Below are 111305 nucleotides of genomic sequence, written 5' to 3' on the forward strand. Positions count from 1 at the left end.
TCGGTGTTCTAATTTTGTACCTCTGCTCAGAGCATGAAGGTGATTAGTATCTTAGGATGGTGATGCACCACGACTGGTGACTCAAGGAAGCTTAACTACGAGGGCAGTATGTCCCCACCGTACAGCCACCGATGCATTCTCGTTAATGAGACAGTGACAACAGCTGAGTTCAGTGGGTTAACTATATCTATTCAGCATGTACTAATTTTCAAACGCAAGGAAAAAGTGTTATCACTCTTAATATGCTAATTTTAAAAGTGTTCACTGAACACATGACACTCATAAAGCACGGTGGTATACTCCAGTTGAATTGTCCCTTTCTATATAAAGATGAATGCAAATTATTCCCTGGTTCTATCATTGCCACCAACAAACATTCACATTCATATGCAAAAACACCCCCATACTCATCTTTTAAATAACATGCACGCTGGGCAATGTTGCTTTAGAACAGTATTCACTGCAATCAGGCTGTGAATGCAGTCTGCATTCTGATCTGAGTCTGTGCTGTCTGCATCTCCCCTCTAGGTTTCTTCTCTCTCAGCAAAAAGAAACACCCCACCTCAAACTTAATCTCAAAGGCTATGGCTAAAAACAAGAAGCCTTATTCATATGAATGAAACTGTTTTTGTAAGTGCAAATGCGGAAGATGCCACCACCAAAATGTTTAGGAAACTGGTGAAAGGAAATAGCCCTCTTGTAGCCTAGAAACTAATTCAAGCGTTCAGCTCTGTAGCAGCTACCTCTTGCTGAGCTGTGGCCACGATGCAGCACCTAGAGGAAGATCTGACTATTCTTGGAGAAGCAGATGATATCTTCTGTGAAGGTAAAGAGACTTTTATTAAGCAGATCTTTTTAAAACACAGACTGAAGACAGGTTTGTACTTAGCTTGTATTCTGTTTCTTTGGCAAAGGTTGAAGTTCTCCACTGGCTCAGGACAGCTGCTAGGACTCGCAGCGATACGGTTGAAAAAGACTTGCTTTCTCTCGGTAAAATAATGGGAACAAAAGCTTTCTGGGTGCAATATAGTGAGTGAGCTTCATATTAACTAGGCAGACAGGTTACACAGCGAGGGTGTTAGCTCAAAAGGGAAAGCAAAGGGGGAGCTACATACAAAAGTGCATCTTTGGATCTAAAAAGTTACACTTTGCAAAGTAAGCTAATACAAAGGGGCCTGTGTTCAGTGATTGACACTGTGGGCCTGATTCACCATGGCCATAAGCCTTGTGCTGTCACTGGCACCAATGCAAAAGGCTACTAAATGAGAATGGGAATGTTTTACACCCACTTTGCACTCACTCTCCATTGGTGTAAAGGATTATACCAGGTGGAGGCCAATGAGAATCAGGTCCACAGTCTCTCTCTCTTCTCCCACCATTCCCCACTGCCTTAGACACAAAGGACTTGATGCCACAGAAGCCCTCCCTGAACAGAACTCCTGTGGTCTTCCATGGGAGTTCAACACACAGAGGGTTTGCAGGATTGGTCTCAAAGATTGCTAACCTTTAAACTCAGCTGCAACATAGTTTCAGCAAATTCAGTTTAAACAGTGTTTGGCTGGTCACTTGGGATGGGGCCAAACCAAGTTATTTTAGCCTGAGTAAAGACGAGACCAGAGAGAACACATTTTAAAATCCTGTCTTCAGTGATGTGCTGTCAATATTTGAATAGGTTCCCCACAAATAGCCTCCCACCCCTTACGCTGTGACATATCCCTATGCCAGACGTGCAGTGCATTTGCAGAGGCAGGCTGAGACGTCAGAGCATTTACTCCTGTGCTTTCATTTATACACAAGTACTTTCTAATAATCATAGCCCAGGAGGGAGGCAATGCCACCCAGCAAACCAACTTACACTTAGCTGGAAATCAGAGTAGCAGCCGTGTTAGCCTGTATCCGCAAAAAGAAAAGGAGTACTTGTGGCACCTTAGAGACTAACAAATTTATCTGAGATGAAGTGAGCTGTAGCTTACGAAAGCTTATGCTCAAATAAATTTGTTAGTCTCTAAGGTGCCACAAGTACTCCTTTTCTTTTAGCTGAAAATGTTTATGCTTCGTACCTGAAAACAATACTGAGTATACAATAATGTAGCGCAAAGTTCAGTTTGTGCAGTTTGGAAGGAATATAAATCCTCCTGCTTCAGGGCTTAAACGAACCTCTAACTATTGGGGTTCTGGAGGAAGGTTTCCCCTGTGGGCAGCCTATCCCATAATTACCTACTGTAGGGTTCCTTGTAATTCCTCTGAAGCAGCTGGTAGTGTCGATGTCAGGCTACATCATTGGTCTGATTCAACTGAATTCCTTTGGGTACAGTTTTCAAAAGTGCTTAAGACCTACTGGAAGTCAATGGGATTTAGGATCCATAGCCACTTAAATGCTTGTGATATTTTTGTCCCGTGTTCCCAATTTGAAATGTGAGGGGTAAAAGTGAATTTTTCTTCTTTTTTTTGAGTACCTGCATTTGATATAATGTAATCCAGTCCAAAGACACACACAGAGCATTCATGCAATCCTTGTGGACCCCATGGCTAAATCATCTCTGGCAGGAATGACTTATCAGGAGCCAGCAAAAGGCTGGAGAATCATCCTACCTTCCCTTTAGTTTAGTGGCAGACTTAACCAGAGGCTCAAGAGAGCCCCCAAAAGTCTTCCCATAATATCACTGTATAGTTGTAACATGATCTGACCCTCAGCCACATTGGCTGGCTAGATGGTATTAGGAACAGGTTCCCATATTTGGGGGGGTTAACAGTCCATCTAGATGAAGCCCTCTCTATTTTCCCTTTGTCCTATTTCCTTTCTTTTGAGTGAAATACAGTGTTTTGCTTTTATTTTCCAAAGCACTTGGTAGCGCCATTCGTGGCCTCAGTGAGGGCCCAGTGCACTCCCATAAAGTGGGCCGTGCCAGCCAGTGAGGTGCCATCTTCTGAGTCTCAGAGCATTTCCTGAGCCACCTCCACTTGCATGGAAAAGAGAGAATCAAGGGGCAGCACCCAGCAAAGGAACCAATAGCAGCATGGTTCCATCAGATTAGTGTTACCAGAGGTTAAAGGAGGCCAGAATGGAAACAGGGCCAGCGCATGAGTAACACTGATCCTCCCATGTCTACTAAGATCCACAGATACCTACGAATTTTGGAGGCTGGATCCACTGCAAAACCCACCATAGTCTAGAGAAAAGAATTAGGAGGAAGTTTAAGTTCCACGTTTCAAGTCTCCTACACTGGTTAATGCTGCAAAAGGCCTGGGTCAACATACATTTGTTTCCTGTAATTCTATGTTGCCCTACAGTAATGGGATACTAAAAATATCTGTAGCTTCATAATTATAGCAAAAATCTGTCCAAAATTTCCCCCTTTTTAAGCTGTAAAATGTTGATAATATTTTTTCTGGGGTGTGGTAAGGAAAGTCTATCACAGACTAGAGAGGTGACTTGCAGCACATGGTCTGATAGCTAAAGCTCAGCCTGAAGAGACAAATGAATTAACCAACATGAGGAAGAGATTTTTAAGGTCAGAAGGGATCATTGTGACCATCTGGCACGGCCTCCTGCCTAATACAGGCTATAGGACTTCCCTGAATTAATTGCTGTTTTAAGACCAATAACTGTGGTTGAACTAGAGCAGAGCTTGTAGAAAAACATCCAATTTTTTTTTTAAAGATTTCCAGTGATGGAGAATCGACCATGACCGTTGGTAAATTGTTCCAGTGGTTAATCACCCTCACTGTTAAAAATTTGCATCTTATTTTTCAGTCTGAATTTGTCTAGCTTCAGCTTCCAGAGATTCTGAATCTTGCTACAGCTTTGTCTGTCTAGCTTTGAAGAACCCTCTATTATCAAATTCTTGTTCCCTATATAGGGAATCAAGTCACCTCTCAACCTTCTCTTTGGTAGGCTAAATAGATTGAGCTCCTTGAGTCTATCACTATAAGCCATATTTTCCAATCCTTGAATCATTCTCATGGCTCTTCTTTGACCCCCCTCCAATTTATCAACAACCTTCTTGAACTGTGGACTCCAGAACTAGACAAAGTATTCCAGTAGGAGTCACATTGGTTCCAAATACTGAGGTAATATAACCTCTCTACTTCTATTTGATATTCCTGTTTATACATCCAAGAATTGCATTAATCCTTTTGGCTATAGCATCAGACTGGGAACTCAAGTTCATCTCATTATCTATGAGGATCCCCAAGTCTCTTCCAGAGTCACTGCTTCCCACGATAGAGTCCCCCATCCTGTAAGTATGGCCTGCATTCTTTGTTCTTTAACCTTAACTTTGGCTGTATTGAAATGAATATTATTTTCTTGCTCTAAATCAGTGATCTGTCCTCTTTATTATGTGCCACTCCAGCAGTCTTTATATCATCTGCAAATTGTATCAGTAATGTTTACTTCCAAATCACTGATAACAATGTTAAATATGTAGGTGCAAGAACCAATGTCTAAGGGACCCCACAAGAAACAAAACTTGCTTGTGATGATTATTTCCCATTTATAATTACATTTTGTGACCAGTCAGCTAGTTCTTAATCTATTTAATGTGTTTCTGTATCATTCTAGTTTTTTAATCAAGATACTGTGTGGAACAAAGTCAAATGCCTTACACAAGTCTAAGTATATTATATAAGCACTATTTCCTTTATCAACCAAACTTGTAATCTCATTTTTAAAAAAGATATCTAGTTTAACAAGATCCATTTTCCATGAATGCATGTTGATTGACTTTAATTATATTACTCTCCTCTAATTCTTTATTAATTAAGTACTTATCAGCCATTCCATTATTTTGCCCAGATTCAATAATTGCCTGGGTCATCCTGTTTATGTTTTTTAAATATTAGTCCAACATTAGTACAAAACATTATTTCTATTTCAGTCCTCAGTGTTCCACAGAGCTCCTTGGCCAGCTCTTTTTAAATTCTTGGATGTAAATTATCCAGATGTACAGATTTAAAAATGTCTAACTTTAGTAGCTGCTGTCTCACATCCTCCTTAGTTACTGTTGAAATGAAATGGAAAGTATTTCATCATCATTGTGCAATAAGAATAAATCATCTACTTTTTCCCAAACACAAAACAGAAATATTTATTGAATACTTCTTTGACAGTTCTATCATTTCCATTGATAGATTTTCAGAAAGCCTTTGACAAGGTCCCTCACCAAAAGCTATTAAGCAAAGCAAGCTGTCATGGTATAAGATGGAAGTTTCTCTCATAGATCAGAAATGGGTTAAAAGAGAGGAAACAAGGGGTAGGAATAAATGGTCAGTTTTCAGAATGGAGAGGGTAAATAGTGGTGTCTCCCAGGGGTCTGTACTGGGACCAGTGCTGTTTAACATATTCATAAATAATCTGGAAAAGTGGTAAACAGTGAGGTGGCAACATTTGCAGAGAATACAAAACTACTCAAGATAATTAAGTCCAAATCAGACTGCAAAGAGTTACAAAGGGCTCTCACAAAACTGGGTGACTGGGCAAGAAAATGGCAGATGAAATTCAATGGTGATAAATGCAAAGTAATGCACACTGGAAAACATAATCCCAACTATACATATAAAATGATGGGCTCTAAATTAGCTGTTACCACTCAAGAAAGAGATCTTGGAGTCATTGTGGATAGTTCTCTGAGAACATCTGCTCAATGTGCAGTGGTGGTCAAAAAAGCTAACAGGATGTTGGGAATCATTAGGAAAGGGATAGATAATAAGACAGAAAATAACATATTGTGTCTATATAAATCCATGGTACACCCACATCTTGAATACAGAGATTAATAAGACTGGGACTTCTCATCTTGGAAAAGAGATGACTAAGGGGGGATATGATAGAGGTCTATAAAATCATGACTGGTGTGGAGAAAGTAAATAAGGAAGTATTATTTACTCCTTCTTATAATACAAGAACTGGGGGTCACTAAATGAAATTAATAGGCAGCAGGTTTAAAACAAACAAAAGGAAGTATTTCTTCACACAACACACAGTCAACCTGTGGAACTCTTTGCCAGAGGATGTTGTGAAGGCCCAGACTATAACAGGGACTTGGTAAGTTTCTGGGGGATAGGTCCATCCAAGATGGGCAGGGATAGTCTCCCTCTGTTGCCAGAAGCTGGGGGATGGATCACTGGATGATTACCTGTTCTGTTCATTCCCTCTGAAGCACCTGGCATTGGCCACTGTCAGAAGACAGAATACTGGGCTAGATGGACCTTTGGTCTGACCCAGTATGGCTGTTCTTATGATGGATCAATACCATTGTTAGGATTCCTTTTGTTCCTAATATACTTAGAAAATTCTCTGTGATACAGCTGAGGGGGCCAAACTACACATACAAATGTATGTCCTGAAAGAAGATCTTATAATTAATTTCCTTATTCTTGCACTTATATGCCACCTTTCATCTCAAAGGACCCTAGAGAGTTTTACAAATGACCACTTTGAAACACTTTGCCCATCTATGAAATGCAACCACTTCTGGTGTGAAATACAGCAACTTTTTAACAGTGCACAGACATGTTAGCAACAGATAGGAATCAAAGAATATTTATTCCACTTAAAAGTACAGAAGTTCATTTACATAAATTCTTATATGGCCTTCATCATCCTAGTACCTAAGCAATCACCAAATAAGAATTTGGGCAGAGCATTAAATTAACACACCTGCTCTTGAGAAAATGCTATTTGGTTTTAGTGACTATAAGTGTTTGGGATTTTGAGTTTATATCTTTTAGAAATACAGTACCTCAAACAGCACAATGCTCCCTAACGCCATCATGGGGTATGAGTACACTAGAAGCCAGACCATACCCTCCATATGACCTAGATTTTCCTTATTTCCCATTCATGTACAAACTTAGCAAGCTCGCAGCCCCATGTACTTCCACATGTAGTTAGCAATTATTGATATATCTAAACTTAGAACTTAATTGCAGTTATTAGCAAGTCTTTTAGACAGCTACTCCACACTAGCCTGTACTCACTCATGCTCATCTCCCTCTCTCACCGCTGAATAGCCTGTCCAGTTGCACTTAGGATAGCTGACCTACTTTTCAGTGGTTGTTGTAAAGCTAACACAAAATCCTCTTAATTCTTCCAGAGTATGAAAAAGCAAAAACAACTATTTTTGATAATATTTAGTAAACAAGAGATCCATTTTAGACAGTCCACAACTATATACATGAAATCCCAGAGGTCCTTTCCCTGCCCAGAGCTGATTTGCTTACTGGGTCATGCAACCATTATCTCAGCATTGCCATCTACTGAAGAGCTCCTTGAAGAATCGTAATTACATTGACTGTGCACAATATGTTTTAAAAATGTCTACGAGTTTGCTTCCTTGTGAAAGTCCCTCTTTGAAGAGATAAACCTAAATTGCTTAAGTTTCATGATTGGGGTGAGTTTTACCTGAAATTAGGGTGAAAATAACACTCAATATTCGTTTGATATATGTTTGTGGTAGGGAAAAAACTAGGAAAGATCCTTCCTATGATTACTGTAAGTTTAAAAGACAATTTTATATGGTTATTCACAAAAACCAATACCTTCATTCAATTCTAGTTAAGGTAAAATAATCTCTTCCTTAGCCAAAAATATTCCTTAAAAGATTATAGTTTTCTCTAATGCAGAAATCTTTGAAAGCCTGGAAAATCCAAGTTAAAATTCCACATGTAAAAATAAATCATTCAAAAAGTATAAAAATGTACAGCTGAGGTAACACATATGACCTTAACTCTGCCTCCTTAGCGCCACATTGAGACGAGCTTATTAATTCTTACAACCATCATACAGGTTCATCTCTTTAGAGACCACAAAACCAAATAACTTGCTCTTAATGAACTGGTGTGAAGCTTTTCTCAAAGTGGCACTTCTGGGCCTTATGTTCTTTGGTGACCAGAACTATGCAGTGGAATACTTTTGAAATGGAGTGAGAGGGGGACTTTGTCAAGTAGAACATTATCTTGGAATTTTCAAGCAGTTTGTATCTTTTGAGAAAATGGCAATATTCTATTGAGGACTTTTTGGTTAAAGTGAGTAAATTTATTCCAAATGTAATTCCAAATTAACAAAGATTTTTGCATGGGAATTCCCTTAGTTTATAAAATAATGTTTCAATATTGCTAAGTGGCTGGAGTCCTTAAAGATATAGTAAGTCCTGCAGAGACTGAGGTGAAACTTTCAAGCACCACAGGGACTTCGGCAGGCTTTTCATGCCACTTGGGAATGAACCTCATTCCTACTTAGACTGCCTCCTATCCTCACATGTGGCTTCCTCTCTTCGATTCCCCATAAAAACTCCTTGCCCCCTCATAGGGGTTGCATGTTTCTCCTCCTTCCACACTACAGAGTGCATCAAATTGATGCATGTATTATCAAACTACTGAGTGTACACTTTAAAAAAAGACATATGCATTTCAAAACTATTTGCATTCGTTATGGGTAATTCTCTATGACTGTATATTTTCACAAAAACAACTTTTAGGAAGTGGGGAAATAAGTATTCAAACACCAAGGACATATTACTGAATATTCTTTACTGAAGACCAACCTCTGTCAAATGTATGAACCCTGGGCCTAGTCTATTCTCATACTTCTGGGACATTATGGACAGTTTGTACTGAAAGCTGTTATAGGTCATCACCAGCCCTACCTATCCCTTCAGCTTATCTCATGTGCCTAGAGAAGGAGAATGCTTATGGCACACTGAGCTGTAGTGACAAGAAAGAAGAATGCCCAATAAATAGTTCATCACCAAGGCAACAGTGTTTTCTTGCAGAATATATATTTCTTAACGGAGTTTTTTTAGCCACAGGCCCAGATTTCAGCACATTTAGCCAAGGACTTTTATAGACCTTGTTATCATTCAGAACAAGGATGGATTTTTAAAGTATGTGACATATAATGTTTTCATTTTTTAATTTCTTTTTTGTTAAACCAACTCTTCATTAGTCTGTTTGTTACGCCAGTCATTGCTGATTGTGGTTACCAGATGGAAAGGTAACAGAACTAAAAAGGAGTTTGCTCTGGTTGTTAGTTCAAGGATCCACAATAAGATAGTTGGACAGGTCTGCTCACCCTTATCTCCTCCCACCCCACCCCACAATAGTTTTTAGATTTTCAAAGCCTGTGCTGTGACAGCTGGAGAATTATTTGTAACAGTGCATTAAGCTCTGTATTTTAAGTAGAAGTGATTGATTCTTTAAGGATGGCATACTTTTTTTACAAAATAATTAAATCAGAGATTGTTTCTGCACTGTTGTCTCCCTCTTTTTTAATTAAAGATCTTTGATCTTGTTTTCCTAACTCTGCCTTGATGCTAGCCTAACTGACTTTCATGATCGACATTATTTTTGGATGGATAATAATAATAGTAATGAGAAAACCAGGCCACCTAAAATAGTAGCATTTTGCCAGCCTTCTGAGAAGAAAGCAGGGTACATATGGGCTAGTGAAGCAACTTACTAGATGTGCTCAGACAGCATTTCAGGCTGCCAAATAAGTGTCTTGTCAAATTTGACCCAACATTGCCTTTCCTTCATATCAGCTTTCTCTAATATTTGTAGTTCCTCATCTCAGTGTACAGCTCAGTAAAAAATATAAGAGTTCTAGTGTCATACCAAATTATTAAACTCATAAAATAAATTTGGAGTGATTAAAACAGTCACTTAGCATATATACCGGTAACGTTACTCCTTTAACAATTCAGTGCACAGTTTCACAGCCTGTTGTGAACACACACCCACACAAACACATGCTAACCATGTCTTTGTGGTTGGTGTATTAAGGGTATGGCACTCACAAATCCACGAAGCCAGGAAGTTCAGAGTTAAGGCTAATGCTTAGCTCACATGTTTGTGCGGAAATGGAAAACGGTACAACAGCATGAGTTGAAGACAGAGGGCAGAACTGTCAAATGCTTGACAGTGTTAAAGTGGCACATAAATGTTGAAAGTGAACCCTGGCTCATAGAGCTATTTAAACTTGATTTTCAGCGGGTTCCACGTAACAGCATAATTTCTTTAGGGGATCCCTACATCTGATTTTAATCTATGGAGTGTGGCCTGGTCCCATAGAATTTGAGTCAAAATTTCAAAAGCTGCAAGCTGAGAGTTGCATCGGAGGAGGGCAGCTGAGTTAGTCAAGAGATTTGAATATGGTTCCCATTATGGCTTCAGTTGAAACAATCCCATTTAAGTTTTGAACGTCACCATTTCATGGGAATGGCCTTCCAAAAGGCTAGGTGGATGTGTGCTCTCGAGAACATTTTGCATGCAATATAAGAGAAGGTACTTATTCCCCAAACAACCATCTACTTTCTTGTACCCAAGATTATAGTCATTTTTGACTGGATAACAGGTGAGACTAAAGTGCTAATGAAAAACTGGGTGGAGTAGACTGGATTGTAAACTTTCATAAATGTGAACATCTGTGAATTAAGAATGGATGGACACTGACACAGTCTAACTTAATTGCCTGGCCATTAAAGGATTCAAAAGCCCAGACTTTCCAAAAAAATGGGTGCCTAAAGTTAGTCTAGTAAAACTTAATTTTCAAAAGTGCTGAGCAGCCAGAAGCCAATTGGGAGAAAAAGAACAAAAAGGACCGGGTCATTCAAAAGACAGAGTAAAATAAAGAGTGGGGCTTTCACAAGTGCTTAAACAATTTAGGAGCACGAGTTCCACTGGAAGTCAGTTCCACCCTAAGTAAATAAACAAACACTGAAATGTGGCAGCAGGAGAAAATACAAGGGAGGGACACAGAGGAATAAATACACTAGGCTGCATCTGCACTTAGAAATTTGGCAAACTCCTGCTATTAGCCTAGCAGCAGTGCAGCTCAGGTGATGCTAACAGCGGTGGCAGTGGTATTGGAGAACAGCTGCTTGCCATTTTGCCAGTATGTTGCCTAATCTTGCACATTCTTATCCATAATGGTAACCAGTCTACATCAATGCTCCTACAGTTGCTAGACCAATGGTGGGAGAACTCCCTAAAATTCTTGCTGTAGACAAGGTCTAGTGGTGATGATCCCAGTGAACAAACCTGTTCATGGAGTCTCATTGTCTAGCCCATGTTAAAAATAGGGCCCTGAATTCATCCCACTGCTTCCAAAAAACAATATACCTAAAACACACTTATTCAGAACACTGCCCATAATCAGCTCATTATATGACCTTCCTTCATTAAGTGAAAGTATGTAGCAGAGACCAAAATTACATTCACTTTACAAACAGGTAGTTGCAACACCTCCAATTTCATCATCCCAGGCTTTCCTTTTAGGTGGCCTGTCTTCCTTCCTCTCCTCTTACCAAACCTAAGAGGAAGCAACAATAAAATGACAAGCTTTTGTGCAACTATTTCTGTGCTACCCTGAATTCCAAGAAGCTGTTTGTGAAAGTGACTATCCTTTCCTGAAATTTCATGGCACTTTCTTCTTAGTGTATAATCTGAAGTTTTAAAACCCCAGTGCTGGGTCACCATTCCATTAACTGGAATTCTTGGAACCCAAGAAAGTGTCAGTCAATTGTCAGTCAATTCAGCAAGAAACCTGAAGTTTTCCCTAAGGGCTCTTTCCCTAAGGGTATGGAACGGCTTCCATATGAGGAGAGATTAATAAGACTGGGACTTTTTAGCTTGGAAAAGAGACAACTAAGGTGGGATATTTACTCATAACACAAGAGCTAGGGGTCACTCAATGAAATTAATAGGCAGCCGGTGTAAAACAAAAGGAAGTATTTCTTCACACAACACACATTCAACCTGTGGAACTCTTTGCCAGAGGATGTTGTGAAGGCCAAGACTAGGGTTCAAAAATGAACTACATAAGTTCCTGGAGGATAGGTCCATCAATGGCTATTACTCAGGATGAGTAGGTATGGTGTCCCTAGCTTCTGTCTGCCAGAAGCTGGGAATGAATGACAGGGAAGGGATCACTTGATGATTACCTGCTCTGTTCGTTCCCTCCAAAGCACCTGGCAGTGGCCACTGTAGAAAGACAGGATGCTGGGCTGGATGAACCTTTGGTCTGACTCAGTATGGCCGTACTAATGTTCTTATGTACTGCTGAAAAGGACCTGCGGGTTGTAGTGGATCCAAAATCGAATATGAATCAACAATGTGATGCAGCTGCGAAAAAGGCTAATATTCTGGGGTATATTAACAGGAGTGTCCATATGTAAGATATGGGAGGTAATTGTGCTGCTCTACTCAGCACTAGTGAGGCCTCAACTGAAGTACTGTGATCAGTTCTGGGCATCACACTTTAGGAAAGATGTTGTGTAATGAGGCTCCACTCAGCACACTGGTGCCTCTTGCTGGCCGTCTTAGGGATTAGCTCTGCAGATCGGTACGCCCTCTCCCGATGGTGCCTTGCCCACTGTCACATCTGTTTTCTGACCCACGTCACTCCAGGGACCGCAGCATCTTCCGTGTCACTATCTGTGCTCCCCCCTTCCGGGGGTTTAGTATGGCAATCCAGCCACTTTCCAGTGGCGAGTGGGGGGGACTGAGGCCCACCCACTACTCCGGGTCCCAGCCCAGGGACCCTCTGAACCGCAGTTACTTACTTGACTACTGCTGCATTTCCCTGGTCCACTTCCCTGCAGCCCCAACATCCTGCTCAGTCCCAGCAGCCCATGTGGAGCTCCTTCTGGACTCCCTGGGTCCCTGCCTGCACTGCTCTGTCCAAGGTGCTACAGGGTTGGAGCCTACTAGAGATACAAAAAGAAAAGGAGTACTTGTGACACCTTAGAGACTAACCAATTTATTTGAGCATAAGCTTTCGTGAGCTACAGCTCGCTTCATCGGATGCATACTGTGGAAAATACGGAAGATCTTTTTATACACACAAACCATGAAAAAATGGGTGTTTATCACTACAAAAGGTTTTCTCTCCCCCCACCCCACTCTCCTGTTGGTAATAGCTTATCTAAAGTGATCACTCTCCTTACAATGTGTATGATAATCAAGGTGGGCCATTTCCAGCACAAATCCAGGGTTTAACAAGAACGTCAGAGGAACAGTGGGCGGGGGGGAAAAGGAATAAACAAGGGGGAATAGGTTACTTTTTATAATGAATCAACCATTCCCAGTCTCTATTCAAGCCTAAATTAATTGTATCCAATTTGCAAATTAATTCCAATTCAGCAGTCTCTCGTTGGAGTCTGTTTTCGAAGTTTTTTTGTTGAAGGATAGTCACTTTGAGATCAGAAATCGAGTGACCAGAGGAGATTGAAGTGTTCTCCGACTGGTTTATGAATGTTATAATTCTTGACGTCTGATTTGTGTCCATTTATTCTTTTACGTAGAGACTGTCCAATGTACATGGCAGAGGGGCATTGCTGGCACATGATGGCATATATCACATTGGTAGGTGTGCAGGTGAATGAGCCTCTGATAGTGTGGCTGATGTTATTAGGCCCTGTGATGGTGTCCCCTGAATAGATATGTGGGCACAGTTGGCAACGGGCTTTGTTGCAAGGATAGGTTCCCAGGTTAGTGGTTCTGTTGTGTGGTATGTGGTTGCTGGTGAGTATTCACTTCAGGTTGGGGGGCTGTCTGTAAGCAAGGACTGGCCTGTCTCCCAAGATTTGTAAGAGTGTTGGGTCGTCCTTCAGGATAGGTTGTAGATCCTTGATAATGTGTTGGAGGGGTCTTAGTTGGGGGCTGAAGGTGATGGCTAGTGGCGTTCTGTTATTTTCTTTGTTAGGCCTGTCGTGTAGTAGGTGACTTCTGGGAACACTTCTGGCTCTATCAATCTGTTTCTTCACTTCCGCAGGTGGGTATTGTAGTTGTAAGAATGCTTGATAGAGATCTTGTAGGTGTTTGTCTCTGTCTGAGGGGTTGGAGCAAATGCGGTTGTATCGCAGAGCTTGGCTGTAGACAATGGATCGTGTGGTGTGATCAGGGTGAAAGCTGGAGGCATGTAGGTAGGAATAGAGGTCAGTTGGTTTCCGGTATAGGGTGGAGTTTATGTGACCATCGTTTATTAGCACTGTAGTGTCCAGGAAGTGGATCTCTTGTGTGGACTGGACCAGGCTGAAGTTGATGGTGGGATGGAAATTGTTGAAATCATGGTGGAATTCCTCAAGGGCTTCTTTTCCATGGGTCCAGATGATGAAGATGTCATCAATATAGCACAAGTAGAGTAGGGGCGTTAGGGGACGAGAGCTGAGGAAGCGTTGTTCTAAATCAGCCATAAAAATGTTGGCATACTGTGGGGCCATGCGGGTACCCATAGCAGTGCCGCTGATTTGAAAGTATACATTGTCCCCAAATGTAAAATAGTTATGGGTAAGGACAAAGTCACAAAGTTCAGCCACCAGGTTAGCCGTGACATTATCGGGGACAGTGTTCTTGACGGCTTGTAGTCCATCTTTGTGCGGAATGTTGGTGTAGAGGGCTTCTACATCCATAGTGGCCAGGATGGTGTTATCAGGAAGATCACCGATGGATTGTAGTTTCCTCAGGAAGTCAGTGGTGTCTCGAAGGTAGCTGGGAGTGCTGGTAGCGTAGGGCCTGAGGAGGGAGTCTACATAGCCAGACAATCCTGCTGTCAGGGTGCCAATGCCTGAGATGATGGGGCGCCCAGGATTTCCAGGTTTATGGATCTTGGGTAGTAGATAGAATATCCCAGGTCGGGGTTCCAGGGGTGTGTCTGTGCGGATTTGATCTTGTGCACTTTCAGGGAGCTTCTTGAGCAAATGCTGTAGTTTCTTTTGGTAACTCTCAGTGGGATCAGAGGGTAATGGCTTGTAGAAAGTGGTGTTGGAGAGCTGCCGAGCAGCCTCTTGTTCATATTCCGACCTATTCATGATGACAACAGCACCTCCTTTGTCAGCCTTTTTGATTATGATGTCAGAGTTGTTTCTGAGGCTGTGGATGGCATTGTGTTCTGCACGGCTGAGGTTGCGGGGCAAGTGATGCCGCTTTTCCACAATTTCAACCATGCACGTCAGCGGAAGCACTCTATGTAGAAGTCCAGTCTGCTGTCTCGACCTTCAGGAGGAGTCCTCCTAGAATCCTTCTTTTTGTAGAGACACAGTCTTCCTGCCTCGAGCTCCAGGCGGCTACTGATTCTGCTTTGCCCTGTGGCTCTTCTTATATGGGCCTGCTGGGCCCAGATTGACTGCTCCTCACAACCTCTCTCCTTTCGGCCACTTCCCCACACAGCCTCTCTAGGGCCCTATTAACCCCTTTCATGACAGTGTGGGATGGATGCCCCATCACATGTGGACAAACTGGAGAGAGTCCAGAGGAGAGCAACAAAGATGATAGACAATTTAGAAACCCTGACCTACGAGGAAAGGTTACAATAACTGGGCATCTTTAGTGTTGATAAAAGAAAATGGGGGCGGGGAGGAGATGGGAAACCTGATAGTCTTCAAATATGTTATGGGCTGTTATAAAGAGGACTGTGATCAATTGTTGTCCATGTCCACTGAAGATAGCAGGAGAAGTAAAGGGCTTATTCTTAAGCAAGGGAGATTTAGGTTAAATATTAGGGGAAACTGTCTAACTATAAAGGTAGTTAAGCTCTAGAAATGCTTTCAAGGGAGGTTGTGAATCCCCATCACTGGCTATTTTTAAGAACAGGTTGGACAAACATCTGACGGGGATGGTCTAGGTTTATTTTGTCCTGCCCTAGCACAAGGGGCTGGACTTGATGACTTTTTGTGGTCCTTCCAGACTTACATTTCTATGATTCTATCATTTTTATACCTCATTCTTGTTCCACTCTGGGGAAACCCTAGTTCTGGGATGCAGATGGGCCTGAAGTTGATATAAAAGGCATATTATTGATTAAAGTGTGTTTACTGTTTAAAAAACAAAACACTATGTTCAAAAGTAATCTCTCCAAGTGTATATTCAGAGTCACATCTGAATTTCCTGACAAAAAGATGTTTTTTGCATCTGTTAGCATCACAGAGCTAATACAGCGACAGGAAAGCGAGTGGGATTCTATTGTGCCTCATACTTCATCAGCAGAACTGTCATCTGAGCTCCAGTTGCTGAATCTTTATTGCTGGTGATGATGCAAAAACCAGAAAGAGCATAACTTGGTTTTCATAAACTTGATTTCTCTGCGGGCATATGGAAAAATCATCTTTTAGTTTATAAACAGAATCAGTGTGGGAGTTTTGTTCAAGTTGGGTTTGCAGTATCTGGTCATAATTCAGAAGTCACAGAGAATATATGTGGAAACCCACATTGTAGTTTTTATAATTATTTTTTTGACTGCAAAGTCACTTTGAGCTAAGAAGATGTGTTCTGATTAGCTCTTACAGACAGGGACATTTTAAATAATCACATAAACCCAAAGAGCTTCTACAAGATCTTAAACGCTTATTGACAATGTTGCCTGTCAAGTGATACTATTTGTATGATCATAAATGAGGCTCTCTTAATTTAGAAAAAAAATGTTAAAATGGGCTGAGACAAAAGCTTTCAGAAGCATATAAAACAAAAAAAGGTAGAGTTTTACAATGCTGTTGAATTCACTTTTAGCACCGCATATCCTTTTTTTTTTCTTTTTTTTTTTTAAATGCGGACTAGTAGGCAGTACAGTTGTGTTGTACTCTGCTCAGGCCCCTCAGTCTGGGTAGCTTTGTGCCATTTCTGTTCCTGACACTTGTCATGAACCAGGAAAAGTTAGCTTAATCAGAGGCACGAGCCACTGATTAGTGCTGGGCTGCTGTCACTAATCACTTCAAATGCTGTACATAGGTCATATGTTGGAAAATGGTCCTCACTGCCATTTAACCTCAGTCTTGCCAAATGCCGAATTAACATGATTTTCTGGTTTGCATTAAATATCCTTTGTTTAATTGAAATCCACTGACAGACCCACTGATGTGGTATGAAAAGCTTTCTCTGGTCTGCTGGTGAGATGCATGGTGATAGTGCTGTTTGCCCTCTTGAGAGGAAATGGTCCCTTTCCCTTCAATAATAACATTAGATTTGTGCAGGTGATTAAACATCAGTTTCCATGAGAAAGCTGGAACCCACCAATTTCCTATTCTCCTGCCATAGGATGTTAGGAGAGTGCAGATCAGGATACATAAACTGTTGTCTGCTGTGGTTTCTCTATTTAACCATTTAGCAGATGCAGTTTAGGATCATTGCTTTACAGAAGCAGAAAGGTTATTGCAGTCAGAGAGGCATTTCACTCGCACAACAGTTGTGCACTTTTACATTTGCTATTTTTAAGCCATGGAAATATGCACTGACAAGTGTATTAAAAAGAAAGCAACAGCTGTATCTTAGCGGTAGTATGGTTAAGAAACAGGTTCTAATTTTTGTTCTGAATAGTGACTAAATGGCACTACTAGAGGTGCGTCTACATTGCGGAGATGCACTAACTCTGCTCGAGCTAGCATACTAAAGTGAAGCCGGGGGGGGGGGGAAGGGGGGCAGTAGCTGAGGCTAGCTGCCCAAGGGGGTCTGAACAGGTTTGTACTCAGACAGCTAACCCAAATTAATGCCTGTGCTACCCTACTCTTTTTAACTTGAGGAGAGCTAGCCCATGTCTGTCTACCCACACTGGGAAACAGGCTCCCAGATGCAGCGTAGACATTACCTGTATTGGGGTGATTAGGGTAAAAAAATAATGGCAATTCAGCTGGATATTAAAACACTGAGGGCTGAGCTCTGCTGAGCTACCCCAGTGAATTCACTGATTTCTGAGCTACAGGGGATTTACATTGGTAGAACTGAGAGCAGAATTTGGCCCGGCACATTCGTCACACAGGCTCAGCAGAAGTGTCTCTGATGCATTATTGTGTTAGGGATGTGCATGAACCCAAATATCAAACACTGGGGCTCTCAGACATGGAACTGCAGCATTTTAAGTGTAGACCTGCCCTTAGTTATCCAGCACAAATCCTTCCCATAAACCAGTTAATAACAAACAATGGAACAGTGCCTCTGAGCGTCTCTCTAGGGAAAAACAAACTGGATACTCAGCAACTGTCACTTTAGACCTCAGATTATCACATTAGCTTTGATCATCTCGTCACATGTCTGACTTTTGGCTGTCCAGTAAGACACCATGAGCTTTCAGCAGTTTTTCATGCATACTAATTAGAGAACATGGAATGCTTTTCAAAAAAACAGGAAAAAACAGGAGAAAGGCACAGTAATAGACATACATACGTGCACACACACTTGGCTTGCACTTAAAGGCTGCTTGGCCTGCACTGGTTGCTAAGCATTATGAGAAATTGGAATGTACAGTTCCGTCAAGCCCTCTTGTGAGCTTTTCTTGTTTGCCATAAAAAACCTGCATGTAAGAGGGGCCGATAGCAAAGAATGTGAAGTGTGGGATTTTGAAAAAATATAGTGCTTAAATAACAAGGAGTCCAGTGGCACCTTAAAGACGAAGAGATTTATTTGGGCATAAGCTTTCGTGGGTAAAAAGCCACTTATTCAGATGCATGGCTTCTTCAGTACTTAAATAGGTCAGATGTTCTTTCGCTGTCGACCTGCCCCCGAAGTTGCATAGATGAGGGCAGGAAAGCATATGTTTGCTTTTATATCTACTGATGTTCGTCCTTACTAGTTGTGATTTTCAAATCTCCATAGGTGAGCACAGCATTCTTCAGACAGCCACAGCTGGGAGAGTCCCTGTCCTGAGGGCTAATGATCTAAGATCACTGTGGATACAGTACAGCACAAAACAGCACGGGGAAAAGCAAGCATAAGTTAGGGAGCATGCAGCTCCTCCCCCCTCTACTAAAAGCTGAGGGAAACTCCCCTTCCTGTCCCTGCCTTGAGTGAGCAGCACTCCTCCGGACCCCACAGCTCCCTCTTCTAATTGGCTGGTGCAGTGGGGACTCCCTCACTCCCCTGCCCCCAAGAACACACACACTCCCATGTCAATCCACTTAACTGTGGCAGAGGAATTACTGTGGAGCAGTGGACTGAACACAGGGCTGGGATTCAGGAGAACTGGGTTCTAATTGTGACTCATTGCAGAACCTTGGCTAACCAAAAAATTGCTCTGTGCCCTAGCTATAAGATGGGGATAACAACGCTTGCCCAACTTCATGAAGTGCTTTAAGGTCTGCAGGTGAGAAGTACTACATGTGCAAATGCTATTCATTATTACAAGCGAAGGTAAAACATTTCAAATGACGAGTTCAGGTGAGATAGCAGCACAGTAAAGGGGAGGAAACAGAAGATGCACATGGGTTATTATTTGCACGCAATGTGAAATCTGTAGGTTTTGCGAAGCTTTGTGGAACAAAGGGTGCTTGTTGTATGGCAATTGGGAGGGCATGCCCGATGTACAGGGAAGAGCAAGAGAAGGGATGAAGATGGTAGTGGGAGGAAAACAAAAGAGCAATGAGGGAGGGCAGTGTAGAGAATGGGAGGGGTTACTGGATTATTATAATATGGTTACCTTACAGATACCAAGGTGAACTTTCTCCCTCCTATCCAAACCTGGAAGTTACAGTCTTGATTCTTGACCATATTTGCTCACCTCTTGTGGAAAGGGGACTGTCACGCTTTAGGGGAAGCTGTTCCTCAGTTTCTTTGTGGGCACCCCTTTCAAGTGACAGTACCCACACTTCCCTCAGAGTGAAACCCCGCAATGCATTCATGATTTTAGACTTGAATTACGGGGTTATAACTCTTCTGTTTACGTGACCGTTTTTCTTAGCAGACCCAACCTCCTTTGGCTTTGGTCAGAGACTTCCCTTCACAAGACCCTGTGATCAGTATGAAAATGCAGTGACTCTGTGAGACAGCCTCTTCAAAGCAAAGTATTACTCTTTTATGCATGGGAATATAGCAAACAGGGAGGAAAAGTGTTAAAACAACAAAAAAGTCCTCTTTGCATATTGTCTTATCTAGCAATTTAGGCAGGTCTAACTTATCACAGACACCCCAAAATCTGGGAGTGGAGAGATACAGCCTTCGCAGCTGCTGCTCCTTTCAACCTGCTCTTAGCTTCAGGGCCAAGGTTTTTAATGCCTTCAAAGTCCTTTGTTTCACTTTTCTCATTTGGATTCCCTGCCTCCAGCGTGGCATTACCAGCCTGTTGGTCAGTGTGTGGTGGGGACAAACCTTCAGAGGAACTGAGACCTGAATGGTTTGTTGATTATCAGTGGCTGGACTATCTACAATTATTGTCTGCCTTCCTGCCAATGTGTAAAACCACTCAGTACTAAGTTACCTCTTTGTACCCAGGTAGCAGGCAGCATGACAGTAATCAGAGAGACAGCAGTTCCCATAATAGTCATTTTTAAATATGTTGATACCTGCCACATTCTTCAAACTCACAGAGTTTTCTCAGATTGTCCCTTTGGGGGGGCAGGACTTTCCCCCCCATTAAATGACCCCAGGGTTCAGCCCCCAAATCCAGTGGGATCCCTTCAGACCTCTGTGAATTTGCTGAAGGCAAAGGCAACTTGTGAGAGGACTCTGTCCAGACTGCACGGCCTTATTTTCCCTTTCCAGCTTAGTGGCAGTGCAATGCAATGGAGCTGAATGCCTCAGACTCTCCTGCCCTTTGCTGCCCTAGGAGATTCTATGGCTTGGAGTCACAGGGACCATGGGACAACAGAAAAGTTAAAGGACTTTTCAAGAGATTCGCCACATAGCTTACAGTGTCTGTTTGCCAGCAGATGTGTCCAGCCCTTATGAGAGACAGAGCTGCACAAACTGCTAGTATGAGCACAGGATTTAGGCACTCTTGAATTTTCATCTCTCCTCTAGCCCTGACTCACTCTTTGGCCTTGGGTTATTGGTTGCAAACCATGTGGAACAAGTAGGCTTTGAGCAGCCTAACAGGTAATGTAAGATTCCTTGCCTCAGTTTCCCCAACTGTAAAATGGGGGTGAATACCACTCAGGCTTGTTCTGAGCATTAGTGTTTGTAAACCACTGTGTATTTGCCAGGTATTATGAAAGAGTGTATCATTAATGGAAACATACATGCATTGCAGCTTCAGGTTAATTTTAATGCAGAATACTTTGGAGAGGTCACTCTAGTTTAGTAGAGTAAGCAAGAATCAGTTTTGCTTCTGCCACTTTGAGATTTGTACTTAGGACATAAGTGGTGACCCATTTTTAACATAACAGCAGATTACACTTCAGCAGAGTGAATAATTTATAGGTATGGTAGCACTAGCCCAATCACAATACAATGGCAGCTTTTAGGCCTGCCTAATTATGGAGGGAGGCAGTGTTCTCTGGCATTTTCCACGTAATTAGCAAAACAGCAAACATGTGAAATGACTGATTCTTTCAAAAGCAGGAGTGCCGGGGTCAATGAACATGCAGAAGGACAGTGGGGCAAAGAAGATGTTATCCAGAGCTTTGTTAAAACTATGGAGGTTCTTTGCGGTTTCAGCAGGCTATAGCATTAGGAGCAGGGTCATCATCTCTCTGCATTTGCTACTGCAAAATGATATTGAGACGTCCCAGAAGGATAGACTATATCTCCCTGGCTTATGCACACAGATGGGATAAAGAAATATTTGTTTGGAAAGAAAAGGACGCTTGGAACTGAGGAAGTATTAGTTTCTGTAACACTAAGTTCTAAAAACCTCCTGAAAGAGGATATAACAAGACTCAGAGGAAGTTTTGCAACACACTGGGTATATACAGTAATTACTAAATATCTATTTCAGGAGTGTCAGGGTCAAGGTGAAATATAGCAAGTAAAGCCCAGCACTGAGAACCTTTAACAAATAAGCCAGGCCTCCAGATTCACTGCCTGTCACCCACCACCTCAAAAGATTGAAATAGGCTCAGAAGCGTATTAAGTATACATGAAGGGACTTTTATAGCTTTTAACAAATATTCCCTCTTCTCTTCCCCTGCAGCCCGAAGAGCACAGCTGCTTTTCTCGGGCAGCAAATTCTCTGAATTGCATCCAGAGTTCAGTTCGTTTGAAATGTAGAACATCTATTTCTGCTTTAATTGAATCTCGAGAAGTTTGCTCTCATTTCCACTATTTTTCAAAGCTGTAGCATCCTATTTAATTTCTATATACAACGTGAATAAAATATCTTCATTATTATGATTTGAAATGGATTAAGACCAAGGGGCAATCAGATTCAGCAAGCTCTATGTCTTCTAGAACATATACTCTCATGTTTTCATTTGTACAAGGTGTAATATCAGGTCCTAATTTTGAAACCCGCTTATTCTTTGCTGGGTTTCAGAGTAGCAGCCGTGTTAGTCTGTATCCGCAAAAAGAACAGGAGTACTTGAGGCACCTTAGAGTCTAACAAATTTATTTGAGCATAAGCTTTCGTGGGCTACAGCCCACGTCTTTGCTGTATTTAAACTCACTTCTAAACTACCATTCTTGTGAAAGGTCATGTGTCGTCTCTGAAAAATATTTGCATTTGAAAGGGTGAATTTCGTCCATCGTGACATACTTAATCAGAATGTATAAAGATGTAGATATTAAGGGACAGTGTCAATGCTTGCATGCTGCAAATCTGATTAACCCTTCAAAATCGTATTTGTCTACCAAATCCACATAATTGTTTGCTCTTAGATTTAGGAGTCATTGTAGACAGTTTATTGAAGGTGTCTGCCCAATGCACCGCAGCTAAAAATGTTAAAGGGACAGAAACTAATACAGGAAATACTGTGCAGACATTATATTGAATGATACCTCAAGTATTATGTCCAGTTTTGGTCACCTCACTGTAAAAAAGCTGCACTGGAAAAATGAAAAGGGTGAGAGACCAGTAATAAATGTGCTTAGAGATCTGTCAGGGTTGACATATGAAGAGAGATCACAATAACTGGGATTATTTACGATAGAAGAAAGAAGATTTTACTTGAAAGAAATATTACAGAATTTGATGTGAAACCTGGTCATTCCTTTCTTTATCTCCTGCCCGATGGTAATGCAAGAAAGAAGGCTCAACGCATAAAATGTAAGGTTCCCTCTTTTCACTTAGACTCACCTTTCTAGTGTCGACTTTACTCTACACTTTAGTGTGTCTAAACTGAGAACTTGATCTTTCAGATGCTACCAACTATAATGCACACTAGTGCAAATGGGCCTGTGGCATCAATGAACTACTCTTGGTAATAAACATTATGATCAGTCATATGTATCTGTAGTATGAGGCTCCTGGATTGTAAGCTCTTTGGGGCATGGACCAGTCTTATTTTTTCTGTATAGCACTTAGTGCATTATTGAGTGCTACATAAATAATACCAAATAAAAAAATAGTTCTTCCTGCAACAGACTGTGGAACTCATTGCCACAGGAAGTCATCAAGTCAGATACAATGGCTGGATTTTAAATTACATTTGTAATTACATGTGCTGAGATAAAGACAATCAAATCTCATGCATCAGACCATAACATGAATGTCACAGGGATCAGAAAGGAGTCACCTATGTGCAGCATTGCACATTTGGCATCAAGTAGCCAGTGGTCCAGGACTCGATTGACCTGACTGCTGTATGGCAGATACAGGCATACTGCTGTATGGCTGTAACCTGCTGCAGTATGGCAGATTTTATTATGTTTATTCTATAAAAATAAGGCCAGTGGCTGATCATTTACGATTACCCTATTGCAACAACTGTGTGTTCATCTCATGGAAAGAGATGTCAATTGCTAGAGTTCATTCTAGAAAAGAGAGAGATTTTTAAGGGTATAAAACATGCCTTGACAGTGCCCTTTTAAACACAGCATATTAGAAATGAATACATTCAAACAAAAACCACCCCTTTATTTTATAAAGCCTTTAAGCAAAATAGGTCCCTGTATAGTTTAAAAGACTATTTTAGCTGCAGAGCAATTTACAAAGAGACCACATAAAAAGAATTGTGGTGTATTAGTTTAGGCAAAAAAAAAAGGCACTTCTATTTAAATGATCAATATGTAAGAAACCAAACCCCAGTTCCCTGGAGAGGTGGGGAACTGCATTACAGAAATGTTTGTAGGGGAGGCGAGGATGCCAGAGCGATTAGCTGAAAGCAGAAAGAAATGCACCGCCCTAGCTTCCGATAGCTAGTTAAAACGATCTGTCAAGCAGCTGTTTCTATGAGCCTCAGCTCCCAGCACACATTAGGCTAATCCGGCACTGCTCCCCACGCTCTCTCTCTCTCACACGCACATTCCCTCTCGTCTCCTCCTGTAACTTTATCAGGGACAATGGTGTAGTTACTGCTTCTTCCCGGTAGCAGGGTGAGTCAGATCAGAGACAGCGGCTGAAGACAAGCTGGTGACGGATTCCCCTCTTCTCCCCCCCCCCCCGTCTTTTTTTTTTTTTTAAATCTGAAACACCAACTAAACCAGGGTTGACTGTGAAGACAACAATACACATCCAACTAGTCAGAGCCTAGTGTACTTGTTATGAAGCTCTACTGTACAAGAGGAACTTTGGGTTACAAGCCAGTGCATTCAACAGCCCTGCCATGAATGAGAATCTCTATATTTAGGTAGGTACATGGTTTGGTTCCCCCCCCCCCGGTTTTAATGAGAATTATAAACCTGGATCCTTCTGATTATCACTGTGAATGGTGTCGGTTTGGATGCTATAGTTTTGTGCATTCGCTGTCTGCAGTGTGTTAGGAAGCTCTAGAAGTAATTATGGTTATGTTTCAACAAATGCTTTCCTAACTGTCAATATTAAATTACAAGATGGATGTTACCATTACTATTAAAATAGATGTGTGAGATTAGTGTGACACTCCAGGACAACAGGGAATTTATGCGTGGAGCTCAAAGTTGTAAAATGAATTGAGCATCACAGAATCTGTGACGGTTTTTACAATGTCTGTAGAAGGTGGTGGATTCTAAAGTATGAACATGCCAAATCAAGAAAAGTGCTCAAGAGTAGGGAAAAATGGTACAGAAAGTATATACTGTAAGAGTAAAGTTTGTATGTTATGTCTCCATGGCTCACCAGTCACAGGTCAATAGTGTGAAACTATCCACTGAGTTTGGAGAAGTTGTCCTCGGTATTTCTACCTAGGTTACCACTGCCAGCCAGTTTGCCCTAATGAGCAGATAAGATAGTGGGGACCTAAATGGAAAGGAAAAATATTATAAATGAAAAATAAAAGACTTAAATTGTAAGAGATTGGAAGTAATCAAGCTAGTAGCTGGAGGTTTTTTTTCTTTTTTTTTTTTAAAGGCTGTTGTCACAAAAGCAGTTGCTGTACCAAGCCTATAGTCTACGAAGGTCCTAGAGCACTGGTGTGGGGTTTTAGGGAGAGAGAGCGTGAAACAATCTTTTGTGTAGTTGTAATCTGTACATTTGAAAAAAACCCTTTTTGTTTGTGTGCATTCTTTAAGGATCTGAATAGCTGTGCCAGGAAAAGCATGTTAATCATTTTTATCACTGCATGGAAGCTTGTTTCTATCCAGAAGACATCTCAGAATTCCCTTCGATTTTGTTTTTCTATTCCCAGCAAGCTTTTATGGTATTATCAGTTTGAGAAAGGATTGACCCTCTTAAACTCTTCCCCCTTTAGCCTTTGGGTAGTGCCCAAGCCGAACTGGTGCAAACATATTGCACTTTCACGTTGTACTACACTTTACATGCTCTGTGTACACTCAAAAGCTTGTGTCTTTCACCAACAGAAGTTGGTCCAATAAAACGTATTACCTCACCCACCTTGTCTGGTCACAAAAGGTCATTCTAATCCTGTCTTCCTATCCTATCTGATCTTTAAACTTTTTAAAAAGGCTGTTTGGTCGCTTTCTGGAAGATGGTGTTTGTTTTTGTTTGTTTGTTTTGCCATTTTGAAGGTTAAATATAAAGGTATTTGGCAAAGCTGCACATTTTCAAGCACCAGTTTTGCATTATTTAATCCGACTATGCATTTTGCCACGCTGATCTTAATTACTGTGTTTTAGCTGCTGTCACACAGCAGGAGAGTGCAGGAAACACTCCCAAATTGGAAGCATTATCATCAGTATTCTCCAACAGCTAATTAGTATTCAAGAACAAATCTCTCTCTGTGAATAAACAAAAGGCAGGGGTGTGTCCAACGAGGGTGGCATTGGGGGATGAGGAAATTGCTTCCCAGGGGAAAAACTCTACTGTGCTAGCTGCCAGTCATAGCTGAGAAATTACTTAAAAGTGGTTTCAGAGTAGCAGCCGTGTTAGTCTGTATCTGCAAAAAGAAAAGGAGTACTTGTGGCACCGTAGAGACTAACACATTTATTTGAGCATAAGCTTTCGTGAGCTACAGCTCACTTCATCGGATGCATGCCGTGGAAAATACAGTAGGAAGATTTTATATACACAGAGAACATAAAACAATGGGTGTTACCATACACACTGTAACGAGAGTGATCACTTAAGGTGAGCTATTACCAGCAGGAGAGAAAAATAAAGACTGGGAGTGGATGTGTCATTACACAAAGTAAAACTATTTCCCCATGTTTATTTTTCCCCCTACCGTTCCTCACATGGTCTTGCCAACTGCTGGAAATGGCTCATCTTGATTATCACTACAAAAGGTTTTTTTTCTCTCCTGCTGGTAATAGCTCAGCTTACCTGATCACTCTCGTTACAGTGTGTATGGTAACACCCATTGTTTCATGTTCTCTGTGTATATAAAATCTTCCTACTGTATTTTCCACTGCATGCATCCGATGAAGTGGGTTTTAGCCCACGAAAGCTTATGCTAGTCTCTACGGTGCCACAAGTACTCCTGTTCTTTTCACTTAAAAGTGGTTCTTCACAAGAGGCAGAATATGCTGCACAGGGCTACTGTGGTCCACATTGTCCTGTCCATATTCAAGCAGGGCTCCCTACTGAAAACAAAGGGGAGTTCTGATTTAAATAAATAGGAAAATATGGCAAATTGTCTTTTGATAATAACTCAACACTGATGGGTTATGGTTAAGTAAATGATACACTGTAGCTCTAAAATACACCAAACATACCATAATTTGTTCTGTACATTCAAAATCCCTGCAGCCTGCAAAGGTGGGGGCGCTGCCTATGGTACTCGTCACTACAGATTAACTTTGACAACCTGGACTTTAAGTCTTTGAAAAGCCACATATTGCTTAAGATATATAAAAATTGTAACTTGACCCTAACCTACCTTTTTGTATCCAGGCGACATTTTCTTGAGTGTTTTTTGGTGTTTGGAGCCGTGGACTGAGAGTCAGGGCTCTTGGGTTCCACTCCTGGTTCCACCAACGGCTTCCTCTGAAATTTTCTGTGTTTACATCCCTGTAACACAATTTACACCCCTGTAAAATGAGAATACAGGGATGCTATGAAACCATTAATATTTGTTAAGCACTTTGGGATCTTCAAAGGAAAACGACTCTTCAAGGAGCCTGAGGGGGACCATCCCAGCATATGCAAGTAAAATGGGTTGCTATTGCTTTTTGTGTCAAGGTCTGTGACCATTTCATTCATCCGCAAACGCTCAAAGTAACAGCTGTGCAAAGCCTGGCCTTGATCATATGCTGATACATCTTATTATATTATGCTGAGTGGAACTGCTAGCACTGTGTTCATGAAACTTAAATAGCAGCCTTTTGCCCTGCATATAAACCTGATCAAGAGGAGAGATAATTTTCACAGTACATACTGACTCAGAAATGGGCCACAACTGCCTTCTTACTAGGAAGGAGTAGGGATAAAAGTAAAGCAAGTATTTATATGTGCACCATTTCTTCCCAAAAAAGAGGGATGCCTGATCTGACTTTATGCTTTATGCGCAGCAGTGGCTAGCAACACTGTACACTCAGGAACAACTCATTTACTGGGGTAATTTTTGCCTGCCAAACTAAGCTGCTGGCTGAGGGAGACAGGCAGCTTGTGTTTGTGGTCATTCAACCGGCAAAGAATACCAGCTGTAAATGGACAATGTAGCAATGCCTTAGAAGCATGCGCACACAGCTGGTTAATAGATGTAGATGGGGATGTGTAGTAGTGTCATACAGGCTGTTGTCATGTCAACCTCAAGTTATATGGTTACTGGATGATTCTATTAGTGAAATGCTAAGAATTCTGGGTGTTTTCCCTTTTAGCAGGAGCTTGGTTTCTCTGTGAGATTCACTCTGCTTCATGTCTCCTCACCCTTCTCATGATTTCTTTAAAGGAAATTTTATTGGTTAGAGAATCTGAATATTATAATGAAGAAAAGGGACAGATTTGCCTCTTGCTCATGCCAGTTTTGCACAGTGACTTCAACAGAGCTATGCCTGATTTGCACCAGTGGAAGCCAGGGAGGAGAATCAGGCCACAATGAGTTAAAAAGGTCTTTTGATGAAAGACCTAATTCTTCCCAGTGTAAATCCAGAGTAAACCCACTGATGGCAGTGGACTGACCTCAGCTTTACATTGGTGTGAACTGAAAGCAGAACATAACCTCCTTCCAGAGCTAACACCTGTCCACAGCTGTAAATCCCTTTGGAAGGTGGGTGGGTGGAAGGTGGTGGTGAAAAGCTCTCTCAGGCCCTGCAGTGCTGCAGGACCAGTGGCTGGCCAGTGCTCTCCCTGCAAGGAAGAGTGCTGGTTGGGGGGGAATGTGGCTAGAGCACTCAGCAGATTTAATAATTTTATTAAGAAAATGTTGAAGTAAAAAGAAAACAGTACAGAGTTTAGGCATAGAAGTTTCTGGTTATCAGGGAATAAGGTACAGATTATCAAGGGGTGCGAAATTCGGTTTAGGAACGGGTGGCGTAAGGAATACATAATCTGCAATCTCCCCAATTTGGGGTAAAAGTTTAACCAGTCAAAGTACAGACATTGAGATATGGGGGTATGTTGTTCACATAATGGCTATGTTCAGGTGTGGAGTATAATGAGTGAATACGATGATGGGGATGGATCTACCCTCATGTGGTGGGATTTAATGTTCAGTGAGTTTATGGTTCCAGTTCATATGGTCCAATGGAAAAAGCCTCTCAGTCCCTTTTGATATACTGAGACCCTGTCAGCAGGACACCTATTGAGCCCTCAGCAAACAGCTGCCTGTTTCATTAGCAATAAGTGATGCAGCTGGGAGAGTTGTAAGAAAGAGATCTTTATTGAGCATGCTGAGAGGCCTGTGCTTGTCTGGTGATAGCCTGGTGACCAGTTTCCATTCCTGATTTTTCAGGTCTCACACCAAATTAGTCTATCCTGAAACTGACACTCTTTCTCCAGTCCAACCCCATCATACTACAGTCTCCTTTCCTGGTAGAGCTTGCATGAGAAGATAGAGGGTAGCAATGCAATCACTGTCTTCCCCTGGGGGTGAATGGTGCAGCAACTCTCACTGCAGCAGGAATGGAGGTGGGGGGGGGGGCCCTGCAATTTCCATATCCTTATGGCAGCAGGGTAAGTCAAGTCCACTTTGGTATACACCACCGCTCACCATCAATAAAACAAACACTCACTGCAAAGAAAAACACATGCCTTCTTCTATGCACAGTAATAATCAATACCTTGCAAATTATGTGTGGTGAAGGACCAGCCCCTGCTCCTATTGAAGTCTATGGCAGTGCAGTGGGAGCAGAATTGGGCCCCCAAGGCAGTTTCCATGGGATTTAGGTTCAGAGCACTGAAAGCTGAAAGTACAAACTTTTAAAACCCTTTGATACTGAAGTGAGCGGCGGTTCTGAACAATGCACAAGCCCACTCATGCCTGATGCCAGATTAATTAAGGAGTAGCAGAAACACAACCAAGGTCTTGCTGCACTCTGGCATTGTTTAAAAAGCAACCACCAGCACAGACTGTCTTTGTAACAGGAAGTTATGGAAAAAAGCAGGCAACCCAAACTCTTCCTTAATTGCTTTTGGTACCTGCAGTCTGCTACTAACAATTACAGGTGCTTGCCTGGGTCTTTTTTACACAAGCTCTTGGTCTAAGGCCCTCCTTAGGATGTGAATTCTTTAAGCATGAGCAACAATAACAAAAAAAAGAGCTAATATATTTTTTATTGCCTTTTTTGTTATTCTTGTATTCTCTAATTTTCCCTGCCGTAAACACAAAAGAAATGATGGATTAGCCACAAAACATGCAGGCCTCTTTCTGCTTTTCAGTATAAGGAACAAATTGAAACTGACAGTTCCCTGGAACCAATGCAATACATGAAGCATTCACAATACTACATTTTATCTCCCAGCCTTTTAAAGTATCAGAAGCACCATAGTCCTTTAGTGCATATAGTAAGTTGACCTTGACTGACAGTCAGCCATCTAATTTCTGCTATCCCACTGCTCACAATATGTACTCCTCAGACACTCAAACATTCAGATTAACTACAGTAACTGGAGCTTCTGAGGTCAGCTCAGCCTGCTGGTAACACCATATCTGTTTCTAGTAATCTGATTTTCAGAGGGCAATAGTAGTTTAACCAAAGCATTTAGGAGATTCATCAAATTTAACCTTGTCCAAAAGATGCCATTAAATAGCAAACTGCAAAACCTCTGTCAACTAGAGCAGCTTTTGGATTTGCAACAGAATTTGATCAGGGTGTATATGACAAGGTTCTGGGATTAGCCTACACTTTAGCTTTGAGAAAAGATCATGCTAGTACGGTCAGTCAGGCTAGACATATTATTTAAGCCTCTCCATTCAGGCAAATGAAGGGGATGAACTCACTTATAGTGAATCTGTTGGAAACAAGCAAGTTAGCAAATAGCCATAGGAGTGTTTTGTTTCAACATATGGAGCAAAAGCAGGGATTTCCCTACACCCCACCCTGAATTCCCCCATCCCCTCCTCAGTGGTCAAACCAACCAAGAATATACCAATATGTCATCTGAAGTTTCAAGTGTTGTATCTACATCCAAACAGACCGAAGCACAAATACAGCTACCTACTGAATAAACAGTGTCTCTACAACTTGAAGGCAGTTCCGATGTTTGTCAGTCAAACTTTTCCCGTTTATTGAAGTTAGAAAAGATGGCTAGTAATGCACCTCTTGCAAAAAAGCTTACGAAGAAGGAAAGCTTCCCACTGCTACAACTGATAAAACTGGAGAAGCTTGATTTTCCAGACCAATCAGCAAACCCAGTGCTGACAAACTACATGAAAAGGCTGCAAAACACCAAGCCTCTAGACCCCATTGACATGCAGAAAGCCTTAGAAGCTAGTCACTCTCAAAGCCAATTTTAGAAGTACTTTATGAGGCTGTTAAGAATGCTGGGAAGAGATACTACAAACCGGAGGCCAATGTTAAAATGCATTGTCACTTGTTAACCCTGAAGTTGGACACTGGTTCCGATCAAGACTGACAAATGCTCACTATCTTTATGCAAGAAACTCAACTGACTGGCTAGAAGCATGCAGTGCAACAGTGAAAGACACAGCAACTGAAAAAATGAAGAACTCTCTCTCATCACATTAAAAAATTTGCCTACATGGCTGATAAATGTGCCGATGCAAATTGGTGTCAAGTATTAATTCATTGCATACATTATCTTGATGGCAGTGGTAGACCAACAGATGCATTTCTAGAGGTTCAGGTTATTAGCTGCATCTGTGACAACTTACGTCTTAGAGTCAAATACTTGTAAACTGGAGCCCAAACAGATGGCTGCTTGTGCATTTGATGGAGCTGCAAACTTCTCTGGAAGACATGATGGAGTACAAGCTTTGTTCAGAGAAAAGTGAAACCCTAATCTCTCCTATACACACTGCAGAGGCCATTTTAACTTCAGTACCGAGAAAGATAATGGAGCAAATAATTAAGCATAATAAGATAAGTAATAATAAGGTAATTAATTTAATAATAAGTTAAGGTAATAATAATGTGAGAAGTAACAGTCAGCATGGATTGTCAAGAACAAATCACATCAACCACCATGATAGCTTTCTTTGACAGGGCAACAAGCGGCAAATAATTAAGCATAATAAGGTATAAGTAACAATAAGTTAAAGTAATAAGGTGATAAGTAACAGTCAGCATGGTAGCTTTCTTTGACAGGGCAACAAGCCTTGTGGCTAGGAAGCAAGTAGCAGAAGTGCAAAAAGAAAAGGAGTACTTGTGGCACCTTAGAGACTAACCAATTTATTTGAGCATGAGCTTTCGTGAGCTACAGCTCACTTCATCGGATGCATACTGTGGAAATTGCAGAAGACATTTCCACAGTATGCATCCGATGAAGTGAGCTGTAGCTCACAAAAGCTCATGCTCAAATAAATTGGTTAGTCTCTAAGGTGCCACAAGTACTGCTTTTCTTTTTGCGAATACAGACTAACACGGCTGTTACTCTGAAACGTAGCAGAAGTGGTATAGCTTGATTTTAGTAAAGCTTTTGATACTGTCTCCCATGACATTTTCATAAACAAATTAGGGAAATACAACCTAGATGGAGCTACTATATGGCGGTGCATAACTGGTGAGAAAACCATTCCCAGAGAGTAGTTCTCCGTGGTTCACAGTCAAGCTGGAAGGGCATACTGAGTGGGGATTGGTCCTGGGTCTGTTCTGATCTTCATTAATGATTTAGATAATGGCATAGAGAGTACACTCATAAAGTTTGCCAATGAGACCAAGCTGGGAGGGGTTGCAAGTGATTTGGAGGATAAGATTAAAATTCAAAATGATCTGGACAAACTGGAGAAATGGTCTGAAGTAAATAGGATGAAATTCAATAAGGATACAGGCAAAGTACTTCACTTAGGAAGGAACAATCAGTTGCACATATACAAAATGGGAAATGACTGCCTCGAAAGGAGAACTGCAGAAAGTATGTAGCAATACCAATTCTTCTGCTCTACTCCATGCTGATTAGGCCTCAACTGGAGTATTATGTCCAGTTATGGGCACCATATTTTAGGAAAGATGTGGACAAATTGGAGAAAGTCCAGAGGAGTGCAACAAAAATGATTAAAGGTCTAGAAAACATGACCTATGAGGAAAGATTGAAATAATTGAGTTTGTTTAGTCTGGAGAAGAGAAGATTGAGAGGGGACATGGTAACAGTTTTCAAGTACCTAAAAGGTTGTTACAAGGAGGAGGTAGGTAAATTGCTCTCATTAACCTCTGAGGATAGGATAAGAAGCAATGGGCTTAAATTGCAGTAAGGGAGGTTAGGAAAAACTCCCTAACTGTCAGGTAGTTAAGCACTGGAATAACTTGCCTATGGAGGTTGTGGAGTCTTTGTCTAAGCTGCTCTTAAAAACTTCCAGTGATAATCACCTGTCAGGGATGGTCAAGATAATACTTAGTTCCCTGCACTCAAAGCAGAACTGAATTAGAAGACCTCTCAAGGTCCCTTCCAGTTCTATGATCTACTCAGCTAGCACTTGTACTAACTGCAGAATCTTCAAAAGACATTTAAAAAACCCATAAATTTAATGTCTTTGTTATACTCTTTTTTTCAACAAAAGTCCAAAAAGACTGAACATCTTAGAAAAAACAGAAGATGCTCTAGAACTGAAGTTCAGATTAGTTCAACCTGGAGAAACTCACTGGTTTCTCATGAGCGATCTTTGGCTGTTGTCTTAAAATTACTGAAACCATTATTATTGCCTTTGGACAGTATCTAGCAAGATGGGATCTAAGAAGTGAGGCTGGCGGACTCAGAAGACAATTTTGCTACTAAGTTCAGAGAAGACAATTGCCATTCTCTGTCTTATAAATCTACTGTTGAAACCACTTGAGTCATTAAACAATGCCATCCAGGCATCTGCTACAACAGTTGTAGATCTTTGTCCAGCAATGGAAGCTACACTTGGATCAATCAGATAGAGATCCATTAAAAACATACTGGAAAAAGCAAAGACTTCAGTCCAGAAGTTGGCTAATGAAGGCACTTAATTCAATATAAGTGAAGAGGAGAAGAAGTGTTTGTAAAGCCAGCTGAAAAAATACACAGAGCTGATTCTTAATCCAGAAGTTGCAGTTGTAGATTCTACTCCAACCTCCGTGGAGTAGATCCCTGTCTTATAAAACACCGACAGTTGAGTGGAATGAGGCAGTACCAGCAATGGGGCTGGCACATGAACAGGACAGAAAAGAGAATTTGAACATGGAGTGGAATGTCATACAGCGAAGGAATGAAGATTTGACTTCAACTTTTTTTTTTATCACTAGTGGCTCAACGCAATCTTTGTGCTCTGTTTCCTGGGATGAAAGAAGTAGGATTCATCTCTTGCTGCTCCCAGTCAACAACAGCTACAGGTGAGTGTTCTTTTTTGTCATTGAATAGAATGTTGTGCTCTGAAAGAAGTTGCCTTCTGCCTGATCATGTGAATGAACTAATGAGCATATGAATTGAAGGACTAGAAGTACCAGACGCAAAAGAAGCCACCAAAGATGAGCACACTGCATTTGAAAAGTTAATTAACAGAAATGACAATTATAAGAAATCAAGGAAGATGAGGATGTAGTGCTTCATGGAATACTTGAATAGCCAACTTGTGTGATTTTTTGAAACATGGGTTAAATCAAATAAGATGGTCGTGAAACATTTTTCAGTTTTTACTATGGTGCCATACAGCCCACTTTTGCCCTCATGGTCTCATCCCTTACCCCCCTGTAAATTCGAACACAACCCCCTAATTTCAATTCCTGGGGAAAATACTGGAGCAAAGTTAAGTACTGCCTCTTTTCTGGAACATCATCTCCTGGTATAAGCATCCAAATAGCCAAATTATTTTCTTAATAAGGTGTCTGTTTTTTCTTTTATCACATATAAGAGTACGTTCCTAGAAGACTACAGCACAATAGCAGGAAAATTATCATTTACAATAAACACGTTTGTTCTAAAACCGTGCCCAAAAGGCCCCAGAATGTCTTGGGAAAGAAAAGTTCATGCTTATTCTTAGTCTATGCATAGGAAGGTAGATGTATCTATTGTACAGAAAGTCTAGTGAAATGGCATTTGGCCATTTTTGAGTTATCCAGGCATGAAAGGACATTTTTTTTATGCTTTAGTAATTTTATGTGCCTAGTTCTTGTTCAATTTAAAAAACTGCTTTGTTTTAAAATTTAAGACATGGTACATATGAAGGGCTGTACTCTGTAACTTTTCATAAAGTCCAAATAAATAGACTTTGCGTAGGGAATCTCAGTGGGGTTTGCAGGCACCATTACTGATCACACTAATGCAAGCACCACTGAATTACAGTAGCAACTACATCCAGTGTGCACGTTCCTACCGTATACGCAGGGTTTTAGCTAGTGGATCTGTGGCGTCACTGTGCTGCTGAAGAGAGACTAGGCTCCATGGTGGGTGTGGGGTCCCTCTGAATGGCCTCTCTTACTGAGCACAAACTCTAGCAGTCCCGCTTTGTTTAGCACTTCCTGGAGGGGGCAAGGTAAGGAGTGTGTGGTTAGGTAGGTACATTTTGCAAAACATGAGTTGGGAAATAAGAACAGTCTACAGCAGTGGTTCTCAAACTAGGGGCGCCACTTGTTCAGGGAAAGGCCCTGGTGGACTGGGCCCGTGTGTTTACCTGCCGCGTCAGGTTTGGCCGATCGCGGCTCCCACTGGCTGCGGTTCGCCGCTCCAGGCCAATGGGGGCTGCAGGAAGGGCGGCCAGCACATCCCTCGGCCCGCGCCACTTCCCGCAGACTCCATTGGCCTGGACCAGCAAACTGCGGCCAGTGGGATCCGCCATTGGCTGAACCTGCGGACACGGCAAGTAAACAAACCAGCCTGGCCCGCCAGGGCCTTTCCCTGAACCAGCGGCGCCCCTAGTTTGAGAACCACTGGCCTATAGGACCATGTGACATTTTCCTTACTCATTTTAGTGCTCACTGAGTGCACTTATTTAGATGTATACACAAATACAAGTTGTGTTAATCTGGATAGCCACCCATTGGAATAAACATAGCTGCATTTATTTCAGTTATTAGACATTCAGATAAATCATAGTAGCAAGAGATGGAAACTGCCAGTCCATTCCTCTGCCAGTGCAGGACCCACGTGCTGGGTAGAGGACATTCTAAGAATTAAGAATACTAAGAGTTCAATCAATATTAAAATTTAGGAATGGTGTATTAAGGATACTCAGATTTCAAATACTGTCCTCAAATAACCATGTGCTACTCCCACTGAAATCAGTGGAGATGTACCTGCATCTCTGTATGCGTAAGTTGGCCCACAAAACCTTTGTTTCAATGTGTTCTCATGTCGGTAAGTGCAGGTGCTGAACTCTCAACCTGTTTGAATCCCACGTCTCAGCTGAAGGCAAGAAAGGAACCTCAGCCCTCCTATATGTTATAGTTTCTTTTCACTGTGCAAATTATCCAATGGGGGGTTTCTTTTCTAAATCTTCCCATTTAAAAAAAAAAAACATAATGCAAGTTTAGTGTATTTACATGCTCTACCCACGTAAGAGCATGGCCCTGATTCATCACTGCCTTGGTCTTTGTGCAGTCATTGACATCTGTGTGAAGCTGGTGTAAAGTGCTACCATGTCAGATGGTAGTGTTTTACACCCACTGTGCACAGGTGGAAAAGACTACACAACTGCAAGGCAGTGGAGAATAGGGCTGGCCAAAAAACTTTCCATTCAACTGTTCTGACAGAAGATGGACTTCTCTGCAAAATAATTCATTTTGTTAAGTGTATGTCTGCTTTCCACAGACAATTTCAGTTTTTTCACTGAAAAACACAAATGCCCTAAAACCAAAAAGTTTTCATCTGAAATCTAATTGAGAGTGGGGAGTGGACTAGATGCCTTCTCAAGGTCCCTTCCAGTCTGAAACTTCTGTGATTCTATTTTGATTCAGATATGTCATCACAGTGCCTCATGGGAGTGGTAGTTCATTTGCCTCATGTTTCCATTCTCCTTGATGGGCCAGGATTCCCAGCCGGACTTCATTTTCCATTATGCACCACCTCCTTTCATCAAGAGTGGAGACCATGGTGCATCATGGAACATGTAGTTTGAGCAGGGAGCCCTACCTGTAGAGGAGAATAGGAGCATGAGGCACCATGGCAGTATTTCTGAATTAAAAATAAATACATTTAATATTTTAGCCAAAATATTTCAGTTTTCAGAGTTAACGTTTTTTGCAGAACCTCCCCACAAGCTTTAGTGGAGAATCAAGACCAGTAAATTCAATGTAATGGATCCCACACCAATTGTTACTCACACATTGTGTATAAATTGCAGAAATTGAGCAACATTTACATTCATACAAATCACTTTATTTTTGTGTGTGGATAAGGGAGTTGCTGTGGGAACTTCACATTTGAACTTCCTCACATCTATGGTTTTAGATTTTCACTCATTACACTAAGATTACTTAGTTCTAGCACTGAATAGGGCACTAGAGAAGGGCTCCTTGAGACATTTGCATTATCAGTCAGTTAGATTCTTCATATTCTATCTGTGAATGTATTGATATCTCATCACTGTTGTATCTGAGTACGTCACAATCTGACGGTTGGTGTTCCCATGTAATCACCATTTAAACAAGAGTCTAGCTACATTCACTGGCAAAAGGGCAGAACACAATTATCTATGAGCAAACAGTGCATGGAGCAAATGGTTAAACGACTTCTGACTACCTTTTACTACCATATGAATCTGAGAACTCTGCAATCCTAGCAAAGGAGAGAAAGAAAAGAGTGAGGGTACTGGAGTGCAAGCCATAGTGTGATTCCCATATGATCCTTAACAGCATATCAAGTTCACAGTGAATGTTTTTAATAACAGAATGTGAGAAAATAGTGTTATAAATTTATGCAGCCTTAATTTATGCAAGGGAAAGTTACTCAGGATACATAACTTGCAATTCAATAATAATGAATGTAGTGAGATCTGACTATTCAATGCTTGGTTTATCCACAAGTCTCTGTGTCTCAAAGATTTTAGTAGTAACCAGAAGTGCTAGAACAGGGGTTGCTGCCACACCTCCGGCTTGAAGTGGTTTCCATTATATACAGGGTTTGCAGTTTAGTTCAATGGCTCTCAGCAACGCCACTATACAAATAGTTCCAGCACCCCGGTAGTAATTAATCTTGTAGCATGTACAAAGTCTACTATTGGCTTCTTCAACTGAGGGTTGTGGATTTTTTAAAATCGGCATACAAATGGAGTTATCTGATTTGGATTTACTAGGTCTGACTGTAATTACCATAGCAAGAACTAAATCATGTTCACAAGATTCTGTCCATGTGCTGTATGTAAGTAGAAGAAAATACAAAGGCAGATAGACAAAGTGCCAAAATATCTTTCAGTAACACAAGTGCATTGGTGTAACACCGAGAATGTAAGTGTAAGTCTGATTATAACGAATCTTGGGGGGAGAGGAAGTGATTTTGTTTTTTCTTCTTAACTAACCCCCTCCTGTTTGCCCCAAGGAGCAGAACTGGGGGGAAGGAAAGGCCTTTATGGAAAAGACCTATAGAATTTATTAGAAAATAACCTTTCTATATGTTTTTTGAACCATCCCACAGAATTTGATAGAGAATTATATCCCTGCTACAGAATTCTATAGAATGGTTCAGAAAACCTGTAGATAGAACTGTACCGAGAATGATCTCTATCTCCTATAAGGTTTCAAACTCATTTCCATAGAACCCTTGGATTTATTTAATATTCTCCTGGCGTCACCTCTATGACATTCTATAAGACTTTGGCTGAGGTCTGGCATGCTAACAGGGCTGGCTGGCGGATGTGTGGGAGGTCAGGGTATGCAAATTGTACCTTAGTGTTGAGCAGGGGTGAAAGTAGGCTAGTATGGGCCGGTACGGCGTACCAGTAAAAAGTGGCTGCCGGTACTGGCCCGTATGGCCCTTTTGCCTCGCCCCCCCCCCGATCCACCTCCGGGGCCAGGCAGCGTGGATGGGCTGGCTGGGGGAGGCTGACCCAGCCCCGTACCTTCTGCCTGAGGCCCCGCCCCTTCCGGGGGCCAGGACCCGGCCCCATACCGGTAAGTGGTTAATGTTACTTTCACCCCTGGTGTTGAGGTCATTATTACGCTACTGCCTCCTACATGTTTCAGGATTTAACAGTTAAAATAAAGTTGGCCATGTGACTAATAACCACCAATGGGATTTTAAAGACAAATCCTAGCGTTTTATATATCTGTACTAAAACACAAAAACTCCTCTAATGTAACATTCAGGTTATTGATTTAAATTCTCAGAAGCCAAGAAGTGAAAAAGTTAAATTTGAACACACAACCTGAACTCCTCGCCACCATTCATGTATATTATTATAATACAATGTTTAACTGCATGATTACATGCTATAGATAAAGTTTCTTCAGCACTTATCCTGTAGCCTAAAGATGAATAAAGCAACATATAGGTGCTATGGAAGTACATAACACCCAGCTCTGGTGTGTTTTTATGTAGGTGCTATTGCAATGGGCACATTTGTTAAGTGTTGGAAAGATCGAATTAAATATGTTGTTGTAATATTCATATTTGGTACAAGAATAAATAGCTATAGGGTATGTTATGAAGGAAGGCTGATCCAGTGGTTATGGCACTAGCCGCCTAGGATTTGGGAGCCATGGGTTCAGTTCCCTGTTCCATCACTGGCTTCCTGTGTGACCTTGGGTAAGTCATTTAGCCTCTCTGTGTCTCAGTTTCCCATCTGTAAAACAGCAATAATAATGCTTCACTGAGGATTGTGAAGTGCTTTTAGACCTACTAATGAAAAGCACTGTAAAAGGAGTTAAGTATAATATGTTGTCTTAACACACCTGACTGTGTGCCTTTAACAACAAAGTAATGAGTAACATATCATTACTTCACCGAGTGAAACAGAATTACTATATTAAATGGTTGATGCTTTTTAATTAATCTCTCATCATTTACTTTTTGCAGAGTAGCCATTAAGAGTCTTTATCATTTTACTGACTGAAAGGCCTTGAAAATGATATTTTATGCTCTGTTTGGTGATGAGCCTGTTTAATTTCTCTACTTAGACATTGCTGAAATGGATACTGAGTACAAATGCAGTTTGTTTATTCTGGACGGGAGAGGACAAATAAGTTTCTACTGCCAGAGCACTACAGTAGTAGCTTGGCCATTCTGCATCTAGCTAGCTCTGATTACTTTCTCACACTCAAAAAAGTGTGGTCACATTAACTCCATATCAGTACACTGCCACTGACACCGATGAATGAGGGTTACAGCAGAACTACCACCAACAGGCAGGAATTACAAAGCTGCACTCCCACGGACCACTTTATCTTAAATCTGCCTCTTGTTAGCTTGCTCTTCCTGTCAACATCTTCCCTTTTATTCCCTCCATGTGTAAATTACACCTTCGTTTTATACAGCCACTGAATGCAAAATCTCTGAAAGTTGCTCTACGTTACCATTTAATGCTTGATATGTAATTTACCATTACTGTTTAACATCACCATGGATGCGGACTTCCATTGGAGTCACACCTACTTCAGAGCGGATTGGCCAATTGTTTCCATAATTAACCCTTCTGTCTATTGCTTGATACTTTTGATCAGTAAAGAACATTACCTGCACCAACTATTTATTCACTAGGATCATCAGTGATGCCAGCATTTGCAACCTGATATAGAACAGACCTTTTCTAGGCATATAGAATGTATGACAGTCGATCCAACCATCGGTCCCTGTTGTCTGGTGAGCTGACGGTGAAATTCCATATAATGTATCCAGTTGTAGAGTGCTTGTTTGTGGGGTGAGTCAGGTAATTCCTTCAAGAACCTTTCATTAGTTTGGCCCCTCGGATACTGGAACAAATTCTGTCCTGTTTGTTACAGTGCAACACTATTAAAGTCATCATTCTGTGCCTACGTCAGTAGTCTTTGTGGATTCAATGATGGGTGGAATTTGAGCCCAAATTAGTAGTTCTTGGCATGGTTTTTAGGTTTATTCTTTATTAGCATTAGTCTGTCTACCTACCTACCTAAGGTACTAACACTGGTGCTTAGAGTAGAAGATTTTTTCCCCCCATTTTAAAAAGCACTTTACAGATTCAGTAACTGACAAAGATCAATCAGTGATCAATACAGCCTCATTTAAGATATACGTAGAAATCATTATTCAATTACATCTAAGAAAACTCAATCGCATATGAAAGATAATTATAATAAACTGAACAAAAGAATTCAGCAAATTTGTACAAATTTATTTAATTTAAAAACAAAACAAAAGAAGATGAAAATCCAATCCAATCAGATGCCATGTTCTGCTCTCTCAGTTACACTCCTATAGCCCCAATGGACCAAATTTTGCTTGTTTACATCCGTATAAATCCAGTGGGATTACCCTATATTTATGCTGGTGTAATGGAACAGAATCAGACACATCAGTGACTGCATTTCATACTCTGAGTCCAGATGTCCATTTAAAACAAATGTAGAGGCAACAAATAAGAAAGAGGGCAGGTACTCTGAACCCATTTGTCCTGTGGGAGCCACTTAGTACCTACAGAAAATCATTTTTCCTTGCCTAGTTACAGCCAAATAACTCTGTTTTGTGTGCATTAAACCAAGGTTAAGGAACACACGGGGGGGAAAAAAGCTGCCCATATTTCTCTGAGGGCAAAACAAGCCGGGGAAAGGGCAGTTTCTGCTACGATGCCCAAGAAAGCAGGCACGTATTAAGCACTCCAAGAAAAGGAGCGAATAAAACAATGGAGGGAACCGCAGGGAAGGAGTTAATTATGGTACTACACAAAAACGGGGACAAATACTGCTTGTCTTGCTTGACATCAGTCGGAGTTGCATGTTAGCAAGGCAAGCCGGTTTTAGCCCCAAAGGTATATTTTATCAAAATTTGAAGGGGATATTGTCAGGTTAAAATCCTAGCACCAGTTCTGCTCTCATACTGGCGTAAGTCTGACCTAGTTCTACCGCTGTCAGTGGAATTACATCAGCATAAAACTAGTGAGTGTAAGAATCAGACCCCCCTATATTTTTAAACCCAAATTACCTTACCATGTTGCTATTAACTTGGGCTATTAAAATGAAAGTTTTCACTTATTTGGGCTTCATGTGCAAATATTTAAGGTGAATTCTCTAAGGACTTCTCCTCTGATGTTTAGTCTGAAAAACAGGAGTCCACCAAAACTAGTTTTTAAAATGTATACAATAAAATGCATCATCGTAAAAACACGTTTGACATGGAGACTGTTTAAACTGAAAAGGGACACGACTTCAGATAAATCACCCCAAATACTAATATTTTCAGTGGAACGAGAAATGAGACTCAGAGCCCCCCGGATGCTGAATAAAGGTCTCTCTGAGATGATGTTCCGTATGTCAGTAAGAAAAGGCAGAGCTGTCTGATACAAATTAGCCTAGCAATTTTGTTTCTGCTGGAGATGGGAGGAGGTTTCTAGCAGCCTTCCTTCAAATACCTACTGTTGTTGGAGGCAGCAGGGGTGAGGATAGCAACAACCTCCTTCACCCCCAGTCGTGATCCAGCAGCAACAGTCAGAAGGAATGAGCTCTCTTATTTACAGTTCAATCTCTATAATGTTGGTTTTCCACAGCAATATTGCTGAAACCATACGAGCTCACCCAGCTGTTTTTTTCGATATACTCAAGTTAACTTTATCTCACAGCTCATACCAGCCATGCACCAGTAGATATTGTCCTGGGATGCGTGCTGCTTAATATATATCTGCAGTTATTTAGGAATATCTCATTGCTTTTGATTCGGATGGAACAAGTGCAAATGATTTTGTTCTGGTAGCCAAGTATGGTTCATTAGATGGTGCTCACGTGCCTGTTACCCAGCAGAAGAGAACAGCAACCCAATCACAAGGACCATCACAAACCTTAACACCTTCCACTCCAAGTGCAAGGCACATGTATTTGACCTTGCCTTCTGCAATATAAACACATTGCAACATGTATATTTAAAAAGAATCTATCTCAACAAGACACACCACTACACACACTTCCCCCTCTAGGGAGAGGATGAAAGAACAAACAACGTGTGACCGATGTTAGTCATTTTGCTTAATGCACTTCTGGAAGGCACTCAGATACTACAGTAATGAGTGTAGCATAAAAACCTATATGGAATTGAATAAAGTCTGCTCCTATTCTTAAACTAGGTTCGACAGGGGCAGGAGACAAAATCCCATAGGTAAATCCAAAGCATGGAGACCTGGGTGAAGGGTTGGAATCTGGGGGAACATGGGACATACAGCATGGACAAAGAATAGACAACAGGGAACATGGAAGGGAAATCTAAAACATCTTAGATATCTGTATGGCCATTCTTATGTTATAATGCAAGAAGTAGGGGGAATAAACAGGAAGAACTAGAAATACTAGTGAATAATTGCAATTATGACATAATTGGCATCACAAAAACTTGCTGGGATCATTCACATGACTGGAATATTGGTATAGAAGGGGGGAACAGCTTGTTCAGGAAGGAAAAGCAGGGGAAAAAGGGAGGAGGTATTGCCTTGCATATCAAAGATGTATACACATGCACTGAGGTTGAGCAGACAGAAGTGGGAAGCAGACCTGTTGAAAGTCTCTGGGTAAGGATGAAAGGGGTAAAAAGACAAGGGTGAGGTCATGGTAGGGTTCTACTATAGACCACTTAACTAGGAAGAAGAGGTGGATGAGGGGTTTGTTTTTTTTTTAAAACAGTTAACAAAATCATCCAAAACATGACTTGGTGGTGTTGGTACAGGACTTCAACTACCCAGACATCTGTTGGGAAAATAATACAGCAAGGCACAGATTATCCAACAAGTTTTTGGAATGCATTAGAGACAGCTTTTTATTACAGACGGTGGAGAAAACAACTAGGGTAGAGGCTATTCTGGATTTGATTCTGACAAACAGCGAGGAATTTGTTGAGAATCTGAAGGTAGAAGGCAGCTTGGGAGAAAGTGATCATGAAATGAGAGAGTTCATGATTCTAAGGAATAAAACAGAATAAAGACGCCAGACTTGAAGACAGCAGACTTTAGCAAACTCTGGATTGGTAGGTAAGATTCTGTGGGAAGCAAGTCTAAGGGGAAAAAATTGTTCAGGAGAGTTGGCGGTTTTTCAATGAGACATTATTAAGGGCACAAGAGCAAACTAAACCGAAATGAAGAAAAGACAGGAAGTATGGTAAAAGGCCATGCTGGCTTAACTAGGAGCTCTGCAGTGACCTGAAACTCAAAAAAGAATCATGCAAGTGGAATTAGGTCAGATTACAAAGGATGAATATAAAAAAGCAACACAAGCATGTAGGGACAAATTTAGAAAGACCAAGCCACAAAATGGGATTAAACTAGGGTATGAACGGTTATGAGAAAGCATTTGACAAATATATGAGAATCAAGAGGAAGACCAGAGAGAGAGTAGGCCATTACTAAATGAGGAGGGAAAGGCAATAACAGAAAACTCAGCAATGACCAAAGTGTTAAATGCCTTTTTTGTTTCAGTTTTCACCAAAAAAATTAGCAGTGATTGGACGATTAACATAGTGAACATCAATGTAAATGGGGTAGGATTGAAGGGTAAAATGAAGAAAAAACAAGTTAAGAATTACTTAGGCAAGCTAGATGTCTTCAAGTCAGTAGGGCCTGATGAAACACATCCTAGAATACTTAAGGGATGGGCTGAAAAGATCTTTGAGCCATTAGCAATTTATATTTGAGAACTCGTGGAGAAGAGAGAAGAGAAACCTGAGGGCTGGAAAAGGGCAAATATAGTACCTATCTATAAAAAGTGGAATAAGGACAACCCAGGGAATTATAGACCACTCAGCTTAACTTCAGTACCTGAAAAGGATAATGGAGCAAATTATCTAACCATCAATGTATAAGCACCTTTGAAGAAATAGTCAGCATGGATTTGTCAAGAGCAAATCATGTCAAACCAACCTAATATCCTTCTTTGACAGGGTAATAAGCTTTGTGGATAGGAGGGAAGCAATAGATGTCATATCTCAACTTCAATAAGGCTTTTGATACAGTCTCATATGGCCTTCTCACAAACAAACTAGAGAAATATAGCCTAGATGAACCAACTAGAAGGTGGATGCACAAGTGGCTGGAAGACCATTCTCAGGCCTTGTCTACACTGGCAAGTTTCTGCGCAGTAAAGCAGATTTCTGCAGTGTAACTCCCGAGATGTACACACTGCCAAGTCACTTTAGTGCGCAGAAACTGCACAGTTGCAGAGCTGTAAAAAAAAAACAGCCCGACAACAGGCATAGAGCTTTCTGCGCCGGAGCTACAATACCACAGTGCCAGTGTAGACACCCTGGTCGATTACAGCGCTGTGATTGGCCTCCGGGAGGTGTCCCACAATGCCTGTTCTTGCCTCTCTGGTCATCGGTTTGAAGTCTACTGCCCTACCCTCAGATGACCAACTGTGAGCCTCACCCCTTAAATTCCTTGGGAATTTTGAAAGTCCCCTTCCTGTTAGCTCGGGGACGCATGCAATGGTCTCAGCGCATCTTTCCAGGTGGCCAGGCTTGCTCCACGCACCAGGTGATCCCCCGCTTGGAGCAATGCTGAGCTGCTGGACCTCATCAGCATTTGGGGAGAGGAAGCTGTCCAGTCTCAACTGTGCTCCAGCCGTAGGAATTATGATACCTATGGACAGATTTCACGATGCACGACAGAAAGCGACCATGAACATGACACACTGCCGTGCAGGGTCAAAGTGAAGGAGCTGCAGAAACACCTACCACAAGGCATTGGAGGCAAACCGCCGCCCCAGTGCTGCGCCAATGAACCGTCTCTAGTTTTGGTTGCAATAACTATATGTTTAAAGAAAGCGATTGGTGTTCGTTTTCCTTTCTAATGGTATCTTCCTCCCCCACTCTCCTTTTATATATAAAATTTTTTTTTGCAAGGAAGTTACAGCCATGGGAGTTTCATGTGTCTGTTAATTTATTTTACTACAATAAGGCTCTTGGCACACAATATTTGCTTACAAGAGAAGTCTGGAAGTGGCTGCCGCCTTTTAATCCCTTGTGATAGGGCATACAAACCCCACCGTGGAGAACAAGGGGTTAAGGAGCAGCTCTGGGCCCAGGTGGCCCTGCGCTACTGCACCTGTAAAGCCAACACATGCTGGAGGTGGCATTTAAAAAGGGAAGCACAGCAGCTCAGAAGGAAGCAGGTGGTAGAAGGGGGTAGATCTCTGCTCTGAGCTTTGGGAAGTACTGCCCAGGAGCTCTCATTGCCTGACACCTGGCAACAGAGTCCTGATAAAGCCTGAAAAGGAGAGATTGGTGACTGATTGTGAAAGTCAGAAACTTTATTTGTGGTTCTTTAATTTACTGTGGCGGGAAAAGGGTACTTGGGTAGAAAGGGATACAGAGAAGCAGCTGCTTAGCACCCCAGGGTGCAGAATTTGGTTGTCCACCATTGCACCCCGGATTGGAGCCCAGTGGAAAGCGTGGGTGTAGACTCCCCGACCAACTCCCACAAATGGGACAACAATAGAAGCCTTTACCTCAGTGGAGAATCCAGCTGGGGAAGACCATGAATGTTCAAAGGCCCAGACCTCAAGTTCTAAGGTGAACTAAGGTGGAAGCCCTGAAGCTTGTGAGGGTGCTGAAAGACTTCTCTGTGATTGGATATATGCCAAAACACCTGGACTGGAATGGGCTGAGCCACCAAAGAAGGGACAGACCCCACAAGATAGAACTATAACTGGAAAGGGGGGTGATGTCAGAGAGGGAGACAAACTGCCACACCCCTGCCTGACTACTAGGCTGCACCGGTGGCGTGTGCCCCTTTATGCTCCTATTGAAGTAACCGTGGACTAACGAGCAATGTCACAAATAGTTAAAATGATCATCTCTTTCACAAAGCGACAAGTAAACGTTCCATTGACATAAAGCTGCGAGGTGCTTATGGATCCACTACAAATAAATCAGTTATCCCAAAAGAGCCAGAGTCCAAAAGAATCCTTGGTGAATAGCCAAGATTTCAAATACACAAATCACTTCAGCCGTGGAAAGCACAGTGTCAGCCTGGTCCAACTGCCATTGAAGTTAATGGGAAGATGCTCACTGATTTCAGCGAGACTTGAATAGGGTCTAGTATGCAATATAAACTCACAGGGCTAAATTCTACTCCTAGGCCAAATTCTACCCTCAGTTATGACTTCATTAGATGTCAGCATCCCCTTAGGACCCTTCTGTCTTCTTTGCACAGGAGTAGTGTATTTGGCTATTTGTGTGAACCTCAGATTTAAAAATAGCTGAGCTCCTCCTCAGCTGTGGCAGAGAAAAAGATACAAGCCAGATGTATGTGGCGGTCTAGCAGGGTCTACGTATAGTTTTCTCTTATGTTCACACCAAATAATTGTTGTGCTTGTTGGTGTGCCTTCCTGACTGGAACCGCTACTGCTAGCCCTGACTTTTCCTGATGATGGACAGGGTTCCTGTTGCAGCTTCAGAAAGGTTGGCATCAGTAGTTGCCCATTTGTTTGCAGAACCACACACATGGTCCTGTGCCTTGTGTAAAGATGGTTCTATACTGTCATTGGTCCTGGGTGTAGATTCTACCTGCCTCCATATCTGGCCTCAGTTTAGACACCTTGCTCTAAATTCTGGGGCTGGATCATGTATCTCCAGGCAAGGGAGTTTGCTGCTGTCTGAGCCCCCCGTCTCTTTTAACTTGTCCTACTCGCTGCTGCTACTAAATGATCACTTATTTGTATTGACATAGTCTGTTTGAAAATCACTGGTTCTCGCTGTCCTGTTTATGGTCTTTCTGCCTCGATTATTCTAACACCAAAACACAGGAAGTCAGGATATATCAGGTGGCTGGGGGAACCTTCCCAGTGCCAAGATAGTTATTTGCCTGTTTATATGCTGACTTGCACATGTATCCCCACAATAGGTCCTCCCCAAAAATGTAGGTGAACAAAATGCAGTTAGCTAAATTGTTCATGAGAAAAACAAACAAAAAAGGGTACAAGTATACAGCCAGTACTGTATCATCAGTCAGATTTAGCAAACATGTTTGTGAGTATATTTACCACTCACTTAGCTAAGTAAACAGATTATCAAGTATTCTGGCATTATAGAAAACACACTCTCACTGGCTGAAAATGAGTCCTTCTGTAGAAGGACTATTCCCTCCAATACCTTCCCGTCTAATTAGCTTAAACCCAGCTGTTTCACCACTGTTTCTATAATGAAAGGAGAGATGGAGCTTTTATTTCCCCAGGGACAGAGACATTGTCAATTATCTGCAGTTTCCTGCTATCTGCTGTCATTGAGAAGGGGAAAAAAGTCCCAGCTCATGGGCTGTATTGGAAGCTCTGCTGCAGAGAGGAATTTTTTTTTTTCTTCTAAAATACAGGCATAATCACATTATAAAATTGGAGTATCCTCCCAAATGACTGGTATATTTTCAGCCTATACTAAGAGACTTATCATAAAATGCTATTTTATTCTGAAAAGTGACTCAATTAAGGACATTATGGTGGTGGTGGTGGTCTATGTTTTATACTCCCATTTTTAATTTGCTCAGTTCAAAAATAAAAAGATGTTTTCTTTCTAACTGCCAGATCTGAGAGGCGAATTGGATTTTTTCCATTTCATACAAAGACAAAGCAAAAGTAGATGTAGACAGGTCTTAATGTAAACATCAATTGTATTTGTTCCACACTTCATGTGGATTTCACGAGTAGATTCACAGCTAATAAATCGGCACAAAACATGAAGGGTAAAGTTGGTCAAAATATTTTTAACAAAAGAAAAGTTAGGTGGAAAATTCCCTTTTAAAAATGATCTTTGATTTCCTTTTTACTGATGACAACTGAAAATATTTGTGTGTGTATCTATCATACACAAACACTCAGGAAATATTTTTGTTTAGACTGATAAATATTTATTAAATTTTTATTAAATCAACACATTGTCACACTAAGGTTTTTACTCTTTTGTCACTAATAGGGACCTGATGGAATAGATAATTGTTGTAGTGTGTGTTAGCATTTTGACTAGAGTTTTGAATTTGCAGTACCTCATCAGATATAGCCCAAGGCTTCATGACTAATACCAAACTTAGTTTGTTTTTGTTCTGCTTTTTTCTTGAGGAATATTTGATGATCTGTATAAATGTTACTGTAGTTGAACCCAGCTGACTGTTAGAGTTGTTTAGCTTTTACCTTCACACCATCTCTAGAGTCTGTCTGGGATGCACTAATCATCATGTCAAATCAGGAAAACACTGAACAATTATTACTGATTTGAATCTGTTTTTAAAGCAATACAAATTGCCGCATGCAGTGCACAGATTAACCGTTTTAAAGTCATTTGAGAAAATAGAGAGAACATCTTAAACTAGCAGCATGGTACCTGAAAGTACTGTAATCAGATTGTTCCCCATTATGTGTGTCTTGTTTCTCAGCTGGGTTTGAACTACTTGACTCAGACTCTAATCAATGCTTAGACTCTGTACTGTATTCATATATGGGAGTTTGATCCTGTAAGGTGCTGAGTGGCTCCTGCCAGGTACTAAGCATCATCAAGTGGAAGCTGAGAAACTTGGCACAGTACAGGAAGTGCCCATTGTCTAGAAGGATTGGATCCTAACGTAGGGCCTGATTCTGGTCTCAGTTAATCTGATGTCAAGCTGGAGTATCTCCAGCAATACATAGAGGAAATTTATGCCATTACGTAAATTAGATCAAAATTTTATTCTTATTAATAGTTACTGCTCTGCTTAATAATAAAGCATTACAGGACTAACGAAAAGGCATTGATATAAGATTTCATGCAGTTATGGCACAGACACAGATGTACAGAAGGCATCTGTGGAAGCCCTGTGAGAGGGGGGCGTGGCACAAAGTTTTGCAAGTTTCGTATTCCTAAAATATTACACTAAAAGACAATTCATTCCTTTTCACATATGCCCTGCACACATCTGAAGATTTGGCTAATGAGCTATAACCAGTATAAAACCTAATACGCATTCTGTATATTTAAGGAGCATACTGTGTATTACAGAGTACATTTAGTCCATTTTAAGGCAGACACTTTCGGTTCCTGCTTACAAAAAAATAAGGCACATAAAGTTCATTAAGATATTAATGGAGCTTCTTAAGGCTCTTTAACAAAGATCTAGTAGTTATGGTACAGATGAAAGATGGTCACAGCCTGATGCAACTACAAGGCCAGCATATCACAAAACCGAGATCATATCTAATCTGGATTGACTGTAACCATGAGAATCCAATCAGTTCTGGCTTTTGAATCACAAGATCAATGCTGGCTGCATCACACAGAAATCTTCAGGTTAGTAATAGTGACAACACTCCTGGGGCTAGAAATACTTTTGGCAGAGCTTCACAAAGCTCCTTGTAAAAGCACCTCTTCTTGCGAAATAGAATTCCCTCTGAAATTGTATCAGAGAAGGCAAAGCCTCCAGTGGTGGTTAAGGAAATCTTAGAGTATTTGGCCATTTAAAAGTTACTAATCAAAATATAACTGGGCTGCCTGTGACATTTCAAAAATAGAATTAACTCTCTTCAGCTAGTGCATCTGAAAGGCAGTAAGGATAAAGCTACTACATAGTTTCAGTGCCTATTTTTAGTAAATTCATTTAATGCTTGTGAAAGGCCCTAGATTATCAGCCCAAGGAGTCATCCTCTTTCCACCAGACAGCAACAGCAATGTAGTCTGAGCCACAATGCCCTGCCTTGGTTCTTCAGGGTTGTTTGGCAACCCTAAGGGTATGAGGGTCGTTCAGTCTCCCTGACTGCCCATTCAGCCCCTACCTCTCTGTTGAGGTTGCCAAAGAGTCAGTTGTGCTAGACAGGTGTCCACATTTTAAAAAAAAAAAAAACTACTAGGAAATTAACTGAAATCTCCAGTTCATTTCACTGAGGATGCTGAATGGGATAGACAACATTCTTGCCACAGAAGATAGCAGAGACGGTCTGATGAATTGCACTTTTTCCTCTCTATCACCACACAGATAATTCCCTTCCCTTCCCAGAGTTCCTGCAATACACCCACATTATCTCCCCCTATCCCTCTCTCTCTCTCTGCAATAAGACGCTAACAGTTACTGAGATAAGGAAAGCTAAGAGAACAGGTTTAGGACTACATATATTTTTCAATGAACCCTCATCATTGTCTTTGTAATAATACCTAGCCCTTTTACTCTTCAGAGCTCTCAACACATAGTGATTCCTATGAAGTAGGTAACTATGTATTCCCATTTCACAAGTGGGAAGACTGAGGCAGAGCGTTTAAATGACTAGTCCAAGGCCACAGGGGTAGCCTGTGTCAGAATTAGGATTAGATTTCAGAAGATTCTGGCTTCCAGTCCTGTGCTGAAACTAATGGACTACATTTTTCTCTCTAACCTGTGTTTTTACATCTAGAATGTAATTCTTTCAAGAAAGCTGCTCTTATAGATGTTATCCTGGAATTCATGGAAGATGTGCAAATTGGTAGAGTTTAGTTCTTAGTAACGTGAACAAATCAACTGCAAGACTGACTATCCCTTGTATTTTCCATGAGAATTAAACAGAGAAAATGCCTTTGCAGACATTCCTGTTATTATTCTGAAAACTGAGCTGTCAGTATAAACAGACTATGAAGTAAAGAGTCAGGCTTGTAAACATCTAATCATCTCATGACTCTATTCACCTTGTGGGATTCATTTACCCTTTATCACTTCTGATGAATGCAGAATCGTCTCTGGTCTTCAACCTGTCTGTATTTTACCACTGTCACTAATCTTTGTTCTATTATCTTGCAGGAATATCTTCCAGGCTCCCGGAAATCATGTCAGTAGGATCACAGTCATTCTCCCCAGGTGGTCCCAATGGGATTATTAGAAGTCAATCCTTCGCTGGCTTCAGCGGTCTTCAAGAAAGACGATCCAGGCAAGTACCATCTTTGGGGGGGAAGCTTTCAGCTCAAGAATTGAAACTCGCGTTGGAGACGGGAAGGTTTTTGGTTTCTGTCCCCCGAGTTGAATCTGGGTGCTGCAGGTCAGACTGTCTGTTTGTTCTCCCTGCGACTCAGCTGTCTTGCATGGAGAATAAAGAAGGAAGACACCCTGTCTCTTCACTGCCGGGAATCTATTGGGCTTTGTTTTTATGAATATAGGGTTCACCCTCGGGCCTCAATCTCAGAGGAATTTTGCTGGCATATAGATTTTAGTCCATTAAATTATACAGTTATATGATCTTTTCAACCTGTAAAATGTCCAGAACTGCCTGAAACCCACTCCCTCCCCAGGCTTCGGAACCCAGCCACCACCACCTCAAAAGGCTGTCTATGCAGCTGTTTTTTAGAGCGATAGTGCGAGACCCACTAACTTAGATGAGTCTGTTGACCCAGGCTGGGAAGTTCGCTTATGTGTAGACGTAAATTACTGATAACTTGATTAAATCCTGCGATTTTTTTTTTTAAGCTTTCAGTGAAGCAGGGAACAAGAAGAAACAAGAATTCAGTGGGACTTTTGAGAAGCCACATGAGAGTGTGTGATTATGAAATATAGTAAAATTACTATTTATTTGCAGTGCAATAGTGCCTAGAGGCTGTGGCTGAGATAAGAGCACAGTTGTGCTGTGCATGCAAACATCAAGACAGTGCTATTTAGTAGCATATAGGTTTTGCATGATTAAAAATTGCCTTTGTTCTCACCAACTGGGTGTAGCTTAGGCATTGCTGCAGGTGACTGGACAAGAAGCTCTTGAGGTCCCTTGCAGTCCCAGGGTTCTATGATTCCCTAGCATTGCTGGATGGGACAGACCCAGTATAAGATGTATAGAGCTGTCTGCCATGGGCAAGCCTCAGGCTATTGTTTACCAGAATGGCATTCAAGTCTCAGCAGCTGGAACATCAGATGCTGATAGCCTGAGCACAATACTGCTTAACCTGTAAACAAACAGTCCTCCAGCAGGCACTACTATAAGAAGATTACTTTTGCCAAAAGAGATAACATCAGGCAACAGTCCTTTAAGATCATTGTGATTGATAGTGTTTTCCTTTCATGTCCATTTTGCAGGTGTAACTCGTTTGTTGAAAATTCCTCTGCACTTAAGAAGCCCCAAGCAAAGGTGAAGAAAACGCACAATTTGGGGCATAAGAACAGCACCGCCTCCAAAGAGCCCCAGCCTAAAAGGATGGAAGAGGTCTATAGGGCCTTAAAGAATGGATTGGAGTAAGAGAATTTATCACTGGATGTCTGAAGCTTTCTTTACTACTTTAGAGTGGAAGCAATGGGTCATGGGAGTGGGGAGCCTCAGTCATGGTAGGATAAATCCAACTGCTGACTTCTGCTCTCCTGTGTTAAACCCACTTGTTCACAGGAAACAAAAACACACTTGGCGAAATCCTGGCTCTATTCAAGTCAAGGGCATAACTCCCATTGACTTCAATAGGGCCAGGATTTCACCCCTAGACTGTTGCTTCAAATTTGCCTCCCATCACATAGGAGAGTCACACCACACAATGTGATACCAGATAACATCACAGAACATAGTAATGCCTTTGTTAGATAGGCACAAGGACAGTGATTGGACAGAGGCAACCCACAAACTAAACAGCAGCTTAGTTCTCACAAAACCTAGCTGTGAAATGTACTTGAAAGCGTTAACCTGTTACTCAAGCGCTAAAGAAATGTTCCTATTGCTTGTTCAGTTGGTGTGAAGCATGAGAGGGTTGCACATGCAAAGCACTAGGGAAATATGGAGAGTTTTTATGACAGTCAGGTCAGTATAAACATGTTGTACTTGTTTAAGCCAGTATGTGATGAGAATAACTATTTGTTACACAAATATTCCTTTCACAGAGGTCAGCAATCAGCACCCTATGTACTGAAATGTAGCGGAGTTCATGATTCCCTTTCTGGTTTATCTTTACAGCGAGTATCTGGAAGTTCACCAGACAGAGCTGGATAAGTTAACTACTCAGTTAAAAGACATGAAAAGAAACTCGCGGCTGGTATGTGTTATCCGACGATTCAGATGATAAAGTGTTCTATACTACTTGCACAGATCAAGGTATCGGAGGAAAAGGGGGGACAAGGGAGTTTAAAAGAAAAGCAGTTCTTCTAGGGTCATCAACATTGTATTTCAAAAGTACTGTTTTCTTAGCACCCCCACCCCACCCCACTTCTCCTCCCACTATCATCATCATCACTAATAATAGTAATAATAATAAACAGTACTCGCCTACATTCGGCAGGGGTATTTCTTGCTTGTTTTTGCCGCATTCAGCAACTCCCAAACTTGTTGTACAGAGATGAAAAAGTAAGGGACATCCCTTGTACTAAGGGACAGTGGACCACCCTAGGTGAGCTCCCACCCAGGATCCTGTTTGATATGTCAGCTATTTAAACATAATAAGGCACTGGGGGAGTGTATCATTCAATGGAACGGTATGACACACAAGCAAATAAATTGGTTAGTCAGTAAGGTGCCACAAGTACTCCTTTTCTTTTTGCGAATACAGACTAACACGGCTGCTACTCTGAAAGCTAATCATCATCTCCCTTTCTTTATTGCAGGGAGTGCTGTATGATCTAGACAAGGTACGTTACCCTCTGGGGCAGTGATGCTGCAAAGAAAACATTAAAAGTTGAGTGATATGTACCCAGACCTGGAGACAGCTGGCACAAAGAGCTTCTCAGAGCCTGATTCTCTAATCAGATACCACCACTGATGGGGAGAGGCAGGCAGGATTTGCCACTGACTTCAGTGGGAGTAGGATCAAGTCCTGAGGGGTCAGAAACAATCCACAGGGAGTTCAGCAAGAACCCGCTTCAGGCAGGTTACACACAGAATGGTAACCCCCAAAATAAACTCTAGAGAAACATACAAAGAAAGTCAGTGGAGAACGACCTCTGATAGCTACTGCCTTGGCTCCAGCCAGCACTTGCTCTGGAATTTGGATGTATATCTGCCACCTCTTCATTAAGAGACGGCCAAATATACTGCTGGGGCACTTCAGTGGAGTTGTGCCCACTTACACAAGTGGTCCACTAAGTCTTCAGAGTATTTCTAGTCTGTACACTCACTACTGATCCTGCAAAAAGCAAAGGCCTTCAAGCTTTTGAGGAGAGCTGGTTGAAAAAATGGCAGTTCTTCACAGGGAAATGTAAAAAAAAAACAAAAAAAAAACAAAAAAAACCCAAAAACTTTAATGAAAACGAAGAAAAAAAATGTAAAAACGAAAACATTTTGAGTTTTCAGAGAACTTCTGGTAGCATTTTGGCATTTTGAAAACCAAAAACTAACTGATTGTAATTATTTTTTCATTTAAAATGAAAATTTTTCAGGTTTTTTTTAATTGAAAAAATATTTTTAAATGAAAATTTGTCCATAAAAATTTGTGTTTTGGTCAGAACCATTTTTGGACAAAATAGATTGGGATGGAAAAAATTCAACCAGCTCTACTTTTGAGTGAAAGACTAATTACGTTAAGATAAAGCACCTGATCTGAGGTTCATATACAAAAACTTCTCCAGAATGAAAGAAAGCTTCACAGTTTGGAGAAGAAGAGTTTCTTTGAAGCTCACAATGGCTTGATACAGGAAAACCAGCTAAAGAGAAGATTTCTGCAAGGAATCTATATAAAAATACAATCATCTCAGCTATTGGAAAAAATCTCTAATTCCTCTTATTTATTTGCAGCAAATCAAAGCGATAGAAAGATATATGAGAAGGCTGGAGTTCCACATTAGTATGGTAATGAACAATTCTATCATGTTTCTTCTATACCTGCTTTTATATTATTAAGAAAACCAACCATTGCCTAGTGTGAAAGCTTCCACTCCAGAGGGACCCACCTCGCTGCCTCTCCCCGATGCAGTTAAAGTACTGCAATGACTCCTGAGACAGAAACAAAGAAAGGATTTTAAAAAGCTTTAAAACCTCTGAGGTTCGCCAGTTCTACATGCACACCAAACACTTCCACTGACAATGGGTGCAAAGGAAATGCAGGGTCAGGCCCTTCATGGGTAAGCTAAGATCTCATCATAAGTTTCCTTGAAAGGTACAGGTAAAGGCACACTTGCACCTGCAAGAAGTTTAAGTTCACAATTTGATCTATTGCATATTAAAAGTCTCACAGTCAGACTGCGAGTGTCCTCTGGATTTCAACACTAGTTTTTACACCATTTTACTCCACTGGGCCAAATTCTGCTCAGTTACACCAGCATATACTTGGAATAACTCCATCCAAGTCAGTTGGTGTACTCTAGATTTACACCAGTCTGCCTTAGAATCAAACCCACAGTATATTTTCTTTTAGTCATTAATATATCTACGAATTAACATTTTCCCCAACTTGACAAAATGATGTATTTATATGATAGATGAAATGTCTACTGGGATTCATTTAAAAAACACACACGCTGCTTGTTATATACAAGAGTGACCAGGCATACAAAAAACACTTTAATTTCATTGTTCTCATAATCACGCAGCTCAAAGAAAATCTTTAAGAAATACAGTAGGTTGAAATTTTTTCTCCAAACAATATACTTCCTTGCTGGTAACCTGCATGTCAAAATTATAGCCTAAAGCACATTTTCTATCTAAATCCCTCCTATGCCATCCCCATCCTGCACAGAGCTGCTGGTTTCTGTGTTTATGAAAAGAGATCCTAAACATAAGAGGAACTAATAAAAACAACTCTACTTGCTCCATATGTTAGTTCACTGCTCTATAACCCATGGTGACAAGTAAATAGACCATTGTGTGAGAGAGTTTTATAACATCAGATCTTAGGCAGCTATTTAGGAAAATGGTTTTTAAATGGATAGAAGCAGAAGAATCTTTCAGAACAAAGACAAACTGTGCTGTCTTCTGATAGCGGCAATGCCCTATCAGTGCTAAGTACTGTTGTCATTCTATACAGGAAACAAAGCATGGAAAACAGGAAGTGTAGTAACAGGTGGCAGATCTTTACAGTGGCAAATGAATTCATCTTAACGAGGCTCACATGTGCAGACACAGAGTCTGAGCACAGGGGTAGGCCCCACCCGGATTATGGTCATAAATAGCAAGTGAAAACTATTTATAGCAGCTCTTTAGAATGGAGACTAGAGGGTTACTAGCTGGAAAGATTAAGTGCAGTGGGCTTGCATCTCAGATAAGCTTGGTTTGTAATTCTGAAGTGTTAATAAAGTTACCTTTTCTTCCATTAATCTTTGTTGCAGTATTCCATTTGTAAACTGCCTTCTGTTTTAGTTACAGGTCCCTCAGATAAATTATATCCACCATTATGAACCCAAATCAGCCTTGTTAGTCTGATTTTTACACTTCGATTTTTGAAACTGTGACAGAGGGGGCTCAGATGGGGTATACTCAATCACACTCCTTGTTTCCCATTCAATTGGGAAACAGGCAACAGTATTTTGGTTAGAGATAGAGCTGAATGGGAAATTTTGATTTAGGATCTGAACATTCCTAAAGTTTGGAGATCCAGGTTTTGGTTCAGGTTAATTTCTAAGGTAGATAAAATAAAGTCATGGTGGCAGGTAGTATATGAAGTCAAGTTAACACAAGTTTTGATAGAGACAAGTTCTGCTGTGAAAGATCCATGACCGAGCAGCATTAGGATGCAGGGCATGATCCGCTAGAAAAAAGTGGAATATATAAAAACTGAATCTTGTCCACTGTTAGCAGGAACAGTGGAAAGAACTAATGTGACAACCTCCTTGTAGTTTTAGTTTCACAGAAAAAAATCCAACTCCTAAAATAACTTCGTTTTACTAATGAAACCACTTGTTCAGATTCAGCAGCCAGCTGCAGGAGATGAATCTGGTAGAAGTCCCACCGCTGCAAGCCCCCAGCAAATAACTCCGCTATAACAAATGTGCACACGAAGGATAAGGTTTTAAAAGAAAAGCACAGTTGGGGTGTTGGATAAGCATAAGGAATTATTAATAGCATATGGAGCTTTTTTCTTTTAAAGTTATGATCTAAAACTGGCCCACATTGGGAGATAACTAGGACCAAGATTTCCAAAAGTGATTAGGGAGTTTTGGGTGCCCAATGTGAGACACTTTCAAGGGGTCTGAATTTCAAAGGGTGGACAGTCAGCACCGAAAACTGCTAGTTACTTCTGAAAATCTTAGCCCAAGTTGTTACCATCTAATGGATGTTCAGTGGTCTATATGAAATGAGTTAAAGGCCTCTGTCACAGTTTCAGGGTAACTGTACCTGTATCCTCCCCACCCCCGTGGCCCACTCCAGGAGTTTTAAGGCTGCACAGCCCCCTTATACTCAGATATCCCCAGTCAGCCAGTCTGTCTAAAGACCAGTGCCTGAGCTTTGCTTTCTCCTCAAGGGCTATGACCAGTGTATTGCCAGCAGTTACAGGTTACCACACAGCTTTTTCTCAGCAAGCACCTTTATTGGTTAAGGTAAAAGCATTACACAGAAAAGTATTAATAAATAAAAGCTCCTGCATGCATGCTAAAACTTTATCAGAGGTCAACCATCAGTCTTTTAGAGCCCTAGTAGATCAAAGTCCTGCCAACCCTTCTGCAAGGGTTGGGTCCTGCCCTGGGACAGAAGGTCCTGTCCGTTTGCTGGATCAGAAAGAAGGCCCTGAGTCAGTTCAAGCTCATCCATTTATACCAAAAGTCTTTCCTTTGTTTCTTAGTCTCTGGAAAACCCAGCTTGAATCAGTATATATAGATAAAAGGAGGGGGTGGTACCTCTCTAGAGCTGTTTGGTCTCAGTGATTCACTTTAATCACCTCTCACTGTTTTTAGTCCCTGGAGGAGCTGTGGTAACCCTCCCCTATGGAGCAGAACATAATCAATCATACATAAACCTTCATAGCTTTCATGCAATATTGTCCCCAAAGATATTGCATGTATTTGCAGTATCTGTCACAGCCTCCATCCAGGTCTTGGCATTCACGCTGCAGGACTTGCGATTGACACTACCTGGCATCAGCATAGTGGCCAAGGCTCTATTCGGAAACTCAGCTACTTTCCCACTGCTAGAAAGAACTCCTCCACAACAGGGCAGTGGTATGTTGTGAGGAAGCTTTCTTTCACTGCCACTATTGTGCGATCCTTGGTTTTGAAACCAAACAGAGGACATTACTACTCCCCAGGGCTGTCAAATCCAAGCTCTTTTATAAGCTTGAAATTGATCTCTAAAAGAGATTGAGAGAGTTCTACAAATCCCATATGAAAACAGTAGCTGAAGGTCTGCAGAACTAAAGTACAAATTGCTGAGTCTCTGTTGTCTTGATGAAGTTTTATAGCAGAGGATGTTTTTCCGTATTGCATCCTTATTAACTTTAATGTGATGGCATCAAAGCTACAGTTGTTTACCCGCTGGTGTATCTAAAAAAAAAAAAATTTCAGAATTGTTCAGTTCTATTTCCTTTTAATGGAACCTATTTTACGATTCCTTTGGGTTTCTTTATTTTAATGTGCTTTCGTTGTTCCTGCTAGGTGGATGAGCTGTACGAAGCCTATTGTATCCAAAGACGTCTTTGTGACGGTGCCTGCAAAATGAAGCAAGCATTTGCAATGTCACCCGCCAGCAAAGGTGCTCGAGAGAGTTTGTCTGAAATCAACAGAAGTTACAAGGAATACACAGAGGTATGTGCTGCTCTGTTTAGTCCAGTCCTGCACTGCTTGACATCAATGGGAGCGTTCCCATAGATTTCAATGGGAATTTTGTCGGAATAAGGACTGCAGGATCCACCTGTAAATCAATGCAGCTAATTACTTTTCACTTTTGAAATATTTGACTGATTCGAAATATTATGGGACTATTTTGTATTTACTTCCATGGGGCAGTGGGAGACCTGCAAATACAAGCTTGTCACTCTGTCAGAGATGGATGGAGTGGGCACAGTGACATTATATTGTAATGCCATAATATCTCCATCGAAATATGCATCCTGGGGCCACTGTTCAGGAAAAGGTATAAGTCTGCCCTGAGTCTATTTGTACTCCAACTAAATTCTTCCCAATTCTGCAGATTTCAGTACATTATGGTTTCCATTATCCTGGAACCCATTTGTGTGAAGACATCTGCTGCATCATTTCTAATCTTACTCAGTATTATCAAATCTACTTTATTAACGTGCGATTGCATCATGACCTGGGAAAGCTATAGAAAGGTGTGACAACCACCACAGCTATAGCAATCTCCTTAAATACAGAGAAAGCATTGGGTAGAGTCCAATGCCCCTTTTCTCGTAGTGTGTTCCACGTAGCTCAAAGCATAAAAACATGTTGAGATCCACCTTGGAACAAATCCTTGGCTGGAGGGAGGGGTGGGAAAATGATCCGCTTCATTCTGCCAATGCAAGGATTATAATACAACAAAAGAAGAACATTGGGCCAAATTCAGCCTTGGTGTAAACAGGCTTGGCTCACCTGAAGTCAATAGAGCTGCATCTGTCTATTCCAGGGCTGACTTTGGCATATTGATTTTAATTTGAGATACTTATTTTTATCTACTGAACATTGTGGGATCGTTTCTTTCTAAACTTTTTTTTTTTTTTAAACAAAATGTGGGAGGTTGGTTGGCCTGATGTCAATCTTCCTTTTTCCAACACAGAACATGTGTACCATTGAAGGAGAGCTGGAAAACCTATTGGGGGAGTTTTGCATCAAGATGAAAGGTAATTGCCTCCCTCCCAAACCTTCTGCATAAACAGAATTGCCAGAGCTCTCTCTGTGTTTCTGAGAGCAAAAGCTAATTTAGGTTTAATGTATGAGAGGTTTGTTTTTCCCGTCACATCAATTGCTGAGCCTTCAGAACCCTGACTTACACCCACACCCAGTAGAATTGATCATACTAGTTTGATGCGCAATTCTGTACAGTGAGCTCTTCAAAGACAATTCTTCCTATTTTTGAGGGAGATGGGGTAATTAGACTGCATTGCTTTGGTTATCGAGATGAATGTGTGATGCAGTTTTTAAGGCGACTTGTCTTTTGATTGCAGCAGAAATTATTATTGTCATAAATGGCCAAACTTCAAAGACCTGACCCTGCATTTCCTGCAAACCCTAAGCTTCCAGTGAAATCAATGGGACCTTATGGTAGCCAGATTTTTCATTCCATGCACATCAGTGAGGAATAAGCATCAGGAATGGAGCACTTAAATAAAAACCCTGATTACATGCAGAAACCCCTAACGTAAAAGACTGGGAGAAGAGAAATGGTAAATGATGCATCATCAGAATTTTCTCTGTGAAGTTCAATGCAGATGATACAGCAACGTTGTTGTAACCCTAGGATCTGAGGGTGGAGCTGAAATATACGTCTCTGAAAAGCTTAAACATCCCCAGTCATGTCCGTGCAAATCACTTTTATTTTGTGTCATGCATTAATACCAATAGAGCAACACAGTCTCCTCCACTTGTACTGAATGAACAATAATGTCAGATGGTAAAGGGCCTTCGCTCTATTTTCATGCATATGATGTTTAAAAAAATCACGATCATTTTATGAAGTAAGGACAATGGCCTTGCTAGCCTTCCGTTCAGGATTAACTCCCACGTCGAAAGGAGGGGTACTAAACATCACCACGTGTGTGCCATGGAGTGCCACCTATCTCCAGTGCTCTAGGTGCTGTCACAGCCCTAAGTGCTGGGGGATGGCACAAAAGTCAACTAAACTAACCTCCCACTATTCCTCTCCAGCCTCTATGGAAATATACTTTGATCAAGCTGTAGCCGTTTGAAGAATACTGGGGGAGAGGCATCCCCCTTCCGGGTTAACCACAGTGCTTTCATACTGCTTTTCAGACTCGCTTTCCCTACCACTCCCTTTTGTGTCCCTTCACGCAAACAAATGCTGTAGCCAATCCCCCCCCCCATCAAAGACAAAGATGGAGCTGCAGTTTTAAACCACCCTCTCTCTCCCCCTTCTATTGGGCTGAAGAAAATGTTCTTTACATAAGATATGTTCAGTGATACTGCCCAGCAGAGACCAAGTTAGCTGATACAAGCATCTTTGTAGAGATGGGAGCAGCAGCAGAGTGCTAGTAAACGTAAATTATTTATAAACAATAAATAAATTAGAAAGTGGGAGGCAACATGAGCCCTGACAGAGGGCTGCTTTGTTCTTCTGCTCCCAGTGTTCAGGAGAGAGTAGAGGATATGCTGTGTTCTGCTCAAACCACCCACTAAAGAAGTGAAAGGAAAGGGTCTGGGTCCAGATTCTTAACGCAATGACCAACTATAGATCAACCAGTAGTAAAAGAATAGGGTTTACCTGCAGTAGGTTGGATCTAAACACCTCTTGTTTTTTAAAAAGAGGGTTTGTTTTGTGGGTACGGCAGCGAAGACTGGAACTCTAGAGTCTTGCGTTTGATTCCCTGTTCTGCCACAGATTTCCTGTGGGACTTTGTGTTAGTCACGTAGGCACAGATCCTCAAAAGCATTTAGGCACTTCACGCCCTTTGAAATCCATGGGAGTGAGGTAACTAATACCTTTAAGGTATTAGTCTCTCTGTGCTGCAGTTCCCCATCTGTAGAACAGGAATAATGCTTCCCTACCTAACCAAGGTGTTAAGAGGATACATTAATTTGTAAGCTACTCAGATACTATAAGAAAAGGAGTACTTGTGGCACCTTAGAGACTATACTATAGTGATTGGGCCCATATAAGAATTGTTTAGGGTGATATAAAGAGGTGTAATTAGGAATAATGGGATGAAATAAAGTTGAAGACTTTTATGCCAAATATCAGCAATAGCTTCCTAAGAAGGAGATATGAGAATCTGCAGGAAAGTGGAAGAAGTTCCCTCATGTGAGACCATTTAAATTAGGCTTGTGAAAAAATAGCAGATGTGTACAGTAGCTGTAGGGAACAGTCTTGCATGGGCAGGGAGAGGGACATAAATGAGTGTGTATCTCGAACTCCTATGCATCTATGAAGAGAAAGTATCTTAAAAGAATCCTGCTCTTTATAATTTGAATCTGTTTGGTAACTGTTTGCAAGTAAATGTAAAGCAGTTATCAGTGATGCCAACTCTTATGAGCCTCATAATGATATCAGATGTTATTCTTAAAGCCTCAGCTTATGAAGTGATATGGTTACATGAGAATCTCCACTTTTTTATTTTTTAAATACAAGCTTTCAGCCCTCATGTTTACAGAGAAAAGCTTGAAAACTTGAACCCTGAAGGCTCCGCAAAAGGCAAATAAGAACCCCCCAGATTAATTATTTTTAACCAATCTCATTATTTGTTTGAGGCCTGACTCATGGTTTTTGAACAGTTGGGGCTGGCAGTACTGGCATTCTCTGGATTTTTATATCAAATGGCAAATACTTCTTAAATTTAGGAAGAGCTCTTACTGAAACGGTAAATTAGGCTTGTGAAGGATTGCTGCCACCTACAGACAAGACTTGAAAACAGAACACAGTATTATTGTAAGCCTGCAAGACACCAGGTTTATGTACTTAGTGACCACTTCACTAGCTGCCTCAAAGCCAAGTTCTCTCCCTACAAACTAAGGTTGGATTCTGCTCTCAATTACCTTAGTGGAACTTAATTGTTGTCAGAGAAGTGACATCAGTGTAAATGAGAGCAGTTTTGGAGTATAACCTTGGTTATGAATGAGTGTTCTCTGTGTGTGTATTAAAATATACCAAGCAACATTGCATATGGTATTGGAATCAATTTACCTGCAGATCTAAGGTTTCGTAGTGCAATTCAAAGTATATAGTCTTAATGCTTCACCGAATACTTGCATTTAATAGAGGTGTTGCAATTATGTGTGTGTCCAAGAGCAGAATTTGACCCAAAACATGTCATGGCATATAGTTAATGCCATTTATGTCAATCTAGGATGCTGCGTGTTGCTGAATGTGGCGACCTGTTTCAGTTTTATCAGGAGTTGAATCATTAAATTCACCATCTGACCATGTAGCATAACAAATATCACTCGGCAAAAAATAGAATGAAAAAATGCACTGTCATTTGCCTACCACCAGTTTGGATAGTGAATATACTGAACAAAGAGCAAACTAGCAGACAGCAAGTTATCCAAGATCTCTCTAGCATGACTGTCTACTTGCCTTACATTCAAATAGTTTTGTTCATTTCACATGATCACCATTTATAATAAACCATGACACAGAGATCATGAAAAAAGAACAAAGTTGTAAGCTTATGTGATGTCCCCTGTAAAGCTGTTCGATTCTTGATGCAGTTTCCATTTCTTGGGGCTGTAGTAGTGGCTAAGAAATGCATTTCCAATCCAGCAGAAGATACTTGAGATTTGGGGCTTGTCTTATTAACTGATTTGTAGAGCTGCACTAAAGAATTTGAGGGGCTAGTAGGAAGTCTTTATAGTTAAAATCCAGCCAGGAGCATAAATCAGACATTCAAACCCCAAACAAACCAAATCCGTGATCGTGTTATTCTCTCAGCTACCAATGCATCCTACTCTCATGTTGCCCAGCAACAAAAAATGAACCCGGCAGCTTTCCTGCCATCCGTGGGATCTTTATAGAAGCCAAAGAGGCAGCCTGAATCTCAAACAGTAAGAAATACTGGTGGGTTCAATTCTCTTAGAAAAGATGCACAAAGTGCTGATGCATATGGCATGACTGCACTGATGCCATAAAAGGAGTGCTAGGGTTTTGATCAGGTCTTAAGCATTCAGCTTACACAAGTAAAGGGAGCTAGAAAGGGAACAAGGTGTTAAATAAAGAGTGTCTTCTGAAAATGATCTCAAATGTCATTTGCTCTTAGGTCTGGCTGGTTTTGCTCGTCTTTGTCCTGGAGATCAATATGAGGTAAGTATCGTGTCAGTTTCCTTAGTATAAAATAAGCGGGGGGGATTTCCATCACTTTGTACGTGATCCTGAAAGTAACTTATTGTGGTGACACCTCTGGAAAGAGCTGCTTTTTCCTCATGTATATAGCAAGAAAAGCCCCACTGTTGTCTTTATGACTGAATGTGTCAACAGTGAAGACTTCAAGATCAGATCTAAAGTACTGGATAAAGGCTATTAAGATAACAATAGGTCTGTCTTTAGTTTTGTTTTAGAAAGAAATCATGTCTCACAATACCTTATTCTTGGCATAAGTCTCCAATTCTTCTATGCAGAAGATGCCTCATTTATCCAGTCAGGGCAGATTGAATAGAACAAATCTATTAGAGCAACCCTATATCAACGGGACATTAATACCAGGACAGAATATATATATAGGAATGACAGAATAGGTTGTGCTGGTGGGGGAGTGTCACTATATGTGAAAGAAAGCATAGAGTCAAATATAGTAAAAATCTTAAATGAATCAAACTGTACCACAGAATCCCTATGGATAGAAATTCCATGCTTGAATAATAAGAATATAGCAGTAGGAATATACTACCAACCATCTGACCAGGATGGTGATGGTGAATCAACTGAAATGCTCAGGTTGATTAAAGAGGCTATAAAAATAGAAAACTCAATAATGGGGATTTCAACTCTCCTCATTTTGACTGGGTACCTGTCACCTAGGACAGGATGCAGAAATAAAGTTTCTAGACACCATTAATGACTGCTTTTTGGAGACAGGATACCGGACTAGATGGACCACTGAACTGACTCAGTATGGCCATTCTTATATCAACCTTTATTAGATGCAGATCAAAACCAACTAGAACCTTTGGAAGTCAGTAGTTTGATAAAAGATCCCTCCCCTTTTACCAAAACCCACTTATTTTTCCACCAGTCACCATTTCTTATTTACAGTGGCAGGCCCTCCATAGGGGGCAGCGAGCTCACTAGCTAGTAGCAGGTCCCCTCTACAGAAGACTGGCCAGGCAGCCTAATTCTCCCATACCAAGATCCTCCAGCTAGGGTGGCCTGCTGTTCTCCCTGCTTTAAAATGTAGCATTAGGTATGGGGCTTCACTTAAATGTGTGGCTTCACTACCTTTATGCCACAGAGCGCACAAAATCTTGGAGCATGCAGGATTTCTCTCTGTCTTCCCGAGGGAACCTGTCAGCTCCTAGAGAATCCTGGTGCCTGAAAATAGAGGTAACAGACAGCCCTGTGATCCTCTCCCCTAGCTAAGGAGATAATAGAGCAGATAAGTGAAGCTGCGGCCAGAGGAGGTTGTGTGGGGACGAGAGAATGGGACTCCCCTTGCAACCTCAAATCATTTGGACAAGTATCTCCCAAGCATATCAACTTGTGGTGTTTTTGCAAATCTGACCTCTGAATCTTTTCAGTCTGTCCATCTCTAGCAGTGATGCAGTATTACTAATGACATCACCATCTCCTTTTTCTCAGCCTCAGCTGCTGAGAGGGAAGGGATTTCTGGTATTAAGGAGTTGCCTTCCCTTACTGCCCTGGGTTCTGGATCATTAGGAGCAAGTATTTCTGTAAGACATCTAGTGCTATGAGAGCAGGTTTACATTATTAAATGAATGTGAGAACTCAGTGCAGTGCCCCTTCCGCATAGACTTTCCTCCCTGTTTGGTGGAAAGCAGAGTTCAGCATTCATAGCATCTATTCTTCAGGTGTATTTTCAGAAACTACCCTTTTCCTCAGATCTTTGTCTGACATTTGTCGGCTGAGAACAGGTAGAGCATGCATGCCAAGGAACTCAGAGGACTTTTCTTTATCATAGATTTTCATGCGTTATGGCCGCCAGCGATGGAAATTGAAAGGCAAAATTGAAGTGAATGGCAAGCAAAGCTGGGATGGAGAAGAAATGGTTTTCCTCCCTCTTATTGTTGGGCTGATCTCCATTAAGGTAAACACACCAATTTGTACTGTCTAGCCACCTGCTGCTAAAAGCTGCCCATAAAGCTGAAATAGAATATGAGGCCCTGTTCCGAATACTGCTGCTCTTTACCCTTGCAGGTCACAGAAGTTAAAGGACTTGCTACTCACATTCTAGTGGGAAGTGTTACCTGTGAGACAAAGGACTTGTTTGCAGCTCGGCCTCAGGTGGTTGCTGTTGACATTAATGACCTTGGCACTATAAAGCTGAACCTTGAAATTACCTGGTAGTAAGTAGAACTGCTTTACTGCGTCAGCAGCTTTTCAAAACCAAGTAGAATCTCATATCCTCTTGTTTCCCTGATGAAGAGCATTGGTAGACAGTGATGTCTTCCACTTTACCGCAGACTTCCTGTGTGACTTGGGGTTAGTCATGAAAGGTACATCTACACTTAAGGCAGCATGTAGAGTACAGACACTGCTCGCCCAGCTAACGCAGGTGTAAATAGCAGTGTAGACTGTAAGGTACAGCTTAGTCAAGTAGAATAATGCAGATTGCCCTACATGCCTGTACCCTAGGGAGGGTACCCTACACGGCTCTCTACTAGGGTTGCCAAACCTCCAGGAATACGTCCAACCAAAATTGGCAACACTACTCTCTACAGGCCCTGGCAGTGCCTCTCATGTCTACACTGCTGTTTTTAGCAGAGTAGTGTCCTGTTGCCTCCCGCTGCCAGAGCCTTTTCCTGTCATTCATAGCTACACACCACAGTGACGAGTGTGGACACAGCCTGTCTCACTGCAGTGTGTAGCTGCACATGTTCTACCTATTGTTGCAAGTCTTTACAAGGTCTTAGTGTGCTTGTTCAGTTCTCTACCTGTATGAAGGGTAGAATAGCCCTTCTTCACTTCACAGAGGTGTTATGGGGATAAATACATTAAAGATTGGGGCACTCAAATGCTACGTGATGAGGGGCATATAGGTACCATACAGATGTTGCCTAATCAAACTCAAACATCTGAGGGCAAAATTGGGCCCTTCTGATATGCATGAAAATCTTAGTTACGCTGGTGCAAATTTTAGTGGAGATTTACACTAGCATAATAACCAAGAACAGAATTTGGCCCAGAGCATTAAAAACTAGCCTTCACGTGCTTGACACATTGCTTCACGGTAGTGGGAAATCCCTTGACATGCTCACCCCACAGCAATAATAAGCTTGTGATGATAGAGCAAGGGTTCAAAGCGAGATTTTATGGCATTTTAATGACTTATCTACCCGTCATCTCTAAACAAACACTGAAGTATTTACTATTTCCATTTGTGTATGTTCTATCTTATAATGCAATAAAGCATGAAACCGATCATGACAACTGCTGTATTCCATCGTGATGTAACAGCTCTATTGACAGTAGAGCGTCTTACTCCTAATTATTTTTTATACCTGTCATCTCAAATGCAAGAAAATTCTTCATGCTGTAGGAGTCACATCATATTAGCATACATAAAATTATTCCTGGCAGCGGACTGCTTTTTATCCTAAATGAGAATCACACTTCTGAGCTGTCTAATGAACAAGATTTTCTCTTTAATGGTTCACTTAAAATCTGAATTCTCCTTTTTAGGTATGCTGCTAAAATCCATTACTTTTCTTTTGTGTCACGTGCAGATTCTAATGAACTAAATGAATAATAATAAAATAAGGAAACAATGTCCCTGTAATTGTGATGCAGTCTCATTCTGCCTAGGGTGAGATTTAGTTAATTATTTATTTATTGCAGCCCATTTGACGTTGAGGACTTGACCCCATCCACAGGCAATGTGAACAAAGCATCTGCTCTTCAAAGAAGAATGTCCACGTATAGCCAAGGGACTCCAGAAACCCCCACCTTCAAGGATCACTTATTCTTTGTGAGTTAAGTTTGGCCCCACATAATTATGTAAAGAGACCCTCACTGCCTCATCAAAATAGTAAATGCTTAATTGCTTTAAAATGCATTTTTCCCAGCTTCATCATTATGCCATATTAAACTCTTTATGTTCAGCACACATAATGCTAAAGCAACACGCTTCCAGCTGTTCAGCCTAGAAGGAAAGCGTGTTTAGGTTCCTGTAACCCTAAAATATAATATGGTCAGTTATTGGATGCCCATACTTCTGCTTGTGTGCTTGTAAGATTTGGGGAGACTTTATAAAATGTATGTCTATTGGGCGATAGCAGTTTAAAACAATTAGATTAAACAACAAACTAGGATTATTCTAACGCAGGGTGAAATTCACCCTTATGCAAAGGACCTGCACAAAGCCAAGGTGCCACTTAAGTCCCACTTAAACCATATTTTGATGGGTTAAGTAGGATTTAAGTAGTGCATTGGCCTTGCACTGAAATGAATTTCACCCACAATTAATATCTTTAAAGCTGGCCATTTAAGTGCTATAACTATGATGCGTTCAACTAACTCCCCCTTTTGCTTTAACTGCTGAAGAAATGGCTACATCCTCTGCAAGACAGGCCGCAGTTGTCAGTTTTAGATACTCTGCAAGACACTTTCTTTGACAGGCTGCAGCGCAGTCGCTCTTTCAGTGACCTGCCATCTCTCAGGCTGAGGCCTAAAGCAGGGCTAGAGCAATATGTGAGTTTTGCTGGTGGGAGGGGGGCGTGTTTGTGTGGGTGTGTGTAATGAATGATTGTTTCAGTGCTCATGTTTCATTTCTGTGCATGCTCTGTTTGATGCTTAACATCACAGATCCTCTAGTTTGCTGACAGGTTGCAAGGGAGAGACTATGAGTATAAAGCCCAATGCTGCTCTCAGGAAAGCCAATAGCAAAATTCCCATTGACTTCAATAGGATCAGGATCACAGCCCCTATCGAGGGATGGGGCAGAGATTCAGCTACAAATGATAGTCAAACAACCCGTCTTTAGGGATGCAAAGTTAGATTGGTCGATATTGGTCTATATTTTTCTTGTAATCCGACTTCCAGCATTGATAGAAAGTTTGAAAAGGTATGCACGTGGAAAAAAGCAAAAAAAACAAAAAAAAAAAACAAAAAAAAAACAGAACTTCAAATATATTTAGACTTAGAATGAAAGATATAAAGAGCTCTGGGCAAAAGTTCAGTAGAATTTTGGATGCTTTAATCTTATAAACTAAGCCAGTGTATAAATGCTTACAGCTTTCTTCAGCAAATTGTCAGCAAAATATTTGTCACTTTTCATCTGTTTTGTGTTCATATGTGAGTTGTGAGCGAGTTTGCTGTGCAATTCAAAAAATTCTAGGGTAAGGACTATGTTAAACGACAGGCATTATACTGTAGGCTTTCAATGTCATTCTGAAGAGATTCTGATACCTCCCATTTTGCTCTGTTTTTTTTTATTATCCCTTTAATGTTCTACATTTCATTTCTCACTATCTACTTTAAAGATTGGTTAAAATAACAGAAGAATTTGTTCTAAAACTTCAGAATGGCTCAAACCTGTTTATAGTGAAGAAGATAGAGATTTTTTTTTTAAAATACCACATTATTCATACTAAAGGAGAGTTAAATATAAGATATTCAGACATTTTGCTCCTTTTTACTGATGCCTTGTCTAACCAAAGGTTATTTTTCACTTAAAAAAAAAAAATGCATTCTGGTGAAATTCCCCAGTCAGATCTGTGTGGCAAGTTTTGGCTCCTAAATTTTGCTTTCCCTACAATGTATAAAACTCCCATAGAGCTCAGTGAGAGATGTGCACATGTGTAAAATGTGGAGAGCAGAGATCCACTGCACAGACCTAAATGCAGAAAATTCTGTCCATTTATACACACTACTACCTTCTACCTGTCAGTTTGTCAGAGAACTGGTGGAAACAGCATCATGCGAGTTCTTCTGTTATCTTTGATCTTCTAGATCAGTGGTCTCTAACCTTTTTTCGCACAAGATCACTTTTTGAATTTAAAATCAACCCAGGATCTACCCCGCCCCTTCCCCGAGGCCCCGCCCCGCTCACTCCATTCCCCCCTCGCTCCGTCACTCGCTCTCCCCTAGCCTCACTCACTTTCACCAGTTTGGGGCAGGAGGTTGGGGTGTGGGAGGGGGTGCAGGCTCTGGGCTGAGCGGTTTGGAGTGTGGAGGGGGCTCTGGGCTGAGCCTGAGGCAAGAGGTTGGGGTGCAGAAGTGAGGGGTGCAAGCTCTGGGAGGGAGTTTGGGTGCAGGGGTCATATCGTCACACTGTACCTAATCTCATAGAATCCACTGGACATTTCTTGAATTTTACTTTTTATTAGTGTCATTTGTGGTTTTATAGATCCAAAATCCTTCAGGGATTGTCACAAATCAATGCAACATTCTCAACTGTGGGGTGTGCATTGGCTGAGCCCTGGGGCAGGGGTTTGGGGTGCAAGCTCTGGGAGTTTGGGTGCAGAAGGGGGCTCCATGCTGGGGCAGAGTGTTGGGGTACAGGAGACGACGAGGGGTGCAGGCTCTGGGAGGGAGTTTGGTTCAGGAGGGTGCTCTGGGCTGGGACAGGGGATTGGAGTGCAGGAGGGGGTGAGGGGTCTGGAGGGAGTATAGTGCAGGAGGGGGCTCCGGGCTGGGGCAGGGGGTTGGGGAACAGGAGGGGGTGCGAGGTGCAGGCTTACCACAGGCGGCTCCTGGCCAGCTGTGCAGCGAGGCTCAGGCAGACTGCCTGCCTGCTGTGGCCCCATGCCACTCCTGGAAGTGGCTGGCTGCTGGCACATGTCTGTGGCCCCTTGGGGGGAGGGAGGCAGCAGGTCTCCGTGCACTGCCTGGGCCTGCAGGTGCTGCCCCTGCCAATGGGAGCTGCGGGGATGCTGCTGGGGGTGGGGGCAGCGCACGGAGCTGCCTCCCCCCACAGGGGCCTCAGGGACGTGCCAGCAGTCAGCCACTTCCGGGAGTGGCGTGGGGCCATGGCAGGGCAGGCAGCCTGTCTGAGCCCCGCTGCTTCGCCGGACTTTTAGCAGCCCAGAGACTGCTATCAATTGGCAGAGTCTCCAGGATTGACCAGTCGATCACGATTGACGTGGTGGTGACCACTGTTCTATGTGATCTATGTTCACCAGTTACTCTTAGTGTAACAAAGACATTAATTTTTTTGTCAAAAGTATTTCACGAGTAAGATTGTGTCCCTGAAAATCATATAATATTAAACATTAACATGATCTAGTTAAACAGTTTTGTGATTCTGGGATATTTTTTATTGCTTTAGAAATGGAAAAAACGAAACAGGAAGTCTGAGCAATCATTAAACAAGTACAGACGTGCACAAAAGAACTGTAACAATATAACAATGAACAGAGCTTTTCTATGTGAAGTAGTAAACTGAATAATGCAAATTAAATTGCTGTCTGAGAATTAATCCAATTATACCTATTCAGATCTTACTGTTGTGTCACACTCAACAGTGGGCTCAGTTTACTTTGCCAACAGAAAAGATACTGACCAAGTTTCCCAGACCTGATGTGGCAGGTAGCACTCCCACTGAAATGCGCAGGAGTTGTGCCAGCTTATGCCAGGGCTGAATTTGTGTGTGTGTCTCTCTCTCTTTTTTTACACACCTGTGTATCATGTGGAATGCATTCCTTGTGTGTTATTTTTACAAGTTTACATTATCTTTGCAGTCCAATTCGCCAGACGACATCTTTGAAAATGGGATGGCAGCCAATGAGAAAAGACCACTATCTTTCAGTTTTGGCGATATACCAAATGGAGATTGTGCTCCCCCACCCAGCACTGTAGATCCCTCCTCTGCCCTTAACCCTTCCAGTCCTGAAATTACTGTCACACCTCCAGAGCACAAATCCTCAAATAACCCAACGACGGACAGTTCCAGCACAAACTCGTCCCTGGACTCTACACCTGAGTCAAAAGACTTGAAGTCACAGCCAGCGCATACACCAGTACATGAGAACAAGAAAAGTTCCAGAGTAGCCTCTGAAGTTCACCAAAAGCCTCCAGGCCCTGGGAGTGATAACCTGTTTATAGATTCTAGTGTCCCCGTGTCACTTCTACAAGAGACCGATGAAGTGTCAGAGCTGAAACCGGTCGAACTGGACACCTATGAAGGCAACATCACCAAACAGCTGGTAAAAAGGCTCACCTCCACAGAGGCTCCAATGACACCTGAAAGGCTGCAGTGTGAGGGATCAATAAGTGGCGAATCAGAAGGATATAAGTCTTATTTAGATGGAAGCATAGAAGATGCCTTTCAGGGGCTTCTCCTAGCACTTGAGCCACATAAAGAACAGTATAAAGAATTTCATGACCTGGACCAACAGGTGATGCATCTGGACGATATTCTCAAAGTAAGTATATTTTCAGGAAGCATCAACGTAAAGAAAATCTGAGTATGATTGGCCCTATTAACTGTAAACAGCAAAGTACTATTTTTTCAGTCTGATATCAAGAGCTCACTGGGAAAATACCTAAAACCAACTGATTCGCTCCGACCTTCATTGACCAACCATCTCTCTAGAGTGACCCATTTTAAAGCTTTGTTGTTTGCAGTTTGGTTACTATTACCTTACGTTCTTGAGCAATTTGTATTTTAATTTAATTATATAGAAATTGAAAAAGTAGCAGGATACCATAATCAACAAATAATTGAATACATTTCCCCTGCTGCAGAAATTACTTAGTGAAACTCTGACTTGTGTTATGCAGGAGGACAGATCACAGCAGTCCCTTCTATCCTTAAAAATCTACAGGCCAGATCCTCAGCTGCTATAATTCAGCATGTCTTCACTGATGTCAATAGAGCTCTGCCAATTTATACCAGCTGAAGTTCTGGCCCTATAACTGGATGAGTGGAATTGTTCAAAAATGTCTAGGTGGCTTAGGAGCACAAGGTCTACTGAAAGTCACTGGGACTTGTGCTCTTAAATCATGTAGGCTCTTTTGCAAGCCCACCCCTAAGTATCTATCTAAATCCTAGAATCACAGAAGTGTAGGACTGGAAGGGACCTCAAGAGGTCTTCCAGTTCAGTCCCCTGCACTCAAGGCAGGACTAAGTAATGTTACAAATCCTGTAATTAGTCTAAGAATGAGACTGAAGCTAAAAGGGAAAAGTATTTTACATATGTTACAGTACATAATGTCTTAACCCTAGATTTGTTTCACAGCTCTTCACTAATCACTGTGATGCACATTTTTCCCCACAAGAAGATATTCATGATTCTTTATCATGAGGACAGAGTTAATTTGGAATAACTGCTTTCAAGTGCTTCATATTCATATGCCAGGTGGTCTGTTGGAATGATCTGAGTAGTGTAGAATTAGCCACATAATTGAAGAAGAGCATAACTAAGGAAAGGAGAGAGAGGTTGTCCTTTTGCGTTACCATTTTAACATCTGTGTTTCCATTGGCATTTACAGCTACATGATACTTTTCCAAGTTAAGTGCTTTTCTGACAGCCCGTTCCTCCTGCTCTGACTCCCTGAACTAGCTCCGAAGTGGATTTGTACATGAGAGACTACAAGTATCAGTCATTTTTGAACTTCCCAGCTGCTCTGCTGCTTGTGCAAATGAGGTCAGCTGTCAGAACAGTACTGGGGCAGGGGAAAATACTCATTTTCTCTCTGTGAAGCATATCATACAAAGGAACAGAGGGGGGATGCATGTGCAGGTGGGATACTTGGACTCTTGAAACCTCTGCTTCTTTGAGATCGCCATTCAACCTGTTAATTTGCTTGAGGATTGAGACTGTGGGTCACTAACCGAGTTGCTGGACTTCACATTCAAAAGGTCAAGACAGAAGCTTGTTCTAGCTGAAGAAAGCTTCTCTTGACTATGTCAGCAGGAAGAGAAAATTGACAGTGCGGTTGCTACAGTTTTATTTTGTACAGGACAGGAAGCTGCATTACTAGCCCACCAAACATGTAAACTGAATGAAAGGCTGGATAACACATACCTATCTCACAGGGGTGTTGTGAGGATTGTTTAATTAATGCTTATACACAGCCTTTAAAAGTGTAAGATACTGTAGATGCTAAAGTATTAATATTATGTACAGATGGCATAGATGCAAAACTGCATATCACCCCAAGCTGTGGGAAAGTGTGGTTCTGGAATCAGATCTGAACTTCTCAGGTAGCTCATCTCTCACTAATGGGCTAAACCAGAACTCTGAATCTTAACACCAACTTTTGGGAAGGTTCTGTTCTGGAACCATACTTTGTGGCTTCGGGCTGTCTCTGATGATGAGTATAGTTAAAACTGTAGAAATTGCTGTGCAAAACTGCAGGAGCTGATCCTAAGTCAAGTTACCGACAAACTCTGATCTTGCAAGATGGTCCACACAAGTAAATCTCTGTCCCATGGAGAGCCCCACTGACTTCAGCATGGCTCCGCACAGAATGTGGGGTCTGTCTGCATGGATCACTATGCAGGATTGGGGTCTTAGAGATTTCTTACAGAGGCCATGAAGCTTTACTTACACTTTCTCCCTGTTGTTCTGATTTTCTCACAGAGTTCCTCCCTAGTGATATGAAAAGAAGGCATCTCCTCTGGTTGGAATCGTTACTTTCTGGGTTATAAAATTGCCTTTAGGAATCTCCTTGATTATGTTTATCATTAAAAAGCACTGTCTCCTGGGGTGGCCAGTACCATGATATTTGATAGAGGAATGTCTTGCTTTCCTCCTGCTTCCAGTCCTGTACAGTAATCTGGAGAGATGGGACCAAATTCATACCAGATTTAAACTCCATTGGAGTTATCCCAGGAATGAATTTGGCCAGTACATTTTAAATGAATGCATGTAATTAAGCTTCTGTATCTAAAATTACTGCTATGGAATGTGCCTTACGTTTTCAGCTTCCCACATGTTAATTAACAGACTGTCCTCTTTAAGGCCATTGAAGAGCTTTTCACTTGACTTTAAGTGAAATGTCTGTCATTTCTATAGGACGGAGTTGAACCCCAGCCTTGACATGTTTTCTATTTGGAGCTTTTTTAGTGTGCAGACTTTGATTGTATTTCTTATGAATATGAAGGTTTGAAATCAATATAATCCAATAAAATGAAATTTTAAAGCATATAAAAAGTTGTAAACTTCAATGTTATCCTTTTTTTCAGTAGTTAAATATATTTTTGGTGTTCACTGGTTTGTTCTGCCTTTGCAGTGCAAGCCAGCAGTAAACCGAAGCAGGTCCTCCAGTGTCAGTCTAACAGTTGAAAGTGCTTTAGAAAGCTTTGATTTCCTGAACACCTCTGACTTTGATGATGAGGATGGTGGAGGTGATGAGGTTTGTAATGGTGGAGGAGGTGCTGACTCAGTATTTTCAGACACCGAGACTGAAAAGACTAGGTAAGTCAATAGTGGCGGCCAGCTTGCAGTTCTCAAGGCAAGCCGCTACACTACGTCTTTGTCACTAACAGAGGATCCTGGTGCACACGTTATTCAAGGAAGATGAAACTAGATATCTGAGATTATAAATCAAGAGGTTTTCTAGTGGTTAACATACATGAAACTCTGCAAATGCAGGTATCAATTTTTCTTGTTCAAACAGCTACAGTCTGTCCCCCAGAAGGGAAATGTAATAAATTAGCACACTAGAGATCAATATCTGCAGAGCTTCTTCCTTGATATAGGTTTGGACCTGGTTTTCCTTGGTTTGGATTTAGTAACTAATTCCTCTGTGTTTTTCACCCCCCACCCTGTCTTTTCTCTCTAGCCCAGTGAGTCTTTGCAGTGGATTAGGATTGTCAGTAACAGTAACATAGGGCCAGATTTAAACAGCATGGTGTAGATTACCTCTGGAATGAAAGAGTGATGACTGGTTCTTGTTCATGGCCCTGCATGTTACGTGCCCTCATTCCACCACTGTCTTTGTGAGAGGAGAAGTAGTTGTGTGTTTGTTAGGTGCTGTCATGTCACCTTGTGAAGCTGACTGTGTTTTATCATTAGAGCCTCATATATACATTTGTAACCTCAGGAGAACTAAAACATGACCCAAAAAGTCTACACACTGCAAATATGACTGCAAAAGGAGCAAAGAACACACAGCAGTCTCCTAAAAGGGAAGCTACATTTCCCACTGCCCATCATAGCACTTGTAAGGGATTTTCTAGCACAACAAGCAGTCACTATTCTGCCACGGGGGGGAAGAAAAGAAAAACCTCATTGCATACTTCCCCTCCACCTGCCCCCCCCCCCAAAAAAATATTGACAGAGTCAAGCCTTATATAAGCACCATAGCAATTAGTTAAGTGAATTAGCTTAAAATGAAAAGGTTTCCTTTTTTTTTTTTTTTTTAAATGAAGACCTTGAAAGCAGCCTCAGTTCCTACTCTGATTTTAGGTGAATTTTAATGCATAGTTTAGAGCATCCACCTAAAGCAGTGCACATGTAAATGTGTGTTTGCGTATTGGAAATCAGAATCAGGGCCCTACTTTCAAACCATGAGAGAACATTACTGCAACAACAAGAAAATGGAAATAATGATTTAAACACAGTGAGAATAAGTATTAGCCTGTGGAAAAAATATGATGAAAAAATATGGTTTGTTATACACACTATGCCTAAAACAGCAGATGGAAACATCACGTCTTTTATTCCAGCAGATGGAAACATCATGTCTCTTATTTTCTTTTACTGACAATTAAATCTGGTGCCTGCAAAACACTGATAAATTAGTTCTTAATGGTTTAATTTTTGAGAAACCACAAATCAATAATGCAGTTTAATCCAGAACAATTTGGTAACTAATAATGTCAACAGATGAAAAAATAACAAGTGCTAACAAGGGCAAATTTCAAAGACTTCTTGGTGAGTTCTCCACAAAAGAGGCATTGTTCTGGAGAAACAAGTAGACCACTGTGGAAGCAATTTGTCTTTTAAATGTGTACAATCATTCCACATTCATTACACAATGTTACTGCCAAGTTAAGATATGATGTATTCATTAAAAGGTTTCTGGCTTATCAAGGGCTCTTTGGTTACAGATCACTGCTTGCAGCAATTCTTCTTGTGCCTGATGTTAGTCATTTTGAGTTAACGTGCTTTGTCTGCAGGAGAAGAAAATCAACTCCTTACCCAACTTCCTGCATTCACAGTTACAGGTCAGATCACCCAGAAGCCAGAGGGCACCTCAGTGAAGCTTTGACTGAAGACACAGGAGTTGGGACCAGTGTAGCTGGAAGTCCTCTCCCACTGACCACAGGGAATGAGAGTCTTGATATCACAATAGTTAAGCATTTACAGTACTGTACACAGCTCATTCAGGTACAACTGCTCTTTTGGGTTATATTTTTATAATAATATTCCCAGATGCATTTGTTTTCCAGTTTCTTAGGGTTTAAATTGGCTGATGAATTTAGTACTGGGTGAAAGCAAGGCAGGAGTACTGCTAGACTGAGCCAGTTGAGGGGCTGGCTGACACCAAGAAAGCTTCTGCAGATGTAGCTCTTCTAATGTGCCTCAGTCATGACCTGTCAGACCTCTGTTATGCCAGTCCTGGCCCTCTTCTGAGCTAAGCGCAAGACCTGAAACTACAGGGCAGTTTTGTGACTACTGGTGTCCACTGCAGAAAGTGCAGACCACTCAATTCACTTTCCCCTTGGACTCAGATCCTGGCACTGACCCTGCACCACTGACTTCCACTCCACGCTCAGAGCAGCTGCAGGGTCAGCCTTGTTATGTGACTTTAGATTTCCAGAGGTGACATGGAAGCCCATTCATTCACTGTTTACTCTAGCTAAACTCCAGGCCATTGGAAGTCAACCAAGATATGTGCGTTATTTAAAAGCAAAAAGGTATTTTGGGTATAAAACCAAGATGATTCTTTAAATGCAGGAACTGTAAAATGCTACCTTTTGCTTTGGACTCTATGTGCAAGCACAGTGGAATGTTGCACTGAAGTCCAGTCTGTGTGAACCAAGTCTGGATAGTTATACATTCTAGGAAGTTTTCCCTCCCTAACCAAAGTAAAAATTTGTCCCAGGATTTTCCACTTCCTGAAGGGTGCCCCCTTTGGAGAACATCAGTGTTTTCCTATTGTATTGGAATACTGCATACTGGAGCCTCATTTACTGCATTAGGCTCTTCACTCCCAAACAGACACAGTTAACATCTATTTCCAATGGCCACAGGCTCACTGCTACAATGGAAATCAAGTCCTGCTTCTGGCATCTTGCTGATTTAGACAGCTAAATCCCAGCCATGTAGAATACGGAAGGGTATTGGGCTTAATACAGGAGTAACTGAATGAAATTCTATGGGCTGCACATGTTATGCAGGAGGTCAGACTAGATGATCTAATGCTCTGCCCTAGTCTTAAACTCTATGGAAGGAGTTAGGTGCCTAAAGCAGCACTTTGCTATTTAAATGAGTAATTACCTTCCTAGATATAGATTTAGGCATTTCAGTATAGGCATAAAAACTGAGCCCCTAAGAAACAGTTTGCAACAACTGTGAAACATACATGCACCAGAAGCTTTAAGGAGATACTATGCAGTAGGACCTCAGAGTTAAACACCAGAGTTCACAAACTGACCAGACAACCACACACCTTATTTGGAACCGGAAGTACAGAATCAGGCAGCAGCAGAGACCCCCCCCCAAAAAAAGCAAATACAGTACACTGTGTTAAACAAACTACTAAAAAAAAGAAAGGGAAACAAGCATTTTTCTTCTGCATAGTAAAGTTTCAAAGCTGTATTAAGTCAATATTCAGTTGTAAACTTTTGAAAGAACCATAACCTTTTGTTCAGTTATGAACATTTCGGAGTACGAACAACTCCATTCCTGAGGTGTTTGTAACTCAGAGGTTCTACTGTACAACCAATTTCTCACTGCAGTTCTTACAGATTAAAAGTATCTGTATTCAGATCAGACTGTTTCAGCAAGATGAAACATCTTCCGAACTTTTTTTTTTAACCCTTGTTTTATTAGCAAATTGTGTTCTCCAGTAAAACTCCATTTGTTGTAAGAAACCTCCTGGATAAGCTGTCCAAGGAGATCGTAGTAGTTGAGAACCTTGCAGAGATCAGCAGTGAGAACATGGGGAACGTCATCTCTGTAACTGAAGGTAAGTAACAGTATGGGGGTTTGCTCTTTGGAAAGGCTGGGCGTGTGTGTAAGTCTTCCTAAGCAGTCATTTGTCTGATTTTTTAGTAAATTCCATTGCACTAAAGGTTGACACACAGTTGCAAATGGACACTGTACCACCATCTAACCAGTATCAGTCAACAGATGGTGGCAGGAGACCTCAGGCTGGGCTAAGGTATGATATTCAGAAAGGCAAGAGGAGAAGGGAAGAGATGCTCACAATTTCCAATGTGCCTCCTTTCCCCTACCACACACAAAAAAGCAGATGGCTGCAGTAGTAAAGGGTATTGCCAAAGCAACTGGTGTGGGGTCTCCTCTGAGACGCCAGATTCTTCCTCCACCTCTCCTTGCCCAGAATGGGGAGATTATTTGGGGAAGCTCTAGTTTACAGGAGCAGAGGCAAGAGACAGTCTCTGAATAGTTTGTCTAGGAGACTACTTTTAGTTACCATTATTGACTAACACTTAGCAGTTTTGTAGCATCTTTGCATCTTTAAAGAGTTTTACAAATAATATTAATCCTCACAAGCCCCGTGGAGTAGGCAAATATTGTTAGCATTATTTTGCTGATCATGAAAGAGAGGCAAAACAGATAGGTGAGTTGCCCCAAAAGAGTGTGCCAGAGCCAGGATTAGAATTCTGGAGTTTGTGGTGCCCAGTCCTGTGTTCACACTATTACCTCACATCTCTCTGGTACTTAATGGTAATTAAATAACTATTTCCTAGTTCCCAATACTGGATCAGAAGCAAGTTTGCTTTCATCATTTGGAGTTTTAGTATGGGAACCCAAAACACCTTAAAAGCTCTAAGAGCTGGCACTTCCTGTGCACTGGGAAGTTGACTACTCAGCAGTGGGGTGAGAACAAGTATTCATGTACGCTTGTGTTTTTGTTATACTAACACAGCAATCTGATCTCTGTGATTTTGTTTCACTTGTTTTGTCGTCCCCCCAGCAATTCCAGAATTTCATAAGAAGCTATCACTGCTGTCTTTCTGGACTAAGTGCACGGGTCCCACAGGGGTGTATCATACCTCTGCAGACAAGATGATAAAACAGCTGGATGTCACTTTTGCCACAGCTGTGAATGAAGAGTGCCCAGGACTAGCAGAAACAGGTAGATTCTTCCAAAAAACAAAACAACACAACAAAAACATTCTATCCGCAAGTCCAGGTGGATCTGGCAGAATCTGTCTTGTAGTGAGCTTCTGAAAAATGCCAGTATGCTGAGACCAAGTTTTGCTCACCTTCAGTTCCAACTCTTCAATCCCACAGAAGTCAACTGGGATGTGGTTCAAAACCTTACCTGAAAGTAACCGATTTAAATGTTTTTTGACACAACTTGTAAAGCCAGATTTTGCCCAAAATAGTAAACCCAAAGAAATTAACTGTTTTAAAGTCCACATGATTTAAAAAAACAACTAGATCTGATACAGTGTATTCGTTTAGTCAGATATTAGGGGGAAATTCTCTATTTGCACTGCCCATCTCATTCTCTTGCCTGTTCTGCCTGCCAAATTCACACTGATATCAATAGAAGCTCTGTGTATGAACATGAAACAGCAAAAGATCCATGCTCCAGGCCAACTCCTACCCCTAGGCAATCTCATTGACTTCAGTGGTATTACAGAGGTGCAACTGGGCACAGCATTTGGGCCTCTATTTAATGATGCACTGTCAGGTGGAGAGAAAGGATGGTCTAGTGGACAGGGTGGTGCACTGGCTTCAAGAGAGTTTCAGTTGCTGGCACGGCCCCAGACACCCTGTGTGACATAGGGCAAGTCACATAATCTGCTCAGTCCCCCTTCTGGAAGTTGGTAATAGTTCTTCCCTACCTCACACGGTTTTATCAGGATAGAATCTATTAATGATTGTGAGGAGCTCAGATATTACACAGATGAGGACCAGACAGACAGGACAATGTTGCCCTGAGTGAAGATTAGAAATGCTGATGCTGGGAGGTGTCTCTCTCGCTCTCTCTTTTTTTTTTTTTTTTTTTTTAAAGTTCTACCTTTTTTTCATTGTAAAGTGTTGAACCGAGTTAATTGCAGTGTTTTCTCTACCGAAAGTGTTTTGCTCTTGTTAATACAGTGTTCCTTTGTCTTTTCCTGCTGCATGTAGTATTCAGAACCCTGCTGTCTCAGATCCTCGACCGAAGAGAACCAGTCCTCTCATCCAGTCTGTCCTCTGAAATCCTAACAGTTTTTCAGTATTACAATTATTTTGCCAGCAACAGCGTTAGCGACCTTGGAAGCTATTTGTTGCAACTTGCAAAAGAAGGTAGAGTGTCTAAGTTCTGGCTGGTAGAAGGGAAACGTATCAAGGTGCTTTCAAGCACCAGATAAAACAACTCAGCCCTTGGGCTGATTTTTCCTTAACCAACAAGGAAAAGAGGGAAAAAACTGCCTTGGGTGTTCAGATATGATTGCAGTGGCACATGTGTATACTGCAGGAAGGGGCGGGTATTTCCAACTGACACTCCCCCCTCCCCTCCTCACCCACACATGCTCATCAGCAGGCCGGCTCAAGACACCAGCGTTCCAAGCAGGTGCTTGGGGCGGCAGTTAGAAAGGGGCAGCAGTTCCTCCGGCCGCAGCGGCAATTCGGCGGCACCTTCTCCCCTTTGCCGGCCGCGGCGGCAGTTTTTTTCACTGCTTGGGGCGGCAAAAGCTGTAGAGCCCGCCCTGCTCATTAGTATTAAAAACAAGTGTGTAGAAAACTAATATTTAGGGGCTGGATGGTACTGTTGGTTTGATCCCAAAATCTGGAAGGTGCCGAGTGCCCACAGCTTTTATTGATTTCAGTCTTTCCTTGGCTCCCATCATCATTTTAGACTGAGCTCATGAAGTGCTGAGCCCCTCTTGGGAAGTGCTGAGGAAGCTGAGCAAACTCTGTGCCTTGCCAGCTCAGCACTTCAGAAGATCTGAGGCCCTGTGAACTCAAAAGGGCAACAGACACTTGGCACCTCTTGGGCCCAAGCCCATAGTGCTCTAGGCTTTCACTCCTGGAGATGTGAATTTCGTTTGTTAATCTAGTGCATCTGAAATGGAGTTTGAGGGACGCCTCCTAGTCCCCGGAGGACATTGTAGCACATCTTGGCATAGCTGCCAGCTTTTACTCAACAGAGGCCAAAGAACTGGGATAGGAGAGATATTCAGTACTGAGGCATATTAGTAGGGGCTGTCAGCAGAGATGGACATAAGTGGGCAGGAAAAACTGGCACATAAACATGTCCTTGGTACCAATATACAGCAGAGGAGAAGATCTGACTCTAAGCAAGGCCTCCCCCTATAGTGCTTCCCCAGGGCTGTGTGGAGAATCCTGCTCTCAATGTGGTTGGCTGAAGCCGATGCTATTAGACACTCGCTCTCCTGAGCACTAAATCTAGACACTTTTCTAAAACAAAACAAAAACTAATGACCAATATAACATCACTATTACTATAATCAGATATCCATGTCCAGTGTAAACTCCACTCAAGAGTCATGTGGTCTTAAGATACTGAAAATGCCAAAGGAAAACATGCCTTGAACTCAACTCTCCCCGTAAGATATTCAAGTTTCCTGTGCTACGATCACTGATTAGAACTTCTTGGATTTTCTAGCTGCAGTTAAGGTTTGATTATTTCACTTTGGGCTGGGAATAAGATACCTAACATCCCATTTAGCACATCCACACACATCTTTTATTCCTGTGGAGAATGCATGCCAGTCCTCAGCAAGAGTATCTGGGAGGCACTGCTCAAAAAGCAAAACACTCCCCAAGTCGGAGCACTGCAATGCTGGAAACTCAATGAAGCAGGAATTTTTCAGCTCTCCCCTGGGCCAGTGAATAGCTATTTTAAGTGGAAAGGAGCAACATAACACATGGGGAGAATAAATGAACAAAAGGAGAATACTGACATCTCTTTCTTTTACATTCTAGCCTCAGTAGTTCAGAAGCTGCAGACCTTAAGAGATGAAAAATGGCTACAGAACATAGCTGAGCTAACCTCCAGCAGTCTTCCACCTCAGCAGGAAGTACTGAGGTCCTTGGCTTTACTTCTAACTGAAAATAAAAATGAAATTGGCGAGGCTGTGACATTACTCTTGTCAGCTTCAGCAGAAAACAAGCATTTCAGGGAGAAGGTAGGTATGGTTCCTCTGTCCCCTAATTGAAAAAACAACATACAGCATAGGAGACCTATATAATCATGTTCTAATGTGTAAAGTAACATTTCAGAGTCTTGCAGTGTTATTGTAGCTATGTTGGTCCCAGAATAGGTGGGTGAGGTAATATCTTTTTATTTATTTTATTTGGACCTGAAGAAGAGCTCAGTATAAGCGCAAAAGCTCGTGTCTCTCTCACTGACAGAATTTGGTCCAATAAAAAATATTACCTCACCCACCTTGTTTCTCCAAGCCTAACATAATATACAAATGTGCAGGTATGCCTGTACAATACCTGTCACAGTAATATCTGGTCACTAATTTAAAACTATTTGGTTTGCATTGTATTCTCCAACCATCTATCATGTTTCAGCATTAGTGGGTGCGCTGAGTTGTTTATCTGGTGATTATTGAAATGCTGCTGGGCCATTCTTCAAGCACTGCCCTTTTGGAAAGAGATGGGTCTGATATTTTGCTCCAAAGGTGGTAAGATCTGGGCAGCATCCTGATGTCTAGAGGAAGGGAATTGCTGCTGAGCAAACAAGAATCAGAGTCATGGTCCCTAATTAGGTGATAAAAAGAATTTGGATCAAAGACTTTAGTTTAGATATAACATGATTTGAAATTCAGGCAGTGTAAACAAGTGAACTAAAGAGAAGGAAGAAGGAGGGAGAGGTAATGATTGACTTTTGTACCTGCAATACTTCCCATTTTCTTCTGCTACCCCAGTGAAGGTTCATTCTTGGGTGCCCTGGTTATGAGGAGGGGGCAGAACAGGAGGAGGGTGTGATGGGTCCGGAGGAGGTGGGGATGGCAATCCAGATCAGTGAGAGGTTGCGTCACTATTTTCCCTGCAACCCAGAGTGTGCCTCACAATGCTTTGCTGTTGTAATTCCCAGCCTGGGCTGCTCACAACCAGCCTACCAGCTTGCAGGTCACAGCCTGAGTGTTAAACAGCCCTTGTTCAGTGGCTCTGACCCCAGCAGCCTGTCTATAGCCCCACTCTGCCTTCCAGCAGCCTTGATTTCAAAACCAGCAAAGTGACCCCAACAAGCTCCATGTTCCAGATTTCCCCCAAATCATGTATTGTATAATATCTAGCCCTCACCTGGACTGTTCAGAGAAATAGTAAGGTCCATTTGTTCCTCTAAAAACATAACCTACCACTTCACTGGGGTAAATACACCCTTTCATTTAAACACTGCACTGACTTGGTTCATAGTAAAACTAAAACAAATGTATGAACAATAGGTCATAGGTTGAGTAACAAGTAACAGGAATAAAGTTAGAAAGGATCACAAGCAAATGAAAGTGAAAACATGCATCTATACTTAACAGAGTAAGACACGGGTTTTGTTCAAGATGGTTTCTCTCAACAGTCATGACTCACTTTTTCTCCATCAGGACCTTCTACAAAAGCATAAGGGGCTGGTTTCTCTAGTCTTTCTAGGTAAAAGATCTTTGCCTAAGTAGGCTTCTCACCTACAGTCAGTTCCAGAGACTTCAGCACTAAGCTTGGTTGAAGGACCCATCTTTCTCAGCATGCTAAGAGCTCTGTTCTCTTGTCTTTCTAGTAATGGATGCCAAAGATGGCTTGCTTATATCTTCCAGAGTTCAGTGACTGTTTCAAGATGCAGGATGAGCTCATGCTGTTACTCCCTTCCTATGGGCTTCTCATCCCCCTGTATGTAAATGGGGCTTCCATTGTTTTGACTCCACCATGCTTAATTTACCTAGAAGACAGGTTTAATAGGATTCACTATTCACAGCTGGCATGCCTCCTTATGGCTAATCTTGGGATTAGTTTGCCACTCGTTGGATGCCCCTTCCTGCAGTCACTCAGCCCGTTGTCTCAATCTCACACTCCAGAAACCAGGGTAGTAGTCTTCTTTGTGATGCAGCTGCTCCTGCATCAGGACTTGGCCCTCCGGCCAGGTCACTATAGGCCTTCCCTTCTGGGGTCTGTCAACGTCTCTCTGGATAAGCTGTTCCTGGTAGTCTTCCATCCGATGTCCAAGGCTGTGCCACTTCCCCAGAGCCTGGGAGGGGAAGCTGGGCCCGCCCTCTACTCCAAGTTCCAGCTCATAGACCCTGTGCTCCACAACTATGGTCTACTTTCTCTCAGACCTGGTTGCTCCTTCCTTAGGCTCTGTCTTACTCCCTCTTTCTATCCTCTGGGTTTTCCACCTGTCCTTTGCTCCCCATGGCTGCTTTCCCCTTGGGCTTCTTGCCAGACCATGCAATCTCTAACATACTTCCCTCCTGTCAGAGAGTGACTGCAGATTTTCTGCCTACGGCCCCCTCTGGCATTAGCTTTATAGAAGCCCTGTCTGGTCCTGCCCAGGTAAGCTTCATCCTTAATTAAGCATTATGGAGCCCTGGCTTCCCTCCAGGTACAGCCTATGCAGTTAATTGGCCCATCTAGCCTGCCTTAATCCCTTCAGGACTGGTGTGGGATGAACACCTCATCCAACAGGTAAACAGCTCCCTTCTCTCCTGTCCTGCCCGGGAGGGAGCCTGTTTTTCCACAGATTGGAAAGTCTAATATCAATGAGTATTGGTAATGCCTCATGTAGTGTTAGTGCGTACAATTCTCAATGACATTAGTCACCAGTGTGTCATAGGCTTTCATAGAAGACCTCACTCTCTACACTTTTATAACACAGTACTATTGTATACAATCAGTTGATTCAACTGCTTATCACTTGAGGTTCACCCCCTCCCCCCAGTCTTTATGCAATGTAGTCTTTGACAAGTAAAACCCAGACCAAGCTTCCCACTCCTGCTGGGTGTCTCCTACCCCACTTGTTAGTGTGAGGTTTGCCTCCACCCCTTGTTAACTTGGTGGATCTCTTTAGGTGATATGTAAATACATTCTCATTGTCTTTCAAAGTACTTTGGAAGTAACTCCCAGGTAGGGAAAACATGTTCCTTTGTCTAGTGCAGACCTGTTTACCAACCCACCCGCCCCCTGGAATGCTTGGTTTAAACACACTTTAGTCATAATTCTAGCATATACCTTTACCTGTGTACACACAAGAATATTAATCAGTCAGTTATTAGTTTTCAAATGATACATCACAAGGCATGTTTTGTACAAAGATTATTACAAGAGTGTGGAGGGTGTGAATACAGGGATGCTTAGTGTCACGGGGGAAACGATAGAATGCAAAAGAAGGGGAGGAAAAAAATGCTCATTCTCCTTTTGGTCCTCTTCCTCCGTCCCTCTATTCCCTCTTCACTCAGTCTCTCCATATTTTGTCCTCCCTCACTTTCCAACTGTGCAATATCACTCTGCGCTACCTCGCCCCACTTCTGCATGGACAAAAAAAAGTCCCCTTCTCCAAGCACAGGCCTGCTGCATTTATGTCTGGCTCACTGCCGGAGGGAAAAGGCAGCATGGTGCTTGTATCAAAACACCCTGGAATTCACTAGGAGCTACCTGCTTTTGAGATTTGCAACTAACGCGGATTCTGGTTTGCTTATCTGTAACTGGAACAGTTCTAGAACTGAGCTGTGAACTTGGTTTAGCAGCTTCTGTTAGCTTTGTGATAGTCATTTTCATTCTCTCAGAGTTCCAATCCAGCCTAGGTCACTAGTGACCCAAAGTCATTACCACCCCTGGGGCGAGAGGGACCACCTTAAAAGGGGAGAGAGCAGTTCAGTCTCCATGACCCACTTCATGGCCTCTGAGAAACTGCCATCAAGGGCACCAATTATTGTTGATTGCTTTAACGTGCACACTTGCTAAGAACTGGACCAAGGCCACTATCTCTTCCCACATACATCACAGAACTTGGACTGGATTTCAACCAATGACATACCCCATTATCATATCCAGAGCCATCCAGTTACTCAATACATGATAGGTTTCAGAGTAACGGCCGTGTTAGTCTGTATTCGCAAAAAGAAAAGGAGTACTTGTGGCACCTTAGAGACTAACCTATTTATTTGAGCATGAGCTTTCGTGAGCTACAGCTTACTTCATCGGATGCATCTCATACTCAAATAAATTGGTTAGTCTCTAAGGTGCCACAAGTACTCCTTTTCTCAATACATGATGGCTTTTTCTTTTCAATCCTGTATCCACATTGTTAGGTAATTTGGTTTTCTGTGTTTGGAAATGTAGTGATACACACATTAGTTTCACTTTTCTGCTCAACACAGCTACAAAATATCTTAATTGGTGTCCTCTGTTTTCCAGGCTTTAATTTACTACTGTGAAGTGCTAACACAGCCTAACCTCCACCTACAGAAAGCAGCTTGCATGGCACTGAAATGCCTTCAGGTAAAAAGTGATGCAATCAGTTGTTGGACATTGTTCTTGCTTTGAACTTCCATGGGAGAGCAAAGCAAAGCTTCTATTCAATAGAGTAGCGGTTCTCAAACTGTGGGTTGGGACCCCATTTTAATGGGGTTGCTAGGGCTGGCTTAGACTTGCTGGGGCCCGGGGCTGAAGCCTGAGCCCCACCACCCAGAGCCAAAGCTGAAGCTCAAGGGCTACAGCCCTGGGCAGCGGGGCTCAGGTTACACGCCCCCTGCCTGGAGCTGAAGTCCTTGGGCTTCAGATTTGCTTCCCACCCCGTGCGGTGGGGCTCAGGTTTTGGCCCCCCCACACGCAGGGCAATGGGGCTTACTCAGGCTTCGGTCCCCCCTCCTGAGATCATGTAGTAATTTTGTTGTCAGAAGGGGGTCGCGGTGCAATGAAGTTTGAGAACCCCTGCAACAGAGCCTCTTGAGCACAGAGACACACATACAGCAAGATGCAAACAGCAGCAGCAACATAAGCATTGCTTTTTATTTTGCATTTTCTTCCCTGATATTTTACAAATGGCTTGTTGGCCTGAATTGTTTGGAATCTTGGTTTTTAAAGCAATCAGTTTCTGATGATGATTAACTATGTATTAGGCATCTGTCTCTTCGCGCCTTGATAAAAAGGATCTTATTTATCTTGGGCGATAGAGGGTATGTCCTACATGGAAAAAAAAGTCCAGAGTATAGAGCCTTGGTAGAGGGGGAAAAAAATTGTCTTCTCAAGCAAAATTATAATGGACATAGCCAAAAATTGTAAAAGGGGAGGGAAGGGGAAGATAGAGACATACGTTTCTGTACATTACATGATACCACAGCAATTGAGACAGTGTAACCTGTAAGTAAAAACTTCCAAATGGCTGGAATACATGAAAGTCCCCTATTCAATATCAGTTTCTGGTGCCATTTTTGTACCCCCCACCACACAAAAAATTAATCCTTGCTGCACAGCCAGTAAAAGGCCATGGGAGGGAACAGCTGTTCTCAATCCCTGAGCCCTCATATGGTCCCTGAAGTTAGGTAACTGCAGTAGGTGCCCCATAAAAAATAATAATAATAATATTCTATGAGACATAGACATTACACAGTGGTGATCCCTCTTGGAACTTCCCTCCAGAGAATATAACTGAAGTGTAACCACATATCAGTTCCTGTATCCTTATGTGCATACAATAACATCCTCTAGCTATTATGGGACAATGCACCCTCTGTAACTATGACCTTCCAACTCAAACAATAGCCATGCGCAGATGCCCATAGGACATAAGGGCATTATACCATTAATACTACTAGAATAACTGGTTCTAAAGGGCTCTTTAATCTAGCAGAGAAAGGTATAAAAGAACTAACAGTGGAAGCTGAAGCCACACAATTCAAATTAGAAATAAAGGTACGTATTTTTAACAGTGAGGCTGATTGGAGCAAACTACCAAGAGATCAAGATTTGGGGATTTCTGAGAAGATATGCTTTAGGCAAACAAGTTATTGGGCTAAATACAGGGGTAGCTGGGTGAAATGTAAAGGCCTATGTTATACGGGAGGTCACCCTAGATGATCTAATCGTCCCTTTAAAAATTGATGAATCTGTGAAGAACCTGCCTGCAATGGAAAATGGAAACACTTGAGATTTTACTCTTGGCTGACCTGCACACCCACCCTAACCTTAGCCCTACCCTATTGGCTGGGTTTTTCTGCTATTCTCCTCCTGCAGAGGAGATGGGGGAGAATGAACCATAGGACAGATAGTTACATTGCTTAATGCACAAATGGAAAGTGCTCAGATATTACAGCGATGGGTGAAATATATGAGAACCGCTATTTGGAAAAAAAGAAGACATCAAATTATACTTTTAAAAAAAATTCCAGTAAGTCATCTCATACTTTAAAGGAACAAAGATTATGTGGCTCCAAACACCTTCTTTCTGGTGTGATGGGACAGCACCCATCTCTATTCCACTCACCACCACTTTCACAGTTGTAGCACCCATGGCAAGGGCAACCACAACTGTTGCTCTGTCCAAAGGTCTGAGATTTTTTGCAGCAGAAGTACAGAACAGAGTTACTCCTCGCTCTCTGGGAAAGTAACAAAATGAGCTCAAACACAGAGATACAAATCACTGTTTGTATGTGTTTGGGGTGGGAGAGAGATCTGGAGAAGGAGGTTTATGTGTACTCACACAAGAATACGAATAGATAGTAACTGATGTCAACACATGTTTTTCCACTTTCTAGGCTACTGAAAGTATTAAAATGCTAGTTACTCTCTGCCAATCTGACAATGAAGAAATCAGAAAAGTAGCATCTGAAACCCTTCTCTCTCTTGGTGAGTTGTGTGTGTTATATTTATTTTACTGTTGTATAAAGTATCTACTTAACGCATCCAAGAAGCATACACTTTTTAAAACAATAAAAATACAACTGGACCTGTAAACTCAAACAGCTTAAAAAAAAAAAGAAAGAAAGAAAGAAAAAGAAACCAAAGGAAATTGGACGAAAAAGAGAGGGGGGGAATCAGACAAAAAGGAGGAAGAAGAGAAGCTAAAAATGGTTGAGAAGGAATTGACCCTAACAGAAATACCTTGCCAGCAACCTGGACCACAAATAGAAAAAATTCCATAAAGGCCTCCCCCGTACAAAGTAAAATGAGAAAAGGGGTAGGTTTATAACTCAGTGTTTCTCAGCCTTTTTGATACCAGGGGCTGGCTTGATGCCTTCGTAAACTATGTCAGGGAGATCTCAGGGACTGGCACCAGTCTATGGACCAGTCGTTGAGAAACATTGCTCTAACTTACTTACACCTTCCGAAGTGGCCCTATTGGTGGGGTTTTTTTTCCCTACAACTCTGCCCCCTTGTGCCCTCAGCCTGTAAATTACACTGACATATACTCACCATGGCAAACCAGCATGTTACTCACCCCTCTATATAGCCCCAAATTTGGCCCCCTTGTCTGTAACCCAAATAGAATTAACCTTGGAATGGAAAGCAAGAGCAACCAAGTTGATCTCATTTACCTTGCAGATCAATGTATATAGGGTGGGGGAAAGTATAGAGAAAGAAAAGGGATATTAATAACCAGATCTCTTGGGTATGCTGGGGTTCTGTAGCCAGGGAATCCAATCCCTCCTGAAGAACTTCTTTCTAGAATCAAAGATTTAATTGTAAAGAAAATTGTATCTCTAGCCCTCGCAGCAATGAAGAAACCCTTTCAAACATGAACAGTGTATATTGATGGTCTTTTTGAGTCTGCGGACAACTGGAAACAATACATCTGTAAGATGTAAACTGGCCTTTTCGTCTCAGTAGGGTGTTAATTGTTAACTGTTTCACTGCTGATCATTTCAATGGGAACATCCAATCCCAGATTGCCTCCCTCACCTCCTCAGGGCCAAAAGCTTGATCTGTTCGTTGCTCAGCTGCCAAAACTTCCTTTTCCACAAGATAGCTGCTGCAATGCATTGGCATGGTGTCAATTTAGAAAGCCCCAGCAACACTCTGAAAAGTGAAAACGTGGGGAACAGCTTAAAACGTAATACATATGTTACCACCACTAGGGCTTCTGCACTGACTGGAATATTTCCAGATTTCATTAAAAAAAACTTTTCTTAATTTAAATGAAGCTGCAACCGAACTTCAGCTCTGCTTCCCCAGAGTCCAGAGATCTTGCCACAGAGTGCCCCGGGGCCTTAGCTATAACAGTTATACTGGCAACCTTGTCGGGGAGCAGGGAGATTAAGATCTAGCTAGTTACTTGTGGCTCAGAGGTGATATTCTATGAAATTCACTCTGCACGTGTACAGACTTTGTGAGCAGATACTGTTCAGCGTAAGAGGGAGAGTGAGAAACTCCAACTGTGGGCAGTGCTGCTCTGTCTCCCATTATTTTTGTGCCTGCTCGTGAGCAGGAAGAATGGTCGCAGCCCCTTTTTTACATGTTGCAAGGAGTTAAATTCCCCTGAGCCACACCACACTCACCCTCGGCAGGGCTGTCATGAAGCCTCTTCGATGGTCCACAGATTCCCCCCACTAGCTTTCCTGCTATGTAGCACCACGGCAGGATTCCACTAGAGTAGCATAGAGGACTTTGTGACCCTCCGCACCATGGGGATTTTCACAATAGCGTCTCTTCTCTTGTAACAGTGCACTTGCTTCTCACTAACCAAGTGGCTATTTTCATTACAACTGGTGTATTAGTGTTTAATAAAGGAGAAGCACGCTGAGGATCTGATCCAGCATTCTTTATGCACCTGAAACTGATGTTCGCAGAAGATTTGGATATGCAAAGAATGCAGGATCAGGCACAGGGGGGCACATCCAGCCTCCACCTGTGTGGATGTGAAGGCCTCTTGGTTGTTAAATCTACTGGGCCAGACTAATTTGGCGGGGGGGAAGAGCAACTGTGTAGATCCCTCCATTCGGCCTCCTCATGGCAGGTGCATGTTGGGGGTTCAGTCAGTCATTAGGCTGGAGTAATCACTAAAGCAGCTCTGCAGCTACTCTGTGTCAGTGGGGAAGGGGAGATTCCTTTTGCCCATACTCTTTCCCATGGAGATACCCAGTACCTAAGCCCACTACTGCTGAGCAGCTGAGTCTTTGAATGAGGCTACATGCACCACTTCAGTGAAAGTTCTTCAAACACTCTTCTGTTTCTCACACTCACTTACAAGCTGCATGGAAACTTCTTAAAGACACCATAATAGAGGCTCAACTTAAACGTATACCCCAAATTAAAAATATAATAAGAGAACCAAAAAAGTGCCACTGTGGCTAAACAACAAAGTAAAAGAAGCAGTGAGAGGCAAAAAGGCACCCTTTAAAAAGTGGAAGTTAAATCCTATTGAGGAAAATAGAAAGGAGCATAAACTCTGACAAGAGAAGTGTAAAAATATAATTAGGAAGGCCAAAAACAATTTGAAGGACAGCTAGACAAAGACTCAAAAAGTAAAAGCAAAAATTGTAAGTACATCAGAGGAAGGAAGCCTGCTAAACAACCAGTGGGGCCACTGGGCAATCGAGATGCTAAAGGAGCACGGAAAGGGGATAAAACCATTGTGGAGAAACTAAATGAATTCTTTGCATCGGTCTGCACAGCTGAGGATGTGAGGGAGATTCCCAAACCTGAGCCATGCTTTTCAGGTCACAAATCTGACTAACTGTCCCAGATTGAGGTGCCATTAGAGCAGGTTTCAGAACAAACTGATATTACTATTTAGTTTAAGTCACTAGGACCAAATGGTATTCACTCAAGAGTTCTGAAGGAACTCAAATGTGAAATTGCAGAACTACTAACTGTGGTATGTAACCTATCATTTAAATCAGCTTCTATAACAGATGACTGGAGGATAGCTAATGTGACACCAATTTTAAAAAACCTCCAGGCGATCCCAGCAATTACAGGCTGGTAAGCCTGACTTCAGTAACAGGCAAACTGGTTGAAACTATAGTAAGGAACAGAACTATCACATACATAGATGAACAGGATTTGTTGGTGAAAAGTTAACATGGTTTTTATAAAGGGAAATCATGCCTCACCAATCTATTAGAATTTTTTGAGGTGGGTCAATGAGCATGTGGACAAGGGTGACCCAGTGGATATAGTGTAATTAGGTTTTCAGAAAGCCTTTGGCAAGGTCCCTCACCAAAGGCTCTCAAGCAAAGTAAGCAATCATGGGATAAGAGATCATGGATCAATAACTGGTTATAATATAGGAACAAAGGGTAGGAATAAATGGTCAGCTCTCAGAATGGAGAGAGGTAAATAGTGGTGTCCCCCAGGGGTCTGTACTGGGACCAGTACTGTTCAACATATTCATAAATGATCTGGAAAAACAAAACTACTCAAGATAGTTAAGTCCAAAGCAGACTGCAAAAAGTTTTACAAAGGAACCTCACAAAACTGGGCAACAAAATGGCAGATGAAATTCAATGTTGATAAATGCAAAGTAATGCACATTGGAAAACATAATCCTAACTATACATATAAAATAGTGGGGTCTAAATTAGCTGTTACTACTGAAGAAAGAGATCTTGGAGTCACTGTAGATAGTTCTCTGAAAACATCCACTCAGTATGCAGTGCAGTCAAAAAAGCTAGGGAGAGATAAGACAGAAAATACCTTTTTGCCTCTATAAATCCATGGTATGCCCGCATCTTGAGTACTGCATGAAGATCTGGTCACCCCCTTTCAAAAAAAGATATATTGGATTTGGAAAAGCTACAGAAAAGGGCAACAAAAATGATTCAGGGTATGGAACAGATTCCATATTAGGAGAGATTAATAAGACTGGGACTTTTCAGCTTGGAAAAGAGACTACTAAGGGGGGATATTGTGGAGGTCTATAAAATCATGACTGGTGTGGAGAAAGTAAATAAGGAAGTGATATTTACTCCTCCTCATAACACAAGAACTAGGGGTTACCAAATGAAATTAATAGGCAGCAGGTTTAAAACAAACAAAAGGAAGTATTTATTCACACAACGGACAGTCAACCTGTGGAACTCCTGGTCAGAGGATGTTGTGAAGGCCAAGACTATAACAGGATTCAAAAAAAGAACTAGATAAATTGATGGAGGATAAGTCCATCAATGGCCATTAGGATGGGCAGAGATGGTGTCCATATCCTGTTTGCCAGAAGCTGGGAGTGGGCGGCAAAGGATGGATGTTCTGTTCATTCCTTCTAGGGCACCTGACATTGGCCACTGTCGGAAGACAGGATACTGGGCTATATGGACCTTTATTCTCACCCAGTATGAGCGTTACTAGTTCACTAAGAATTCATTCTGTTATTGGATATGGTATTGCTTGGGACACAAAAAAACCTTAACCCAGGGTTGTTTGCGTAGAAGATCACATTCCCACTCTGACCTGCCTTATGGCACATGAAGACCTCATTCATTTCTCTGAAAGCACATGCAAGATATTAGATTGAACTTCATTACATTATGTCCAAACAGAAAACAATAATGAAAAAGGAAAGCTGGTAAGACACAGCAAAAGCACTGCTTACTCTTTTCTATTTGTGTCATAGGTAAACTTAGCTTGGAAAGACACAGACCATTTAGCAGTACACCTGTGCAAACAGCATCACATGATCACAAGGCTCACCTGCTTCATCTTTGCTCCAAACAAATCTTCCCCACTTAGCCCAAACTTTTGTAATGCTATTCAGACCATTTGTAAATCCATACGCCTTATTACAGATCTGTAGCTCTCATTAAAGATGAGAGTATATCATGTTTTAATTTACTCAAATCCTTCCTTTGCCTATTTATTTTGATAAGTGCCCATAATTTTACACAATTTCATATAAAACTGAATCCTTACTACACCATTAGTGAATTTAGTAGACTGCCTGTACAAATAACATTTAAAATTACACTCTGGCCACCATCCTATTGGATATTAATCCATTTCCTCTGAAAATGTGGTGTGAAAGTGATAGAATTTTTATATACCACCCAAAAACATTTGATAGAAGATAGCTTTTTGAGAAGACAGATAGTGGGAAAGAGTAGGCAATGGTGTTCCAATACATTTATGCAAGTAAACAGTATATGGGTTATCTACTACTACAGAGATGCAGATTAAAGTTTTTAAGGAGTAGCTTGAACATTCATAGCACGCTCAATATTTGTGGCTAATTTCTTAATTTGCACTGAACATATGAAAATTCCTATGAAAAAGTCATCAGCAAAGCAATTCTTTCCACAGAAAGGAATGCAGGGTATGCGATTTTGTGTACACAAATGATGCAACATTTTATTTACGCTTGACTGTTTTGTGCTCAGGTGAAGATGGGCGACTGGCATATGAACAGCTGGATAAATTTCCTCGGGAATTTGTTAAAGTTGGAGGCCGTCGGGGGACTGAAGTTGCCACAGCTTTTTAGATGCAAGATAATCTACCTAACAGTTAACAGTCATTATGACTGTTCACATTAACTGGAATGGTGCTGTAATTCAACTGCTTTAATAAAAAAAAAAACAAAAAAAACTTTTGAAGAATTCTAAAGAATGTCCTGAAAGTTAGCAATTTATAGACTTTTTAAGAAAAAAAAAAAAGTGTAAATTCCAGTTATTGAGTTCCTATTGGCTTTTCTTCCTAGCTTATGATAGAACAGTTGTATGTTGAAGATAATGCTTCTTCAAGTGTTTCAGAGTAAATGATGTAGTAAATCAGTCTCAGCAAACTTCTATATAAGATTTTAGAATTCAGCATCTTCATATTTTTACACAATTTTGCACTTGTTTTATTGAAGTTGTTGTGTAAGCTTGAAATGTGATGCTGCATCTAAAAAGGAAAGGTAGGGAATTACAAAGTGGAAAAGTGGAACTACAAAGCAGCTTTCGCTCCACATTGCGCTAAGTGTTGGATGCCTTGCAGGGTTCCTAGCAGCATTATATCAGCCTGGACTGAAACTCAGCTACCCAGATTGATTTTAACGACGAAATATAGATCAAGTTTCTTCAAATCAAGTTTTGCCTCCAGAAACAACAGGCTGTAAACCCCAGGAGATGTTATTTCACTGACTCATTTTAAATGCCTCTACTGGTCTTTTATTTCCTCCCTCTCACCCGCCAGTAATGAACCATGATTAATCTAGGGATTTGCTTGTGCTATCAAGCAATTACGTGGGTTTTACAGAAATAAATGGAAGGTTACATGTGCTCATTGTTCAAAAAGAAAAAAGAATATAATACAATTGCCTGAATCCTTGAAGCCATTTTTGTTTCCTAGGTTACAAGAAGGAGTGGGCTACATGCACTCTGGCTAGTGCATAGCAGCTTGCTATAGAGTAATTTCAGTATAAAGAATTAAAGCAAAGTAAAGAGGACCTTGGAACTGTTAAAGACAGGGTGCAAATAAAAGTGTTTCCTCCCCCTCCAACTCCAAGTATGAAAGACTGAGTGCTTCAAGCTATTGATTATAGCCCTTAAGTTAACGGACGAGGTGAGTGTAATTTAACAGAAGAGCATTGTTGTACTGCAGCACATCTGACATGAAATACTATTTAGATGTTAATTAAAACATCCAGCTTCTGATAGACTATACAGAAAAGGATCACTAAAAGTTCACTTCAAAAAGAAGCCTTTTGCGCCAAATACAGTGGCAGACAGTTTTTCTGACTGTGAATGTTAGCAACAATGTACATACAGCTGTATATTTATAAATATATATATATATATATTCTTCCTGTAATTAAAGGTACATTTGTACAGTCTGAAATATTTACTTGTTTACTGAAGGAAATAGGCTCTTTTTACAGATGGTTAAATAACCATGTCATGGTTTTTATATCACAGCTACTGCATGAGCTGATTCTCCCATCATGTTCTTTTGTTCTGACATCTGCTTATTTTTTGCCTTCTAGTTTTGTGGCATTTGTACTCATATTTCCTATCATCGTTAAGTTATAATAAAGAATATTTTTAATCACTAAACACATTGGTTCAAACTATAAAATGTGTGCTCTACCTTCTCCACTGTGAGGACTAAATAACCTTAATACACATTTCTCAGGTTTTGTCTACACTGGAAATTGACCCCCAGCACTAGTCATCGGTGGCCACTAATCACTGTAGCTGTCCCAGGGCAGAGCCCATCTGTTGTAGACAAGGAAGGCCTCAGTTCTCAATGGTGCAACTCCCTTCAGGCTGGCACTGGGGCCAATCCCCCAAATAGTTAATTACGGTCTTAGTTTGCTACTTGTGGAAGCTCCCTTTGTGCAGTAGGATGTCTCCCAGGAAACAATCTGCAAGTAGAGATTCACTGTTGTACTATCATGAAGGTATTTCATAAGAACATCTGGGAAAGGGATTAATAGTTCTGGTTTGATAGGTCTTGTCTCCACTGCAAAATTAAGCAAAAAGAAAAGGAGTACTTGTGGCACCTTAGAGACTAACCAATTTATTTGAGCATGAGCTTTTCATCGGATGAAGTGAGCTGTAGCTCACGAAAGCTCATGCTCAAATAAATTGGTTAGTCTCTAAGGTGCCACAAGTACTCCTTTTCTTTTTGCGAATACAGACTAACATGGCTGCTACTCTGAAACCTGCAAAATTAAGGCACAACTTTGAAAAGTCTAGTTAAACAACAATGCTATCCACTACTTTGCAATTAGCATAGCCAAGGGTAAATCCTGTTCAGCATCATGTCAGCTAATCATGGTTAAATCTTGGTGCAGCACTACCTTAGTGCTCTGGTTCTCACTACAGCCAGGAGGCCTTGGAAACGTGAATGGAGCTGCGCCCCTGCATGCTGTTCATTTATAGTTTTACACAGCACAACATGGTGGCAGATATGCAGTACTGCAGCTTCTCATGGAATTCAATGGCAAAACTGGCAATGCTAGCTTGTTTTTTCCCCCCCTTTTGCTTTTTCATGGGTGACTAGATTTGTAGCCCCAACTTTCTGCTGGCCAGAAGACGCTATAGTGACAGATTGTTTTAGTTATTAAAACCAAAAACACATACAAAAAAGGCAGAAAAAAGAAAGGGAAGAAAAATCAGCCTGGAAAGGTGGAGGGGTCTGATTAGCTCAAGTCAAAGAAATGTGGAGCCAATGCTCTAATGCTAGTCTCCAGTACCCTCCATCTACACAAGGCATTTTAAGCCAGATTGATTTAAGGTGTAGAGCTTTTTCACAACACTAGACCCAGGGTTGAGGGGTAATCATTATGTGACTGGTACTATCTGAATTTCTGCAAAGCAAAATGAGAAATTATTTTAATCGTGTTTTAAATTAAAAACATTATTCTGGAAATATAATAGGCTCATGTCTGGTTTCTGTTGTTCCTTCCCTCCCTGCTCTAAAATAAGATTACAGCCCCTGGTTGTAGCATGCTGCACACGGTGTAAACCAACAGAACACATGTAATTCAGACATCTGAAGAAGATAATGTGTTACAATGAAATGGGGGCATTAGGGCATAGAACATTGATTTGCTAAAATAAATCCTCTGATGTCATCAGATTCTGTGTTACAACAAAGAGCTGCCTCCATTTTTCATTCTGTTTAACTTTATTCTAAAGTGTTGCTTAGTTACTAACCTGAGGGATTTTCTTCAAAATCAGCATTAAAACTGTTGCTTTCCAGCTGTTTCCTATTTAATTTCAGAGCACACAGATTTCTACACACATTGAAGAAAGTCATTAAGGACAACTTCTTGAGGAGTCATTGAAAGTATGTTTAAGAAGCTCCAAGCTTGTTATGAAACTTTCATCAAAACCTTTTTCTCTTCTGTGAAGGAAGAGCCCTACAATCCAACTGACAGCATTTTTCATAAGCAAAAAATTGTTAGATATGGCACCGATGTGAGGAACGCACAACTACCCCTTGAACAGAGAGCCCAAGCTGCAAAAAATATTGGACTGCTAGTGTACACAGGTAACAAGGCAAACTGGCTTGTTGTTTGCTATTTCAGTACAATTTAAACCTACGGTTTCATATATGTGCTAAAATAAGGCCATTCCCCTGCATCACTACAACTACTAAAAACAGTTTATGAGATTCAGAATATATAGCACCCAGTCCTGCTCCCAGTGAAGTCAGTTAGGAAATAAGGCCTTAAATTTTTAAAAATAAATTAAGGCCCTAATTTATGGATTCCTAATGGTTACATGAAAACCCCAACTTCCATTTCTAAAAGGATACATTTCTAGCTCTTGCAGTTGTGGAGAAACACTTGAAAATGTGAACACTAAAGCCTCCAATGATTGTTACTACTTAAAATCTCACGATTTTTAAATGCTTTGGTTCAGCAATATTGCTGTTTTTCACCTGCCTTCCTCTTTAGCAATAAAAAAAGTAAGGGGGAGAGGAAGGGAGGAAAGGACAGAACAGGTACTCACCAGCTGGAAAAGAAATTCAGCAGGTGCTGGTTACAAAATGACTTTAGAACTGCAGCTGCTTGGCTCTGCAAAAATTTAAAGGACCAGCCACCCCCCAAAAAATATGCTAGGGGAAAAGTTCTTGTAACAAGATGAAGAAGTCATCAGGGAAAGCGTGCCTAGGAAGGGAGCTGCTTTGGTGTTGGCCTATTATCATTGTGTCCTAAGTTTTTCCTATCCTTTTAATTGGGTATGGTGTTCTTCATTCCCTCTCTTCAGCTGTTGGGAGCTGCTATTGTGTTTCTAAACCTTTCCAGACTACTGTACCCTTTTCAAGAGTCTGATTTGTCTTTCCTACCCTTAAGTTTCACCTCACTTAAATACTACTTGCTTACACAGACATAAAAATACAAAAGTGTCACAGCACACTATTACTAAAAAATTGCTTACTTTCTCATTTTACCGTGTAATTATAAAATACATCAATCTGAATATAACATTGTACTGACATTTCAGTGGACAGTATATAGAGCAATATAAACAAATCATTGTCTATATGAAATTTTACTTTGTAGTAACATTGCTAGTGTTTTTCATGTAGCCTATTGAAAATCTAGGCAAATATCTAGAAATGAATTGCTGTACCCCCTAAAAGACCTCTGCGTACCCCCAGAGATACGCATACCCCTGGTTGAGAACCACTGCACAAGTTTAAAACTGTATGAACCGTAAGGATAAATAGTAATAATATACTGAGCTTGTTTAAGAAAAGAAGGGGTTCTCTGAGCCTGCCAGACAGCAAGCCTACTATAATTGTCAGAAATATTCATAATCAGTTGCCCTCAATGTTCAGAAATGTGATATGTTAGTCATAGTACCACTGTGGGTAGAGGAGACCCTCCTCCTTCTAAATGTAAGAAAAGGTACAGAGAAAAGTTACTGGTATGTTGTGATCCAAGTACACACTGCTGGCAGATATTCTATTACTTTGGGGAGTGTAAAGTCAGCCAAAAACTCAAAAAGAAAGTGATTCAGTAGCTGTGAAAGTCAGGTGTTTGGCTATCTAGAATCTGGACTAGGGAGGGCGGTCATGCAGTGAGAGATCTAATGAACATGATGTCTCCATCTCACAATTTTTTCCACAGAAAAATTTAAGTGTAACTCACTCATCATGTGTTCTGCAATCTGGCCAAGTTTTCTAGAGAATAGCTCAGCCAAATTCAGAAGCCAGACTGGCAGCTATCAGTGGATTTATGCAACAAGCGTGCCCAAGAACCCACGTAAATCACCATCACTTGTAATGGCTGCATTTTAAAATGCTCACTTACATGAATGTTTTTGCCACTAAAAATGGCTTATCAGCCCAAAGCTAATGCAGAGATGCTTCTACTGTGTACTAGGCACTGTGCTGTTCATAGACAGACAATCTTTTTACATATCAGAGGGCAACATTTGCACAGACGACAACCAATGTTTCTTGTTCTCAAGTTATTTCCAGTCTATTCCATCTGCTGCCACTCAAAGTTTTCTTGCATTAAATGGCAAATCCTGACCCCACTGCACAGCCCAATGAACCAGGCTGGGCACTGGAGAGACCTGATGAGTTTGTGGGGGAAGATGTTCTCTGAAGCTCACTTGCAGCTCTTTGATGGGAATGACTGCTGGACCAATAACATTACTGAGCCTGCTCTCAACTCTTCCCTCAACCTGCCTGTGTTGCTGGGTTACACGGCTAATCCATGTAGCTGTGTTTGGTTGTGCACAACTGGTGTGAGATCCCCGAATTCTGTCCCACTACTGCCACTCCTTAGTGATACCACATTGGTTTTGCAGCATGCAGTGAATTCTGCATTGACAGACGGGGAATGGTGGTGAATGGAGAGGAGGGGAGAAAAGACGGGGGAGTGACAGATTTACGCTTATATAACTAGATTGCATTTTAGTAGTCACAGTGATGCCATAAAGTGCCTTCTCAGCATTTATTCCTTGGACGAAGACCCCAAATGTTTTTTAGGACATGAAATCCTTTTTTTGAATTGCAATGTGCTATTGTTCTGATAAAAAGGAAAAACGTGTGATAAATATGCCCTATAGCAGGAAATTCAGATGATAAATGTCAGAATCAGATTAAAGAACAACACAACGTAAGCAGCTTAAATTGCTACCAACTTCGAATGCAGTTCTGAAAAAACACAAACTACTCCTGGGGGAATTCTGCACCACTGTTCATGTGCAGAATTCATGTCGCCCACAGATTTCTTTGCTTCCCCACAGAAAAATGACTTTCTGACAGGGAAGCAAAGGGAAGTTGCAAGAGCAGTCACACACCACTCCCTAACAGTGCAGGTACATTGTTTCAGGCAGCCAGCAGAGAGGTAAATCACTGTGCGGCTGAAGACACCCCAGCCAGTGGTTCCTACCCTGAGCCAGGATCAGCTACTAGTCCTGGTTGGGCTGGAGGCAGGAGAGGACGGGACTTCCTCTTCCCCTACAATGAGTGTTTAGGGCTGTGTCAGACCCACCCCCAGAAACCTCCCCCAGCTTCAGGAAGCTCAGCATCCTCCCTTCCTGCCTGCCCCCACCTCTCCTCAGCTGCAGGGGGAGAGATCACTGTATGGGGAACTGCTCCCCCATCCGCCATGCATCCAGACCTCCCATACCCAGACACCCCTGTCAAAACTTACCCTGTACACCCAGAACCCCCCTAGCCCTCCATACCCATACCCAAACCCCACCCCACTGAACCTCAACCCCTGCACACAGAGCCCCCCTGCACCGAGTACCCCGCACTCAAACCCCCACAGTGATGAACCCTCCTCCTGAACCACCCTGAGTCCCCACATCCAAACCCCCATGACACTGACCCCCAACTAGCTGCACCTAGACCCCCACCCCAGACTCCTCCACTGAGCCCCAACCACCTTCACTTGGAAGCCCCTGCAGAGTCCCATTGTCCCTGCACCTGGAACTCCCCAATGAGCCTCTGTGCACTCAGATTGTCCCACACAGAAACCTCTCATCTCCACACCTTTATTCTTCCACCCTGAGCCCCTCAACACTTGGATTCTGCCTGGTTGACCCTGCCTCCCCACCTGGTGTGCCACTGAGTACATTAATCGCAAGGGGTAGTTCTCAATGATTTTCCAGGCGCTTGTGGATCACTGTGGGCATTTCACAGACATTAACGCAGGCTGGTCCAGAAAGGTGCATGATGCACACATCTTTTGGAACAGTGGCCTGTTCAAGAAGCTGTAAGCAGGGACTTTCTTCCCAGACCAGAAGAGCACCATAGGGGAAGTCAAAATGCCCATTGTGATCCTGGGAGACCCCGCCTACCCCTTAATGCCATGGCTCATGAAGACATACATGGGGCAACTGGACAGCAGCAAGGAGTGGTTCAACAACAGGCTGAGCAAGTGCAGAATGACTGATGTGTGCATTTGGCCATTTAAAAGTCTGCTGGCGATGCCTGTATGGGAAGCTGGACATGGCCGATTACAATATTCATATGCTTATAACCGCATGATGTACTCTCCATAATATTTGGGAAGGGAAGGGTGAAAGCTTCACTCAGGGCTGGACTGCAGAGGTTCAGCACCTGGAGGCCGAGTTTGAACGGCCAGAGACCAGGGATATTAGAGGGGCACAGCGCGGGGCCATAAGGAACAGGGATGCTGAGAGACAGCAATTTGAAGCTGAAAGCCACTAATAGTTGTTGCTATGCTCAGGATTGCAGTGCTTGTAATGCTAGGAGGTGATTGGTGCACATGATGCAAGAAGGGGCCTTAACATAATTGTATCTTGCTTTGCATTGCTCTTTGTGCTTTTACTTAATAGAATAACTATTGCTTTCAAACAATTATTTTATTCAAAAACAATTAGAGGAGAGAGTCAAATGAAAAAAAAATCATCAGCAGGGAGGGGAATAGGGGAAGGGAAGGTCTCAAGAGGAGGAGGGGTGCAGGGACAGCTACAGATTTGTTGTATGTCCAGGGATCATACCCAACCTTCTCCTTTGGAGTACAATGCAGCAGATGCAGGGCTAAACTGCAGAGGGATGAGTGTTGAGCGCAATGGGTACTAGGAGTCCACAGGGCTGGACTGTGCAGGGTAGCAGTGGAATGCAGCAGGTACAGACTAGAGCCAGGGGGTTGATAAGAGTGTGCTGACAGTGTGTGGGGGGGGGGGGGCGTACATGGGAAAGTTTTGTAACAGCAGCTGCAAGGGAGGGTGGGCACGGAGCTAGTATCGCCTGGAGCATGGCTGCTTGGCGCTCCATAACTATTAAGAGCCGCTCTGTGGCTTCTTTCTGGTGTGCCACATTCTCCTTTTGGTCCCTCTTCTCGCTGTCCCGCCACTCCTTCAATTCCTTCTCAGCAGCGGAGTGCATCATAACCTCACGCATAAAGTCCTCCTTAGTTCTTCTTGGATGCTTCCTAATTCTTTGTAAGTGTTCTGCTGCCAATAAAGCCACAAGACCCCCCAAAATGGTAAGTAGCCGCAGGGACAGGGTAAATTACTGTTCCTGAACCTTGTTGTACACTGGGCATATGGCTCTTGGGGAGAGAACACTGTAGGGTGGGCTGATAATCATTCCTGTCCCCACACTTGCCACAGGAGATGATCATTATGGAAGATGTCTCGCAGCCGAGGGTGAGCCGGAAAACAAAGGAGGGTCTTCTCTAAGCCTGTGGCTTCCACCCTGGCCCCTATGCGGCTAGCCTGTGTGCAGCAATGTGTACTGTCCCCCCCATGATGGCACAGTGGTGTGGGAAAGTTACCGTTAATGGGGCAAGAAACAAAGCAGCTCTGCCGAGGAACCTGAGGCAGCCGATTGCCCAGTATCTCCACGAGCATTTCCTGGAGATCTCCGAGGGAGATTCCCGTGAAGTGAGGGAGTATCAACAACCCGTTCCACCACTCAAACTAGGCATGAGGTGGGAGACCAGCCTGTTTTCTGCAAACCTCCTGCCCCCAACAACTCGCTTCAGCAATTCCCAAAATCAGATCCACTTACCAGGGGCCTCCTCTCCTGTTTGCACTTCGCCAAGATCTGACTGCTGTGACTGGCTAGGCGACTCTGGGTAGAAAAGCGCTCCTGACTGCATGCATCTCTGGCCTCTGAGTAGTCCTCTGCCTCTGGGTCCTGGCCATGGCCCTTTTCTATCATGCTTCTAGCAATCTGTCCATAGGTATCAATTTCTACAGCTAGAGTGCAGCTGGGACTGGACAGCCTCCTCTCCCCAAACGGCAATGAGGTCCAGCAGCTTGGCATTACGCCAGGTGGGGGATCACCTGATGCGTGGAGCAGGCATGGCCACCTGGAAAGATGCGCTGAGACCACTGCACGCATCACCGAGCAAACAGGAAGGGGACTTTCAAATTTGCAAAGGAATGTATGGGGGTGGGGCTGATGGTTGGTCACCTGAGGGCAGGGCAGTAGAGTTCAACCCAATGGCCAGAGAGGCAAGAACAGGCATTGTGGGAAACCTCCCGGAGGCCAATTGCAGCACTGTAATTACCACGGTGTCTACACTGACGCTGCAGTGCTGTAGCCCCAGCGCAGAAAGCTCTACACCTCTCATTGAGGTGGTTTTGTTAGAGCGCGGAATGTGCACAATTTCTGCGCACTAAGCGGCTTGGCAGTGTGTACACCTCAGGAGTTACAGCGCTCAAAGCTGCTTTACTGCGCACAAACTTGCCAGTGTAGACGGGGCCTCAGCCTCATGGCTATCCTTCACCTATACAATAGTTTCCTTAGTGGCACACAATTTAAAGGTTCTGTGGTAGCCTTAGCTCAGAATTTCCAATGTACATGCAAATGATGAACTAGCCAATGACCTACTAAAGATAGCTTCTTCCATTGCAGGTGGGCCAAATGCTGGAATATGCGCATCAGAATACATCCAGGACCTAATTGATATCTTGAACATGCCAGACACTTCAGCAAATGTGAGGATCCTGGTGCTCCAAGGGCTGTGCGGTATTTGCTATATAAATTACAGTAACCAAAACAAGGTAAAAGATCTGAATCTTGCTGATATTCTTCTTGCTTGTCTCACTGAAGATGAAGATTCATCCCCAGCTAGCAACCATATTACCGTGGTTAAGTTCTGGGTTTGTTACCTTCTGACTGTCCTTTGTTGCCACAATATCCCTTACATTAGAATACTCCATGAATTGGGAGGTCAAAAGCTGGTAACAAAGCTGAAATTCCTGTCTAGCATGGAATGGTCTGGCTGGCCAGATAATTATGCAGAAGTACTGTTTTCCCTTTTGGGGTTTCACAAAGCTCAACTTACTTCTGGTATTTAAAATGAAATAACCCTCTCAAGGATTGTTATAATCTGTGAACTATTTACATGGCAAAATAAAGAAAATGAAGACAAATTAAATAATGTCACTCTTCTTCCCCATCCCCCAATAACTAGTTTAGAATTAAAAAAAATGAACAGGACCTACCTCAGCTCCTATACTCATCCATTATTCACCCTCTCCCCCCACTGGAAAGTCAGGACTACCTTACAGAACAGGTAATCTGCCATCAGGTTCATTTTCCCCAGCCAATGCCTTACCAAAAACCTCTCTTCTCCTTTCCCTTCCTGACACACCTGCAGAGTAACTTCAAAGGACTCCAGACTAATACTCTCTTGAATAGTAGGCTGGAGCAGGGGTTAGGGTGATCTCTGTATAGCATAGCCCTAACAGGATGTGATATGTCTGCTGAAGATGCTAGTCAGCATACTGATTCAGCAGAACTTGGGGGAATGCACGTTGCTTCTTTCTAAAAGGCCTACTCCTATTGACATTACAATAAATGGGTAGTATCAGACTCTAAAGGAATACTAAGATACATCAAAATTAACCCCCCATCCTCACACAAATCTATTCTCCCCTGCACTGGCTCAGGAACCTTTCAGACAGCTAGCCTCACTCTGCTACCCACTCCTCGGTGCATGCCTTTACAATAAAATAGGATATTTGAAGAGAGAGCAAGGTCTTGAAAACATGAAGCATGACATTATGATTTACAAAATGTGCACAGCATGCCAGGTGCTTTACAAACATGTATAAAGAAGTCCCTGTCCTGAAGCATTTACCATCATGAGTCTGAATGCTCCAAACAATTACACATACAAGTAGTCCCAACGAACAGAGCCAGGACTGTGAATCTTTTTAAATCACATGGAGATACCAGAGAGCCTCTCAGTCCCAATCAAAATCCTGTTGCCAGGTTCTCTTACAGCCCTTCTAGATCAGTGCCTGCCCTATAAACTGAAGAGCGTTTTCTGGGAAAGGTTCCCCCTCATGGCTGTACGTGCTGGGTACAGCTCATAAAGCAGGAAGTGCTTTGGGAACCTCTCCCATGAAAGTTTTCAAAACAACTGCACCTGTTTTGATACAGTCTTTTGAAAGTACTTACAGTAACTCTTCGCTTAATGTTGTAGTTGTTCCTGAAAAATGCTACTAAAGCAAAACGATGTTAAGAAAATCCAATTTCTCCATAAGAATTAATGTAAATAGGGGGGCTTAAGTTCCAGGGAAATTTTTTTCACCAGACAAAAGACATTATATACATACAGCATAAGTTTTAAATAATTTTAAACCAACAATACTGTACTCACCAGTGATGACCGTGAAAGCTTGCTTGAGGCAGGAGCATAGTGGGGTCAGGGCGCGGGGGCCTGCCCGGCTCTGGCTGACCAGCAACCCTGCCAGGGAGCGGAGTCGAGGGCTTGCCTGCTCCCCAGCTGGAATGCCGGGTGGACAGAGTGGGGTAAGCCCCCGCTCATGCCCCAACCAGAACGCCAGGCGGGCAGAACGGGGCCAGCCCCCAAGCCGTAACCCCACTTCCCAGCAGAAGTATTGGGTGGGCAGGGCGGGGCAAGCCCCCGAGCTGTGACTGGAACGCCAGGCAGGTAGGTGGACCAAGAGCCAAACAACCTTAACACGGAACATGGCACGACTTTAAATGGGTATGTTCTCTAACAGATCAGCAACCTAATAAGGAAACAATGTTAACCGAGATGACTTTATGTGAGGAGTTACTGTATTAAGTTTCCACTCAGAGCTTCCAGATGTGCACATCTAGCCTTAAACTTGTTTAGAACATAGTGGCTCATTTGAGCAACTATGGCCCCCCTCTTTCCCCACACAGACACACCTATGCACTGATTGCTTATAAACAGGTAATAAACTAAGGTGGTAGGGTTGAGTTTTTTTGTTTTTTTGTTTTTTTAAATACTTTGCTCATACAGAAATCTTCATCTAGATCCCAAAGTGTTTTATCAAAGGGAAGAAGGATCATTTGAAAGGCCTTAAGGCTGTAAGATATGGCTATATTGGATACCATCTCCTTGATTCCAGTGCTACTGGCTATCTATGCTCACACACTAGTAGCTTTTTAAGGATCTGCTGCTTGATGTTTGAGAACAGTAGGTGAACAAGCCATTGCTATGATAGGAGCAAGAATGACATGTAGAGGGAGTGAATAGCACAATTACAATCCCTCACTTCTCACCTTTAAAGACATCAATATTTCCTCCCTCTCCTGCCTCCTATGTTATTGTGTAACCACTGTTAGGCTGGCCTGCTCTGATCCCTTACCTTTCTCTTCCCCTCCTTGACCTGCTGATCACTGTCTTTTAAAATTACAAAGATGATTTGTTTTGTTTTCCAATACTGTATTTCATGTTGTATTTGACGTGAAACGTTTTTGTCCCAAAAGTACCACAAACTGTAAATGCAAACTAAATGTATTCATTTATGATTGAGACGTTTAACTTGTTGAAAACTTGCTTGTGACAGGCCATATTCATCTGAGAAAATACAAGCCAGTTTCTACCCTACTTATAACAAACACTACTTTATATAAAGAAAATGCATAACAAGGTATATGAAATCAAAATACTTGGTGTATGGCACGTACTTTCAGGGACTCTACAAAGGTATTAGAAAAAAATTTACAAAATACCCACACGTAAGACAGCTATAGAGACAGTGTTTTGTTATATATTTCATTTACCTTTAAGAGAAAAAATTCAAATGGTAAATTGTGACTAAATATTTTTAAAACATTAACTTATTTGATTTTAGAAACAGAGCTCACATTTTCAGATCACAAATTATGTGAGTAGGAGGTTCAGTAAAGCAAATTTTCATCAGATCTGATGAGGAAAACTGCTTCTCATCGTGCAAACATTTGAACCTTAATCTGGCAAACACCTGATTAACTTTACTATGACTCCCATTGAGATCAACAGGACTACGTTTGGTAGTAAAAGTAAGCATATGTCTGCAAGATAAGGGCAATTAGGATGCTCATTTCAGAAATTTGAGATCTTCAGATAATAAGTGTTTTAAATGTATGCACCATTAAACACTTCAGAGTGGTATTACTGAACTGGTTAGTTGTCTGTATTTTAGAGCCATTAGAGAGCAAGAAAAGGCCAGGTGAAGCTTCCTCTCTCCACCATGCCAAGAACCCTTTTTCCTTGATTATTTTCTCACGATGGTCAACTTCCCTAATTGCAGGTCCTACCTCTTCCTTGACTGGGGGGAAGGAACAGGGCTTGTAGGTTTCTGAAGTGGCAGGAAGCACAGATGCACTCTGGCATGTAAAGTAAACAGCTTATGGAACACACTGACAGGTGGTGCTGGGGCTCTTTTGAGGGAGATTTTGAAGCATGTACAGAACCATGCAGGACTGCAGGGCATGATAAACATACTTATTGCAGTGTACTGAAGATTAGTACATAAGGCAAAAACCAAGCTACTTTATAGCAAAGATGAGGACTGAAACCCCATAAACGTTGGGAAATATTACATAACATTCACTGTTCCTTCACAATGCAGAGATTAAGGTAATCAATTGTTGATCATATAGGTCACTATTAAGTATTGCTATTGCTACTGAGCAATGGTTTCTATCTTCCATTTTAAGTGAAACTGATAGCTGCATTAAACCCCTCCCCTCTCCCAGAGCATTTTCTGTTTCAAGAGCTAGATAGCTGTCAGTTCTGTAGACAATATTTTTTTAAGTTGACTAGAATAGAGGTTCCCAACTATTTACCACTGCGGGCCACATCCAACATATATACAAACACATATACAGTAAATCCTCACTTAAAGTCATCCCAGTTAACGTTGTTATGTTGCTGATCAATTAGAGAACATGCTCATTTAAAGTTGCACAATGCTCCCTTGTAACGCTGTTTGGCAGCTGCCCGCTTTGCCCACTGCTTGCGGGAAGAGCAGCCCATTGCAGCTAGCTGGTGGGGAGTTGGAACCAGGGGGGATTGGCAGCCCCCCTTAGCTCCCCACTCCCCTGTGCAGCAGCTGCCCAGCAGGCTATCAACTGCCAGTCAGTTTAGCTGTCCCTCCCCCTGCCCTGGAGCTGCTCTAGGGAGCCTCCTGCTTGTTATGCAAGGGAGGAGAGGGGTGCTAATGTCAGGGTATCTGCCTCCCCCGTTCCTGCTCCCCACTCCTTCCCCCACCATCTTCACAGAACAGGGGGGACATGGCAAGGCTCAGGACAGAGGGAGCTTGCTGGCAGCAGCTGCTGCCTCACCTTGTTGATCTACTTAAAAAGGCAATGTACTTAGAGTGGGCTCAGTGTACTTAAAGGGGCAATGTGCATCTCTCACACACAGAGTCTGCCTCTCTCTGCCATGCTGTTTCCCCTCCCTCCATTCAATCTGTCTTATAGAGTGTGAGGCTACATTAACAATGTGTTAACCCTTGAGGGCTCAGCTAAGTGCTAGTTCATCATTTAGCAGTAATGACAGGTTTCAGAGTAGCAGCCATGTTAGTCTGTATTCGCAAAAAGACAAGGAGTACTTGTGGCACCTTAGAGACTAACCAATTTGAGCATAAGCTTTCGTGAGCTACAGCTCACTTCATCGGATGCATACTGTGGCTTAGTATGCATCCGAGGAAGTGATCTGTAGCTCACGAAAGCTTATGCTCAAATAAATTAGTTAGTCTCTAAGGTGCCACAAGTACTCCTTTTCTTTTAGCAGTAAGGCATCCCATCGACTTCACCTCAACCAAGCTTTACAATCATTGCTGTGTACAGTATTAAATTGTTTAAAACTTGTACTGTGTATATATATACAAAATAGTCTTGTCTGGCAAAAAAATTCCCCTATTTACATTAATTCTTATGGAGAAATTGGATTCCCTTATTTCACTTGAAGTAGCGTTTTTCAGGAACGTAACTACGTTAAGCAAGGAGTTACTGTACACACACAAACCACCTGTATGGCCCCAAGGACGTTACATACGCCATAGCTGTGTGCTGATTGGGCCCCAGGTTGAGAACTGCAAGACTAGAGTTTTCACTTTTAGGTAAAATGCAAACCTTTTAAAAATTCACCACCACTTATACCTACCACTTAGTTGATTAGATGTGGACAATTAGCAAATATTCTAACAAAAGTCAATTACATTTCAGAGTGGTCCCTTGTTAGCAGCACTTACACACTTATTCTGGTTCAGC

General features: G+C 41.9%; 2 protein-coding genes across 9 annotated transcripts; both read left to right on the forward strand.

Annotated features, from left to right (window-relative positions):
- The first annotated feature begins 704 nt into the window (after positions 1-704).
- On the forward strand, positions 705-97417 carry RIPOR2 (RHO family interacting cell polarization regulator 2). 8 transcript variants are annotated; one of them, XM_037893035.2, is made up of 24 exons: positions 726-826; positions 33991-34077; positions 51561-51687; positions 52818-52973; positions 53677-53755; positions 54321-54344; positions 55447-55500; positions 59235-59384; positions 60355-60418; positions 64505-64548; positions 66380-66505; positions 66616-66764; positions 68257-68386; positions 68962-69108; positions 72099-72782; positions 75598-75782; positions 77531-77699; positions 79368-79503; positions 80476-80637; positions 81642-81800; positions 83445-83647; positions 87873-87956; positions 90212-90302; positions 95765-97417. In XM_037893035.2, exons 1-24 carry the CDS (start codon positions 766-768, stop codon positions 95863-95865), a joined length of 3372 nt encoding a protein of 1123 aa, XP_037748963.1. In that variant the 5' UTR covers positions 726-765; the 3' UTR covers positions 95866-97417. The 8 variants fall into 8 exon arrangements, with proteins under 8 accessions (XP_043395967.1, XP_043395964.1, XP_043395965.1 ...); XM_037893032.2 differs by lacking the exon at positions 68962-69108 and having other exon boundaries at positions 77489-77699; XM_037893033.2 differs by lacking the exon at positions 68962-69108.
- Positions 97418-98729: 1312 nt separating this feature from the next.
- On the forward strand, positions 98730-107072 carry ARMH2 (armadillo like helical domain containing 2). Its single transcript, XM_007060411.4, has 2 exons — positions 98730-99362; positions 105675-107072. The coding sequence occupies exons 1-2, from the start codon at positions 99161-99163 to the stop codon at positions 106118-106120; spliced, it is 648 nt and encodes a 215-aa protein (XP_007060473.4). The 5' UTR covers positions 98730-99160; the 3' UTR covers positions 106121-107072.
- The last annotated feature ends 4233 nt before the right edge of the window (positions 107073-111305 follow it).

The sequence above is a fragment of the Chelonia mydas genome, chromosome 2, assembly GCF_015237465.2.
Source record: "Chelonia mydas isolate rCheMyd1 chromosome 2, rCheMyd1.pri.v2, whole genome shotgun sequence".
NCBI classification, from domain to species: domain Eukaryota; kingdom Metazoa; phylum Chordata; order Testudines; family Cheloniidae; genus Chelonia; species Chelonia mydas.

Excerpts from the sequence above, each read along its gene's own strand:
- RIPOR2 (XM_037893035.2), top strand. The coding sequence starts at position 766 with ATGCAGCACCTAGAGGAAGATCTGACTATTCTTGGAGAAGCAGATGAT. Across the intron at positions 827-33,990 it reads AGATGATATCTTCTGTGAAG|TGGCTCAACGCAATCTTTGT; the intron begins GTAAAGAGACTT and ends TTTTATCACTAG. Across the intron at positions 64,549-66,379 it reads GTCCTGGAGATCAATATGAG|ATTTTCATGCGTTATGGCCG; the intron begins GTAAGTATCGTG and ends TCTTTATCATAG.
- ARMH2 (XM_007060411.4), top strand. The coding sequence starts at position 99,161 with ATGTTTAAGAAGCTCCAAGCTTGTTATGAAACTTTCATCAAAACCTTT. Across the intron at positions 99,363-105,674 it reads TGGACTGCTAGTGTACACAG|GTGGGCCAAATGCTGGAATA; the intron begins GTAACAAGGCAA and ends CTTCCATTGCAG.